General features: G+C 49.3%; 1 protein-coding gene across 3 annotated transcripts; it reads left to right on the forward strand.

Moving 5' to 3' along the window:
- Positions 1-21,196: 21,196 nt before the first annotated feature.
- Positions 21,197-85,794, forward strand: PUDP (pseudouridine 5'-phosphatase). Of its 3 annotated transcripts, none has more exons than XM_055563021.1 (4): positions 21,197-21,343; positions 51,041-51,259; positions 56,845-56,987; positions 84,366-84,686. In XM_055563021.1, the coding sequence occupies exons 1-4, from the start codon at positions 21,274-21,276 to the stop codon at positions 84,540-84,542; spliced, it is 609 nt and encodes a 202-aa protein (XP_055418996.1). In that variant the 5' UTR covers positions 21,197-21,273; the 3' UTR covers positions 84,543-84,686. The 3 variants fall into 3 exon arrangements, with proteins under 3 accessions (XP_055418996.1, XP_055418993.1, XP_055418994.1); XM_055563018.1 differs by lacking the exon at positions 56,845-56,987 and adding an exon at positions 67,042-67,271; XM_055563019.1 differs by lacking the exon at positions 56,845-56,987 and having other exon boundaries at positions 84,366-85,794.
- Positions 85,795-143,789: the final 57,995 nt, after the last annotated feature.

Genomic DNA, 143,789 nt, shown 5'->3' on the forward strand with positions numbered 1-143,789 from the left:
TCTTCGTTTTCTGAATGTTGAGCTTTAAGCCAACTTTTTCACTCCCTCTTTCACTTTCATCAAGAGGCTTTTGAGTTCCTCTTCACTTTCTGCCCTAAGGGTGGTGTCATCTGCATATCTCAGGTTATTGATATTTCTCCCAGCAATCTTGATTCCAGCTTGTGTTTCTTCCAGTCCAGCGTTTCTCATGATGTACTCTGCATATAAGTTAAATAAATAGGGTGACAATATACAGCCTTGACGAACTCCTTTTCCTATTTGGAACCAGTCTGTTGTTCCATGTCCAGTTCTAACTGTTGCTTCCTGACCTGCATACAGATTTCTCAAGAGGCAGATCAGATGGTCTGGTATTTCCATCTCTTTCAGAATTTTCCACAGTTTATTGTGATCCACACAGTCAAAGGCTTTGGCATAGTCAATAAAGCAGAAATAGATGTTTTTCTGGAACTCTCTTGCTTTTTCCATGATCCAGCAGATGTTGGCAATTTGATCTCTGGTTCCTCTGCTTTTTCTGAAACCAGCTTGAACATCAGGAAGTTCATGGTTCACATATTGCTGAAGCCTGGCTTGGAGAATTTTGAGCATTACTTTACTAGTGTGTGAGATGAGTGCAATTGTGCGGTAGTTTGAGCATTCTTTGGCATTGCCTTTCTTTGGGATTGGAATGAAAACTGACCTTTTCCAGTCCTGAGGCCACTGCTGAGTTTTCCAAATTTGCTGGCATATTGAGTGCAGCACTTTCACAGCATCATCTTTCAGGATTTGGAATAGCTCAACTGGAATTCCATCACCTCCACTAGCTTTGTTTGTAGTGATGCTTCCTAAGGCCCACTTGACTTCACATTCCAGGATGTCTGGCTCTAGGTGAGTGATCACACCATCATGATTATCTGGGTCGTGAAGATCTTTTCTGTACAGTTCTTCCATGTATTCTTGCCATCTTTTCTTAATATCTTCTGCTTCTGTTAGGTCCATATCATTTCTGTCCTTTATCGAGCCCATCTTTGCATGAAATGTTCCTTTGGTATCTCTGATTTTCTTGAAGAGATCTCTAGTCTTTCCCATTCTGTTGTTTTCCTCTATTTCTTTGCATTGATCACTGAAGAAGGCTTTCTTATCTCTCCTTGCTATTCTTTGGAACTCTGCATTCAGATGTTTATATCTTTCCTTTTCTCCTTTGCTTTTCGCTTCTCTTCTTTTCACAGCTTTTTGTAATGCCTCCCCAGACAGCCATTTTGCTTTTTTGCATTTCTTTTCCATGGGGATGGTCTTGATCCTTGTCTCCTGTACAATGTCATGAACCTCATTCCATAGTTCATCAGGCACTCTATCTATCAGATCTAGGCCCTTAAATCTATTTCTCACTTCCACTGTATAATCATAAGAGATTTGAGATTTAGGTCATACCTGAATGATCTAGTGGTTTTCCCTACTTTCTTCAATTTAAGTCTGAATTTGGCAATAAGGAGTTCATGGTCTGAGCCACAGTCAGCTCCCGGTCTTGTTTTTGCTGACTGTAGAGAGCTTCTCCATCTTTGGCTGCAGAGAATATAATCAATGTGATTTCAGTGTTGACCATCTGGTGATGTCCATGTGTAGAGTCTTCTCTTGTGTTGTTGGAAGAGGGTGTTTGTTATGACCAGTGCATTTTCTTGGCAAAACTCTATTAGTCTTTGCCCTGCTTCATTCCATATTCCAAGGCCAAATTTGCCTGTTACTCCAGGTGTTTCTTGACTTCCTACTTTTGCATTCCAGTCCCCTATAATGAAAAGGACATCTTTTTTAGGTGTTAGTTCTAAAAGGTCTTGTAGGTCTTCATAGAACCATTCAACTTCAGCTTCTTCAGCATTACTGGTTGGGGCATAGACTTGGATTACTGTGATATTGAATGGTTTGCCTTGGAAATTGACAGAGATCATTCTGTTGTTTTTGAGATTGCATCCAAGTATTGCATTTTGGACTCTTTTGTTGACCATGATGGTTACTCCATTTCTTCTGAGGGATTCCTGCCCGCAGTAGTAGATATAATGGTCATCTCAGTTCAATTCACCCATTCCAGTCCATTTCAGTTCACTGATTCCTAGAGTGTCGACATTCACTCTTGCCATCTCTTTATTTATTTTCAGTGGAGGCTAATTACTTTACAACATTGTGGTGGTTTTTGCCCTACATTGACATGAGTCAGCCATGGGTGTACGACCAGCAGTCCCACTGCTGGGCATACACAGTGAGGAGAGCAGAACTGAAAGAGACACGCATACCCCAGTGTTCATCGCAGCTCTGTTTACAATAGCTATGCTCTTCTTTTCTGTTCCTGCTGCCAGAACACCGAGCCCATGGAGGTTTCGGCTGCCTGCATTAACTATTCCTCCAGGGGTTAATTTTTTTTTTTTTTTTTTTTTGCCCCTCAGCCAGCCCTTGTGAGTGATGTTGCTCAGTCGTGTCTGACTCCTTGTGACCCCATGTACTGTAGCCCGCCAGGCTCCTCTGTCCATGGGATTCTCCAGGCAAGAATACTGGAGTGGGTTGCCATTTCCTTCTCCAGGAGATTTTCCCGACCCAGGGATCAAACCCAGGTCTCCGGCATTGCAGGCAGACGCTTTACCCTCTGAGCCCTTACTACCCTGCTATCATAAACATTCCCTCCCCGCCCCAAAGATTGACCTTACTGAAGGGAAGGCTGACTTGAAGTCAGGCCCCAGGCTAACCATGTGACGAGCCTGGAGCAGTGGTTGGCTTTTGTCCTGCATTCAAGGCAAGGTTCCTCACCAGATAGAGAAGCAGGGTGCAGTGCATGGAACATAAATGGAGGCTCCTTTGGGGCCAGTTTTTTTTGGGGGAGGGGCTTCCCTGCTAGCTCAGACAATAAAGAATCTGCCTGCTAATGGAGGAGACCCGGGTACAATCCCGGGGTCCGGAAGATCCACTCTTCCCACTCCAGGATTCTTGCCTGGAGAATTCCCATGGACAGAGGAGCCTGGTGGGCTATGGTCCATGGGGTCACAGAGAGTCAGACATGACTGAGCAACTGACCCTTGGGCCAGTTTTAGAGACTCAAGTGAAAAGACTGCACCTGAGCTATGTAAGCCACGGCACTCTGAGGTCAGGAAGAGCAGAGGCTTTGTGTTATTCACCCTTGCAGGGAATTCCCTGGCGGTCCAGGAGTCCACTCCATGTCCCAAAGGCAAGGGATGCGAGTTCGATCCCCAGTCGGGGAACTAAGATCCCACATTCCAGGCACCCTCCAACCGCCACTCCCCCCATCCCCTGACCCCTGCAGAACAGAAACCCTTGGAGAGGCCTAGAAATGGAATTGTTCGAGGCGGAACCTCGGGGATGTTCGACACCTGTCTCACCACACTGATCACCAAGAGAACCCTCAAGCTAAAACCGGACATGCCTTCCCGCTTGGGACTCGGCAGAAGAGTCCAGCGGACAAACAGCTGGTGGAGAATCCCAGCGGAGGGCAGTCAGTCCAAGACTGGCAAGTGGAGACTCATTCTCCAAGACCGAACTGAGGCTTGGCCTTGAGGGTGTTGAGTGGGGTGACTAATATCTCAGGGCAAATCAGGCGGCTGGGACCAGGGCGACCGGACACACGTGGGAGGCTCCTCTCTTGAGCCGGACGGGGGCCTGGAAGCTCAGGATCCGCGGCTGCTTTATGATCGTCTGCAATCAGCTTCTATTCTCTCTGTATGCATGGGACCAAGTGGGCACATTCCTGGGGCACGGGTTCTGCTGTGAATTTCAGGATGGGCTCAGCTACTCTCCGGCAAGCCACTGCCACCTCCAAAAGCCCAGGAATGTTCACTAGTACATAGAAAAGGAATAAACAACAAGGCCCTGTGATACGAGAGAGTGGGAGAAGAATACACGTGTCTAACTCAGTCACCTTGCTGTACAGCAGAGATTAACACAACACTGCAAATCAAGATACTTCACTGAAACATACGAAAGCAAAGCCCAGAAACGTGAATGAGTATATACAGAAGGGATAAATGACAAGCTCCTGACTTTGTGATGAAAGACAATGGAAAAAGAATACCTGTGTATAACTGAGTCACCTTGCTGTACAGCAGAGATTAACACAACACTGCAAATCAAGGATACTTCACTGACATGTATAAAAGTAAAGTCCAGAAACCTGAACGAGTACATATATAGAAGGGATAAACAACAAGCTCCTACTACAGTAGGACCTCTACAGAGCACAGGGAGCTCTTTTCAATACCCTGTGATAAGAGAGAAAGGAGAATTACAGGGCAGCAATAGAGAAACCAAGACCCTGATGCTGGGAAAGACTGAGGATGGGAGGAGAAGGGGACGACAGAGGATGAGATGGTTGGATGGCATCCCCGACTCAATGGACATGAGTTTGAGTAAACTCCGGGAGTTGGTGATGGACAGGGAGGCCTGGCGTGCTGCGGTCCATAGGGTTGCAAAGAGTAGGACAGGACTGAATGACTGAACTGAATTGAATGGAGAAACGGATATAGACAACAGACTTGTGGACATGGGGAGAAGGGAGGAGAGGGTGAGATGTATGGAGAGAGTAACATGGAAACTTACGTTACCATATTTAAAACAGATAGCCAATGGGAAGTTGCTGAATGTCTCAGGAAACTCAAACAGGGGCTCTGTATCAACCTGGGGGTGAGGAGGGAGATGGGAAAGTGAAGTCGCTCAGTCATGTCCGACTCTTCGCGACCCCATGGACTGCAGCCCACCAGGCTCCTCCGTCCATGGGATTTTCCAGGCAAGAGTACTGGAGTGGGGTGCCATTGCCTTCTCCGGAGGGAGATGGGAGGGAGGTTCAAAAGGGAAGGGACATATATATACCTATGGCTGATTCATGTTGAGGTTTGACAGAAAACAGCAAAATTCTGTAAAGCAATTATCCTTCAATTAAAAAATAAATTAAATTTAAAAAAGAGAGAATGGAAAAGTATATATATATAATATATGTCTAACTGAGTCACTTTGCTGTACAGCAGAGATTAACACCACACTCTAAATCAAGTAAACTTCAGTAAAAGGTATAAAAGTAAAGCCCAGAAACGCTAACTATTATATACAGGAGGAATAAACAGCAAGATGCTACTGTATAGACCAGGGACCGCTGTTCAGTATCCTGTGATAAGGCACAGTGGAAAAAGAATATGACAAAGAATATATACGTATAACTGCATCACTTTGTTGTACAGCAGAAGTTAACACAACACTGGAAATCAGCTCTACTTCATTAAAAAATATATTATAAAAAATAAAGCCCAGAAATGCTAACGATTATACACAGGTTGAGTTCACAACAAGATCCCACTGTATAGCACGGGGAACTCTATTTGATATCCTGGGATAAATCATAATGGAAAAGAATATTAAAAAAAAAAACACAAAACGATGGACGGCTGCCTTGGTGGCTTAGACAGTACAGAATCCACCTGCAATGCAGGAGATGCGGGTTCGATCCCTGGGTCAGGAAGATTCCCTGGAGAAGGAAATGGCAACCCACTCCAGTATTCTTGTCTGGAGAATGCCACAGACAGAGGAGCCTGGGTCCATGGGGGTCTCAAAGAGTCAGACACGACTAACACTTTCACTTTTTTTTTCATACATGTGTAACTGAATTGCTGTGCCGTATGGCAGAAATTGACACCACCCTGTAAATCGACTCTTGGAGGAGGAAGCGGCAACCCACTCCAGTATTCTTGCCTGGAGAATCCCATGGACGGAGGAGCTTGGTGGGCTACACTCCATGGGTCGCAAAGAGTCGGACACGACTGAGCGACTTCACTTTCACTTTGTAAAAAATAGGAAAATAAAAATGAAGCCCAGAAATGCTAGAATATGACAACCGCTGTTACATCTCTAAGTTGGACCGTAGCCCGCCGGGCTCCTCTATCCATGGGGTTCTCCAGGCAAGAATACTGGAGAGGGTTGCCATTTCCTTCTCCAGGGGATCTTCCTGACCCAGGGATCGAACCTGGGTCTTCTGCATTGCAGGCAGTTTCTTTACCAACTGAGCTATGTGTTGAGACCCTCCACGGAGGCTAAAGGGAGGTTCTCGGGCAGCAAAGAGCAGAACACACGTGGACCCCACTCACTGATTCAGGACCACACGTGACATGAACCGGAGCTGAACTACAGAGGGAGACGAAAAAATCTGAGTCATTTCAAGGTTGCTGTTTTCGGTTATTTTCGGTTTTTAATTATCAAGCACGACCCGTTTCCTCACGAGCTGGGGTGATCACAGTCTTGTCTTTGATATACTGCTTTCGGGGACTTGAAGGTATTATAGCTTTATTATCAAACCCCAAATCGAGTCCCAGTAAATTACCTTCCTTTACATGGCATTCCGGTGACTCCAAGAGATGAGGGGGTCACCAGGATTGATCGCCACGAGGTTCTTTCAGGGGAGACGGGACTGGAATAGATGCGTTTTTTAACGTTCTTCTTTATCCATTCACATACTGGCTGGGTGCCCACAAACATATTTGATTGAAATGTGTCTGCAAAGGAACAAAATACATGTAGTGTAACTGTTTGATCCATCCCGTCCACTGAACCTATTACACAACTCTGAAGCTTGAACAATTCTCTTAACCCTTTGTATTACACATACACCAAATTAGACAGAAGGAGTTTTCATCTACATTTCTTTTTCTTTTCTCTTTTTGGCTGTGCTGGGTCTTCATTGCTACTCTGACTTTTCTCTGGTTGTGTCGAGCGGGGTCTGCTCTCTAGTTGCGGGGTGTGGGCTGCTCATTGAGGTGGCTTCCCTTATTGTAAAGCACAGACTCTAGCATTCACGGGCTTCAGAAGTTGTGGCTGCCGGGGTCTAGAACACAGGCTCAGGGGCACATGGGCTGAGTTACCCAGGGGCATGTGGGATCTTTCTGAACCAGGGCTGGAACCCATGTCTCTTGCATTGGCCCATGGATTCTTCACCATGGAGCCACTGGGGAAGCCCACAACCTGAGTTTCTTAAGGCAACACACACGTCTACTTATCAATAATATGATGTTTGCACATATACAAATTCAGTATTTGTATGTGATATGCCTGACCTTTCCTCTTGCTTTTCTTATGCTCACATCCATGCATAATGATTCATTGCAAGGACTGATGCTGAAGCTAAAGCTCCAATACTTTGGCCACCTGATGTAAGAACTGACTCACTGGAAAAGACCCCGATTCTGGGAAAGATTGAGGGCAGGAGGAGAAGTGGACGACAGAGGATGAGATGGTTGGATGGTATCACTGACTCAATGGACATGAGTTTGAGCAAACTCTAGGAGTTGGTGATGGACAGGGAAGCCTGGCATGCATGGGGCTGCAAAGAGTCAGACACGACTGAGCGACTGAACTGAACTGATAACACAGAAGAATGTGTGTCTTTGTAAGTTTAAATTTTATGTAAACACAATGCCTCAAGTTTCTTAAAGTCACACACACAACTCGATTCCTTACATATATCACATAAATGTGTGTGCATGTCTATATATACACACACATCCCATTTTCATGATTCTTAAACTCTTTACCCTTTGAGCTACTTCAGCTTCTCTGTCTGTACAATTTACTATGCAAATTTATGCTTACTTTAATGCTCTGGGTACCACAATGACTTGCCGGGATGCTAAGTTCATTCTCAATGATTGCTTTAGGACAATCTGGTCAAGAGAGCTGGAAGGTCTCAGTGGACCCCAAGCACACCAGTAGTCTGGCACTTCTAAAAGCACGTTCTTGGTGCAGGGTTGGGGAGGCAACAGAGATCCAACTCAATGGGAAGATAACAGAGGTTACTTTCTTGTTAAAGGGAGTGTGTGATATGTTTGGGAAATGCTAGGTTTAAAGAAAAAAAAAAATGAGACAAGTGTATCCTGGACCTGAATCATTGTGAGTGGACAAGGGGCTTGTGGATTTCGGAGGGACCGTACAAGCTGCCCTACTTTTTCCAGGCTTGTGTTATCTTAGGGAAGGAGAGGAGGCGACCAGCAGCCTGCTTTCCCCTGCTGTCTTTCTGCTGTCTGCTTCACTGTGGTTTGCTTGGTTAGGCTAAACAGGACAAAACCTGCCTCTCTGGGCAAGGCTGGGCTAAGAGTTGCTTAGTTGGACACTGTGCTGCTGCTATTATGGGTTAACATTCAAACGGCAGATGGAAAAAAAAAAAACAAATGTTTCTTCATTTGGTTTATTTTGGGGACTTTCATTTTCCTTTTTTTCAAATAGTATTTATTTATTTTTTTTGCTGGTGGTCTCCAGGATAGATAGAGTGAGGGAGGGATGGATGGATGGATGGACGGATAGACAGACATAGATGGATGGATGGACAGACAGACATGGATGGATGGATGGATGGATAGATAGATAAGACAGAGCAATAGACAGATGGATAGACAGATCGGACAGATAGATACAAGGATAGAGGGATGGATGGATACAGAGTTAGATAGACAGACACAGGTGGATGGATTCATGGATGACAGACAGATAGATAGATATGATAGAATTGACAGATGGATTGATACACAGACAGACATAGATGGATGGATGGATAGATAGATCAGTGGATGTGGAGAAAGAGATGGACAGGATGGATAGATGGGATTGATGGATGGATAGATGGATGGACATATGGATGGATGGATGGATAATGTATGTATGTATGTACATATGGATAGATGGATGGACATATGGATGGATGGATGGATAGATGGATGGATGGATGGATGATGGATGGACATATGGATGGATGGATGGATGATGTATGTATGTATGGATGGATGGATAGATGGATGGATGGATGGATGATGGATGGACATATGGATGGATAGATGGATGGATGGATAGATGGATGTATGGATGGATAGATGGATGGATGGATGGAAGGATGGATGGATAGATGGATGGACATATGGATGGATGGATGGATGGATAGATGGATGGATGGATGGAAGGATGGATGGATGATGGATGGATGGATGGATGGAAGGATGGATGGATGATGGATGGATAGATGGATGGACATATGGATGGATGGATGATGGATGGATGGATGGAAGGATGGATGGATGATGGATGGATAGATGGATGGACATATGGATGGATGGATGATGGATGGTTGGATGGATGGATGGATGGATGGACATATGGATGGATGGATGGATAGATGGATGGATGATAGATGCACATATGAATGGATGGATAGATGGATTTATGAATGAATGGATGGATGGATGGATAGATGGACGTATGGATGGAGGATAGATGGATGGAGGATAGATAGACGTATGGACGTATGGATGGATGGATAGAGAGATGGATGGCTGGCTGGATGGATGGATAGATGGACGGGTGGATGGATGGATAGGTAGATGGATGGACGTATGGATGGATGGATAGATGGATGGATGGACGTATGGATGGATGGGTAGAGATGGATGGATGGATGATAGATGTGATAGAGGGATAGACAGATGGATAGATAGGTAGAGAGACATGACAGAGGGGTAGATGGATGGATAGAGAGATGGAGAGATGGATACACACAGAGACAGAATCATGGATGCATTTGATTTTCTCATCAGTCATCTATGAGGGATGTGGTTTTAACAATCCACAGCAGAAGAAACCTCAAAAACACAGACAATATAAAAATAGACAGTTCTGCCTGTCGGTTCCTTGAGAAGAAGCAAGACACCACTCTCCCTGGACTCAACTGATATCCTGTTTTCTTCATAAAATCATCACAAGCCAAGATTCTCATGCATCTGCTCACCACATGCACTATGGGGTTTGAGGGGATCAGTGGCCAAGACCCCCTGGGAAACCTGGGTGAAATGCAGGTATTGGTTCAGCTGGGCTGGGTGGGGCCTGGGGGATCTGCATTTTTGGCAAGGTCCCAGATGGTGCTGACGCTGCTGGTCTGTGGGCCACGTCTGCTGTCTACCACTGCGAGGAGTAAACGGAGCCCTCTCGGGCAGGCAGGTCATCTGGGTGGTAGTCCGATAGCAAAGACAGTCAAGACAAATGACCTTCCTGCAAAAATACCAACTGCACCCAGGAGGAAAATACCACAAGCAGAACATGCAGCCATCCACACCAGGCATCCCTCCCAGAGCTCCCTGGGCTGGACACAAACAGGTGGGTGGAGGGGAGCGGAACCATGGTCCCTACTGCCACGCCAGCTATGTACGGAAGCCAGAGCTTGCTTCTTTTTTCTTTGTAGTAAAGGACTGTATTTACTAACATAGCATATTTAGTTGAGTGGGGGCTTCCAAGAAGGTTCAGTGGTCAAGAATCCGCCTGCCAATGCCAGAGATGCAAGAGATGTGGGTTCAATCCCTGGGTCGGGAAGATCCCCTGGAGGAGGAAATAGCAATCCACTCCAGTATTCTTGCCTGGAGAATCCCATGGACAGAGGAGCCTGGTGGGGCTACAGTCCACGGGGTCACCTAGAGTCAGACACGACTGAGCATGCATGCATGTTTAGTTGACCACCTACTATCTACCAGGCCTCACTAGGATGTGGTGGCAGAGGGGGTCTTTCTCCTGAGCTTGCTGATGGTAGGTACAGGGCTCAGACACAGCCATAGCAAACTGCCCATGTAAACAATGGAGAATCACAGCTCTGAAGTGTTAAGGTAGAGCTCAGAGATCACATGGAATATGTAAATAAGGAGATCTTGCCTTCAGGTAGATGAGAAAGGCATTTCTTTTTGTTAAAGAATTTCTATTTATTTATTTGGCCGCTCTGAGTCTTAGTTGCAGCATGCAGGATCCTCACTATGGCGTGCGAACTCCTAGCTGCTGCCTGTAGGATCTAGTTCCCTGACCAGGGATGGAAGTCGGGCCCGCCTACATTGCGAGCGTGGACTTTTAGCCACTGGACCACCAGGGAAGTCCTAAAACCAGAGCTCTTAGTTTCCCCGCCTTGTCACAGGAGAATCCCTGCGTGAGCCCATCCTGACGCTGAACGTGATGTGGAAGCCCTTCTCCTTGGGCTGGAGGAAGCAGGGGGCAAGGCTCGTGAGCCCCCCATGGCTGGAGCAGAGCAGACTCTACAGGCGCCCACCCGCCAGGAGCCACAGGGACCACCGGGCTGCAGTCTGCCCTGCCACCAATCTCAGCTGAGTGGTACCCATGCCTCACAGACGCGCGAAGACAAGGATGGGGCAGAGGGAAGTGACGGACGGCGAGGAAGACGGCTCCAGCAAGCCGGCAACCGGACAGACGGACCCTAGCTCTCCAGGAGCTGCATGACCTCGGCCAGTTCCCGTCAGCTTGCTTATCTGGCGTTTCGAAGGAAAGGGTTAATTAGCAGGACACTTAACTGGGTTTTACAAGCGTGGAAGGACACGTTGTCTAAGCCGCAAAATGAGCGTGTTGTTGTCAGGAGGTGTTGTCAAAAGGAATCAGTGAAATGTTTCAGCTCTACAGGGAGCACATTCTTTTTTTTTCCCTCTAATGCCTCTTGAGTCCCAGACTGAGAGCTCTTTGAATCAGGTCAAGGATTCTTGGAGTCAAGGGACATGAAGACGCTGACTGCATATGCAGGGCAGAACCTCTGAGCTGCAGCTCCGCCTTCTTGTTTCAGTAGGCTCCTGGGATCCCGTGCCCATAGGACTCCTTACATGTGTGTGCATGTGTGTATGCATAGACAGAAATACAGATAGGTGGATAGAGAGATAAATGGATAGATGGATAGTTAGAATATAGATGGATGGACAGATAGATGGATTATGGATATAGGTGGATGGATAGATAGAAGGATGGAGGGACAGATAAGACAGGAGGAGGAGACCCGAGTTCAATCCCTGGGTCGGGAAGATCTCCTGGAGGAAGAAATGGCAGCCCACTCCAGTCTTCTTGCCTGGAGAATCCCCCGCACAGAGGAGCCTGGTGGGCTACCGTCCATGGGGTTGCAAAGAGTCGGACACGACTGAGCAACTGACACACACACAGACGGTTGGATGGACAGATAAACGGATAAACAGAAGATGGATGGATGAGTAGATGGATGAAGGATGGACGCAGAGATAGGATTGATGGATGGACAGATAAATGCATGGATGGATACATAGAAGATGGATGGATCGATACAGGGATGGGTACATAGAAGGATGGATACACAGATAGAAGGATAGGTGGATAGATAGAAGGATGGATGGATGGATAGATGGTGGACAGACAGAAGCGTGGATGGACGGATGGATGGATGGGTGGACAGATAGTGGCTGGATCTATAGGAATGATAGATGGATGGACTGATAACCAGACATACAGGAGGTGTTTGCTACTGGCATTTAGCGGGTAGAGACAAGGAAGGCTGCTACATGCCCTACAGTGCCCAGAAACAATCCTCCTGCTGCTAAAAATTATCCTATTATTTCGCCAGGGCGGCCATAACAAAGTACCATAGGCTGGACGGCTTCTAAGTAACAGACTTGAGTGTGTTCTCGCCCCGTCCTGGAGGCTGGAAGTTAACGATCCAGCTGCGGGCAGGCGGGGCTCCTCCCGAGGCCTCTCTCCTGGGCGTGTCGACGGCCGTCTGCTCCCTGTGCCCCCACGTGGCCGTCCCCCCACCCCCGAGTGTGTCTGTGTGCTGACCTCCTCTTCTTATAAGGACCCCGGTCCTGCGGGATCAGGGCCCACCCCAGTGACTTCCTTTTATCTTCCTCGCCCCCTCTTTAAAGATATCCAAACACGCCACATTCAGAGGTCCCGGACGTTCAGCCAGGACATCCACATTTAATTTGGGGGCACACAATTCAGTGTGTAATGACCTTCCTGCCCCAAATATGTACAGTGCTGAGGTGGTGGTGGTGGTGGTGGGGAACCCTGAACTCGGGGTACACGGGCAAGTGGTCTCTGCAGGGTTCCCAAACCTTGACTCACCACTTCTTTCTCTGTTTCCCTTACCTGCGTGCTCCAGGCCGTGGGGCCACCTGCCCCAAGGGCCACCCTTGGTGTCATGGGGCCACCTGCCCCAAGGGCCACCCCTGGTGTCATATCAGCCCACGCGGCCCCTGAGGCCAGAGGTCTGCAGCAAAACCTGCATTTCCAGTCATCAAGGTCAGTGACCTTAGCTTCAGGCACCTGCCCCTAATGACACACTCCCTGCTTGAAAGGCCTGCAGGAGCGGGCTCACACCTATCACGTTCTCCCTGCCTTGTTCACTCTCCTGGGCTGGATGGTCTCCTAACTCTGCACGATTGGGTGGTAGCTCAAGGAAGGCTGGTGGTGGGTCCCCGTAAAACCTGCGGGGGGAACGCTCCCTGCCTGCGGGGCTGTCAGGGTGAAACCGGGTAACCAACCTGCAGTCACTCTACGTAGGACAGAAGCAAGCAGACAACCTGGGTTACCGATTTTTTTAAAGAACAGAAGACGATATTCTCTGATGGACAGAACGTTTGAGTCCCCCTAAAACTCCTAGCTGGAAGCCGTAACCCCCAGTGAGCTAGGATTTGGAGGTGGGATCTTTGAGCGTTTACTTGTAATTTTCTATATTTTTTTAAAGCTCATTTAGAGCACTTTTTTTTTTTACTTTTTATTTTGTATTGGGGTATAGCGGATTAAGAAATGCTGTGACAGTTTAATTGAAGTATGTGTGTCTGTTCAGTTGCTCAGACACCCATGGACTGTAGCCCGCCAGGCTCCTCTGCCCATGGAATTTCCCAGGCAAGAATACGGGGGTGGGTTAGGGTTAGTATAGTAGAATTAAAATGCTGTGTTAAGTTCTGCTGCACAGCAAACTGACTCACTTATACACATGTATGAATACATTCTTTTTTCATATCCTCTTCCATGACGGTTTACCACAGGATATTGAATATAGGTCATTGGGCTATACATTTGGGCCTTGCTCTTTATCCATAGGAGTTTAGTTCTGATATCAGCTCTGACTGCAGGGTTTTCAAGGGGAAAACCAGTCCCCACAATTAGCTGCTTTGCAAAAGTCACCTTATCAACAGAACAAAAGACACCTTGGAGAAGCAATTCCCCAACACCTCTGGGGTGTCTGTTGTATCCACATCTCAACTCAATTCTGATCTGTCTACTGCGAGACAGCATTGGAACCCACAGTCTAAGGGCTCCATCTCACCAAACTGCCCCCCACCCAACCCCACCTCTTTCAGACATCAGTCAAAAGTCCACGTAGTCACCTGTCCTTCCGACTGACCAGCTTGAGGCCCCAAGTTCCTCCAACCACCTCCTTGAGTTTCATTTCCTACAGCGGCTCACAGAACTCAGGAAAACAAGTTACTTTCGGGTTCGCTGGTTTATTATAAATGGATACGACTGTGGAACAGCCAGACACGCACCGGGGAAGGGTATGGAGGTACGTGGAAACGACACGGAGCTCCCACACCCTCTCCAGGGAACCATCGTCCCATCACCTCCATGCGTTCACTGCGTGTTTTTATGGAGGCTTTATTATGTGGGCGTACTGATTACACCATTGGCCATGGGTGGTTGGTTCAACCTCCGGCCCCTCACCCTTCCTTGGACGCTGGGGGTGAATCTGAACCTTCTGAGGCTCTCATGAGAAAATCTATCTGGGGCTTCCCTGGTGGCTCGGAGGTAAAGAATCTGCCTGATAATGCAGGGCACACGGATTAGATCTCTGGTTCGGAAAGATCCCACATGCTGAGAAGCAACTGAGCCTGTGTGCCACAACTCCTGAGCCTGTGTTCCAGTGACCTGGAGCTGCAATTACTGAAGCCCAGGTACCCCAGGGCCTGTGCTCTGCAGCAAAAGAAGTCGCTGCATTGAGAAGCCTGGGCCCCACAATTAGAGAGTAGCTCCTGCTTGTCTCAACTAGAGAAAAGCCCACACAGCAGCAAAGACCCAGCACAGCCAAAACTAATCGATTAAATAAAATTAAAAAAAAAAAGAAAGCAAATTTGGTTCCCCTGGCAACCAGTCCCCACAATTAGCTGCTTTGCAAGAGTCACCTTATTAACACAACAAAAGACACCTTTATCTCTTTCTTCATTTAAGAAATTGCGAGGGCCCCAGGAGCTGCCTGAAATGGAATGAAGACCAAACATGTATTTCTTATAACTCCCAGGGAAGTAATTAGACTTAGAGGAGGTCACGAGGGTGGTTCAGTTCAGTTCAGTCGCTCAGTTGTGTCCGACTCTTTGCGACCCCATGGACTGCAGCACGCCAGGCCTCCCTGTCCATCACCAACTCCCAGAGTCCACCCAAACCCATGTCCATTGAGTCGGTGATGCCATCCCACCATCTCATCCTCTGTCGTCCCCTTCTCCTCCTGCCCTCAATCTTGCCCAGCATCAGGGTTTTTCCCAAATAATGTATGTTTATGTAGATCCACACTTTACATGTATGTATGTACATACCTTATGTACACATGGATATACTTTATGTATATTTCTATCCATCCATACATAAGGACTTTCCCTGATGGCTCAGAGACTGCTATGCAGGAAACGCAGGACCTGCCGGTTGGATACCTGGGTAGGGAAGATTCCCAGGAGGGGGAAAATGGCAACTCACTCTAGTATTCTTGCCTGAAAAGTCCCATGGATAGCGGAGCCTGGAAGGCTACAGTCCAAAGGGTCACAAAAGGTTAGACACGACTGAGCGACTGAGCACGGAGCACATATAAAATACGTATTTTATATATATAACAGATATGCTATTATATACGTATACATAAAGATATCAAAGTTCCACTCAAGACATTGGTACTTTGGGACTTCCCTGGTTGAGATTTGCCTTCCAAAGCAGGGGCGGGGAGCGGGTCTGATCCCTGGTCAGGAAGCTAAGATCTCACATGCCTTGGGGCCAAAAAACCACAACGTAAACAACAGAAGCGATATTGTAAAAAATTCAATAAAGACTTAAAAAAAATGGCCCACATGAAAAAACGGGGTTCGGGATGGGGGACACATGTACACCCGTGGCTGATTGATGTCGATGCATGGCAAAAACCACATTAATTAGCCTCCAGTTAAAATAAATAAATTTTATTCTCAAAAAAAAAAGATATCAGTACTCTGATGCCTGTCTTCCATCTCCTATACCTGAAACTTTCAAGCTGCTGCCCTGTGAGTTCTCCAGCTAAAGGACTGTCGAGCATGGAACCCTCGCACCTGGAGGGGGCATGCTGGCATCTCCCAAACTCACCACAAAGTCCGTCTGCTCTGCCAGTAGCAGCCCCAGATGTTTCCTGTGTCTTGAGTCAGCAAAGCCCTTTCGGACTCGGCTCAGCTGCTGTGATGGATGCACTGTGGTGGTCTGTATGTGTAACCTGCAGGTCGGGCCTCACCCATCAGCCTCACACTTGCTAGGAGCAGGGCAGACAGGGCTACGGAAGGAAACTGGAAGCCGCTGAGGGTCATCTGCAGGGCTGGAACTGCTTCCAAAGAAAACCTGGCTTCTACGCGGCTCTTCAAATACCACACACAAAGTAAACGTACAGCCGGAAAAACCAAGACAGCTAAATAAGGAAGCTGATGTAAGCTGGGGCTGTGGGCTTCTCTGTTGGTCCACGGGTGAAGAGCCTGCCTTGCAACGCAAGGGACACCCGTTAGATCTCCGGTCTGGGAAGATCCCACAGAGAGTAGCTCTTGTGAAGCAATGAAGACCCGGCACAGCCAGTAAACAAATAATTTTTTAAAAAAGGAACTAGGTGATACTGTATATAGAGTGGACTTCCCTGATGGCTCAGACGGTAAAGCGTCTGCCTACGGTGAGGGAAACCCGGGTTCAGTCCCTGGGGTGGGAAGATCTCCTGGAGAAGGAAATGGCAACCCACTCCAGTCTTCTTGCTTGGAAAATTCCATGGACGCAGGAGCCTGGTGGGCTACAGTCCATGGGGTCACACAGAGTTGGACACGACTGAACGACTTCACTCAGGGGCGATCCCAGGTGGCGCAGTGGTAAAGAATCCACCTGCCAATGCAGGAGATGCGGGTTTGATCCCTGGGTGAGAAAGACTGCCCTGCAGGAGGAAAATTCTTGCCTCGAGAGTTCCAAGGACAGAGGATCCTGGCGGTCCTTGCGGTCGCAGAGAGTCGGACACAACTCATTGACTAAACAACAAGAACAAACAACACCTAATGACATGCGTAGTAACCACTTGAATAGAACACATTTTCCTGTTTTTTTTCTAGTGGAGCTTGTGACAGAGACGCATGACTCAGTTTTCTCGTAGTTGTTGATATTTTGAGGTGTCTTCCATTGTGGGCAAGAGACGTTACTGAAGGGTGTGGAAAAGAAGACTTTAAAAAAAAAAAAAAAAGACCTGAGCCATGTTTTCAAGCCTCGTGGGAGAAGTTTCCTAATGTATCTCATCTGCAGCTGCACTGCCCTGGGATTTTGCCCACTTAGCCTCCGTGAAAGGGCAACTCCCCTCTGCCAGCGCATCTGTTTCCTGTAAGTGAACAAACTGGATTGTCTGCCCAGACGTGCCCAGGGTTGCAGTGGCTGAAACGGGGCAAGGGGGACCCTCCAGGTATCTCTGTGCCAGGGTATCTCACACGTTCATCACCTGCATCTGTGTTTGCTTATTTTTGCAGCGCATCATGACGAAGTGTCAAAACCCAGGCAACTCCGTAAGCACCTTCCAAGGAGCCCCCTTTCCCTAACACAGAGCTTTCCTCTAGCTCCCGCCTTACCCTTGCTGTTTCCGATTCTTAACCCTGGCATTGGAGCTTTTTTTTTTTTTTCCTTTCCCTTTTGAAAACACTCCTTTTGTCTAAGGAATCAACAAAGTTGTTACAACCAGAGAAGAAGAGTAACTTTCTCCTTTGTGTGTCCATTTTCATTTCCAAAAATGGAAAGAAGCTGAGCAAGAATTCTAAAGGGTCCAACAGGTGAGCCTGGGCAGACAGGAGGCCCCCAATATTTATGGAATAACTGTGTTGCAAGTTGAATTGTGGCCCCCTCAAAAAAAAAAAAAAAAAAAACACCCTGCATAGGAGGGACTTCTCTGGTGGTCCAGTGGCTAAGACTCCCTGCCTCAATGCATGGGACCTGGGTTTGATCCCTAGGTGGGGAGGATCCCCTGGAAGAAGGAAATGGCAACCCACTCCAGTGTTCTTGCCTGGAGAATCCCATGGACAGAGGTCGAGCCTGGCGGGCTACAGTCTACGGGATCACAGAATCAGACACGACTGACGCGACTGAGCACACACACAGGAAACTAGATTCTTTCCGCTGGAAACTCACATGCTGCAACTAAAAAAACAAGATGCCACAACGAAGACTGAAGATCCCACAGGCTGCAACGAAGACCCAGAAGAGCCAAATAAATAAATATAAAAAAAAATAATAGTGTAGGAGTCTTGACCACCAGTATCTCAGTGTGACCTTACCTGAAGAGAAGGTCTTAAAAAAAAAAGGTCTTGACATAGGTAATTAAATGAGAACGTGGTCATGAGTCTGGGTGGCAATCCTGGATGACTGGTGTCCTTATTAAAAGGGGAATGTGGACATGGAAACAGATGCACGGACAGAAGATAAGACGACGAGATAAAGAGATAAGATGGCTGTGTAGGAGCCAAGGAGACAGGCCTGGAACCAACTCTTTCCTCAGAAGGCATTAACCCTGTCCAGCCTCTGATCCCGGACTTTTGGCCTTCAGAACGGGGAGGCACTGACTTCATGTGGTTGCATCTACCCACTCTGTGGTCCTTCCACACAGCAGCCTAGCACATTTGGAGGAGAAGGAAACGGCAACCCACTCCAGTATTCTTGCCTAGAGAAACCTGTGGACAGAGGAGCCTGGTGGGCTGCTGTCTATGGAGACAGAGTCGGACACGACTGAAGCGACTTAGCAGCAGCAGCACATTTGGGGCAGAGTCTGCTCACTAACTGGCTGATGAACTGCCCTCTCTGAGGTCCAGCGTCCTCAACAGGAAATCATGATTGGATGAAACCAGGGAACGTTTTGTGACAGCCACAGCTTGACAAAAAGACATAAGTTAACTGAGCATATTCTATTTGCCACTTCCAACTGCCTGCCCAGTCCATGGGGTCGCAAAGAGTCGGACACGACAGTGACTGAACTGAACAGCTTGCCCTGGCTTGCATCATGTAACGCTTTCATTTCATGCACACGGAAAGGCAGGCACAGAGGTTTAATGCTGATATGTGCTAAACCAAGCTGTCTGAGTGCTCAGTTGACACACTTCACCAGAAATACAACGCTCACATTTTAAAGTCTCTGCAGCTTTTTTATTTCTGCCTCTTGAAAGATCCTATCTTTATGTTTAAACATGCATTTGAAAATGAAAATTGCTCAGTCCTCTCCTGACTCCTTGCAACCCCATGCACTGTAGCCTGCCAGGCTCCTCTGCGGACTTCTCCAGACCTGAATACTGGAGTGGGTAGCCATTCCCTTCTCCAGGGGAATCTTCCCAACCTAGGGATCGAACCCAGGTCTCCCCCATTGCAGGCGGATTCTTTACCATCTGAGCCACCCTGGAAGCCCATTTGCCTACATGCATTTACAACACCAGCTAACAATAATAGAAATGGGTTGGGGGAAGGTATTTCTGAGAGTGGGAAGGAAAAAAAAAAGAAATGCTGCTTTTCAGCTTGCCTTCAGAAAGTTTGGGGCAGGGAGGGGAATAAAACTCAGTAATCGAAGCAGATGAAATATACAAGCAAAAAAGGGGCAAGGCATTTAAGACGTCTTATTCTGGCTCTTTACCAACTGAGCTATCAGGGAAACCCCAGAGTCCCTTGGACAGCAAGGAGCTCCAACCAGTCCATCCTAAAGGAAATCAGTCCTGAACATTCATTGGAAGGACAGATGCTGAAGCTGAAGCTACAATCCTTTGGCCACCCGATTCGAAAAACTGACTCACTGGAAAAGACCCTGATGCTAGGAAAGATTGAAGGCGGGAGAAGGGGACGACAGAGGATGAGATGGTTGGATGGCATCACCCACTCCATGGACATGTTTGAGTAAGGGCTTCCCTCCGAGCTCAGTCGGTAAAGAATCTGCCTGCGGTGCAAAAGACTGGGGTTCAATCCCTGGCTTGGGACGATCCCCTGGAGAAGGAAATGGTAACCCACTCCAGTACCCTTGCGTGGAAAATCCCATGGACCAAGGAGCCCGGTGGGCTGCAGTCCATGGGGTCGCCAAGAGTCGGGCACGACTGAGAAACTAACAACTTTGACAACACACTTTTGGAGTAAGCTTCGGGGAGTTGGTGATGGACAGGGAAGCCTGGCTGTGCTGCAGTCCATGGGGGTCGCAGAGAGTCAGAACACGACTGAGCGACTGAACTGAACCGAACCGATGCCGGCTCTCTGCTATCAGACTTCGGCTGCGGAATCGCTCCGGGAGATGCACCAGCCAGGGCTGCTCAGCGATACAGGCGCTCAAGGAGGGGACCCGCGGGCCATTGCTCACGCTCCCTGCCAAACCCGAGGTGGGGGGGTGGGGGCGGCTATAAACTGAAAGGGAAACTTGCCAAGAGTTTGGGAACAGGCGCTCCGGGGCCCGGGCCGAAGTCCCCGCGGGGGGGACCCCATGACTAAGGCCACCCTGCTGCCCATGAACTTGGTGGCTCTGAAGAGAGAAGCACTTCAAGCGCGGTCGAACCTCTGTGTCCTCCCTCCCTCCCTCCTTCCTCCCTCTTCTGGCGCGTTCCAAATTCGAGCTGTACGCGCTGACCCCTGGACTAGCGACGCAGCGGCCCGTTTTCACGGGTGAGAAGTGACCCGGGTGGGTGGACGCGGACAGGAGGCCCAGGGCGCGCGCGTCTTGGGAGCTTTGCGAGGAGGCCTGCCGCCTGCATACGCCGAGCGGCTGTGTGGCTCAGAGCGCGCGCTTTCCGAGGGGACCGCGCAAAGAGGCGAGAAGCGCGCGTGCGCAGAGCGGCTCCCGGAGCACGGGGCTGGCCCCAGCGCGCGTGCGCGGGAGCAGCTTCGGGGGCGCGGGCGAGAGGAGGAGGAGGAGGAGGAGGGGAAGGAGGAGGAGGGGGAGGAGGGGGCGGAGGAGGCGGCGGTGGCGGCGGCGGCGGCTCGGGACCGCGCGTGCGCAGAAGGACTCGGGGTGCGCGCGCCTGCGCGCGCGCTGTGGTCGCGGGGAGGGCGGCCAGAGCGCGCGTACGTGTGCCGGAGCAGCCCGTGGCGGGGGGATGGGAGCCGGGCGCGAGGAGGCGGCCCGGGGGCCGCGCGTGCGCAGAACGGCTCGGGGCGCGCGGGGCAGGCCGGGAGCGCGCGTGCTGCCGCCTCCTCCCCGCCCTCCCTCTCCCCCCGCCCACCCCGCGAGTCGGCAGAGAAATGGCGGCTCCCGTACCCCTTCCGCGTCCCGTCACCCACCTGCTTTTTGACATGGACGGCCTCCTTCTGGGTGGGTAGCCTGCGGCCGCCTCCCGCCAGAGCTGTCTGGGGATTGGCGGGACGGGAAACGCAGGCCCTCAGGGCCGGGGTCGGGGGGCCACGACGGAGCGGTGTGGGGAGACCCCTCAGTCACCTCAGGCGGGTCGCCCGCCCGGGGCTGCAGCGTAGACGGCTCCCGGGCACTTCCGGCGGCCGCGCCGCGCTTGGGGGGCCGGCGCGCTCAGGGACCACCGCGCTGGCTGTGGAGTTTCTTGGTGAGGTCCACCCCCCCCCCCTCCCAGAGGCCTCGAGCGCTGCGCGCAGCCACCCAGCCTCAGTTGCCCCATCTGCGCCCCGAGCTCCCAGGGGCCCTGCCGGGGCTCTGCCCTCGGAGGTGCACGCACCTGGTTGGTAGCATCTTACAGGCAGGACATGGTCCTCCATCCGCCGATTTGGGGGTGTGGGGGGCGGGCGCGGGAGCCTTTGCCGACGTCTGCAAGCGTTTGGGGGTGACCTAGCCGGAAGGCGGGAGTGCCATGCAAGCGGGGTTGCTGCTGAAACGCTCTCCGCAGTGCAAGGGACCGCGCCACGGCCACTGCAGACGCTCCTGACCCCCAGTGTCCTGTGCTGAGGAGGAGGTGATGGTAGTGATGGAGCCCTGCTCAGAGGTCCGGCTGGGCCGAGGGACTCCCAGCACAGACATCCGAGCGGGCAGCCGCTTTGCAGTGCGGTGCCCGGGTCCCCACCCCGCCGCTGCCCAATCAGAATCTGCACTTATTTAACCCAAGTGTCGGAAAGTTGGAGATGCATACAGCGCCCAGGGTTTGGAGTGGCTTAGCAATCCCGCGCACCCCCTCCGAACTTGTCCTGCAGTGGCTTGGTGGCAGGTGTGACCTCCACCAACCGAAACGGAATTCAAGCAGGATTCATAGAAAGCACTCACAATTGATAACTCAAGAGCCAGCTAACTGGCCTGAGTGCAGCCTACGGCTTGGGCCATTTTTTCCATAACGGTGCCAAGTGTTACACGACGTTAGGGCCCGCGTGTTCCTGACCTCAGTCTCCGGAATGTTTCACAGAACTGTAAAAATGTGTGCATACTTTATGTAGACTACTGACTTGGTGGAGGTGTGTGTACTTTTAATGTGTGTGTGGTAGTCATTCAGCCGTCTCTGACTCTGCAACTCCATGGACTACCCCGCCAGGCTCCCTCTGTCTGTGGGGATTCTCCAGGCAAGAACACTGGAGTGGGTTGCCATTTCCTTCTCCAGGGGAATCTTCCCTGCCCAGGGGTCGAACCCCAGTCTCCTGCATTGCAAGCAGATTCTTGAGCGTCTGAGCCACCAGGTAAGACTTTCATGTACTTTCATGCTTCCTCTCGTAAAATCCTGCAATGTGGAAGAAAGTATTTATGTTGACTAACTGAAAGGAGAAGCTTGTACAGCTCAGGGAGGTAAAGTGACTTGCCCAAGGTCACACAGCTAATAAGGAACAGAGCTGAGAAATGGTTACAGATCAATCTAGTTCTAAATAAAAGTGCTGCGCTCAGCTTAATGAGAGTGAGTGTGACCTTGCCCCTGTGATCATGTAACTCGGTTCAATAATGGGGCTGTTCTTTTAAAGGCACACAAAAACCAGTCTCTTACTTCTTTTCACGGACCCAGGGCTTCCCAGGTGGCTCAGCAATAAAGAATCTGCCTGCAGCGCAGGAGACTCATGAGATGTGGGTTGGATCCCTGGGTGGGGAAGATCCCCTGGAGGAAGGTATGGCATACCCACTCTGAGAAATCCCATGGAGAGAGGAGCCTGGCGGACTACAGCCCATGGGGTTGCAAACAGTCAGACGTGACTGAGCAACTTAGCACATAGCATAGCACGGAACTGTAAACCAGTGAATTCCTAAGGGGGAAAAATAATAAGTTCCCGTCGAGGTCACTGACTGGATGGAGTAGTGTATGCAGCTACTAAACCTGATACGACTCAATTTCAAAAAGGCCTCTGGGATTCATAAGTATAGTTTGTGGACATGAGTTTTCCTGCCCACGTGGTCAAGTTAAATTGTCAAATAAACGCTTTACCCTCTAATGAAAGGTCTAGAGAACATGTTTTGGGAGTCTCATGAATTTTAATGCAGGCTGAGGTGTCTCATTAAAGTTAAATTTATTAAACTTGTAAATGAGCTTGGTGCTTCATCCCCACTCGAGACACACATATGTGTTCCCTGGAGCCATGAATGTGACTTCTGTGGTGGTAATTGCAGGGGTTATCAACCAGGGGCTTCCCTGGTGGCTCAGCTGGTAAACACTCGGCCTGCAATGTGGGGGACCTGGGTTCAATCCCTGGATTGGGAAGATCCCCTGGAGAAGGGAAAGGCTACCCACTCCAGTATTCTGGCCTGGAGAATCCCATGGACTGTATAGTCCCTGGGTTCGCAAAGACTCAGACACGACTGAGCAACTTTCGGTTATCAATCAGTCTCCACTTCGCTAGTTAAGGCAAGTCGAGTGGTTTGTCAAGCATTGGACTGGCCGTTGTGTTACCCAATCCTCTGAACAAGTCAGAGAAGCAAAGATCAGTGGCCTTTGGGAACATAAGACCCAACTCTTTTCCTCCCTTTTACGTCATTCTGCCCTGACTCTTCCTGGAGGTGGTAAGGCCTTGCAGAACTCTCAGAAATGCGCCTTTGGTTATTCTGTTACTTTTTACAAAATGTCTGGAATAAAACAACAGTTTACAGAATGCAATACTTTACTTCCTTTAATCTGCTTGATTATACCTGTTCTAGGGCACCCCACTCCAGTACTCTTGCCTGGAAAATCCCATGGATGGAGGAGCCTGGAAGGCTGCAGTCCATGGGGTCGCTGAGGGTCAGACACGACTGAGCGACTTCACTTTCACGCATTGGAGAAAGAAATGGCAACCCACTCCAGTGTTCTTGCCTGGAGAATCCCAGGGACGGGGGAGCCTGGTGGGCTGCCATCTATGGGGTCACACAGAGTCGGACACGACTGGAGTGACTTAGCAGCAGCAGCAGGGCTTCCCTAGTGGCCCAATCAGTAAAGAATCTGTTTGCAATGCGGGAGACCTGCATTCGATCCCTGAGTTGGGAAGGTCCCTTAGAAGAGGGCATAGCAACCCACTCCAGTATTCTTGTCTGGAGAATCCCCATGGACAGAGGAGCCTGGTGGGCTACAGTCCATGGGGTTGCAGAGTCGGACACGACTGACCAACGAAGCACATACCTGTTCTAATTTTCAAGGGCCTGACTTCAGTTTGTCTGTTGTTTGCATAACAGTGCATCATCAGTTAATAATAAGTTCTTTCTCGGTCTGCCCGCTTTTCAGAATTCCAAATGCATTTTCCCAGGAAGTTCTGTTTGTTTGTGTTAGCCCCAGTACTTGAATCTTCCAAGAAGTGAATAGAAAACAGAGTTGGGCGAGGAATTCTTAGAGAAGGGCGCAGCTTGTGCACAATGAGGAAGTCTGGAGATGGTTGCAGGAATGCTGACAAGAACACCAGGGTTACTTTCTAGTGCTTTTCAAGTGTTTGCTGCTGTTGTCTTTTCAATCTTTGGAATTCGGCTTTTGTTGACACAGGTAACAATTATCTGTGAGCTAGGTAGTAATTTTGGCCCTCAGATGCTATTTAGACCCAGAGACAGAGGGGACTGAGATTATTTATGATCAAGGATAAGATTTTGAAGGAAGAAGATACAAGTGTTAAACACTCAGCTCCTGAACAGGAAGGATTTGCTTGTTGCTTAAATAACTGAAGTTGTTTAATGACTTGAGGAGCACAAGAGGCTCTCTTTAAGAGAGGGGAAAGTTGGTGGTCCAGAGTCCTGCAATCTGATAGGCGTCAGATCAGATCACATCAGTCGCTCAGTCGTGTCCGACTCTTTGCGACCCCATGAATCACAGCACGCCAGGCCTCCCTGTCCATCACCAACTCCCGGAGTTTACCCAAGCTCATGTCCATCGAGTCAGTGATGCCATCCAGCCATCTCATCCTCTGTCATCTCCTTCTCCTCCTGTCCCCAATCCCTCCCAGCATCAGAGTCTTTTCCAGTGAGTCAACTCCTCGCATGAGGTGGCCAAAGTACTGCAGTTTCAGCTTTAGCATCATTCCTTCCAAAGAAATCCCAGGGCTGATCTCCTTCAGAATGGACGGGTTGCATCTCCTTGCAGTCCAAGGGACTCTCAAGAGTCTTCTCCAACACCACAGTCCAAAAGCATCAATTCTTCGGTGCTCAGTCTTCTTCACAGTCCAACTCTCACATCCATACATGACCACAGGAAAAACCATAGCCTTGACTAGACGGACCTTTGTTGGCAAAGTAATGTCTCTGCTTTTGAATATGCTATCTAGGTTGGTCATAACTTTCCTTCCAAGGAGTAAGCGTCTTTTAATTTCATGGCTGCAGTCACCATCTGCAGTGATTTTGGAGCCCAGAAAAATAAAGTCTGACACTGTTTCCACTGTTTCCCCATCTATTTCCCATAAAGTGGTGGGACCGGATGCCATGATCTTTGTTTTCTGAATGTTGAGCTTCAAGCCAACTTTTTCACTCTTCACTTTCACTTTCATCAAGAGGCTTTTGAATTCCTCTTCACTTTCTGCCATAAGGGTGGTGTCATCTGCATATCTGAGGTTATTGATATTTCTCCCGGCAGTCTTGATTCCAGCTTGTGTTTCTTCCAGTCCAGCGTTTCTCATGATGTACTCTGCATATAAGTTAAATAAACAGGGTGTAGGACCATGTAAGAGAGCAACGTTAAAAAAGGAAAAAGGCACACAGGAAATGAGCTTGAATGGAAACTTTTTCTGTCCTAACACATCCAAAATATTGTTACTCAACACATAATCAATTAAAAAAAAATCATTGAGATAGTTTACCTTCATTTTTGTTACCTAGCCTTTGAAATCTGTGTGTATTGGACACTCAGAACGCATCTCCACACAAACTAGCCAGGTTTTCAGGCTTCACTGGCCATGTTTGGCCAGGGCCTCCCTTGTTGGATGACCCAGGTGCAGGGTTTTAGGAAGCAATTCATTGATGATTGCTGTTGATAACAGGGCCAGGTGGAGGGTGGACGTTAAACATATTGAGAATTAGGAATTCTGCGGAGGTGTAAGATGTGATATACATAAAATGTTCTTTCTAGGAGTCTGATGCAGTAATTATAATCCTTAAAATTTCAGCCTTAGGAAAATAACTTATTTTCAAATTCTTAAAAAAAAAATCAGAAAAATAATAATGTGATAGATGGGTGAGAGAAAATATTATTTGCAGTGTTGATTATAACTGACCATGTCTCCATAAACATGCAGATATTGCAGGACTTTTTATTTATTTATTTTTAATCCCACAACATGTGAGATCCTTGGCTCAGTGGTAAAGAACCTGCCTGCCAGTAGAGGAGATGTAGAAGACACAGGTTCAGTCCCTGAGTTAGAAAGATTCCCCTGGAGGAGGAAATGGCAACCCGCTCCAGTATTCTGGGGAATCCCTTGGACAGAGGAGCCTGGCGGGCTATGGTCCATGGGGGCACAAAGAGTTGGTCAAAACTGAGCACCACATGTGGGATCCTAGATTCTCAACCAGGGACTGAACCTGCACACCCCCATTGGAAATGCCGCTCTTAACCACTGGACCACCGGCAAAGTCCCAAGATTGCCGGATTTTAAGGGGTGACACCTGACTTCTAATTCACCGTCACGTAGAGGAGCGGATGGCGTGTTGTGTACCTGTTTGCACACCCATAGCTTTGTCCCAAGAGAAGGCAATGGCACCCCACTCCAGTACTCTTGCCTGGAAAATCCCATGGACGGAAGAGCGTGGTGGGCTGCAGTCCATGGGGTCGCGAAGAGTCGGGCACGACTGAGCGACTTCACTTTCACTTTTCACTTTCATGCCTTGGAGAAGGAAATGGCAACCCACTCCAGTGTTCTTGCCTGGAGAATCCTGGGGACAGAGGAGCCTAGCGGGCTGCCGTCTATGGGGTCGCACAGAGTCGGACACCACTGAAGCGACTTAGCAGCAGTAGCAGCAGCAGCTTTGTCCCTGCCCAGTAATGGTCCTTGAGATGGTGTAGGAGGGCCCGGTTCTCCTTCTGAGTGCCTCTGGGTGAAGGCAGGGCCTCTGGAGCTCAGCAGCTCACAGCTGTGCCCACACGGGGTCGGAGTCGCCTGTTACCCGTCGTCCTTTGGTTCACGTGCCCTGTGCAGATTGTCTAGACCCCGGCACCTCCACAGCTGCTGGCAAACAGCCTCCTTAGATGGCTTTAGCACTCTCGTAGGCTACTTCCCTGGGGGCTCTGAAGGTCAAGAATCTGCCTGCAGTGCAGGAGACGTGGGTTCCATCCCTGGGTCGGGAAGATCCCCCGGAGAAGGGCATGGCAACCCACTCCAGTATTTTTCCCTGGAGAATCCCAGGGACAGAGGAGCCTGGCGGGCTACAGTCCATGGGGTCGCCAAGAGTCGGACACGACTGAGCGACCAAGGGGCAGGCGAAGGTACCAGTGGACCGTGTTGCTTGTCCGAGAAAATCCATCGGGAATAAGAAAGGACTCGAGAGGGGACCAAGGTGGGGAAACTCAGGCCTGTCAAGCTGTGCTTCCTAACAGTCCCAAACCTCGTCAGCCTTCAGTGTGTGCCTGCCATTAGCAGTTCCTATCCACCACAGCGGCTCCTGTTTCTAGAATAACTGGGAAGAGGGTGAGATCAAAATTGCAGAATTCTGCAGGTCGACAGGAGTTTGGTCCAGCTGGCAAGACAGCTAAAATTCTCAGTGGGTTTCTGCCAATGCAGGTGCAGAGCATCCTTGCCTTGCTTTCTGCTAGCTTCCTTATCCTCCTCGTGGTGTGCTTTCCTCTGGAATCTCAGCAGTGAAAACAAGCTACGATCTAAGGAGAAGAGTCATCATTTTTTCTCTCAATCTGTTTTTCCCTCCTTCTCCTTGGAAAAAGCTATGTGTTGGGGATTCTTTGGTCCCTTTTTTCTTTATGATGATTCTCTCTTTTCTCTGTTTCAGCTTCTTTTTTTTTCTTCCTTTCATTTTGTAAGGTGCTATAATTTATCAGTTACGCCATGTCATTCTTCAGGGGTAGACCGAGATTTAATGTAACAGAAAAGAGCAAGGGAAATAATGCCCCCAAGAAACGTCTGCCGAGAGCCGTCATTACACAGAGTTGCCCAAGTGACTTTTTAAACCTGTGCTTGCAGTGTTTGAAAAGTGACAGATACATAGCCTGAGGTCAGAAGGTGCCATGGTGTCTGCATTACATTCAAAAATAAAGATCTCACCATCAGCTGTACATGAATACTGGCTTCCCAGGTGGCGCTAATGGTAGAGAACACGCCTGCCAGTGCAGGAGACAGAAGAGACACAGGTTCGATCCCTGGGTCGGGAAGATCCCCTGGAGGAGGGCATGGCAAGCCACTCCTGTATTCTCTCCCGCAGAATCCCATGGACAGAGGAGCCTGGAGGGCTGTCGTAGACTTGTAAAGACTCGGACACAGCTGAAGCGATGTAGCACGCACAGGGTATTAAAAGCTTCCTAGAATTGTGTTGAAATGGGGGCGAGGGCAGTGCCGGTGTTACAGAACACATTTCTGTGGTTTAAAATGGCCTTCTGGGTGTCTGAGGAGGATCTTCTTGAACACATAATGATCGTGACAGCCTCACATTTCTGTTTCTTGAGCAGAAATGCTTAAGAAGTGTTCTCCCACTTTTGGTCTTTGCAGAGGTGGACGACCATCCCAGCAGCTCTCAGGTTACCTTCTGAGTGTTGGTCAGATCCATCCCCGTTTTCCTTTAGGGTCTGGCTCCCTCACGCCCTTTGCTGTGATGCGTGCGGTCAGTAGCTTAGCTTCTGTGCACAGAGTACCTGTGCAGATGGGGGCCCGTGCCTGCGCTGAGGGCAGTCTGCTCCGTGCCCTGGCCTGGCAGGCAGCTCCATCGGCCTGCCTCCTGCCCCTGGGCCGGGCAGTCGATGGCCCTTAACTCGCCTCTTGAGGCCTGGAGGCCAGGAACGGATCTAGAGGCACACTAGAGTCTGCTCGACGCCCGCTAGCCTGTCCAGGCTACGTGAGATGCGGACCCGTGATCACAGCTTGCATGTGTGTGTGTGCTCAGTTGGTTCAGTCGTGCCCGACTCTTTGCGACCCCATGGACTGTAGCCCCCAGGCTCCTCTGTCCATGGAATTCTACGGGCAAAAATACTGGAGTGGGTTACCATTTCCTCCTCCAGGGGATCTTCCGGACCCAGGGATCGAACCCATGTCTCTCAGGTCTCCTGCTTTGGCAGGTGGCTTAAAAATCCATAAAGGACTATTTGGGAGGATGGGCTCTGGGTAGGTTGGTTTGCATATGAAAGGCACCCTCGTTTACATACAAAAGACAGCTTCTTACCATCTCTGGGAATTAACTAGCCTTGGGAGGGGCAGTCTCTTCCCCTGGGTCAGCTTGTCAGAGTATCAGAAGTACTTCCCTGTCCTCCTCCATCCCCTTCCTTGTCTTTTTCCCACTTGGAGCTGGGCCCAGGGATCTCTGAAGACATTAGGGCACCAAATTTTCTTTGGGGGGAATTTTTTTTTTTTAATTTATGTTTATTTGGAGGATAATCACTTTACAATGTTGTGTTTGTTTCTGCCATACATCAGTATGAATCAGCCGTCAGTTCAGTTCAGTCGCTCAGTCGTGTCCGACTCTTTGCGAACCCATGGACCGCAGCGCGCCAGGCCTCCCTGTCCATCACCAACTCCCAGAGTTCACTGAAATTCATGTCCATGGAGTTGGTGACACCATCCAACCATCTCATCCTCTGTCATCCCCTTCTCCTCCTGCCCCCAATCCCTCCCAGCATCAGGGTCTTTTCCAAGGAGTCAGCTCTTTACATCAGGTGGCAAAAGGATTGGAGCCTCAGATTGAGCGATATATATACATACATCCCCTCCCTCTTGAGCCTCCCTCGCACCCCATCCCGCCCTCTGGGTCATCACAGAGCGCTAAGCTGAGCTCCCTGCTCTGTAGAGCTGCTTGCCACTATTTTACGCCTGATAGTGTATATATGTCCGTGCTGCTCTCTTCATTCGCCCCGCTTCCTCCCTCTCACGCTGCTCCACAGGTCTGTTCTCTGCTGCGCATCTCTATTCCTGCCCTGCAAATAGGCTTGTCAGTACAGTTTTTCTAGATTCCCTAGTTATACGTTAATATAGAATATTTGTTTTTCTCACTTACTTCACCCTGTATGACAGGCTCTCGGTTCACCCATATCACCACAAATGACTCAGCTTTGTTTCTTTTTATGGCTAAGTAGTATTTGATTGTTGGAGAAGGCGATGGCACCCCACTCCAGTGCTCTTGCCTGGAAAATCCCATGGACGGAGGAGCCTGGTAGGCTGCAGTTCATGGGGTCGCTAGAGTCAGACACGACTGAGTGACTTCACTTTCACTTTTCACTTTCATGCATTGGGGAAGGAAATGGCAACCCACTCCAGTGTTCTTGCCTGGAGAGTCCCAGGGACGGGGAGCCTGGTGGGCTGCCGTCTATGGGGTCGCAAAGTTGGATATGACTGAAGCAACTTAGCAGCAGCAGCAGCAGTATTTGATTGTGTATGTGTGTGTGTGTGTGTGTGTGTGTGTGTGAGACATCTTCTTTATCCGTTCACGTGTCAGTGAACATCTAGGTGGCTTCCACGTCCTAGCTGCTGTAAAGAGTGCTGCAGTGAACTCTCAGGTACCACGCATCTTTGAATTACGGTTTTCTCAGAGGTATATGCTCAGTACTGGGCTTGCTGGGTCATACGGTAGTTTTTATTCCTAGCTGTTTAAGGAGTCTGTACTGTTTTCCATACTGGTTGTATCAATCTTTATTCCCATCTTTTGGTGGAATCTTGAACAGCAGCTGGTATTTAGTTAAGAGGTCACATTCAAAAAAAAGAGAGAAGTTCCTACGTGTCCTCCTGAAGTAGCCACTCACCGGTACCTGCAGCTCCCAAGGTGCGCCCGTCAGACCTGGTGACAGCCGTGTCCCTCGGGAACCCGGCAGCCCTGGGCCCACGCCTCTGCAGACGTCTGCCACTGCAGGCCTGGCGTGTTCTCATCCATCACTGCTGAGGCTGGAGCTCGAGCTGGACTGAAGAATGACATGTATTTAAAAGCAGTTCTGGCAGTGCTGGGCCAGCGCTGTCCTTGGCGTGAGGGCCCTGTGGCTGCATTTTCACAGGTCCACAGGGTTCTCTGTCCATGTTCACCACGGTTTCATAGTCTTGGAAACCTTTATGCTCCTGCTTTAAGAAAAGGGGATCACGTGGTTATCGAAGAAACATTTTGTGCCCGCAAGGTGTTACTTGGTGTTTTCTTCCAGCTGCAAACAGTTGATTTCATTTGGTCCCTGGTACATACCAATTTCTTCTCTGCGTCTGTTATTTCCCTTTTTTATCTTAGAAGCATTTCCTTTGGTTACACTGACAGCGTGTGTTTTTTGCCTGATAACTGTATAATCAAGGCCAACTCTGAGTCCAGCTGAGATAACTGTCTTTTGCCATCATGTACTTTGAGTTTGGCACCGACAGCTGGATGAGCATGCGTTAGCTTTGAAAGTGGTATGTGGAGGTGACTGGCTTTGCAGAGGGGGAGTTCTGGTCGAATTTGAGATGTGTTTGGAGAAACCATCGAACTGCCTGGAGAACCCAGAGAAAACCGAGCCCGCTGTTTGCTACTGGGTCGTTTCAGCAAGAATCTCAGTGGGTGGCCTTGGGCCAACTTGGAATGCCTGCCAGGCAACCGTCACTGGTACAGGCTCAATGGGACATCCTTACTGGGCTTCCCAGGGGGCGCTGGTGGTAGAGAACCCACCTGCCAATGCAGGAGATGCGATAGATGCAGGTTCCATCCCTGGGTTGGGGAGATCCGCTGGAGAAGGAAGTGGCAACCCATTGGAGTATCTGTGCCTGGAGAATGCCATGGACACAGGAGCATGGCGGGCTACAGTCCATGGGGTCACAGAGAGTCGGACACGACTGAGTGACTGAGCATGCACGCATCCACCACAGAGACCACATAGCTGACCCCTCGTGTTCTAGCCTTTGTCTCACTCCAAGGGTTGATGGAGGGTCCCAGTCAGGCCCACCTGTGCTCACTGAACACGTTAGCTGTCACCTGGAGAAAGCCTGCTTCCTCACTTCACCCTGGTACCCGCTCTCCCTGCCAACTTGGTGCCATTCCCCGTCCTCAGGCGTTCTCCCGCAGCAGAGCCCGCCCCCACCTTGGGGTCTCGGGCATGTCTCAGACGGGGCGGGACCCTCCTGGGCCTTCAGAGGCTCGTCAAGATACAAGAACAGTCAGGTCCAAGACAGCCTGCTAGCCGACACAAGGCCTTCAGTGTGCTGTTTTTTGTTGTTGTTATTGCTTTTGTTGTTTTTTAAATTAATTTTATTTTTGGCTGTGCTGGGTCTTCATTGCTGTGAGGGCTGTTCTCTATCTGTGACAGGCGGGGGATGTTATCTAGTTGTGACAGTGTGCCAGGCGGGGCTGTTCTCTAGCTGTGACAGGCGGGGCTCTTCTCTAGTTGTGACAAGCAGACCTGTTCTCTGTTTTGACAGGCAGGGGCTGTTCTCTGGCTGTGACAGCTGGGGGCTGTTCTCTGGTTGTGACAGGAGGGGCTGTTCTCTGGTTGTGACAGGCGGGGCTATTCTCTGCCTGTGACAAGTGGGACTTTCTCTGGTTGTGACAAGCACGGTATGTTCTCTAGCTGTGACAGGCGGGGCTGTTCTCTAGTTGCGGTGTTTGTGCTTCTCTTCACATTGCTTTCTCTTGTTGCAGAGCATGGGATCTGGGACAGGTGGACTCAGTAGCTGTGGCTCCCAGGCTCAGCTATTACACAGCATGTGGGAATCCGGGTCCAGGGATCAAACCCATGTGCCTTGCATTGCATGCTGGCCTCTCTTCCACTGGACCACCTGGGAAACCCTTGTGCAGTGTTTAATGTGACTTTGCAAAAGAGATTTAGTGTCTGAATATGATACAGCCCTTCTTCATAGCATTCGTGTTTGTTATTAGATCAGGTAAAGGCACGTCCGCCCTTGGTGAGCAGATGGCATGCGTGTGAACTTAACAGCTTTGTATAACTGCACCTGTGATACTGAATAACCAGTGCAGGGTACCTGTCTTGGCGTTTATAATATCATATTGAGCATTGGGCTGGAGAGAGAGTCAGGCCCTGAACTGGAGGTGTCCTTTTCACACCAGCGTCTTCCTCGGTGCCCAGGCTTGGGGTGAGTGTGCAGGACTCTGCAGGCATCAGCTGTCCTTCCCATCCGGGAGGGAGGTGGTCTTCCTGTTCAGACTGATGCCCCCACATGGGCTGGCCCTGTCCCTTCCTTCCTCAAGGGACTGAAAGTTTGCCTTTTCTTCGGAATGTCACTAGCTCCTCTTCTCCCGCTGCTTCTAATTCTTCTGTTGTTTAGTCGCTCAGTCGTGTCTGACTCTGCCACCCCATGGACTGCAGCCTGCCAGGCTCCTCTGTCCATGGGATTCTCCAGGCAAGAGTCCTGCAGTGGGTTGCCATTCCCTTCTCCCGGGGATCTTCGCACCCCAGGGATTGAACCCGCGTCTCCTGCACTGGCAGGCTGATTCTTTCCCACGGAAGCACCAGGGAAGCCCAGTGCTTTAGTACCTGAGCACAGCTTGTTCTAGATTATCACTGAAACACAACTTCCCTGCTGTCCAGGCTCCATCCTGCCTGCAAGCTTTCCACCCACAACCCAGGAACGTCGTCAGGATGAAGGGCGCAGTGACTTTCGAGTGGCCGGCTTGCTGTTGTTCAGTCGCTCAGCCGTGCCCGACTGCGAGCCCACGGACTGCAGCACGGGCTTCCCTGTCCATCACAACGTCCCAGAGTTTGCTCAGACTCACATCCATTGAGTCCATGTGTGGCCGGCGTCTCTTCTTGTGTTTCCAGAACTTTGGGCTTCATGAGCCGCTGCCACCCCACTGTGTCCTGCGCGTCTCATCTGTCTGTCCTCCTCTGTCCGTGTTCAGGGCCCTGGCCTTGGCCGTGGGCCCCTTCCCCGCGATCTCTCACGGGCGCGTGGCTTCGAGGAGCCTTCTGCTCTATCGTCTCTGGGTCCCTGTGCGCACCCTCACCTCCCATTTAGCTCCGTCCACACTTCCCAGTGCTCATGGGCACTCCACCCAGAGGCCACCCCCAAGACCCAGGTTTCAAGCCGAGGCCAGACCAGTCTGCCATGCTACGCTGTCCATGAGCCGCTTGTGGCCTTTCTGTCTTCTGACCCTCTGCTGTCTCTTCCCAACATCAAGTCCTTCCTGCTGGCTGAAGATTCACGGCCACGCTGGTGTCTTCGGGCCCCCCGTCTCCTTCCTTGGGTGATAGTGTTTCTCGGGAGTCTTCCCTGCGGACCCTGCCCGCCTCAGCCGGTCCCCTGGCAGGGAGCCAGGCACCCTGTTCCTGCCCATCTTCCTGCATTTCCTGGCTCCACGGACCTCACCTCGGGGACAGAGCCTGACCGGCATTGCCTCTGCAAGAGAAGAGACGCAGCTATTTAGACCCTCGGGTGCCCGGGGCGGGTGTGCCCCTCGCAGACACGCTGGTGACAGCAGGTGAGTGGCGGTGCTCACGTGGGGGAGGCAGCATACAGTGCCCGCTGCCCGGCACGCACAGGTGAAGGACGCTTGGCCGAGAGGACCCACCCCAGCAAGCGTTTTTCCCCCAAGTGCCCCTGCTTTGCCTGCTCAGAGGAGTCTGCACAGAAGCGGGCCCCTGAATACTCTCTGGGAGGAAGGCATCCGGGCCTGTAAAAATAGCCCTCGACTCTACCTGTCGCGGTACATTTGACTTGCCCTCCCGTGTGCTTGCTTTGTGCGTGCGTGCGTGTGCGTGTGTGTGTGTGTGGTTATGACACAAACATGTAAGTGATCTCCGAGTCGGCCAGGTGCAGCCAGATGAGCATGTTCCTCCCCAGAAGCCCGAGCCGTATCGCAGCCCTCGTCTCGTTCAGCCAGGCTGAGAGCAGCCTGATGCAAAGTCTGACACTGAGTGATTTCGGGCCAGTCCCCCCCGAGGAGGAAATGTGATCTGCGGCCGACCCGCCCAGTTGGGGAGCCTGCTTGCGGACAGGGTTTTTGGTTCAGAGGGCATTTAAGGTCAGCGTGACAGCAGGGATTCGCCAGGGCGGTCGAGGGGAGAGACGGTCAGGGCCTCGCCTCGCTTCTTGAGCCTCACGGTTTTCTAGAGGTCCTGAGGCCAGTTCAGGGAAGGACAATCTGCTCAGCTAACCCAGTTTTCCTGGGAGCTGTGGGCAGGAAGCGAGTCGCAGTTCAGCATGCCTCTCAGGACACTGGATTCGTCCTGAGCAGGCCCACAGGAGGGCTTCCGTGGTGGATCAGTTGGTAAGGAATCTGCCTGCAAAGCAGGAGACTCGGGTTCCATCCCTGGGTTGGGAAGATCCCCTATAGAAGGGAAAGGCTACCCACGCCAGCATCCTTGCCTGGAGAATCCCTTGGACGGAGGAGCCTGATGGGCGACAGTCCATGGGGTCGCAGAGTCAGACACGACTTGGGCGACTGAGCACACCGCCCGGGGCTGTGGGAGCCGGCTGGGTGGCAGGAAGGGGGGCCCCCCGTGCGAATCTGCACGTGCCGAGGGTGGGAAACAGCCGTGGCCCCAGTGCAAGGTGAGCGCAGAGGCCTCAGGAAGGGCACCCGGGGTGCTGTCTGCCTCGCACCAGCCCCAGGAACATAGACCTCACCTCCCGCCTATCGCCCGGCCCCACAGTCTCGGGGTGCCACACAGGGCAGTGACCTCAGTGGGGGTGACCGAGCCCGCGAGGCTGAGACCTGCCTAGGGGCTGTCACCACCGTCCAGGAGAATGAGGCAACGCACACGCATGCTTGTTACTCCCCAGGGATCCCCGCGGGCCCTGCTGTCTCATCCAGCGGGTTCCTGACCTCTGCTCGCGTCATCCTGCCTTGGCGTGCACACTGGCGTGTTCAGGAAGGGCCTCGAATAATCCAGGCGCCCAGCTCTTGGATAACCCGAGCGTGTTTTCCCCAGGTGTGATCGTCACAGGCAGAAGCTAGATGCCCAGCCTCTTGTTCAGCAAACCCGCCCTGCACCTGCCCGGCTGTCTTCTGTCCGCCCCCGCCCGCCCGCCTCCTCCTGATTGCGGGGAGCTCGGTCCTGGGAGTGCGAGGGCATTCCTCTGCCTTGGGCAGCAGCGCTCCACTCCGGTGCCCGCGGGTCCCCCTTGTCACCCCCTACCTCACTCCCACACGCACATGGGCGGCGTGTCACGGGGCTGTCTCGTTACTGAGGAGGCTGGCTGCTTGTGTGTCCAGTTGGCTCCTGGACACTGGGTTTTAACGTGTTTCCTAGTAGCTCAGTTGGTAAAGAATCCGCCTGGAATGCATGAAAGCCCAGTTTGATTCCTGGGTCGGGAAGATCCCCTGGAGAAGGGATAGGCTAACCACTCCAGTATTCTTGGGCTTCCCTGGTAGCTCAGCTGGTAAAGAGTCCGCTTGGAATTGCGAGAGACGTGGGTTTGATTCCTGGGCTGGGAAGATCCCCTGGAGAAGGGAAAGGCTACCCACTGCCGTGTTCTGACCTGGAGACTTCCATGGACTGTGTAGTCCACGGGTTCAGATAGGGAGGCTCTAGAGAGAGGGGATGCATGTATGCCCATGGGTGGTTCACGCTGTTGTCGGCGGAAACTAACACACTACTGTAAAGCAGTTCTATTCCAATTAAAAAAGCATTATCAACTCTTAAAGTTTCACAATCATACTTGTCCCTTAAACACTTCTGCTTATTCTGTTAATACATCTGGTAGACATTAACCATCACTATTAAGAGGACAGGATGATATTTGACTCTGCTTACACGTTTTTTTTTTTTTTTTATCAACATAAACACCCTGATGCTTGTGACCCTCTGTTTATCTGAGGTCTTCTTGAAAATTTTTTCTTTATCTGTCATTTTTGCTCCCGTGGTTCTTCACTGCATTCACTGCCGTGGGCTTCTCTCTAGTTGTGGTCGGAGGGCTTCTCCTCGCGGGAGCTTCTCCTCGCGGCGGCTTCTCTCGGTGCGGAGCAGAGCCTGTAGGTGAGCAGGCTTCAGTAGTTGCAGTGGACTCGGTAAGTTGCCCTCAGCATGTGGGGTCTTCCCAGACCAGGGCTCGAACCCTGTCCCCTGCATTGGCGGGCAGATTCTTTACCTCCGTACCCCTCAGGGAGTCCCAAACACTTCACTTGTGCTAGTTCGGTTCACAGCTCTGATAGATGTTAACCGTCACTGTTAAGAGGCCACGATAGAGTGGCTGTTTGCCTGTTTTTTAATCCACTTAAATACCTTTCTGCCTGTGAAGCTTTGTTATAGCGCGTTTTATTTCCTGGTTCAGTACTTCCCTTTTCTGAATTAACACACAAAGCCTTTCTGAATAGCCAATGGTCACTTTAAGGCCTAATCCATGAGGTCTATAAGACAGATGAGCATCAAGTTCACTAGACTTTTCCAGTAGAGTTCCAATAATGTCTTTGTGGAAATTATTTGACTGTGCGCGGTCTTAGTTGTGATGTGGTGGAGTCTTTAGTTGAAGCCCGTGGGATCTTAGTTCCCCAGCCAGGGATCAAAGCCGGGCCCCCTGCTTTGGGAGCACAGAGTCTTAGGCACTGGACAACGAGGGAAGACCCTTGATAATATTGTCTTGAAAGGGCAGGTGAAAATTAGTAATCTCAGTGTGTATTTCAAAGTTTATATATAGCATTGTTGCCCCAATAGGCCAAATTCCATTAAAGAGTACATATAACACAATGACAAATAACTTGCAAAAACTTACTCCCCTTTTACATGTCTGTGAATGTTTTGGGAGTCCAGAGGTGCCTGCCTGTTCATTATGGAAACCATTTTTCCCCCCAGCTGATTAGATTTTTCCATTTCTTGGCATATGTGAATGTTTCCCACCTAAATCCCATAATCTTTGAACCTGACGAGAATTCACATTTGTTCAGTAGGTTTCCCAGGTCCGTGCAGGTCCCGGGGGCAGGGCCGTGAAAACGATATGTGAATGGCTGAAGGATTTTTTGCATGTCCTGGGTCTGACTTGCAGTAACACGGGCGTAAGGCTGTATACACATGGGAGTCAGAAAATGAGCGTTAATTGTGCGTCTGAGGAGCCTCTGCCTGTCCCTAGAGGACACTTCTGGGTCCTCAGAGTTGCAGACTGAAAGGCCCTGGCGTTTGCGAACAGGGCGGGCACTTGTGTCTCCTCGTCTCTCAGAGCCCCTGAGATGGGGGGACTAGGACAGGTGAGTTTCTACCTGTGCCGACCGAGCTCCGCCTCCTGTGGCCACAAAAGGTGCGCTCTGCTTGGGAAGGGAAAGGACGCCTGACTGCTTTTTCATCTTTGCAGAAATGCCGGGGTAGAGGTAAATGAAGTCTGAGATGTGCGAACCACTGTCCATTGTGTGAGCAGATGTTCTTTAAAAGAATATTGACTTGTATTTCCTGGGGTCCGTCTTTAGTCCCTTCCCATAAAAAAACAACACAGAAGGATAGTTTTTAATCAGTTGCCCTTGCCTTTGATGAGGAGGGCATGGCAACCCTCTGCAGTGTTCTTGCCTGGAGAATGCCATGGAGAGAGGAGCCTGGCGGGCCACAGTCCACGGGGTCGCAGAGAGTCAGACACGATGGAGGTGACTTAGCACGCACGCCTCATACACACGCACACCTTGCCTTTGACAGAAATGCTGCGTGGGTGAAGATCAATAACTCAGAGTTGCGGGCTGATGTGTGCACCACCAAAATTCATATTTTGAAGCCCTAACCCCCTGGGCCTCAGAATTGGGCTGTACTTGGAGTCAAGGTCTTTAAAGAGGTAAGTAGGTAAAATAAGGCCATTAGGCTGGATCCTGACCCCTTAGGTGGAGAAGGGACTGGCAGCCTTCTCCAGTGCTCTTGCCTGGAGAATCCCATGGACAGAGGAGCCTGGTGGGCCACAGTCCACGGGGTTGCAGGAGTCAGACACGACTGAGCGACTCACACACACACTTTGACCCCTTAGGACTGGTCCTTATAAGAAAAGAAGAACAGCACAGACGCACACACGGGGACCACCACGGGCGGACACGGGAGGAGACGGCTGTCTGCACACCTGCGGGAGAGGCCTCAGCCTCGAGGAGCCAGCGCTCTCCACGCCTGGATCTCCAGTTTCCACCTCCAGGGCTGGGGGAGAGTAACTTCCTGTTGTTGAAGCCCCCCAGCGTGCGGTGTGTTGTCATGGCAGCTGCAGCGAGCGAATTCCCCCCGGAAATGTAGGGTGTCTGATGCCGGGAAGGGGTCAGGGAGCTGCATCGGCGTCGGACAGATCTCCCAGGCAGACTGCGGCCAGGGAGGCGCCCCATGGACGCCCAGAACTTGCTGTTGGTGGCTGAGACACCAGGATTACCGTGTGATTTCCCCCAGCCTTCCTCCTGTCATCGCTTTCCAGTTGAGTTCTCTGACAGTCTTCTACCCCACCCACACCAAAAAACAAGTAAACGGAAGTGCAAAAAGCAGCTAAAGAAATAACGCCAGTGACACAGTGGCTTGTGTGTCTTCAAAGGAGAAGAATTGCGTCCTTTTTTTACCTCTCTCCATCTCTTCCTAGATTCCACAGCGCTTTGCATTGTCCTAAATTAAAAGTGCTTTTGGTGCTGCATCCGTACCAATGCATACACCACGGGTGATACAGTCCATGGGGAATTCAATCCACTGTACCCACAGGAAGGATAAAAATGTCGGGGTAACAGGAGCAGCCACTGAAGGAACGTCTTGAAGTGGAAGCTGTTGATCTGGGTGGGAAAGGAGGGCTTTAAAAAACTGCACGTCTCTGGGTTTCAGGGTGAAGTGTTTCAAATGACTCCCGAGCTAGCAGGGGTTGATGGATAGACCCCACTCAACACATGAATTCAGGGCGACACCTTGAAAGAACTCCTGTTCGCTGTCAGTCTTTTATGCAGCTTCTTCAGACCCACTTTGGTGACAGCCTCCACATTCTTCTTCTTTTCTTTTTGGCTCCACCGGATCTTTGTTGTCGTGCACAGGCTTTCTCCACTTGTGGCGAGCAGGGGCTCCTCTAGTTGCGGTGTGCAGGCTTCACATTGTGGTAGCTCCTCTTACCGCAGAGCGTATCGGCTCCAGGACATGCGGCCTTCGGTAGTTCACAGCTACATGCCCAGTAGTGGTGGGTCCCAGGCCCTAGAGTGCAGGCTCAGGAGTTGTGGCTCTTGCTGTGTTTCTGCTCATCTGTCCCTTATGAGGGCCCTGGCATTGGATTTAGGGCTTCCCTCATCCAGGAGGACCTCATCCCAGACCCTTCACTTCATCGCATCTGCAAAGACTGGGATGTTTCCAGAGAAAAACCAATCTTGTGAGTTTCCAGAATGGCGTTCAGTTTTCCTCAAATGTCAGTTCATCCGGTGCTCGTCAGAATCCTCCAGGTGAGGGCAGTGATGAAGGTGAGGTTGCCTAGGAAGAGACGGAGGGTTGAGGCACGTGACTCAGGGCTGTGGTCCCTGAGGAGACATCCGTGACATGGCGAGTGATGGAGGTTTCCCCTTAAAACAGGGTGTCTTTCCCAGTATTACAGTTCATAACAGGCAGGAAGCAGAAACCACCCAGGTGTCCATGGATGGGTGGCTGAATGGATCAGTGGGTGGATGCGTGGATGGATTAGTGAATGGATGGGTGGGTGGATGCATGGATGGATGGATAGTGGGTAGTTGAATGGCTGAATGGATTAGTGGGTAGATGGTGGACAAGTGGGTGGATGGATGGATTAGTGGGTGGATGGATGGATGGCTGGTTAAGTGGGTGGGTGGGTGGATGGATGTATTGATGGATTGATAAGTGTATGGTTGAATGGATTAGTGGGTGGATGGGTGGATGGATGGATGGGTGGACAAGTGGGTGGATGGATGGATTAGTGGATTTTAGTTAGTGTGTATTAGTTGCCTGGGTCTGCTGTAACAAAATGCCACAAACTCACTGGTTTAAAAAACAACCCAGATGCCCTTTCTCGTGGTTGTTGGAGTCGGAAGTCCAAGACCAGTCTCCCTGGGCTGAAGTCAAGGGCTGGTTCCCTCTGTAGCAGGCTCCAGGGCAGAGTCTTGCTTTGCCAGCTTTTAGAGGCACCCTGCCTTCCTTCCTTGTCTTCAGGCCCTTCAGTGCTTCACCTCTAACCATCCTTTTTTATTACAGGCGTTTAGAGCCATCCACTTCCCTCCAAGCACTGCTTTTGTTCAATGCCACACCTGTTGGTGTGTTGCATTTGTATTTTACTTCCTCCCAGTTTATCTTATAAATCCCTTGTAATTTCACCTTTTCACCACTCACCATTTAGGTGTGTATTTGTTTAACTTCCACAAAGTTGTGAATTTCCCAGGCTCTCCTGTGAGTGATTTCTCATTCCGTTCCATTGTTGATCAGGGAAATACTTGGCATGGTTTTGATCCTTTGTGAATGTATTGAGCCTTGTTTAATGGCCTAGCTTATCGTCTTTCCTTGTGAGTGTGAGAAGAATACATTGTTTTGTCATGCTTGGGTGGAGTGTTTCCATAGTGTCATAAAATTCAGTTGGTTTATGGTATTTAAGTAGTTACGTTGTTTGCAGCAGTAGTTATCTATAGTCTTCAGCTACAGAGTTTTACCTGTAGAGGTTTAAATCCAGTCTTGTGTTCCTTGTGAATTTTCAGTCCAGCTGTTCTGTCCATCATTGAAACTGTGTCGTTAAAGCTTTCCAGCTACTGTGGTTGACATCTGTTTCTTCCTCAGTTTGGTCAGTTTTTGTTTTGGGTGTTGTGACTTTGTTGTAAGTTTCTTACATGATTATAGTTGTCACATCTTCATTAAATTACCCCTTTGTCCTTATACAATGCTTCTATCGAGTTTTTGTTTGTTTGTTTCTAGTAGAAAGGTTTGTCTTAAGTCTGCCTTGTTTAATGTGCTCAGTGTGGCTTTCTTTGGTTACCTTCTGCATTTAATATCTTCATCCTCTTACTTTCAAGCTTTTTGCACCTTTCCTGGTTAAAGTGTGTCTTGTAGACAGTATATAATTGGATCATGTGGTTTTTCATTTTTACTCCGTTCTGCCAGTCTTTACATTAATTTATATTTAACCTTTTACATATAATGCCATTATTGATAAAGGATTTACCTATATGGTTATCTTACTTGTTTTCTCTTTCTTTTTTGATCACACACCATCAATCTGTATTTATTAACTAGCTTTCTGCTGTAGAGAAGACTTTCCTCTGTCCACATTTTTTATTGCAGGGTTAGTTCACTGGCAGTATTGTTTCAGGTGTACAGCATAGGGATTTGATAATTTTATAGACTGCACTCTATGTAAAGTTATAAAATGTTGTTATTGCCCATGCTGCACTTTACATTCTTGTAACTTATTTATTTTACTGCTAGTAATGAACACCTCTCAGTCTCCTTCATCTATCTTGTGTCTCCCCCACCCCTCTCCCCTGGGGTAGAAATAGTTCTCTGAACTGTGTGTCTGTTTCTGCTTTATATTTGTTTGAAATATGGCCCTTTGCAACAACATGGGTGGACGTAGAAGGTAAATCACAGAAAGACAAATCCTATATGTTTCCATGTATCTGTGGAATACAAAAAAGAAACAGATCTGTGTCTTTTCCTTTCCCTCCCCTTTCCTCCATTCCCCTTTCCTCCATCGCTGGCTTCTTTTATGGTAACTATGTATTTTCTGGTGTACATTTTAAGGGTTTTATTTCTCTGACCTTTTTTTGTTTTTAAGTTATTTCCTTAGTGGTTGCTCTGTGTATTACAGTTACCAACTTATACCATCTAGTTTGCATTAATACCAGTGTAATTTAAATAGTATACAAAAACGTGGCTGCTGTGTATCTCCTTTCCTACCCTCCTTTGTTTGTGGTGTTATTGTCCTAAAGGTTCCATCTTTATACATGTTGTGTATTACATCTTTACATATGTTCTGTGCCCATCAGCAGAGATTTCTAATTATAATTTTATGCAGTTGTCTTTTAAATCAGATTAAAAAAATGATCCACAAACAAACAACGCATTTATCTTGTCTTTTAAGTCCCCTAAGGGCAAAAGCACCCTGATTATAAACCATCACTTCAAGGATGGAGGGGGGCGGGGGAAATTGTTATCACATCACCATCTATCAGCTCATTTTAAAGTAACTGTGCATAATTTAGAAAGATTGCCAAGGAAATAGTTGCATTGGTGATCGGGTAATGAATCAAGTGTGTAAAACACACTGCATACTCAAGTGTTTGCAAATCTTGCTTGATCTTTTCCAAAACAAAAGATACAGTAAAAATTTACTATGATTCTTGGGTTAAATGCCACCTTTGGGTTAAAATTTTGGTCTGATAAGTTCTATTCAAGTATAGAAAATACTGTTGACTGAGCTTCACCGCCTCGATGGACCTGAGTTTGAGTAGACTCTGGGAGTTGGTGATGGACAGGGAGGCCTGGCGTGCTGCAGTCTATGGGGACGCGAGGAGTCGGACACAACTGAGCGACTTGACTGAACTAAGCAGAGAAATAGATACAAAAACCACAAGCTGAGTCTAGTAGTGCTCTCCTGGCCTTCTGAGGGGCCTTTCTGGAGAACCGCTGACTGTCAGTTCATGGCCTGTTGCTGTTCTTTGTGGGCTGCATGGTTGGGGGGTCACGTACTCTGAACATGTTCTTCCATTGTACCTTCTGAACATGCTTTGGTGTGTACGTTGGTGATCAGAGCCCACACCTGAGCCTGCCACGGGGGCCCAGTCCTTTTCAGCAGCCCCAAGTGTAAGGACGGCACCATTCCTGAGTCCTCCACCCTCGTGCCCAGCCGCTGTCCTTGGACCCGGTGTGGCCCCCTACGAAATGACGTGCTGATGGGTTTTCTTCAACTTTATTATGGATTATGAGAGAAAAAAAGAAAATAATTCTTGACTCATACCCACATCTGTTAGAGGAGGTGGTTGATAGTTCCACTGAACAGTACTAAATGCTAATCAAAACTTTCACTTGAGAAAAGATCACTTGGTTAAATCATTACCAATCTTCATTTAAAAGTTGTGTTTATTGTTACTCCTTTGCAGTTGGAAACTGGCTAGCTTTCAGCCACAAGAAACAGTCCATCACACCCTGAAATACTTGTTCTTAAAAACTCTGAGAGCAAGCAAGCTCCTAATTTGAAGCAAATATTACCGGGACTCATCATTTCACGCTTGTTAACTACTCATTTAAGGTCTCTTACATTCCTAAACACAAGGAAGCTGCTGGCTCTTGCAGGCAAGCGCGTCTGTAAAGGTTAAACTGCACGGACTAGACACGCTTCTCCCGTCTCTTGCATGTGCGCAGAAGACTCTCGGAGCTGGCAGCCCCGGGAGGGAATGCCAGAGTGTCCCAGGCGAGGCCGTGAGCGCTGTCTGGTGGAGGCAGCCTCCGTGACTGTGCTCTTTTCTCTCTGCTCCCCAGAACTCCGGGCCCCTCTCTCTGCGGCGTCTGACACACCGTCGGCCACTACTCCAAGGTCTGGGAGGCCCTCCCTGAGCTCCCGGGGCCTTGGGGTCAGCAAAGGGCCACGTGCCATTGGGTCTCACTGGAGAAAAACTCTGATGTACATGCTGCCGTTTCAGTCACTCGTTCTGCAAAGCTTCTTCTACCTTCCCAGCTGACTGTTCCCTTTTCTTTTGGTCAACAAACACCAGGGAGCTTTCCAGTTGCAGTCGCCGTTGCTGTTCAGTTAGTCGCTCAGTTGTGTCCGACTCTCTGCGACCCCACGGACTGCAGCATGCCAGGCTCCCTTGTCCTTCACCATCTCCCAGAGTTTGCTTAGACTCATGTCCACTGAGTCAGTGAAGCCATTCGGATGTAGAAGCTGGATTTAGAAAAGGCAGAGGAACCAGAGATCAAATCGCCAGCATCCATTGGGTCATAGAGAAAGCAAGAGAATTCCAGAAACACATCTACTTCTTGCTTCATTGAGTACATGAAAGCCTTTGACTGCAATCTCTGAGTTATGTATTTAAGCTTGCAAGGATGTTTGTGTCTCATATGTTGTTTCAGTGGGTCTCACGGAACAGGTGCCCAATACACCTCTGTGTATTTATTACCTGGTGGGGAGGTGAACGTAGCTAGCTAGGGAGTGGGGTCCTACCAGCGAGTGGGAACATGCGAGGGTTGGCTTGTGGAGGGTCAGGTGGCTGCAAGGAGACATGGATTACGGGGTTGGGCACAGGGCATTCTGTGCCGGTACTGGGTCAGGCAGTTTGTTAACACATATTTGTGGAGCTAGTCTGATGTGCTGGGAACATGTGATAGAAACTTTTGTGAATGGATTCCCAATGGGTATTGCCTTTTTTTTTTTTTTAATGGAACATTTGGAACAAGGAACTCTTAACTTCTCAGATCATATGGCCCTTGCCATCGAAGGAGCCGTGTGTGAGCTGTGGTCGACAGGGAGAAAGCAGAACTTGTTACTGCCTCTTAACACACAGAGGATCGCTAACGGCCCTCCTCTTAATTCACAGAGGATCCCTAATCACCCTCCTGTTAACTCACAGAGGATCCCTAACCACCCTCCTGTGAACTCACAGAGGATCCCTAACCACCCTCCTGTGAACTCACAGAGAATCCCTAACTGCCTTCCTCTTAACTCACAGATGATTCTAATTGCCTTCCACTTAATTCATAGATGATCCCTAATCTCCCCCCTGTTAATTCCCAGATGATCCGTAACTGCCTTCCTCTTAACTCACAGTTCAGTTCAGTCTCTCAGTCGTGTCCCATTCTTTGTGACCCCCTGGACCGCAGCACGCCAGGCCTCCCTGTCCATCTCCAACTCCCGGAGCTTGCTCAAACTTATGTCCACCTAGTCGGTGATGCCATCCAACCATCTCATCCTCTGTCATCCCCTTCTCCTCCCACCTTCAATCTTTCCCAGCATCAGGGTCTTTTCCAATGAGTCAGCTCTTCGCATCAGGTGGCCAAAATATTGGAGCTTTAGCCTCAGTCCTTTCAATGAGTATTCAGGACTGATTTCCTTTAGGATGGACTGGTGGGATCTCCTTGCTGTCGCCCTCCTGTTAACTCACAGCGGATCCCTAACTGCCTTCCTGTTAACTCCCAGAGGATGCCTAACCTCCTTCTGGGAGCCCCTGCCTCCTGCCCTAGGGGCTCCAGCCGTGACGCTGGTGCCGGCGCTTTGCTCAGGGCTCCAGGCTCGGCACAGATTCCCCACTCAGGTGACACAGACGCCTAGTAGGCGTATCCTTGTTCTCGCACCCCCAGCGGACAGAGAGGTTAGCCGAGGCCCAGCTCGGCCCTGAGCACGGGTCCCCAGCTCCCAGCTGCTGGCCAGCCACAGAGCAGGCCTCCAACCCAGGCCGCCGGCCCCAGAGCACCCGCCGCCCCCCACCTGAGTCCTCGGGAGCACCCCGGCCTGCGGGCAGAGGCTGCTCCCCGTGGCCCGCACCCCCCTGACAGAAACCCCAGGTCGGGGAGGGAGGCCGAGGACATGCCTGCTTCCTCCAGGTGTGGTTCGGAGAGGAAGACGGGGTGTGCAGAGGAAGCAGGTCTTACCCTGCACACTGGTCACTGAGCCTCTGCTTTGCTCTAAAACAATGCAAGTCCCGGTCGTCCAGCTGAATTATAAGCGGGGACTGCCCTCCCTCCTTCCCGTCTTCATAGGGCAAAACACACGCTGATGCCGTCCTCAGAGGCTGGGGTAAACACGTGTAAATACGTCCTCTGTGATCAGCTGGACTCAGTACCGTGCAGTGGAACCTCAGCCCCAGACAAAGTGGAGAGGAGATCAGGAGTGCTGAGGCCTTTTGTGGTAACAGCTAGGGGACCCTAAAGGTCAGTGCACATCCCAGCACCTGGGGGCCCAGCCTGCAGCTCTCGAGGAAAACACGGGCCTCTGGGCTGGGTTCGCACCCGCATCCAGTGCCCTCCTGTCTCTGCCCACCTGACCCGTTCACCTGCTGCCTGAGTGTCGTCTCTCCTTGCCGCCCCCAGGACTGAGGCTCAGGTGTATGCGCGGTACTTTTTTAGCACACTGGCGGAGGGGAGCACCCTGTGTGGCTGTGGCTCGTTGCAGACCATGTGCAAGCTTCCCATGAAAAATAACCCAGGAGCAAGGTGCAGAGCCCGGAGCTTTGGAGGCCGTGCGTGCATGGGACGGTTGGGCACGGCTGCTGTGCGCTCCTTCCTTTGAATTATTTTTTTACGTTTATTTTTAAATGATCTTGTTTAGTTCTGGCTGTGCTGGGTCTTCCTTGCTCCGTGGGCTCTTCTTCTGTAGTCATGGTGAACACGGGCTGCTCTCTAGCTGTGGTGCTCAGGTTTCTCCTGTCTCTTGTTGCAGAGCGCAGGCTCTGGGGACCTTGGGCTTCCGTGGTGGGGGCGCATGTGGGCTCAGTACTCACGGCTCACGGGCCCCAGAGCACAGGCTCAGTAGTTGTAGCGCACGGGCTGAGTCGGATCCTCTCAGACCGGGGATCCAACCCATTTCTCTGGCATTGGCAGGTGGACGCTTTACCACTGAGCCACCAGGAAGAAGACTGACTTCATTGGAGAAGACCCTGGTGCTGGGAAAGATTGAAGGCGGGAAGAGAAGAGGACGGCAGAGGATGAAATGCTTGCATGGCATCACTGACTCAATGGGCATGAGTTTGAGTAAACTCCAGGAGTTGGTGATGGCCAGGGAGGCCTGGCGTGCTGCAGTCCATGGGGTTGCAACGAGTCGGACACGACTGAGCGACTGAACGCCACCACCACCAGAGAAGCGCACTGCTTCCTTTTTATTTTAGCTTCTGGGAGAACTTTCCCTTCAAAGCACTGCCCCTGTCATTGGTTGTACGCTGTCGTCTGCTGGTATACTCTTTGCCGGATCGGAGGTGTTTGACAATGTGTTGAGATCCTTGCTTATCTCACCGAAGGTTTGCCGTGATTTTCATCTAAATTGTGAAGAAGAGTTACGTGACTGCAGAGTCTTCTGCAGATTTATAATCCCCCTGTTCTAGGCCTTCTAAGTGAAAAGCACCAGCTTTAGAGGAAGAGCGTGTAACGCGTTTTAAAAGAATACAGCTCTTTTCCGTCTTTAGACTTTGTCGTTTTTCTTGCTCGTTTCTTCCTCCTGCACTTGGCTCATTGCGAGTCCCGAGTGGTGCTCCTTGCCCAGCCTCTGCTGTTTTTCCTGGCACTCTGCGTGCTTTCCAAACCCAGCGGTAGTTTCTCACTCGCTCAGTGCCTGCAGTGTCTTGTCAGTCTCTCTCCCAGCTGCTGGAAGAAAAGTGTTCACAGGAAGAAAGCGAAGTATACACAGGCTTGCCTGCCAGGCCTTGCCTCTGCACGCCTGCAGAGCCCTCCGGGTCTTGAGGGAAGTGGGATGTGAGCGAGCATTCGATATGGCCACCCCTCCTCATTGTCCCCCAGAGGCATGGGCCAGCCCTTCCCTCTCTGCCGGGACTTCTTCAGGGAGATGACACGCAGGGGGGCTTCTGGAACAAATCTGAGCCTCTCAGGTTATGATCCAAACACTGGCTTCCTCCACCAAGGAGCCCAGGAGGACTTGTCTTTAAGTCTCACCTTCCTTTGTATCAGAAAGGGAACCAAAACAGGGACGTGTCACCCAACCCCGGGGTCATGCCTGAGCAAGAGCAGTCAGGTGTGAACCAGAATGGAGGTCTGAGAGCTGCTTCATAAGTTAAGTGTGTTAGTCGCTCAGTCTGTCTGACTCTGCGACCCCATGGACTGCAGCCCACCAGGCTCCTCTGTCCATGAGATTTTCCAGGCAAAGATCCTTGAGTGGGTTGCCATTTCCTTCTGGGGATCTTCCCAACCCAGGGATCAAACCCGGGTCTCCTGCACTGTAGGCAGATTCTTTACTGACTGAGCTACAAGGGATCTGCTTGTTGTGTGTCTCTTACGGTGTCCCCTCCTACCGTCTCTCCGAATCCAGCCTATGGTAGGAAAGCGAGGACCCAGATAGTTAAACGGAGAATGCAATGGCACCCTACTCCAGCACTCTTGCCTGGAAAATCCCATGGACGGGGGAGCCTGGTAGGCCACAGTCCATGGGGTCGGTAAGAGTGGGACAAGACTGAGCGACTTCACTTTCACTTTTCACTTTCATGCATTGGAGGAGGAAATGACAACCCACTCCAGTGTTCTTGCCTGGAGAAGCCCAGGGACAGGGGAGCCTCGTGGGCTGCCGTCTATGGGGCTGCACGGAGTCGGACGCGACTGAAGCGACTTAGCAGCAGATAGTTAAAGCACTGAAGATGAGTTTGTACTTGATACGCAGCTATACGTGGTTTTGCCTTGAAAAGCGGAGAAAGCAAAGCCGTTCTGTGCTGCTGCTCCTTGTCCAAGCCTGGGTCCTGCCGCCACTGGCCAAGTGTCTAGCGCCCCTTCCTAGGAAGCGGGCTGCAGGCAGGGAGGACCAACCAGAGCAGAGCGGGCCGGGAAGGGCAGGTCAGCTGCCTGGAGATGCTGCCTCGGGCTGGGGTGGCTGGGGGTGGTCTCCGGGGCCGTGCACTTCGCCGCAAAGTGTAGAATCGAGTTACCTTGCAGGGAACCCCTGCCGCTACTGCTGCACGACTGCGGGTGGGCGGCGGAAACCGAGAACACCGGACTTGTGCCTTCCTCCTGGGAGCTGCAGGCGGGCGTCTGTCCTCACGCAGGGGCTCCGTTCAGAGCCGCACCCACGTCCGCACGCTCCCGCTGGGAGTGATTGCAGGGGCCGCGGAGCACTCGGTCGGTCCATCGCGGTGGAGGCCCTGCACACAGGCTGCAGTGTGCACACTCGGGGGTGCTCCATCAGGACGCCAAGTCTCAGTAGTGGTCAGGCTCAGCAGAACGTACCTGTCAACGGAAAAGACGCTTGAACCATAACGCAGACATTTCGGGGCTTCCCTGCTGGGTCAGCGGTTAAGAATCCGCCTGCAGTGTGGGAGACGAAAATTCGATCCCAGGGTCTGGAAGATCCCCTGGAGGAGGAAATGACAACCCACTCCAGTATTCTTTTTTTTTTTTTTTAATCTAAATAATTTATTTTTGTCTGTACTGGCTCTGTTACCGTGCAGGCTTTTCTCTAGTTGCGGAGAGCGGGGGGCCTCCGTGTAGATGCCGTGCGTGGGTTTCTCACTGCCGTGTGCTCTCTGCCGAGCACAGGCTCTAGAGCACGCGGGCTTCAGTAGTTGCGGCACGGGGCTCAGTACTTACAGCTCCCGGGCTCTGGAGCCCAGTCTCGGTTAGTGGTGGCTCAGGGCTTTAGTGGCTCCGAGGTAGGTGGGATCTTCTCAGATCGCGGATTGAACCCATGTCCCCTACATTGGCAGGCGGATTCTTTCACCACTGAGCCACCAGGGAGGCCCCCACTCCAGTATTCTTGCCTGGAGAATCCCACGGACAGAGGGGCCTGCTTTCCACGGTCCACGGGAGCGTGGCATTGGACGCAGCTGCGCAGAGACTTCCTTTCCCTCCCACCTGTAAGGTTCCAGGGCAGCAGAGGGCAGGCCGCCGGGGCACCGTCTGGGCCTCCAAACCCGCCTGCATTTCCGCTATGTCCACGGGCCCCCTCCTGAGAGCTGTCTGCTCTGAACGCGGGCTCTGCGCGCCGTGAACACATCCCTCAACGCCGCTGTATCTCCGCCCCCTCGTCTCCGCAGATACCGAGCGGCTGTACTCGGCTGTGTTTGAGGACATCTGCGGGCGCTACGGGAAGAAGTACAGCTGGGACGTGAAGTCGCTGGTGATGGGCAAGAAGGCGCTGGAGGCGGCCCAGCTGATTAGAGACACGCTGCAGCTCCCGATGTCCGCGGAGGAGCTGGTGGAGGTGAGCCAGGCCAAGCTGAAGGAGGTCTTCCCCACGGCCACGCTCATGCCAGGTGAGGTCCCCGGAGCGCGCTTGGGGCTCTGAGCGGCAGGTTTCAGCCTGCCGGGGGGCGCACTAGCGTTCTCCTGTTCCCTGAGAACTCGGAAGATGCCCTTCCTGGTAAGGCTCCGAGGGACTTATTAGAGACGTTGGAGGATGCTGGCACGTGCTGTGGGCTTTCCGGGGTGGCCTAGTGGAAGAGAACCCTCCCGCCAGTGCAGCGGACTCAGGTTCGATCCCGAAGCGGGGAAGATCCCCCGGAGGAGGCATGGCCACCCACTTCGGTGTTCCTGCCTGGAAGAGTCCACGGACAGAGGAGCCTGGCGGGCTACAGTCCATGGGGTCACCAAAGAGTGGGGTGTGACTCAGCGACTAAAGGACAACATCATGTGCTTGTCATTTTTAAGCTTTCTTAATATACGTTCTTTTCAGGGATTCCTGAGGTCCGGAAATATTTGCATTTTGTTTGTGTCAGTGTGACCTAGAGATCACATTCCTGAGAGAATTGCTTCCGAGTTTCAAATAGGTGGCTTTTGCTTTTCACAATCAGTTAGAGAATTCATGTTTCAGCAGCTATGCAAACTTGAACATGTTGATGATAGGCAAGCAGCCAGATCTCCCTAAAGAAGTTTTAAAAAAACCTTATTTTAAGAGTTAAAGGTGTAATTCAGTTCTAACATGTCTGTTTGTGTGGCCTTTACTTGTTTTCATTTGAGAGCAAAGATGACTCTTCTCCCCTGGGGCTTGTTAGCTGAAGATGGAACAACAGAACTGCCTGCTATTTCTTACTATAAGTGAGAAGGTCAAGAATGTTCTAGGTTACAGGGACCAAAATGGCTTAAAAATGGAGTGTTATTTTAAGATTCTTCTAGGAAGAAAGGTGAATTACTCAGTCTTGAGAATTCCTGGTGCTCAGGGAGAAAAAAGTTTACAGTCAGAGCAGTAATTTTGGATTCAAAATGGATTTAACATGAGTCGTCATTTTTTGAAACATGTGTAATTCTCTACATTTATACATATATCCAGAGGGGCAGATTGAATATCCCCTGAAACTAGTGAATTTCCTGGAAAGGGCCCTGCTATTACTGTTCCCTGGTGTTACAAAGAAACCATGTGGGCTGTTCTTTGATTACACACACACACACACACACACGCCTGTACATCACACATACATACACAAGAATGTCACACACACGTTACACAGACACATGCATATGTCACACACACAAACACGTCACACACACACACTTGTGTCACACATATACACATTATGTCACGGAAATACAAGTGAACACACACACGTACCTCAGCATATGAGCACGAGCACCATGATACGCACTCCCTTCACCAGCTGCCTTTCTGGGCCGTTTGCACACGTTGGAATGCTAACAAGCTTTACTGATGGAAGCACAGCTATTAATAAATGTCACAGAAGTTCTTAGCTAAAAGTCTATCATCTTACCCATTGTTAAGTGTGCCAGTTGAGCATTAAGAATGTTCAGATGGTTGTGTAACCAGCAACAGCATCCATCTCTCTCAACTTTTTACCTTGTGGAGTTGAAGCTGTGTCCCCAGTAGACCCTAACTTCCATCCCTTCCTCTGTCTCTGTCTCTCTCCAGCTCCGGGGACCTACCCTTCTGCTTTCTGTCTCTGTGAATCTGAACTACTCTAGGTATCTCACATGGCGCTAGTGTTAAACAGCCCACCGAGCAGTGCAGGAGACACAGGTTCAGTCTGTGGGTCGGAACGATCTCCTGGAGAAGGAAACAGCAACCGCACTGCCGTGTCCTTGCCTGGAGACTCCCGTGGAAAGAGGAGCCTGGCGGGCTGCAGCCCATGGGGTCCAGAGTCAGAGCTGCCTGAGCGAGCGCAAGTGCTCAGATCCTCAGTGTTTGCCCTTCTGTGGCCAACCTCGAGGTTCATCAGCGCTCTCATTCCACACGTTGCAGCGTGCCACAGGCTTCTCTCCCCTGAAGACAGAATCATACTCCATTGTGTGGATGGACCTCATTTTGCTTATCTGTTCATCCGTCGATAAACACGTGGGTTGCTTCTGTCTCTTGGCTACTGTGAAAACCACTGCTGTGAACACGTGTATAGAAATGCCTCTTCAGGACCTTGTTTTTATTTATTTTTTTTGGGGGGGGGTACAGTCCCAGAAATACAGTTATCGAATTATAAGGTGCTTCTTTTTGTAGTGTTTCGAGGGTCCCGCCGACTATTGTGTATACTGGCTGAGTCATTGTATTTTCCCTCCAACAGTCCACAGGGCTTCAAGTTTCTCCACATTTTCGCCAACTCTGGTTATTTTCTCTCTTTTTGATAGGAACCGTCCTAATGTGTGTGAAGCCATTATCTCTTGGCTTTGAATTTCTTGAATAATTAATGACATAGAGCGTTGTTTCTTGCTGTTGGCCATTTGTGTGTCTTCCTTGGAGAAATGTTTATTCAAGTCCTTTGCCCATTGTTTGATTTTTTTTTTTTTCTTGTTGAGTCCTGGGAATTTTTCATATAATAAATTCTGAATACAAACCCACTTATCAGCTGCATGGTTTGCAGATGTTTCCTCCCATTTCAAAGGTTGCTTCTTCACTGTGTTGAGTGTGTCCCTTGATACCCAGAACTCTGTATGTTTGATGTTCCCATTGACTATTTCTTGCTTGAGTTCTTAGTGTCATAGCCAAGAGTTAAAAAGAAAAAAAGAGATCCTATGTCTTAATGCTTTCTTTCTGTTGTCTTTTAGGAATTTTGTAGTTTTAGCTCTTACCTTTAGGCCTTTAATCCATCTTATATTAACTTATGTATATGGTATAAGAGTCCAGCTTTGTTCTTTCCAAGTGGATATCCATGTTCCGAAAACACACTTTGTTGAAGAGACTGTCGTTTTCCCCGTTGAGTGGTCTTGGGAGCCTTGTTGAAAGATCACCTGGGTGTTACATGTGTGAAGAGTTATTTCCAGGCTCTCTATTCTATTCCATTCATTTATATGTCTGTCTTTATGTCACACCAAACTGTTTTGATTACCATACCTTTGTAATATGTTTTGAAACCTGGACGTGTGAGATTCTCCAAGTTTGTTCTTCTTCTCCAAGACAGTGTATGGCTATTCAGGTTCCACTGAGAGTCCACATAAATGTTGGCATTGATTTCTGTATTTCAACAAAAAGTGCTGTTGGGATTTTGGTATGGATTCCTCTAAATCTGTAGACCACTTTGGGTACTGTGGGCACTGTAAAGATGATCAGATCTTCCAGCCCATGAACCTGGGAAGTCTTTCCCTTTATTTGTGTCTTCTTTTTCTTCCAGCAGTATTTTGTGGTTTCAGCATTACAGGTCTTTCACCTTCTTTTATTTCTCTTTGACGCACGTGTCAGTGGGTTTATTTAAATGTTCTTCAGATTTTTCATTGTTTAATGTGTGGAAATACAGCTGACTTTTGCATGTTGATTTTTGTCATCTGCGGTGTTGCTGAAGTTTGTTAACAGTGCTAATGGTCTTATGTATATGTGTGGAATCTTTAGAGTTTTCTACGTTTAGGATCATTTCATGTGCAAACAGATGACTTCATTTCTTCCTTTCTGATGTGGATGTATTTTATTTCTCTTCCTTGCCTAGTTGCTCTGGCTAGGACTTACAGTGCTGTGTGAAAAGGGACAAGAGAAAGCATTGTTTTCTTGTTCCTTATTGCAGAGAAAAAGCTTTCAGCCTTTTAACATTGAGTATGATGTTAGTTATGGAATTTTCATATATGGCTTTTATTATGTTGAGGTACTTTTCTTTTATTCCTGGTTTGAGTGTTTATATCATGAAAGGGTGTTGAGTTTTTTCCAAATGCTTTCTTCTGCATCAGTTGAGACGATCCTTTGGGTTTTGTTCTTCATTTTGTTAATACGGTGTGTCACGTTGATTTTTATATGTTGAACCATCCTCGGGACTCCAGAAATAAATCCCCCTTCTTCACGGTGTAGAAGAGTCCTCTTAATGTGCTACTTAAATAAGTTTGCTAGTATCTTGTTGAGTGTGTTTGCCTCAGTTTCTTGTCGTTTCTTTCTTTGGCTTTGGTGCCAGGGTAATGCTGGCCTGATGGGATGAGTTTGGGAGTATATCGTCCTCTTTTAATTGTGGGGAAGAGTTTGAGTACTATTGGTGCTAATTCTTTACAGTCTGGTGGAATTCTCCGGTGAATTCATTTGGTCCTGTTTTCCTTGTCGGATGGCTTCTGATTACTGAATTAATCTCCATAACACTTAGAGGTTTGAACAGACTTTCTTTTTGCTTTGATCTCGATAGCTTGTATATTTCTAGCAATTCATCTGTTTCTTCCAGGCTATTCAGTGTGTCTGCTTACAGGTCTTCACATTATTCTCTTTGAATCACTTTTATTTTTGTGCTGTTGGTTTTAATGTACTTGCTTTCATTTCTGATTGTATTTATAAGCCTGGTTGTTTTTTTTTCTTCACTAATCCAGCTAAGTCTATATTGTTCATATTTGACAGGGAGTCTCTTGTATTGTTTAACATACAAAGCACCCTTGATGGTTTAGGCACGCAAATCTCCTCTTTCTTCTTTATCCACCCAAGCCTTTCAAGTGGTTTTCCTTCCAGAATTTTTGTGTTTTTTTTCCCCTAAGATATACTTGAGACATGATGGTAGTGGTTTAGGCACTAAGCTGTATCCGACTCTTGGATACCCGCCTGGATTATAACCCACCGGGCTTCTCTGTCGATGGGCCTGCCCAGGCAGGAACACTGGAGTGGGTTGCCATTTCCTTCTCCAGGAGACCTTCCCAACCCAGGGATCCAATCCATGTCTCCAGCTTGGCAGGCAGATTCTTTCCCATTGAGCCACCAGGGAAGCCCATACTTGAGATATATTCCACTACAATTCCAAGAAAACGATGTCTTATGCAGCTAGCCTGGTAGTTTGGCTGGAATGCCATCAAGTCTATATTATGAAGTCTGTTTGGTGATCCAGTCCATGTAGTATCCTCATCTTGGCTTTCCCAGTGACCAGATATTATTTAAATGATACCTCATCCTGGGTAATCACTGAAGAGAACTGAACCCCAAAACCAGCTCCAGCGTAGAAATGAGATAAGAACTTGTTCTTCCTAGACGGTTTAGTCCTGCTGAAGTCGTCTGGAAGACTCTTGTCTCTGCGTACATCACATGCCAGTCACAGACACAGTAAGGACAGAGATCTAGTTCCTACTCAGAGAGGCGTGCTGCACCCCCGAGTTGCCATCTGTGCTGCCTCCCTCCCAGCAGCTCTTTTATGTGAGCCAAAGCCGAGCCCCACCGGAAAGGCAGCCTCCCGGGCCTGGAGTCCACGGAGTGGTGACGGTAGCCAGGAACAGACCACTGCCCTCTGTCCAGATCCAGGTGTTCCTCTTGTCCCCTTGCCGCTTTGACTCCATCACGCAGCTCAGGATGATCGAGGTGGAGCCTTGACTTCCGTTTCTCTTCCCTCTGCAGGTGTTTTCTGGTGGGGGCGGGGGGGCATTTCCAGCTGGGGAAGGCACCTTGAGCCCATGAGAGGAAGGAGCCTGTCTGTAGAGAGGGTGTTTTATGAATTCCACGTCCTTCATTTTGCACAAGGAAATGGCAGCCCACTCCAGCATCCTTGCTTGCAGAATCTCCATGGACAGGCGGGCTGTAGTCCACGGAGTCGCAGAGAGTCGGACACGACTGAGCGACTCACACAGACGTCCTTCATTCTGACGATGCGGCTCTGCCTTCAGGTGAGCGCTGTGGCCCGGCCGGTCCTTAGTGCGGAAGGGAGGGCAGGTTGCCCGGGAAACAGACCCTGCCATAGTGATGCGGGAGGTCGGCCTGGGCCGTCACCAGGGTGACCGGCCCCTGATTATGAGGTGAGGGCGGCTCTGCCTGGCTCCCGCCTCACGGAGGGTCGGGCTGGCCTGTGCGGCTTGGAGGCTAGGCATGAGTGGCTTGATTCCCTCCTCATGAGCTGTGGACACCTCTCTTTAAAATCGGCCGTGGATGTTCTAGGAGGGAAGTACTTTTTTTTTTTTTTTAACTTTTTATTTTTTATTGAGGTATAGCTGATTAACACTGTTGTGTTGGTTTCAGGCGGACAGTGAAGGCACTTAGCCGTACATGTACATGTATCCATGCCCCCCAAACGTCCCTCCCACCCAGGCTGCCACATGACATCGAGCAGAGTTCCCTGTGCTGGACAGCAGGTCCTTGGTTCTTCATGTTAAACACAGCAGTGTGTCCATGTCCATCCCAAACTCCCTGACTATCTCTTCCCCCATCCTCCCCTCTGGAAACCATAAGGTAATCACAGAGGATTGAGCAGAGTTCCCTGTGCTGGACAGCAGGTCCTTGTTGGTTCTCCATGTTAAACACAGCAGTGTGTACACATCCATCCCAAACTCCCTAACTGTCCCTTCCTGCCATCAGGACAGAAGTACTTTTGTCCAGTATGTCCTGTAAGCATTTACCACATCCCTTAGTGATGAAACATAGAATGTAAGTCAGCCAAAGCTCTAATTATTTTCTGAGAATAGACATCTTAACTGTGGCAAAAATTTTTGACCAAAAAAAAAAAGAAATATTGAAATGTATGTGGTTTTACATAGGAAAAATTTTGACATGGAATGTAAGGAAACCATCAGAACAGTGTTCCCCATGAAGGGTGCTGGTAACCTCCAGTGTATTTTTCTTTTTAATTATTGTTTTTTAATTAAAAAAATGATCTCTTTAGTTTTGGCTACACTAGGTCTTTGTTGCTGCGTGTGGGCTTTGTCTAGCGGAGGCGAGCAGAGGCTGCTGATTGTGCTGTGTGAGAGTCTCACTGCGGTGTCGCTTCTCTTGTTGAGAATGAGCTCTACGGCATGTCTCACAGCCTGTGGGGTCTTTCTTCCCCAGCCAGGGGTGGAACTCCTGACCGCTGTGTTGGCAGGTGGGTTTGTCACCCCTGGACCACTAGGAAAGTCCACCTCCACCCGTATTGTGGAGAAGATTGCTTCAGTCACGGGTTCTTGGAGATGTATGACGGTAATGTGTTTTGGCATCATTTAAGCAGGAGTAAGTTGGTTCAGAAGGCCAGTAAATAAAGTCGGTGGTTTTTAATGGTGTGAAACCCCCAAGAAGGTCTCCTGTTGCCGTGGCTCTTTGCTTTTCCTGCTCTTTTTCCCTGGGGGTGGGGGTTGGGGATTTCCTACGGAAAAGCCCAGGACGTGACTTCGGGGCCCGTGGAAGGGACGGGGACAAGGCCCCACCCAGGACTGCTGGCCCAGATGCACTGCCCCGTGACATGGGCCCCTCAGGAACGCAGGTCCACCTCCACCGTGGAGTGTCGCCTGGGTGTTGCCCGTGGGACAGGTCCCAGGTAGAGACAGGCCTGACCTGGACAGGTCCTCGCCAGGGCTCGGAAGTCACTCACGCCAGGACAGGCTCGGGGTTCACTGACGCTCCTCTCGCGAGCGCCCCGAAGACTACAGTACAGCCACCCAGCGGGCAGCGCTTTCCCTGGGGGGCACCCCGGGCCCGGTCGCTCAGTCCTGTCCAACTCTATGTGACCTCATGGAGTGCAGCACACCAGGCCTCCTTGACCGTCACCATCTCCCTGAGCTTGCTCAAACTCATGTCCATCCAGTCGTAAAGCTGACTAAAATGTCATCTTTTTTTCTTTTATACAAATAAATTTCAGGTCTTATAAGATCTGTTCAGTTCAGTCGCTCAGTCGTGTCTGACTCTTTTTTAAACCACACACTATATAGTCCTTGGAATTCTTCAGGCCAGAATACGGGAGTGGGTAGCCTTTCCCTTCTCCAGGGAATCTTCCCAACCCAGGGATCGAACCCAGGTCTCCCGCATTGCAGGCGGACTCTTTACCAGCTGAGCCACCTGGGAAGCCCCATTACTTACTGTTGCACAGGGATTCCCAGGTGGTGCTAGTGGTAAAGAACCTTCCTGCCAGGTTCGATCCCTGGGTCGGGAAGATCCCCTGGAGGAGGGCATGGCAACCCACTCCAGGATTCTTTCCTGGAGAATCCCACAGACAGAGGAGCCTGGCAAGCCACAGTCCACGGGTTCAGAACGAGTCAGACACGACTGAATTGGCTTAGCATGCGCACACTGTTGAGCCACTCAGGGTGTCTCCTTCTAGACCATTTCTTAGGATACCTCTGTGATGTGTGCATACACACACACATCCCTTAGAGGAATTAAAAAAAAAATTCACCAACATCCAAAGCAAGTAAACAGTTGATGCATAGAATGAAAATCCTGAAATATTTGAATTACATTGCTTGGCAACTTTTATAGGAAGAGACAGATGTTAAGCAAGTGAGAACTCTTTTTTTTGTTTTGGCTTGTATATGAGGTGAGTGTCCTTTATGAGCCTGAGGCGCGTCGGGGACTAGCTGAGAGTCAGGCCCTCCGTGTGTTCTTACTTGTGCCTGCGTGTCAGCCTCGGGTCATTGTAGCACCTGCCACTTTCCAGCTGATGTTCTGCAGTCCTGCGAGGTTTAAGTAAGCTGCCCAGAGATGCTCAGAGCTGGCCTCTGACTGGCAGGGGTCCGGCGAGCAGAGCTGCCCTGTTCACAGAGCAGGATTTGGAGAACAGGCCCCTCAAAGGCAATGACGACTCATAGGAGAGTCCCCTTCCAGGCTGTGCCGTGCCCCGCGCCACCCACCCCACTCTTGAGGGGGGCTTCCCTGGCGGCTCAGACTGTAAACGAACCTGCCTGCAATGCGGGATCCCTGGGTCAGAAAGATCCACCCTTGAGGTGGTGCCAGTGGTGAAGAATCCCCCCTGCCATTGTAGGAGATGAAAGAGACTCAGGTTTGATCCGTGGATTAGGAAGATCCCCAGGGAATGACTACCCGCTCCAGTGTTCTTGCCTGGAGAATCCCAGGGACAGAGGAGCCTGGTAGGCTACAGTCCAGGGGGTTGCAAAGAGTCAGACACCACAGTTGAAAGGAGAGTGGCCCTCAGGGTGAGTCAGCAGGAGGTTATCCCCTTTATCTGCCCTGGAATGTGAGCTCGTAGCCTGTGGTCATGCCATTCCGAAGCAACAGATGAGAAATCCGCAATGATGTTAGAATCCAGGCATTGCTCAGGGTGCCCTTTGAAGGGGCAGAGGTATCAGAGCAACAGTTGGGATGTTGTTTCAGGGCGGCTCCGAAGAGCTCCGGTACCGTAGTCCTTTCTGTCTCAGCACAGAGGAATTCAGAGAGAGCAAAGTGGTAGATAAGACATGGCTAATGAGAATAAGACGCCTGTGAGGCTCAAAAGCAGGTGGACAAGACTTGCCACGCCCCGAGAACTTGGCTGGCCACAGTTTTATAATCAAAAAAAAAAAATTGGGAGGAGGAGAAGACCACCTTTTTCCTCATTCTTGAGTAGATGTCACGCTTCCATCATCAGCTCCTCCTCCACGCTGGGCAGGGGAGTTTTCTCGTCTTGCATGGTCAAGCTATTTCACAGAGTTGTTTTTTCATGTGGGCAGAGCATGACTAAGTCACTGAGCTCACTGGGCGGGGTGTGGGTCTCATGCCACACCGCCCTTTTATTGTTTGGGGGCAAGTCTCCTGCTTTCCGTTGCGTGGTTTTGCTGCTAAGCTCCAATCCTTTGGCCACCTAATGCGAAGAACTGACTCCTGGAAGAGACCCTGATGCTGGCAAAGATTGAAGGCGGGAGAAGGGGACGGCAGAGGGTGAGGTGGTTGGATGGCATCACCCACTCGATGGACATGGGTTTGAGTAAACTCTGGGAGTTGGTGATGGACAGGGAAGCTGGCGTGCTGCAGTCCAGGGGATCGCAAAGAGTCGGATACAACTGAGCGACTGAACTGAGCGAAGCCTGCTTGGTTTTGTGGTTAAGCAGCTCTCCTTTCTTGGGTGATCATTTAACTTACAGGGTCTCCCATATTTTTTGTGCTTCCAGTTGCCTCATAGGGCTAACTGTCTGATCGCCTGCTTTGTCCCTTCACTCTGTCCCCGTCATCTGGACCCCTGCTCTGAGAACCTGGTCCTGTAAGTTGCTGCCCCCTTGCACCTCCTGGCCGTCATTCCAGCGGAGAGACCTGGTCTTGGGGTCCGAGGTGGCAGCTGGAGATTCCTGGGGCTTCTCCCTACTGCTGCCGAGAACCGGTACTCCCCTGTTGTTCCTGTGTGTGTCTGGGTGTCTCCTCTTTCTTTCCTGAGCTCTATGCTTGAGGGCTAACCATTTGTCAAAATTTTGCCAGCACATGTTTGTATTTGCAGTCATGAACTATGATTCCTTCTCATAATCACAGCCCCCTGTTTCTAGTCTCCACCTCAAGCTCCTACCTTGGGTCCGTTTCATCAGTTTCCTGTGGCTGATGTACCAATGACTGACTGACGTGGTGTCCTGGGACAACAGAAATGTATGTAGGCACAGTCCTGGAGGCCGGAAGGCTGAGGTCAGGGTGTGGGCAGGCCCACAGTGCCTGCAGGGGCTCCAGGGGAGGCTCCTCCCTGCCTCTTGCAGCCTCTGGGGCTCCAGGCGTCCATCCCTCGGCTGGTGGTGGCCGCCTCCCTCGTGTCTGTGGCTCCGTCTCCACGTGGCTTCTCCTCTGTGTCCATGTGTCTCTTCTGTGTCTTACAGGGGCATATCGTGGGATTTAGGGCCACCCTCATCCAAGTGACCTCATTTCAGAATGCTTTACTTCTCATCTGCAAAGATCTTGTTTTCAAGTCAAGTCCTGTTCTGAGGTCAAGTCGTCCCAGGGCTGAGGTTCCTCCAGAGGCTCCAGGGGAGGGTCCGCCCCGCCTCTTCCAGCCTCTGGTGGCTCCAGGCGTCCGTCCCTGGGCTGGTGGCCGCCTCCCTCCGTCTCCACGTGGCTTCTCCTCTGTGCCCATTGCCCTTTCTCTTGTGAGGCCCCAGTTGCTGTTACGAATGCCTGTGGGTCTCTCCGAGGTCATGTAGTTGAAGTCCTGACCCACAGTGTTACTGTATTTGGAGGTGACCTGATGGCGGGGTGGTGAGATCATCAAGGTGGCACCCCAGGAATGGGATTAGCGCCCTTCAGTGAGAGGCCCCTCAGAGCTCGCTCCACCCCCCACACCAGGACACGGGGCAGGTGGCCGTGAGCCAGGAAGAGGGCCCCCTCAGGAGACCCTGGGTATGTGGCCGCCGTGGTCTCGGTTGCAGCCTGCAGACCTGTGAGAAACAGATTTCCGTGTTTACACACCAGCCAGGCCACTGGGGCTGCACGACAGCAGCCGGCGCAGAGGAAGGCAGACGTCACTGGGCTGAGCGTGCATGTGTGCGTTGCTCAGGCGCATACGGCTCTCATTTATCGACCTACACAGACCATAGCCCGCCAGGCTCCTCTGTCAATGGGATTCTCCAGGCAAAAATACTGCAGTGGGTTGGCATTTTCTTCTTCAGGGAAATCTTCCCAACCCAGGGATCCAACCTGAATCCCCTGTGTCTCCTGCGTTGGCAGGCAGATTCTTTACCGCTGAGCCAACTGGGAACTCCCACAGAGTTTAGGGCTGACCCTAAATCCATGCTGATCTCATTCTGAATGTCCTTCATCACCTCTGCACAGACCCTACTCATCCCAGGTCAGTTCACGGTCAGAAACCCCAGGGGGGAGGACCTCACCTCTGCACAAACCCTCATTGTCTTAGGTCAGCTCACGGTCAGAAATCCCAGGGGTGAGGACCTTCACCTCCGCACAGACCCTCCTCATCCCAGGTCAGTTCACGGTCAGAAACCCCAGGGGTGAGGACCTCACCTCTGCTCAGACCCTCATTATTCCAGCTCAGTTCACATTCAGAAACCCCAAGGGTGAGGACCTTCACCTCTGCTCAGACCCACGTCCCAGGTGAGTTCATGTTCAGAACACCCTGACGTCTCTTTCGGGGCCCTCCACTGGACCCACCGCCCTTGAAGGCACCCCCTGTGACCTGTGCCACGCCGGTGCCAGCCTGTTGCCTCCCAGGCAGGGGCACTGTCACTGTCTAGGAGAAGGGGTCTCCCTTCCACCCTGCGGGCTGCGAGGAGGAGGGACCGAGCCTCGTGTCCAGGAATGCTCGGGTCGCAGGTCTGGGCGGGGCAGCCGGCTTGCGGCAAACCCTATGCCAGGACGGCGTGGTGTCTGCTCTCTCTCCGGGTGGTTCCATCAACCGAGCCCCCACTCTGCCGCCCGCCTGCGCCTCCCCGCAGGACTCTAGACTTGGCGGCTGCTCCGCGGTCCCCGTGTGCTGAGCCCGTCCCTGAGTGGTGTCGTCCCCCCGCCCTGGGTCCTTTCCGCTCCCAACCACAACGCATCTGCGGGTTCAGGTGAAGTGTCACAGAGGACGCCTGAGCTAGACGGGGGGCTGCTGGATACAGCCACCCAGCACCTGAATTTCAGGGCAGCAGCTGAAAGAACCCGTGTCCCCTGTCAACCTTCTCTGCACACGTCCGTGTGCAGAACCACCTTCCTGGCTCTTCCGTGTGCAGACCCACTTTCCTGGCAGCCTCTGTGTCTCTCCTCACCAGCCCGAAGCCTCTCGGATGAAGTCAGGCAGAAACACTCACCTCTCAGCATCGCTGATCTTTGACAGTTCTTTCCTTCCCTGTAGATCAGTCCTGGGAATGCTCATTCTTTGTAGCAAGAGCAATCTGTCTGTGCCCAGCCCTGAAACCCACTTGAGCACCCCGAGGCTACCAGCTGTCTGCTGGCTGGGTTTCATTTATGTACCTAATTAATGAGCTTCTGTGAAGGACAGAAGTCCCGTCATGTTTCTAGTCTTTTACTTCGCAGAGAGACTAAGAAAAAGTCAGCGTACGGTATTTAAAGGACACAAAAGTTTTTGAAGCAATCGGGCAGTAGTAATGTTAATATCAGGAGATTTGAATGATTGACGAGTAACCTGAATTTGATGGATTGGTGGTGACCGTGGCTTCTACCATCTCGTGGGGCCTTGCCTTGCTGTGTGTGGTTTTACGGGTGGTGTGTTTTACAGGCATTCCCTCATAGCGTCACCACCTGGAACGCTAATCATCGCTGTATCCCAGGACAGAACCGAGCCCCAGAGACGGGGCTGCTTGCCACGGGCTGTGGTCAGCCTCCCTGACTCTGGCTCATGTTTGTAACCATCTCAGACATCTTCACGGAGCTCGTCTGATTTAAAAGGAGTCTTTCCCAGACTCCCCTGGGGTTCCAGTGGTTAGGAATCCACCTTCCAGTACAGGGGCCATGGGTTTGCTCCCTGGTCTGGGAAGTAAGTTCCCACATGCCATGGGCCAACTAAACCCGCGCATCGCAGCTAGGGAGGAAGCCTGGACACTGCAACGGAGATCCTACGCGCCGTGACTAAGACCCGGTACAGCCAAAAATAAATACATAAATAAAAGCAACAGATCTTAAAAAAAAATTTAACAGTCATCCAAAAACTGTTTCATTCATTCCCCTATGGATAAAAATGTTGACTCTCTTTTCCAGTGTAGGCTTGCTGGTGTGTATTTACTTTGGTTAGTATTGCCCCATTAAGTTAGTGCATTACAAAATAGTCACAGAACTAGAAATACTTAAAGTATAAGCTAAAGTGAGATCAACCATATTTAAATTTTTATAATCAATAGCATCAGAGGACTCTTCCAGCAAAATTTTCTTTTTCCAGTAGGTTTTAGAGGAAGCATATATTTAAATATGCTCCAGTATTTAGTATGCTGGTTTACTGTTGGGTCATACAACTTGAACCTTTTGTTTTAATGCAAGTCATGTTGATACTCAGCTTTAATCACCATATCCAGACCGAGGTGATTATTGGATGTATATTTGTCATAGGCATTCTTTCATCCTTTTAATTCACCAGTTCCATGAAGGTTTTTTATGGAAATTTAGCTAATGTAATTCTACTATTGGTCATTAGTTGTTGCAAGCTAATTAAATAGTGTGGCTTTTTAATATTTTCAGATAACAGGTTCCAACCCCATAGCAACTCTTCAAGTAGGGTACTTTCATAGTGGTTGTAAGTTGGCTTCAGTGTGAGGTTAAGTGTGCGTGTTCACAAGACATACGGGTCTGTAGTTTTTTGTATGCTTTTCTCCAGCTTCCGTATCAGAAAAGTGCCAGTCTCAAAAAAACGAGTTGGGAAATAAGTGTTCCCTGTGATTTTCTGAGGTTTCCTTAGAATTGGTATTGTTTCTTCCTGGGATGTTTGTTAAGTTCACCAGCGAGGGCGTGCGGTGCCAGGTCTGGGACGGTTCTTAGCTACAGATTCAGTCTCTTTCCCATGGATCTAGGGCTAGTTATGTTATCGCTATGTTCCCGAGTGAGCTGTCAAAGAACTCTCTTCCAAAGAACTTTCCCCTTCAAGAAGAACTTGTGCACGTCCTCTACATTGTCACATTTCTTGGCAGCTGCCCGGCTTTGCTCTGATAGTGGTAGAGCTTTAGTTCCTCAGTCGTGTACCACTCTTTGAGACCTCACGGACTGTGGCCCACCAGGCGATTTCTCTGTCCATGGGATTTCCCAGGCAAGAATACCGCAGTGGGTTGCTGTTCTCCCCCTTCAGGGGATCTTCCCAACCCAGGGATCGAACCAGCATCTCCTGCATTGCAGGTGGATTCTTTTATTTTTTTTTAATTTATTATTTTTAATTGAAGGATAATTGCTTTACAGCATTGTTTTCATTCCCGCCTTACATCAACATGGATCAGTCACAGGTGTACGTGTGTCCCCTCCCTCTTGAACCCCCTCCCACCTCCCACCCTGTCCTCCCCTCCAGGTTGTCACAGAGCCCCAGTTTGAGCTCTGTGAGTCATACAGCGAATTCCCCTGACTGTCTTGTTTTACATAAGGTAATGTATGTGTCTCCATGCTGCTCTCTCCATTCGTCCCACCCTCTCCTTCCCACACTGTGTCCACAAGCCTGTTCTCTGTGTCTGCGTCTGCTTTGCTGCCCTGCAAGTAGGCTCATCAGCACCGTCTTTCTAGAGTCCACATGTATGTGTTAATATACGGTAAGCACTATCTTTCTAGAGTCCACATATATGTGTTAATATATGGCAAGCACCGTCTTTCTAGAGTCCACATATATGTGTTAATACACGGTAAGCACTATCTTTCTAGAGTCCACATACATGTTAATATATGGCAAGCACCATCTTAGAGTCCACATATATGTGTTAATACACGGTAAGCACCGTCTTTCTAGAGTCCACATGTATGTGTTAATATATGGCAAGCACCATCTTTGTAGAGTCCACATATGTTTTAATATACAGTAAGCACCATCTTTCTAGAGTCCAAATATATGTGTTAGTATACGTAATGGTGTATCTGTTTCTGACTTAACTTCACTCTGTATAAAAGACTCCAGGTTCATCCACCTCATCAGAACTGACTAAAATGTGTTCCCTTTTATGTATGAGTAATATTCCACTGTATACATGTACCACGGCTTCTTTATCCATTCATCAGTGCATGGACATCTAGGTTGTTTCCACGTCCTAGCTATTGTACGCAGATACCGTTCAGGTGGATTCTTGACCCGCTCAGCCGTCAGGGGGCCCTTGCTCTGACCGGCGCGGCAAGCAGAGCACCAGCCATCCCAGTAGTCGCCTCTGATCCTCTGGGAAAGGCCATCGCCGAGCCCTGAACTGCTTTTCCATGTCGGTGCTGAGTGCAGATGTCTCCGTGCTGACATCCCCGCCCTGTGAGGACAGCAGTGAGATCAGAGGAGGCTGCAGGCTGGGGGGAACGGGGCTGGCCCAGCGTTGCCCGCCCCCAGGCCTGCACACACACCCCCCCCATCCCTGACGGTCCCCCTTCCTCCACCCCCCGCCCCCTACCCAGGCGTGGAGAAGCTGATCCGCCACCTGCGGAAGCACGATGTGCCCTGCGCCGTGGCCACCAGCTCGGGGACGGCGTCCTTCCAGCTGAAGACCAGCCGCCACCAGGACTTCTTCGGCCTCTTCCACCACGTGGTGCTGGGCGATGACCCCGAGGTGCGGAGGGGGAAGCCTGAGCCCGACATCTTCCTGGCCTGCGCGCGCCGCTTTTCTCCGGCTCCTCCCGCGGGCAAGGTACGCGGCGTGGCTGGGAACGGGGGAGACACCCGGTGCAGGTCGGGGCCTCTCCGTGTCCAGGCGGACGGCTGCTGCGCGGCTCCTGAGACTCGAGGCCAGGGCTCTGCAGGCAGCGGGAGCGCCGTGCCCGGGGAGGGCCCTGCACATCGTGGGGGGCAGCGCGGAGGCCCTGAGACTCCCGGCTGGAGAGATCCACCAGACCGAACTGCACGGGGCGCCCGGGGGGCTCCCAGAGCGTCTAGAGCTGACCAAGCGCGGCCTACGGGCACTAAGTGGGGAAGAGGGGCCTTTGGAGACACGGGAGTCGGGCGTCCTCGTTTGTGACGCGCAGACCCGGACGCGGACGCGCAGTTCAGTTCGGCGATTCTGACGTCTGTCAGCCCCCCTCACCGCCGCTCTGCCCGCGCGCTTCTCGGTAATACTTTGTCACTGCCGAGCTGGTGTGCGCCGGGGCGCTTGGTTTTCACTGAGCGGTCGCCAGGCTTCTGTGTGTTTCTCCCGCTGGAAAGGGCCGCCAGAGGAGCTCCACCTGCATCACGCAGGGTGCCCCGTGGGGAGCGGAGGAGGTGTCTGAGTCTGGGAGAGGCTGGCGGTGAGCAGTGGTGCGTCATGGCGCACCGGGGCGGAGCCTCTGCCATCCGCAGGGGCGCATTCCGCAGCGTCCGGGGGCTTCTCCAGAGGCGTGGCTCCTGGTGACCCCGGGGTGTCCCCGCCAGGCAGGGCGTGTATCCACTGGGGTGACGGCCTTCCCAGCTGGTTCCAGGATCCTGGTTCAGGTGCCTTGTGGGGAACCCGTGCAGGGAAGAGCGTTTCCCTGGAAGGTCTTCTCACCGCTGTGGCCTCCCACTACCCAGTGAGCCGGTGATGGGACCCAGCCTGGTGCCACAGAAATCAGAGCCTCAGGACTGTTACTCCAAAACCGGTCTCCAGAGGCAGGAGATGGGGGAGCGTTCTTGAATGACCTGCTTTTGGGGTTCAGGACCTGACTTGCTGCATTCAGCTTATAAGGGCAATCGAAACACAGAACCACCACCACGAATCCCAGCCCCAGCCTGTGCCTGATCTCAGACCCGCACTGGACCTCCCACGATTCAATATACCTAGGACAGGAGCTCCCCTGGAGTCGGTGCAGACCCCGGCTTACGGGCTCAGCTCCCAGGGACGGCCCCCACTTCACACGCCAGCCACCAGCGGAGGCCTCGCAGCCACTCACACTTCTCCCCGGCCGACCACAAGCTTGGGGATCCCACAGAGCCCCCTACCTCGGCAGCTGTAATTCACTAGAACGCCTCAGAACTCAGGAAGACACTGTGCTTGCCTTCAGTGGTTTACCTTGAGAAGGCAACTGCACTGGAGGCCCAGTAGTAAGACTCTGGGCTCTCAGTGCAGGGGCCCTGCGTTCTATGCCTGCTCACGGAACTAGATCCCCCGGCACCATCGTTAGGAGTCTGCATGCCATAGCTAAAGAGTGAAGCTTCTGCCTGCCGCAGCCAAGACGTAGTGCAGCCACATACGTGATATAAATACAGCCCAGGATCCCTACAGTGGGGAGCTGTGTGGGCTGAGGGGTGGGTGGCTGGGCTGCGGGAGCACGCAGGCCCACTGGGTGCGCCAGCCTCCAGCACCCGCCTGCCTTCAGTGCCAAGGGCCTCGTTTTCCAGGGGCTTTGTGGAGGCTCCATTGCCAGCAGTTAATTCAGCGGCTCTTGGTAAATAAATGCATCCTTTGCTGGCCATGGAGATGAGGGGGTGGGCTACAAGTGGCAGCCCTCCAATCACGCCTTGGGGTGGGACACAACCAGGAGCCAATCAACAACCTCCCCCCCCCCACCACCACCCCGCGCATCCTGCGTCCATCTAGGGACCAGATACTCAGGCATGCTTGAAAGGGGATTAGTATGAATGACGCGGAAAATGTGCTCACTGCCCAGGACATGTCAAGGGTTTTAGGACCTCTGTGCAGGAAAGTTAAAGTAGGGCTTCCCTGTGGCTCAGACGGTAAAGAATCTGCCTGCCATGTATGAGACCCAGGTTTCATCCCTGGGTCAGGGAGATTCCCCTAAAGAAGGGACTGGCTACCCGCTGCCCACTCCAGTATTCTGGCCTGGAGAATCCCATGAACAGAGAAGCCTGGCGGATACCGGGGGCAAAGACCAAATTTTTTTTTTGTTTTACATTGCAGCCATAAGCATCATTGAGTGTCAGTGAGGGACAATGATTCCCATACACGGCAAGTTCAGCTCAGTAGTGGACGCAGGCCAGCTGCTAAGCCGCAGAGTTGGAGCTGAAGCCGCAGGGCTGGCAGGGCAGGGGCTGGGGGCCGAGCGGCTCTGCTTCTTACGTCAGGATGCGTGCGTGTCCATGGGCTCAGCGTCCCGCTACAGGTTCCATACAGATGGGTTCTTTTCCCTAAGAATTGTCCCCACTCCTGCCCCACTTAATGTTGACCCTTTCAGGTGATAAAGCGGCTTCTAGAAGGGCCACTGCAGGTTGCTGTTGATCAGCCTGGCGAAGCGAGGCGCCCTCCCCCCACCCCCACCCCCACCCCCCAGGGCAGACTGGTCCCTCCCAGGAGGCTCCCAGCAGGAGCACTGTCTTCCAGCCCATCCTGGCAGCTGAGAAGACAAGATGCTGGACCGTCACCTCCTGAATCGTGTGGCCGCGGGAGTTCAAAGAGGAGGCCGCTGTCTGCCTGCCTCCACCTCCAGGCAGCCCTTCCTTCGCCGGCCACCCTGTTCACGGAAGCACGGTGTTTGCAGGTTGGCAAGTGTGTGCGCAAGCAGTGACAAGGAGACCATGTTGCTGGCTTTGCGTGAAGACAGTTGGAGCAAAATCGTGAACGGGGTAGGGGGGTGGGCAGGGGTTGGGGCTCTAGCCTGCAGAGCAGGAGATTCCCTTGGTGAGGTGCCGGGCCGGAGCTCGAATGGCTGTGTTGCCCGCCCTGACGGTGTTCATTTCAGATGCGTTAAAGGAAGCTGAGCGAGTGCGTGCCCTGGGCATGATCCAGCTCTTCTGGTGTCCTCTGCCAGTCACCCTCGTTCCGCACCCACGTCCATTCATGCAGGTGTTTGTCTTGCAGAGGGAAGCCTCTCTTGTCCCATTTCCTACGCAAATAACAGCTCATGCGTTGGGGTTTTCCCCTGGTGACGTGCTTCTGGTGGTAAGAAGGGCCGTGTGGACACGCTCCTGGTTGTGCCCCACTCTGCAGCCTGATCATTCTGTACTTGAGTTTGTCTCCCGAGTGCAGGGGCTTCCCAGGGGGCTCAGTGGTAAGGACCCCGCCTGTCAATGCAGGAGACGTAAGAGATGCGGGTTTTGATCCCTGGGTCGGGAAGATCCCCCGGAGGAGGGCATGGCCACCCACTCCAGTATCTTGCCTAGGAAGTCCCAGGGCCAGGGGAGCCTGGAAGGCTGCAGTCCATGGGGTCGGAGAGTTGCACACGACTGAGTGGCTTAGCACCTGAATCCAGGAAGCGGGTGCAGAGAGGCCCGTGCAGACACGACAGAGCTCTGAGGTCATATCCTGTGCTCTGCCGCTGACAGTGCAGGCCCCAGCATGCGGGGGCGGCGACCTCAGAGCGCAAGGGCGTGCCACACGATGAGTAAGTCCCTGCAGAGAGCCACGTGCCAGCGCAGATGTGCGATGGTGTGCGTGTCACCGAATGGACTCGGCGCCGCGGTACTAATAGGGAAGCGGGAAAGCACAGGCGGTGTGAAAGGGGGGTTTGCGTTCACACACTGGTTACGGTCTGTTAGGAGGAAACGCCTCACAGGGCTGGCGTTCATTGTTTTCACTGAAACTGTTTCCTCCCAACCTGTCCAGGTATCATCCTTCTGTGCTTAAAATATGTAGTAATAACCAGGTCCCGGCGGCATGTTCTGGGACCTCTTCCTGTACGCTCTTAGGTTCTGCATGGGGGTGTGTCAACTAAATGGACAGAAGACATCAGCAAGAGAAAATACAGATTTCTCTCTGCATAAGAAGAAGGCACTGCACAGGAAATACGATTCGAGGAGGCATTTAGAAGCTGGGGTTTATATACCATCTTAATAGGGCTTGGGGAGAAAAAGAGGGGCACTTCTGGGAGACCAGATATCTTTCAGGAACATAAATGGGCTCTTGGGAGAACAGAAGAGAGATACGGTCGTCGTATGGTGACGTCTGGGTGATTTCTTACACAGGTGCTGAGCTCTGCAGACTTCTGTTTAGTCATAAAAGTCAACGTTCCTGGGTTGTGAAAATCCTAAGGAGAGGCTTTATGGCAGTAGAATTTCTTTTTCTTTATATATATTTTATTGAGGTATAGTTGACTTACAGTGTTTCAGGGGCACAGTGAGGTGGTTCAGTTATACATATATATATTGTTTTTGAGATTATTTTCCATTGCAGGTTATTATAAGATATGACTATAGTTCCCTGTGCTATACAACCTTTGTTGCCTGTTGCATGTGTATTTTTTTTAAAAATTAGAAATCTAGCACTCTATTCATACTAGGTCAAACGAGTGGAATCGAAATGTCAAATTTTTTAGTTAGGCCAAAATTCCCAAGTTTTCTACAATATATATTGTATTTATACACTGGTATATTGTATTTATTGTATTATAGTACACTATTTATATATGTGTATATCAAAGTTTTTCTCCTATGCTTGATAAAGACTTGAGAAAGAACATCAAAAAAAAAAGACAGAGATGGAGAAATTGGAAAACATAAACTGAATGAAATAGCACTGAATGTGAAACAGAAAAAGTGAAACAAACTGGGTAAAAGTATAAGATCATCATATAGTCCAGTTGTCTTCAAACGTGGCAGCTCACCAGAAACACATCTGGGGCTTTGGAGAAAAGCAAGCAATACCTGGGCATTTGTATGTTTCAAAAAATTCCAATTTACTTCTGACAGCCATATGGATTTTAAAAAGCGATTACAGGTTTTTCTATTACATGGTTTTTTGTGATACAGTTTTGTTGATACAGAATCGTATTATTTTCCTGTTGACCGATGATGAGACAGTGGTATTAAGTGAGTAATAGTTACATAATCGCAATTGAGAAAGATGTTTATCAGTTTTCACAGTCAGTAGCCAAACAAAAAAATAAATAAAAGATCATTACAGTTGCAAGCCATAATGGGAACATGGTTAACATAACAATATAAAATAATTACATACGATCTGGGGGGTCAGGCAGAGTGATGTAGAAGGTGGGGGTGGGTACCTGCACCCAAGAAGCCCCTCGAGTGCAGGCAGTCAGCACCTTTGATATTTCCAAGCGCCCCTTCACCTCCACGGAATGGAACAACCACTACTGATGTACCCGTTTTCATCTGCCGGGCAAGTCTGTCTTTTGGTTGGAACGTAGCTCAGTTTGTAAAGAATGTGCCTGCAATGGCGGAGACCCTGGCTCGATTCCTGGGTCAGGAAAATCCGCTGGAGAAGGGATAGGCTACCCACTGCAGCTTCCCAGGTGGCTCAGCTGGTGAAGAGTCCGCCTGCAATGCGGGAGACCTGGGTTCCATCTCTGGGTTGGGAAGACCCCCTGGAGAAGGGAAAGGCTGCTACTCCAGGGTTCTGGCCTGGAGAATTCCATGGACTGTATAGTCCGTGAGGTCGCAGAGTCAAACATGACTGAGCGACTTTTCACTTGGTGCATTTAACTCATTGACACTTAAGGTAATTATCGAAATACATGATCCTGTTACATTTTCTTAATTGTGTAGGGTTTATTTTCTGTAGGTCTTCTCTACGCACAAAACACAAGAGAAGGAAGGGATGTACTGATTTTTTTAAATGTTTTGCGCTCGTGGCATGGGGTATGGGATCTTAGTTCCCCCACCAGTGATGGAATCTATGCTCCTAGCATCAGTACCACTGCACCACTAGGGAAGTCTCTGTGCAATTGAATTTTTTAGGGAGGCTTGAAGGGCTTGGTAAAGCCCATTCAGATGGTAAAGAGTCTACCTGCAATACAGGAGACCCAGGTATGATCCCTCGGTTGGGAAGATCCCCTGGAGGAGGAAATGGCAGCCCACTCCAGTATTCCTGCCTGGAGAATCCCATGGATGGAGGAGCCTGGCGCGCTACAGTCCGTGGGTTGCACAGAGTCGGACACAACTCCAAAAGTAACACTAACACAGGGAGCCTTTGCTTTGAGGAATATAAGGAGGGTTTAGAAAAAAGCCTCTTCCTACTGCTGTTGATTCTCAAATGTCTTCAGCTCAGAAGAATCCTTGGGCCCCTGTGGCGTGTTCTGGGCTCCCTTTACCCCTGAGGGAGTCCCTGTTTTTGTTTTTCTCCCCAACCCCTCCTTGTCACCTTCCTGCTTCCTCTCCCCTGACATTCAGCATCTGGCTGGCCAGCAGGAAGGCCTCTGCTCAGTGAGCTCTGCATTTCTGGAGGCCCTCAAGTCTTCCTCCATCCCGAGAGGTCTCACCTTCCCTGTGCCTTCCGGAAGTGCTGCCTTCCAGGAGCCCTTGGTCCGGCTCCCCCTCTGACCAGCTGGTCCTGGGCTGGCCCCGGGAGCCTCCCAGGCTCCGTGATGCCTGCGTTGGATCCCACCTGCACCTTCCCTTGGTCTGTAGCCACCGGCACGTCCCAGGCCCTCCCCAGCTGGGTGGCTCCAAGTGACCTCCCGAACGGGAGGGTCTTGTCCCCTCGCATCTCCCCCAGACCGGCTGCACCGCCACCCCTGCCGGCAGCCCTGCAGAGATCAAAGGCTATGGTCTGTGGGCCTCTGGATTGCAGGGTGACTTATGCGGCCAGGCCTGGGCGCTCCCAGTTGCCATGAAGACACGGGCTCCCACGGGACTTCCCTGGTGGTCCGCTGGTCCAGAACTTTGCCTTTGGGTGTGTGGGTTTGATGCCTGGTTGAGGAACTAAGGTTCCCACCTGCCTGAAGGCCCAAAAACGAAAACATAGACATAAGCAGTGTTTACCAGACCTTCAAAATGGTCCCATATGGAAAACAAAATCTTAAAGAAATGGGCCACCTACAGCCCATAGGCCTAGAATGCATAGCGAACAATGCTGTGTAATTACATTATTTAGAGCCATAATGACCCACTCTCAGCTGTCTGAGATGGAACGATGGGGGAGATATAACTCTTCCTGGACAGGAGATATGAAATATACCTCCTACACACACTTCTCACGCCACCTGGATGGGTGTTCATCTCCGTTTTCACATCCAGTATAGTTGCGTATGTGTGTGTGTTAGTCTGACTCGTGGGACCCCATGATGGACTACAGCCCGCCAGGCTCCTCTGTCCGTGGGATTCTCCAAGGCAACAATACTAGAGTGGGTTGCCATTCCTTTCTGCAGGGCATCTTCCCAACCCAGGGATCGAATCCATGTTTCCTGCGTTGGCAGGTGGGTTCTTTAACCGCTGAGCCACCCGGGAAGCCCCTCAAGTGTTGCCAGTCGTCACGTTTGATATATTTCAAGCCCCTTGACCTCCACGGAATGGAACAAGAAAATCCAACGGCAGCCCCATCTCCCTTTGGCATCACAGGGAGCATCCACCTGACCAGAGCCCTTCGGTGTCTCTGTCTGTGATGTTTCTGTTCGGTTGTGTTCGGCGTGACTCCTGGTAAATGAGTCTCAAACCAATTAAGTTGCTTCTGGTTCTGTGGATTCATATGCACAGACACGTACATCAGGCAAGATGTAAGTTGGTGCAGGGGTGTGCCAGAAGCCAGTTTTTGTTACCGACTGGAAACATCACTTGAGGGGCTCCTGTATACTTTGCTCCTGTAGTGTGGTTGCGCCAGCATGACTGCTGAGCCGCTTTCTCGGTTCTCTACATGTGGCTGTGAAATTTCCCCGCATGGGCCGTTTCAGAGGATGGTAGTTCTCATGAGGCCATCAGGACACCGTGTTCATGTAACCCAGCCATCTTAAGCCACCATCACAGAATGAAAATCTGACAGGACTTCAGACCTTTACAAGAACGGGTTGTATCTTGTAATTCTGATAAAGTAACTAAACAGCCGTGCCTGCAAATACATGTATTAGACACACAGGACTCTGCTAGTCTGGGAGCAGTCGGGCTTTCCATGTGGACCTAGTGGTGAAGGACCTTCCTGCCAATACAGGAGACGCAGGTTCGATTCCCAGGATGGGAAGATCCTCTGGAGAAGGGAATGGCAACCCACTCTAATATTCTTGCCTGGAGAATCCCATGGACAGAGGACTTGGTGGGCTACAGTCCATGGGGGTTGCAGAGAGTGGGACACGACTGAAGTGACCTAGCATGCATGCATGGGAGCAATCTCACTTAAGTTCCAGCACAAAGAACCTCTTCCTACACCCCTGGTTTTGCCTGTGGAATGTGTGTAGAGCACATCTGTGGTCTTGCTTCCAGTTCAGTCTGCCTGGCTCCCCACAGGACCCCATCAAGTGTACACCCTTTTACCCGGCCACTTTCTCCCTCGCTGGTTCCTGCAGAATTCCATCTTAGCTGCTGCTTGTATAAGTGAGAGTGAATGTCGCTCAGTCGTGTCCGACTCTGCGACCCCTTGGACTGTACAGTACACGGAATTCTCCAGGCCAGAATACTGGAGTGGGCAGCCTTTCCCTTCTCCAGGGGATCTTCCTGACCCAGGGGTGGAGCCTAGGTCTCCCACATTGCACATGGATTCTTTACCAGCTGAGCCACCAGGGACTAGTGTATAATGGGCAGGGCAGGGGTGGGAGCACCCTATAGGGTTAAAAAATACACAGCTGAATGCAAAGACTTCTTAGGGTGTCCGATGAACAGAATGCCTGAGAAACACTGGATCAGTTGTGCACTAGGTTAAGCAGCTTCAATGGCTCTGAACTTGGACAAACTCCGGGAGATGGTGGTAGACAGAGAGGCCTGGAGTGCTGCTGTCCGTGGGGTGGGGAACAGTCAGACACACATTGGCGACTGAACCACAGAAACCACAACGGTTCAACTCATACTGAGTTCGTTATTGGTGTTCAGTTGCTCAGTGTGGTATGGGGGCTTGCCAGGTGGCTCAGTAGTAAAGAACCTGCCTGCCAGTGCAGGAGACTCTGATTTGATTCACCGGTCAGGAAGATCTGGAGGAGGAGGGCATGGCAACCCACTCCAGTATTCTTCCCTGGAGAATCCCATGGACAGAGGAGCGTGGCGGGCTACAGCCCACGGGGTTACAAAGAATCAGACACGTCTGAGCGTGCACGAACACACGTTTCCTTGCGTGTGTATCACGTCCTGTGGTAACCGCCAGGCTCTCTGTACACGCCGTCTGCAGGTAGAGGGGGAAAATCCCCTCAGTGGGTCCGTCGGCAATAACCCTGTTTGCGGCCGGAGGAGGCGTGCGTCGGCTCCGCAGGCTTTGGCGGAGCTGCGTCACCCAGGAAGCTCCTGGTTCCTCCGCGCAGACCGCAGGCGGCTGCCGTCTGAGCTGTCTCCAGGCGCTTCTTCCTCTGAGAAGGTGCTCGGTGGGGTTTGCCGCACAGCTCGCCCCGGGCGTGTCGTCACAGTGTGCCCAGGCGGCCGGAGAGCAGGAGCACAGACGGGGGAGCTGCAGTAGCAGACATGTGTGCCCCCTGGTCCTGGGGCCGGGGTCCAGCACAGGGGCGCTCATCAGGGCGTCCTGCTCACTCCTGTGTCCTCATGGGGGCAGTCCTCCCGGGGCGAGGAGGGCGGGGTGGGCAGAACGACTTCCCCGTCTACTTTGAGGCACCTCCACCCTCTCTGATGAGGCCCCCTTGGGACTCAGTCACCTAAAAGGCCTTCCAGGGACCCCGTCTCCAAGTCTGCTGGGTGACGGGCTTTAGCACTGGATGTATTCAGACACATTAGCCACCTGCGGGGTGATCGTCAAGGCTGACAGCGCAGGCCAGCTTTCAACACGGGAGACCAGTGGGGCCTTGGGCTGGTGCTGTGGTTCACCAGTACCCGCAAAAGGCCGAGGGAGCCACCTCTGCTCATACCCAGCTCTCGCCTCTCACATCCAGCCCACCTGCTCTGATGCCCACACACCTCTGCTCACACCCAGCCATCTCTGATCACACGCAGCCATCACCTCTGACACTCACACACCTCTGCTCATACCCAGGCACCTCTGATCACACCCAGCTCACCTCCTCTGACACTCACACACCTCTGCTCACATGCAGCCATCTCTGATCACACCCAGCCTTCACCTCTCACACCCAGCCCACCTTCTCTGACACTCACACACCTCTGCTCATACCCAGCCATCTCTGATCACACCCAGCCTTTGCCTCTTGACAATCACCCACCTCTGCTCACACACACCTCTGATCACACCCAGGCATCTCTGATCACACCTAGCCCACCTCCTCTGATGCTCACACACCTCTGCTCACACGCAGCCATCTCTGATCACACCCAGCCCTCACCTCTCACACCCAGCCCACCTCCTCTGATGCTCACACACCTCTGCTCACACACCTCTACTCACACCCAGCCCTCGCCTCTGACACTCAAACACCTGTGCTCACACCCAGACATCTGTGGTCACACCCAGCCCTCGCCTCTGACATTCACCCGCCTCTGTTCACACTCACACACCTCTGTTCACACCCAGCCATCTCTAATCACACCCAGCCCACCTCCTCTGACACTCACCCACCTCTGCTCACACGCAGCCATCTCTGATCACACCCAGCCCATCTCCGCTCACAGCCAGCCCTCTCCTCTCATACTCAGCCACTTCACCTCACACCCAGCCCGCCTGCTCACACCCAGCCCGGTCCTGCTCGCCCAGGACACAGGCAGGCCCGTCTTGTCTCTACCTGGCCCTCCCCAGTGCCCTCAAACCTAGGATGTCAGGAAGCAGGCTCTCCTTCCCTCCACCGTAACGGTGACCCCAGTGCCCTCCTCGTCAGAAAGCCTGGACTCCCCTTCACTTCAACAGGGGCTGTGTCGTTCATCAGACTCCACGTCGCCTCTGAAGGATTTCCCTGATCCCATCCACTGTCCCTTCCATCCACCACCATCACATAGAGATTCTCTTGTGCATCTTCACTGCTAGCAAGTGGACCATCTTAGTTCTGATGATGCTTGTCTTTCAGGGACCTCCTGACTCCCTGGTGGTTCAAACAAGCAGCCAGGTGAAGCTCATGGATGTGGGTTATCCCACAGGGCCCCCCGCTGAGTCTGAGCATCTCTGGAGGAGCAGGGTCGCCACCTCTGGGTGCTGATCCCCTGAAACGCTTTGCTTCACCTCCCCGGTCGTTCGTTGCAAATGTCATCCCTTCTAAATTAAACCCCTCCAGCTACAGTTTAATTAAGCTCATCTGTTCTCCTGGAGATGAAATCCAGATATATTTGAGCCCTCAGCTTGGTGAAGTGAAAAGAACACTGCATTCTGGAGACCCGGACGCCATCCCTAAATGCTGTGACCCTCCTGCCACTGTGACCTTCAGCTCACCTCTGAGCCTCGGTCGGCGCGGGTCCCACACCGGGGACAGTGACAGGAGAGTGCTGGCCAGCCTCTGTGCTCCCGTGTAATGCTCTGTAGCCCCTGTGTAGCTCTGAGTCCCAAACGGGGCCCTCCAGCCACCGCCTCAGATGTAGCAGGCACTGCTCAAGTGGCCGCTGTCTGCCTGGTACCATAGCAGGCGGGCTGCCTTTGCCGCACACCTGCCCGGGTACAGCCACACACGCACTGTGAGAAGAGCGTTCCTGACCAGCCACTGCCTAAGACTCTTGGAAGTGTGTCCCGGGGTGCGCGCTAAGGGTGCCGAGCTCCCAACATCACTCCCATAGGTTAAAGGTTCGTATCTGTCGTGGTCCGTGCGCAGGTTGGAAAAGACATTCCAGACCTAGAACATTTCAGAGTCGAGTTTGTTAGAGTGGAAGACACTGTCAGCGGCTCATGGGAGAGCCGATGCTTTCGTGGGTCGGTAGTCGATGTTTGCAGCCTTGGGACAAAGCCGATTCCTGCTGGAGGGGTGGTATTAGGTGACTGGTTATTAGGGCATTACAGGGTGGATGTTTTATCTAATATGGAGTCAGGGAACGACTGGTGTAGCTCAGGGGGCCTCACGTCAACAGTTGCTATGGAGCTTGGTCTGTTCCAGACGACCCAGTTACACACAGGGCTCCACACCTGTGACCTTGGTACGGGGCTGCTCAGTCCCCACGGGATGTCAGGGCGGGGGGTAAGGTGCAGGGGCGGGGAAGGGCGTTCTGCGCCCCCAGCCTGTCCACCTGCTGCAGCCCCTCACGGCCCTCACCTTAGTTACGGGGACTGTCTCTCTGCAGAGACCAACGTGTATGGCCACCAAGGTCACATTTTCCAAGGAGGTGTGACTGAGTTTTAGGCCAAGTGCGATTCCGTCAAGGCAGAGGTGGCAGGGCTGGGTGGGTCAGTGAGGGAGCAGTGAAGTGGCAGAAAGGAAGGAGGGAAGTGAAGGTTGACACCCGCTGGCCGGCGTGGGGGCCCAAAACCGCCGGCAGGCCTTGGGGGACCTGCCAGGAGAGCATGTGCGTGTGTGTTCAGATGCTCAGTCCTGCAGACGTCCTCCTGCTGTTGGTGTAAGGTGTGAGCTGTATTGCTTTGGCTTCTGTCTTTCAGTGGTTTGGTGACCCTTAAGTCCTGTGATAGCCGGGCAGACTCTTTCCAGGTAACTTTCAGAGCTCTGTTCTTTGATTTCAACACCTAGACAGGCCGTGCAGGAAACGCGCATGCAGCGTGCAGAGCTCTCGTCTCTGGGTGCCTCTCGCCCGTGAGTGCTCCTGACGAGTGCTCCTGACAAGACCGTTCGGTCTTAGGCAGCACTCCCTGACCTTGTCGCCAGGGCCCCGTTTCATGGAAGACGGTTTTTCCTTACACCGGAGCAGGGGGCTGGTTTGGAGACGACTCAAGCGCATTTCCATTTACTGTGTGTGCGATTTCTATGATCATGACATCAGCTCCGCCTCAGAGCATCAGGGCATGAGATTCCGGAGGCCGGGCGCCCCCGGTCTCAGGAAACAAAGACGCAGAGAATAGTGAGCATAAAAGCCGTCTGAAGCATTTTGACCGGTGCTTCACAATCCAGTCGTCATGCTGGTTCGCAGTCTCGCCCCCTCTAAGAAGGCGGGGAAGGCCTACGATTCCAGGTGCCGTCGAACGCCCGAGAAGCCGGTTCTGTCCCCGTGCAGCCGGCGCTGGGGTTAGTGGGCGCCTGGACCGGTGCTGCTGCTGCTGGCTCTCAGCAGGATTGGGGCTGTGTGTTTTCCGTCCTGCGGCTGACTGCTCTGTTGGGCTTGTGTGAGGACTGGGCCTGGCCTGAGATGCCGGGGGGTCCCGTTCCCCTAAACCACACACCCCACTACACACCCGCAGCCGTGTTTCCTGCCACAGTCTCCTCATACACGCTCCAGTGGACCGGCCGGTTCCGTGACCCAATACAAGCCTGTGTGCCTGGCACACAGCGAGGCCAGACAGGGCTGAAACGTCGGGGTCTGGAGCTGAGAAAGGTTCTCCGTGCTGCTAGCGAGGAGACGGTGGCTCACCCTCCCCCGCCACGAAACCCCCAACTCCCTGAAGGGGTTTCAGCAAAACATTTTAAAGGCAAGAGAAGCGGGGCATGGTTGGTTGTGACCAAGTTCTGGGTGCAGGAATCCTAGATTCTAATAACAGCATTTTAAGACAGCTTTTTACGTCTGTAAAAATGGGAAAGCGTCAGCCCTTTAAACGTCAGAGCCTTGAGGATGGCCTTCCTGTGTATTTAGGCTAGGGGCTTCCCTGGTGGGGCTAGTGGTAAAGACTCCACCCACCAGTGCAGTAGACTTGGGGTTCGATCCCTGGGTGGGGAAGGTCCCCTGGAGGAGGACCCACTCCAGTATGCTTGCCTGGAGAATCCCACGGACAGAGGAGCCTGGCGGGCTACAGTCCACGGGGTTGCCAAAAGTCGCGCGACTGAGCCAGTGAACAGCAACAATATTTCAGGGTCTCAGCAACGTTCTTAACTCAAGCAAAAGCAGTAGAAGAAAAGGTTAAAGGGAAAGAAACAGATCTAATGTGGAGTCAGATTTGTTCTTCCCTATTACAGTTCGCTTTTAAAAACTTCAAATTATCTTTCGCCATCTCTGTACTTCTCAAATTCTTGTTGCGGATGTCAAGAGTGTGCCTGGCGCCCGAGAAAAGTGTTTTCTCAGAGTCGTGAAGTGAGGAGGCTGGGTGAGAAGCCCAGAAGGGCGGGATTTGAGGAGCTCCCGGCACAGTGTCTGCAGTCACGGTTTCTGTTCTCCTTTGGACTGGATTTACAGCACAGCTTGGTGCAGCGCTAAGGCATCCGCCTGCCAGCACAGGAGAGAGACATGGGCTCGAATCCTGGGTGAGGAAGATCCCCTGGAGGAGGGCATGGCAACCCTGTGCAGTGTTCTTGGCTGGAGAATCCCATGGACAGAGGAGCTTGGCGGGTTACAGACCATGGGGTCACAAAGAGATAGACATAATTGAGTGCACACATACACACACCCCACAGACTACAATTGCTTTTGACCTTTGAGGACAGTCAGCATCCCAAGTGAATGGGTGCACATGCCCCATCCTGTCTGCTCGTCTTTTCCCTAAGTCATTTCGGGGACCCGGCATACTCACTCTCAGGATGCCCTCCCGCCGGCCCTCTTGCTACACCAGCCCCTTAGATCCCCTCCGCCCGTGGACACGGGGACTGGCCTCCCTGATCCCCGCCACCCTTTCCTCTGCAGCCCGCATGCTAAGCATCGTGGTTCACATCTTGGTAATCGGGGCGGTTCCTTCCAGAATTAGGCAGGGACAAATGGTGCGCTGAAAACAGACACTAATAAACACGCCTCTAGAAAGAGCGAAACTTGCGGAAGCGGGGTATGTCAGCCTTCCGTTTGGTGCCCTAAAGGCCCGCACAGCTTTTCCGGGTCAGTCCTCCGTGTGCGGCTGGAGCGTCAAGGGCGCGTGGGCACAGCTCTGCGTTTGCTGTATAGCCTTCGCGGGCTTGTGAACGCGCCATCTTATGTGAAGGCACTGTCCCCTCTCCTCGGAGAAGGAGAGTGTCCTGGGCCCCTGCTTTGCTCTGTGCCCCCGTTTCCAAGCCTCCGCTCTCCTACTCCTGTCCACATGCTCCTCGGAAGGAGCCTCTCACAAATGGTCTAGCTGTTTTCATAACTCGAGCCAGACACCGCGAGGCCAAGGAATCAGCTAAAATCTCTTCCTCGGCCCCTCCGAAAGGTCCCAGGGGGCCCGCACCGCGCTTCAGAACCCTCGGGGGTCTCAGAAACAAAACGCCAGTTGACATTTCAGTGCCTGTGCAGCTCCCGAGTAAAACCCCAGGGAGGCTGGGAATCCAGGCCGGTTGTATCCTGAACAGGCAGGGAGCGAAACAGCGGGGCCAGGAAGCGCCCGGCTCAGCTGGAGAGACCGCCCTGGGCGGCCTGAGCGCAGTCGCCCTGTCCGAGCGAGAAGGCGTCCCCTCCCGGCCGGGGCGAGAGCCGGAGTCCCTGCTGTCCAAGCCTGAAGGCGTCCCCTCCCGGCCGGGGCAGATACGCGGGGGAGTCCGGGGCTGTCCGAGCGGGATTGCGGCCCCTCCCGGCGCCGAGTCTGGGGCTCTCCGAGCGGGAAGGCGGCCCCTCCCAGCCGGGGCGAGAGCCGGCGGTGTCCGGGCCTCCCGAGGCCTGCCGGGCGGGCAGCGAGCGGGCTGTCCCGGGCCCAGGACCTTGCTGTCGGCCGCTGCGTGCCGGGCACCCACCCACCCTATGCGCTGCCTGGGGCTGACGGCTGGTCCTCGCCTCCTTGGCAGATCCACAGTTCAGCCCTAGAAGGAAGGGATGAAGGGAAGGGAAGGAGATCAAGTCGGCGAGCCTGCTGCAGACCAGAGAGAGTGTGTGGTGTGTTTATGTGTATGTGTGTTTTGTTCTGTGTGTATTGTGTTTGTGTGTTGTGTGAGTTTATTGTGTTGCTTGTGTGAGTCTATTGTGTGTTGTTTGTGTTGGGTGTTGTGTGAGTGGGTGTATTCTGTGTTGTGGGTGTGTTGTGTGGGTGTATTCTGTGTTGTGTGTGCTGTGTGTATTGCGGGTGTGTTGTGTGTATGTTGTGTGTATCGTGTGTTGTGTGTACTGTGTGTATTGCGGATGTGTTGTGTGTGTTGTGTGTATGGTGTGTGTTGTGTGTACTGCAGGTGTGTGTCGTGTGTGTTGTGTATATCGTAGGTTGTGTGTACTGTGTGTGTAGTGTGGTGTGTTGTGTGTATTGCGGGTGTGTTGTGTTGTGTGTATCCTGTGTGTCGTGTGTGTTGTGTGTACTGTGTGTATTGTGTGTGTACTCTGTGTGCTCTGAGTACTGCGGGTGTCCACCCGCGGCGTGCTGGGGCAGCGGTGCAGAGGGCGCCGAGGAAAACGTCTCGGTGGAGCAGGGAGCAGCCCTGCTGATGGCCACGCGGCCCCCTCCCCCCCTCCCCCCCTCCCCCCCTCCCCCGGACAGACGCTCAGTGCAGAGGGTGCCGCGGCCCCGCAGAAGGGCTAGGGGCTCCGGGGGAAGAAGCCGCCTGCAGTGCGGGGACGGGGGCCCGTCCCTGGGTGGGGAGAGCCCTGGAGGAGGGCAGCCCGCTCCCGTGTTCTTGCCTGAGAATCGCACGGACAGAGGAGCCTGGTGGGCTGCAGTCCACGGGGTCACAGAGAGTGGGATACGACTGAGTGAACACACAGGCATGCGCGCACGCTCCCACAGCCCGTGTGGAGTTCCAGGGGCGCAGGGAGACTGGGCAGGCGCGTGTGCTCCCGGGAGGTAAGGGGTGTGAGGCTGCCGGCCCGCTCAGCCCCGGGCAGGCCCGTCTCCCACTCGGAGCACGGACTACCCTGAACCTGGCATGGGCTATGCCAGCTTTCGGGGCTGAGCGATGGGCCAACCCGCCATCAATGCCAGGGTGGGCCGCGCTTGGATGGGGAGCGTGCCAGCCCCCTCCGGGCCCCTCACGGGTGATGAACCGGGCAGCCCCCGTCCACACCTTCCTGGGTCCAGCAGAACTTCTGCCATGCCCACAGGCAGACTCAGCCGCCGGTCACGGGGGCCGTGCCCACCCATGCGAGACATGTGGGTACCGACTGGGACGACTCAACCTTCTTCTTTTTTTCCTCCCTTGCCCCGCAGTGCCTGGTGTTCGAAGACGCACCCAACGGGGTGGAGGCGGCCCTCGCCGCCGGGATGCAGGTGGTCATGGTCCCCGACGGAAACCTGAACCCAGACCTGACCTCCAAGGCCACCCTCGTGCTGGGTTCCCTGCAGGATTTCCAGCCCGAACTGTTCGGCCTGCCGCCCTACGACTGAGACAGCGCCCATCCACCCCAACCCCGGGGGTCCCCGCCGGGAGAGGGCCAGGGGGACGCCCCGAGGAGCTGAAGGGAAGCCCCGCGCCCAGACCTTCCCCGGAACTGGCCTTTAGCCGCCAAGCCTTCTCACCCTGCAGAGGGCTGGGGCCGCAAACCCTCACTTGACACGCAGAAGGCAGACCCGGCCCGGAACACAAGATGGAAAATTCTCACTCGAATAAATCGAATTTAGTGTCCGAATAATTCAGCTTCACGTCCTTTATCTTCTTTGGTGTTCTCAACCCTGGCTGGCAACTGTAAAATATGTATGCATATATGTATGTGCTTGTATGTATATATATGTAGGTACATATTTATTTATATTTATAGACATCGAGTACTGTATCCTCTTCAGTGTTTTTTCATCTTCACAGGCAGTAGCCACTGATACAAGTGAGGTGCTCATTCTGTTTGTAATCTGAGTGGGAAATTCACATCACGGGTGAGCTTTTAATAAGCGACGCTCTTTATCAGTAGACGGTGGCATTCTTCCTGTGTCCTTCAAAGTGCTCTGGACCTGTGGTCAGAGCTCATGACCACGATCATCCATCGTTTGCCTTTGGTGTGAACATCATTGTAGCCTACATCTTATATCGAGGTGCATATGCACGTTTGAGAACATTTTCTACCTCAGAGAAATCGTTTCCTTTAAGATCATTTATTTTTCTAATACGCTCTTTGGTACAGATAGAATTGGACTGGAGAGTGCAGTCTTGGTACCACCAAGAACCCATTTGGGGAACAGTTTATCGGACATTACGCTCTGGTGATTAACGCCTTCTAATAGATTTCCTTCAGAAACCTGGCACGCTGCAGTCCATGGGGTCGCAAGGAGTTGGACACGACATAGCAACTGAACAACAGGCTTCCTCAGCCTTTGCGATGGGAATGTCATTGAAAATGAGAATAATATAATCACGGGGTGTTCCTACTGGGTGGCCCCCCCCAAGTATTCTCTGTTACTGATTGTCTTGAGCTGATTTTCAACTGTGTAAGGTCTTAGAAAAATGATAGAAATATGTGTTATGGTGATGATTGTTTGTGATTATTTCTGGCCTTTGACCAGTTTTGCACCATTTCAGCAAATTGATCTCAATATTTCTTGATGGCCCCGTATGCGTGTCTGTTCTTTGAATTCTCCCTGAAATTGCTTGTAACATCTTACTGTTTCCCTCACCAGTTAATTTCATTGAATAAAAGTTTTGACTCTTGTTTCTGTTTTATTTGTGAGTATGATTTTATCTTTCTCTTTTAAAAACAATGTCATATCCCAGGGACTTCCCTGGTGGTGCACTTCTGCATCCAGTGCTGGGCGTGTCAGTTCCATCTCTGGTTGGGGCGCTTAAGATCCCACATGCCTTTGTGGCCAAAAATCCAAAACAGAAAGAAACAATATTGTAACAAACTCAATAAAGACTTAAAAAAAAATTATCCTCTAACAAATGTAAAAGATAAATGTGACTGGTTGACTATTTTTTTAAGCCACAAACAGTATTAATACTGTAAGATGATATTTGCATATGTATATTTTTTCATTTTTATTGAAATATACTTGTTTTACAATGTCATGTAGCTTCAGGTGTTCAGCAAACTGATTTGCTGATATACATGTATGTATTCTTTTTCTGATTGTTTCCCATTATGGGTTATTCCAGAATATGGAGTAGAGTTCCCTGCGCTGTGCAAGTACGTCCTTGTTATCTATTTTATATACAGTAGGCATTTACATATGGTCAGTGAACCAAGCTTTCTTTGCACTCAGCAGATAAAGGTTCTCAGTGAAATGGTCACATACTTGATTTGTAAGGGATCACATTCTTCCCAAAAGCTTGTGTTTCGTGAATAAGGTCATTTCTATCCCTTGTTTTACATTGCACATATAAATGATATCATACGGTATTTGTCTTTCTCTGACTTCCTTAGCTTAGTACGATCATCTCTGGGTCCACCCATGTTGCTGTAAATGGCACGTCTTTAGATCTCTTATTAAACGTGAGACCGTGGGAAACATGCCATTAAATACATTTACTCATTGAGAACCTTGTCAAAGAGGTGGTGAGTTCATATATTATGCAGAGGCATTTAAAATGACTTGTTTACAAAATCTGCTTTGCAGAAGAATTGGCTTGCATTGCACATTCAGAGTCTCAGTCAGATAAGGATAGATATGTAATCTGAGTCAATACTCTTAATTGGTGATGTACTCACTATTCCTTTTAAAAGTCAAAAACAAAAGGATTCCTCCTTCAGTACGTTTTTATCACCATTCTAGAAGTTCTAGTCAATGAGTAATGCCACTTAATGTTTACATATGAGTCCCATGATATAAAAACTCTCCGAACCGTGTCTATTTCTGCACTTGCGAAGGATGTCTTCACTGGATCCTGAATTCTGAAGTGTTAGTTGCTCAGTTGTGTCTAACTCTTTGTGACTCCATGGACTGTAGCCCGCCCAGCTCCACTGTGCATGGGATTCTCCAGGCAAGAATACTGGAGTGGGTTGCCATTCCCTTCTCCAAGAGATCTTCCTGACCCAGGGATGAAACCCGGGTCTTCTGCGTCGGCAGGCGGATTCCTTACTGCTGAGCCATCAGGGAAGCCCAAGAGTGCTCCTTGTTACCCGCCTCTAAGTCTTAACGTCTTGAGGAGACAAATTGAGTCACAATTAAATGGTTTTGTATCTTGTGAGGCCAGTGCTGGGGCTGACTCTTAAAGGTTAACTCTCAGGGCAACACTCCAGAAAACGTCATCATTCCCCACACTGTTAATCGTGAGCCCCAGGGAAATACATAGAAATTGTTGGTAATTAAACTATCAAGGATGTTTGGCATTTCAACACCATTGTCCGGGTACAGAACTGACTCTTATGGATCTCGCCTGGATGTGGCCAGCCCTGTATGTATTTCCTCGTGGGCCCACACTGTTGAAGGCAGCCCACAGAACACACTCTTGCTTTATTAGCTGCACCATCCTTTTTAAAAAAAAAAAAATTATTATTTTTGATCATTTTTTTAAGTCTATTGAAATTCGTCACAATATTGTTTCTGTTGTATGCTCTGCATCTTTGACCACAAGGCTTGTGGGATCCTACTTCCCCAGCCAGGAATTGAACCCACACTTCCTGCCTTGCAAGGCGGTGTCTTAACCGCTGGACCGCCGGGGAAGTCCCTGAATCATCTATTTTTATTTAAGAAGAATATTTTCCTTACACAAGCTTGAGACGCCCACTAATGGAGAAAATAGGAAGCCTCTGGAATGCCAGCTCTTATCTCTTGCCTTCAATGGCTCCCTCGTGACTGCAGTCCTCAGGATTCTCAAGTTAACCTCCGGGAAGCTGTGAAATGTCAGTCTCGAGTGCTCGCTCTTGGGAGACACCAGGCCCCCGGGTGATGAGCTCTTTGTTCTCTGCTGATCCCCTTACTAACACGCAGCCATGTTGGTGAGGCAAGCGGTTGGCCGGTCCAAGGCCGGATCTGACGCGACAGCGATGCGCGTGTGTTTTCAGCATCCCTGCGGGGTTCCTGCAGGTCATCCATCGCTAGGCTCATGGTCCCCTGAGCAGAGCATCCCCTGGTGGTGGTTTAGTCGCAGTCACGTCCGACTCTTTTGCGACCGCCCCCACGGTACAGTCACTGTATCCCGCCAGGCTCCTCTGTCCGTGAGATTTCCCAGGCAAGAATACTGGGCGTGGGTTGCCATTTCCTTCTCCACGGAGATCTTCCTGAGCCAAGGGTCAAACTTGCGTCTCCTGGTTACTATTAGGGCAGGTTTTTAACCTCGTTCTCAAGGACTGGGATCTGAGGTTTTTTCATCCATCTCTCCTTTCTCTAACGGTACTTTTTTTTTTTTTTTTTGTCTTTTTATTTATTTTGTAAATGTATTTTTAATTGGAGGCTAATAGCTTTACAAATGCTGTGTTGGTTTCTGCCGCGCAGCCAAGTGAATCCGCTACATGTATCTCTATAGGTATATCCCCTGGCTCGTAAGCGTCCTTCTCAGCCCCCATCCCACCCCTCCAGCTCATCACACAGCACCGAGCTGAGGTCCCTGTGCTATCCGGCGTCTTCCCGCTAGCTAGCTATCTTACACACGTAGGTAGTGTATATGTATCACTGCTGTTCGACTTCTCTCATTTTGGTACCTCGATTCCTCTTTTGCAAACCGCAGTTTGTCCATACGACTGTCCTGATGACCCCTCCCCACCAACGTCCCCACCCCCACACCATCCAGCGAGAACTTGGCTCCGGGGTTTGGGGATGAAGGGAACTCAGCCTTGAGCCTGTTGGCTGCAGGGTCCCCAGAGTGCTGCTGAAGGTGTCGGAGAGGAGCCGCTCGGGTCTGATGAGAGTCCCTGTGGATTCACCGGCCGCCCACTCTCCTGTTAGCTGCGGAGAGGAGCCGCTCCGGTCTGGTGAGAGTCCCGGTGGGCTGCCCACTCTCCTGTTAGCTGCGGATGCACACCTTCCTTTCTCTGCCCAGAACTCCTTGGAAGCAGTAGCTCAAAGTATATCCCAGAAGTTTGCAGGCTAGATAACTCACAGCACCTGACGGGGTTTGTGTCCCAGCAGTGGTAGACCAGATGGACGTAATCTGACCCCCATGCAATGTGGAATTTAATACAAGGGGTACAGTTAAGGACCCATAGAAATGTACAATTGCAAATTGCTATACATGCTGCGAGGCAGAAGAACAGTGTCTTAGGGGGAACAGTGGTGGGCACCTCCTTTAAATTGGGGCCTGTAGGGTCAATGAGACAGCCTCAATATAGAAGCAATATATAAGGAGGCAGTGGAAGTTAACTTGGCCAGTTTCTTACGAACTTACTGAGCAGAGACATGAATGCGTCTTTTGTTGCCTGACTGGAGTGTCTCCGTGTTCACTTAACAAATTGCCAGCCACAGGTGTTAGTTTCTGCCAGAATCCCCTGGTCAATAAATGTGTTAAAAAGTAAAACAGAGATCGACCATACGTTACCCAGCATTTCCACTGTTGGGTAAGTACTCAAGAGAGATGAAAAAGTTTGTCCACACAGAAACTTGCACGCAGATGTTTGCTGCAGCGCCATTCATAATAGTCAAAAGGAAGAAACCCCAGGAGCCATCCAAAGAGGAGGGCTTGGAGGGAGTTGGCTTTGTGATAAGGTCTGAGATTCCAGTGTTATTCGTACCTTTTAACCAACACCCAAACACATTCCTCTAATTAGCTCACATTAGAAGGAGCTTCCTGTATGGGGAGCAAGTTCCGTCATTTGGACAAGAGACGGCTAGAGATCTCAACCAGGGATTTAAGTCTGCAAGATGAATTGATGAACTCAGTCCATTTTCTGATGTTAAATGCATGTGTTTTTAAGTGTACATCACTGGCACTTCCCTGATGGTCTAGTGGCTGAGACTCCATGTTCCCAGTGCAGGGGGGCCCGGGTTCGATCCCTGATCTGGGAACTAGAGCCCAGATGCCAAAACTAAAGAACATTCATTGCTGGATGCCACAACAAAGACCCTGCCTGCTGCACCTAACACCCAGTGCAGCCAAATAAATACACGTTGAGTAAATAAGGAAATATCACTCAGCTGCATAGCAACAAGTGTCGGTGAGAGGAACCAATGGAATGGACAAAGTAAAAGAGGAGGAATTCAAATCACTTCATGGTTTGTATTCAGTTTCCAGTGATCCAGTGGTCCTGTGATGGTGTGTCGAGGGAAGCCAAAGCCTGGCTTAGGAAATGCAGAGCTTCAGGAGAATCTGGGTCCTAACAGATGAGAAGGTGCCCGGTGAAGACTGGTCAGAAGGAAGTGACTGCAGCATCATAATGCTGAAAGTCTCAGGACTTCCCTGGTGGTCCAGTGGTTAAGAATCTACCTTGCAGTTCAAAGGACATGGGTTCCATCCCTGTTTGGGGAGGGGTCCAGTGGTTCAGAATCTATATCTTGCAGTTCAGAGGACATGGGTTCAATCCCTGTTTGGGGAACTAAGATCCCACATGCCACGGGGCAAGCAAGCCCGTGCAACACAACCAGAGAGTCTGCACCGCAGAAACAAAAGATCGCACATGATCCAGTGAAGACGGTGTGTGCTGCAACTAAGACCCAACACAGCCAAAGAAAGAAATAACAAAAAAGTGAAAGTCTGCCTCGAAATACAGCTAGGAGACCAAGGACCATCTGGACAGACAGGTGGACATGCAGTCTGGGCACCTGTGCTTGGAGAAGAAGAGTTCTGGGGGCCAACGACAGACTGGAGAAGATGAAGGGGAAGGGCTTGACACCACGAGAGGAGACTACGCTTGAGAAACATGACCGATGAGGGGAGCAAAGACATGGGCCTGTCCCTCCAGGGGAAACGTGAGCCTGGGGAGAATCTTCTGTCTCTTGTAGTTTTCTGTGGACTGAATGGTTCAAAGTGAGTAGAAAGAGGAGGAGGTGCTTAGTAACCCCAGACGGTACAGAGTTTTGCAAAGGAATCTTACCTTGATCCTAAATGAAAGGAGGGTCCCTGGCCAGCGGGCAGGGTTGAAATGTCTCTTTCCAAAGTTGAGGCTGCGGACAGAAGGGGAGGACTTGAGAACAGGCTGACACAAGGGAGGGCAAGCAGAGAGGAAAGGACTCCTGAAGTGGTTGGCATTTCCCCCCGAAAGTGCATCTAATCCCGCAAATCCAGCACGGCCCAGTCACTAAAGGTCTCTCAGCCTGCGTCCTCCCAGCTCACCGCACCAGATGTCTGTTTACAGCTTGCCAAGGACGCAGCCACCGGCTCCTATGAGTCAGGCCCCCGACAAACACTCCTGAACCCACATCTCTCTGCCTGCACTGAACCAGGTTGGGTCCTGCCCTTGTTCAAGCCCCGACAAACACTGCTGAGCCTGCATCTCTCTCCCTGCACTGAATCATGCTGGTTTCCGCCCTGTTCAAGCCCCCGACAAACACTCCTGAGCCCGCGTCTCTCTCCCTGAACTGAGCCAGGCTGGATCCTGCCCTTGAGCCGGCACGTCACTCCGTGCGCTGAACCAGGCTGGTTCCTGCCCTGTTCAAGCCCCCTGCAAACAGTCCTGAGCCTGCATCTCACTCGCTGAACTGAACCAGGCTGGGTCCTGCCCATGTTCGAGCCCCCAGTAAACACTCCTGAGCCACCAACTCGCTCCCTGCCCTTGAACTAAGGTGCATCCTGCTCTTGTTCAGTCCCCCACCAAACACTCCTGAGTCCGTATCTCACTCCCTGCAGTGAATTAGGCTGGGTCCTGCCGTTGTTCAAGCCCCTGACAAACAGTCCTGAGCCTGCGTCTCACTCGCTGCACCGAACCAGGCTGGGTCCCGCCCTTGTTCAAGCCCCCGACAAATACTCCTGAGACTGTATCTCGGTCCCCGCACTGAACCAGGCTGGGTCCCGCCCTTGTTCAAGCCCCCAACAAACACTCCTGAGCCCGCATCTCAGTCTCTGTACAGAACCAGGCTGGGCCCTGCACTTGTTCACAGCCCCGAACAACACTCCTGAGCCTGTGTCTGACTCTCAGGCTGGTTCCTGGCCTTATTCAAGCCCCCGGCAAAATATCCTGAGCCCCCAACTTGCTCCCTTCCCTTGAACTACTGTGTGTCCTGCCCTTGTTCAATCCCACAGGAAACACTCCTGAGCCCGCATCTCACTCCCTGCACTGAACCAGGCTGGGTCCTGCACTCGTTCAAACCCTCTACAAACACCCCTGACCGAACATCTCGGTCCCCGCACTGAACCAGGCTGAGTCCTGAACTTGTTCAAGGCCCAGACCAACACTCCTGAGACTGTATCTGATTCTCAGGCTAGTTCCTGGCCTTATTCAAGCCACCGACAAACAATCCTGAGCCCATATCTCGGTCCCTGCATTGACCAGGCTGGGTCCTGCCCTTGTTCTAGCCCCTGACAAACACTATTGAGCCCACATCTCGGTCCCTGCCCTGAACCAGGCTGGTTCCTGCCCTTGGCCAAGCCCCCAGCAAATACTCCTGAGCTGACATCTCGCTCCCTGCACTGAACGAGGCTGGGTCCTGCCCTTGTTCAAGCGCCCGCCAAATACTCCTGAGCCCACATCAGGGTCCCTGCACCAAACCAGGCTGGGACCTGACTTGTTCAAGGCCCCGACAAACACTCCTGAGACTGTATCTGACTCAGGCTGGTTCCTGGCCTTATTCAAGCCACCGGCAAACAATCCTGAGCCCATATCTCGGACCCTTCACTGAACCAGGCTGGATCCTCCCTTTGTTCAAGCCCCCAGCAAACAGTCCGGAGCCCACAACTCGCTCTCTGCCCCTGAACAAAGGTGTGGAATCTCACTACCTGCACTGAACCAGGCTGGGTCCTGCCTTTGTGCAAGCCTCCGAAAAACACTCCTGAGCCCACATCTCGGTCCCTGAACTGGACCAGGCTGGATCCTGCCCTTGTTCAAGGACCGGAAAAACACTCCTGAGCCTGCATCTCGGTCCCTGCACTGAACCAGGCTGGTTCCTGCTTTTGTTCAATCCCCCGGCAAACAATCCTGAGCCCACAACTCGCTCCCTGCCCCTGATCTAAGGTGTGTCCTTCCCTTGTTCAATCCCCCAGGAAACACACCTGAGCCCGCATCACTTGCTGCACTGAAGCAGGCTGGGTCCTGCCCTTGCTCAAGCCCCTGACAAATAATCCTTAACCCTCATCTCGGTGCCTGCACTGAACCAGGCTGGGTCCAACCCACGTTCAAGCCCGGACAAACACTCTTGAGCCCATATCTCGCTCCCTGCAGTGAACCAGGCTCTGTCCAGCCCTTGTTCATGCCCACTACAAACAGGCCTGAACCCACATCTTGGTCCTAGCACCGAACGACACTGTGTCATGCCCTTGTTCCATCACTCAAGAAATACTCGTGAGCCCACATCTTGGTCCCTGCACTGAACTAGGCTGGGTCCAGTACTTGTTCACCCCCGCAAATACTCATGAGCCCACATCTTCACCCCTGCACTGAACCAGGCTGGGTCCTGCCCTGTTCAAACCCCTTACAAACACTCCTGAACCTGCATCTCACTCCCTTCACTGAGGCAGACTGGATCCTGCCCTTGTCTCTCCACGCAGAACTCCACAGTGACTCCCCACATAGCCTGTGAATCCCCTTGTGACAATACAGAGGCCCCGGAGATCATAACTTCCCCACTCCATCCCTTCTATCAGAGTGCTCCCTCCTTGCTTTTGGCCAAGAACCACTAATAAAGAGGGAATGACATTTTGATGAGCTGCTAATAAGAGGGAATCACATTTTTATTTTTGATGAAAAATCACATTAAAAATTTTTTTTTAATTTTTTTATTGAAGGATAATTGCTTTACAGAATTTTACTCTTTTCTGTCAAATCTTAGCATGAATCAGCCATAGGTATACATATATCCCCTCCCTTTGAACCTCCTTCCCATCTCCCTCCCAATCCCACCCCTCTAGGTTGATACAGAGCCCCTGTTTGACGTTCCTGAGACATACAGCAAATTCTTGTTGGCTCTCTATTTTATATATGGTAATGTAAATTTCGCCTGGCATGCTGCAATTCCTGGGATCGCAAAGAGTCGGACACGACTGAGTGACTGAACTGAACTGAACTGAACTGAATGTAAATTTCCAGGTTACTCTCTCCGTACATCTCATCCTCTCCCCAGATCTGTTAGTCTATTCTTGATGTCTGTTTCTCCATTGCTGCCCTGTAAATAAATTCCATTTTTCTAGACTGTATATATGCATTAGTATACGATATTTATGTTTCTCTTTCTGACTTATTTCACTCTGTATAATAGGTTCTAGGTTCATCCACCTCATTAGAACAGACTCAGAGGCTTTCCTTTTTATAGCTGAGTCATATTCCATTGTCCATATGTACCACAACTTCTTTATCCACTCATCACATTTTGAAGATACAGACAGGCTTTTGAGTAGGAAGCAGTAGAGGAGAAAGGTCTGAGTGGCAACTTGCTGGGACCATGGAAGAAATTTCCAAACCAACACTGTTACACACTGTTTTAGTGAAGTGAAAAGTCGGTCAGTCGTGTCCTACTCTTTGTGACCCCCATGGACTGTATAGTCCATGGAATTCTCCAGGCCAGAATACTGGAGTGGGTAGCCTTTTACTTCTCCAGGGGATCTTCCCAACCCAGGGATCGAACCCAGGTCTCCCTCATTGCAGGCGGATTCTTTACCAGCTGAGCCACAAGGGAAGACCACACACTATTTTAAGAGAGTTCCAAAATAAACTTACAAGTGTGAGATTAATTCTCAAATGTGATGAGTGACTGAATTAATGCCCTCCTTAAAAAAAAAAGAATGTCTACTGAAGGCTGACCGTGGGCATCCACGGCCTCACTGAATGCCAGCTCCTTTTATTGAATTACCGGGTGCAGGAGGCAAGCCCGCCTCCGTCCTGGGCAGCGAGAAGGCCGTGGGATCAGGTTGGGAAGGACGTGCCCCTGGGTGCTCGAGCGGCAGTGCAGGGCAGCACACGGTACTCATGTTCTTTAACCCTCTTGTGAGGGTCCTTGCCCAGGGCACCGCGTCTCTCCGTTTCCACCCGTGCGGCAGCAGCATTCAGCTGACTTCTCAGGGCGGAGCCACGATGGGGCTAAGCCAGCTCCTAGAACATGCTCCAAGCTCTGGGGTGACACGGATGCCCGCATCTGGTGGGGGTCTGAAGATGAAGGTGGTGCCCGCTGGACCACTCTTCCTGGGCAGCTAGAGACGGGGCTGGCTTTACAGACCTGCTTCATGAAAGACTCTGTCTCCAGACTCATGTTCACAGTGGGGTTGCAACCCCAGAGGGCAGACAGTCAGTCTCCAGAACTTCCCTCCTTCCTGACTGCTCACCCTCTTTTGGACAAAAGATTGACACGGTAGATGTCTGTGTGAGGGTGTTGGCTGTACCCCAACCCCTGACCTTCCCTGTGAGGTTCAGAGGGTCTGAGCTCAGAGGAAGAAATTGACACATACCTTCTAGGATTGGAATGGCTGGTCTTCCTTATCATAACCCAAATCCCATGGTGGCCTGGAGAACATTGAGAAAATAAACAGCATTCTGGGCTGTTTTCTCCACTTACTAGACTCACAGTTTAACGAGAAGAATGCCGGTATCACGCCCCCAAAGTTAGTCACTCAGCTGGTCGTGTCCGGTTGTTTCAACCCTACGGACTGTAGGCTGCCAGGCTCCTCTGTGCATGGGATTCTCCAGGCAAGAATACTGGAGTGGATTGCCATTTTCTCCTCCAGGGGGTCTTCCCAACCCAAAGAACGAACCAGGGTCTCCTGCATTGCAGGTGGATTCTTTACTATCCGAGCCACCAGCCTACACTTAGCCACAATGGCACTCATAAAGGGAACTCACCACTGGAGAGTCATTTCCAAACGTTCCAAAATAAACTTCCACCTGTCTCTATATTCTATTATCTCCCTGATATATATATATATCAGATTAATTCTCAGATAAGCTGTGGTAATGGCTGACTCAGATATGCAGTTCTTTTAAAAAAAATGTCTACTGCAAACATTCAGAAGAAAACTTCTTGCATGAAGAAGGAAAGGGCGGTCAGAAAAAAACAGAAAGCACCCCTCCTCACAGGATATGGAGCTCAGACTTGAATACAGGGTTCATTTCTCCTTTAAGACTATGATGTTTTTCTCCTAAAGTGGCCCTGTTTCAGTTGACCACAAATTTATTATAATATGAAGTTACTGAGTCAGGTGTATTAATTCCCACACCACCAGAGTGGTATACATTTGGGGAATTCTGTTTGTTTTTCAGCGTTGGATGGTTTCCCTACCCACTGAGCAGGAGTAACCCCCTCTCCTTCTAAAACCTTTTATTTTGTTGAAATAAGTCAGCTGCTACAAGGAAGACGTATCAAAACCAACATCTGTCTTTAATCTCTTTTCAAAAAATCCACACACTTCACCTCCCTCTTCAGTGTATCTAAAAGGTGATCTGAAACCCTGAAAATGTAAAATCGCTGCATGAGGCACTTGTGGGGATTCCCGAGGACGATTTCCACATCAAGTCTGAATCCTTCCCCTGTGGCCTCCGTAACTCATAGCCCCCAGGTGATCCTCCCCTGCGGTTTCCTGATAATATCTGCTGCATTCATCAGGGCTGCAGACTTTTTACTCAGCAGCATGTTGAGCTCAGACAGAGAGTGCCTTCCACAGAGAAAACTGGAAGGGAAAGGAGAAAATAGAAATTATCGTAGGAAGGGGAATAAATACGGTATACACACCTGCATGTCTATATAGCTCTTCTATCTATCTATCTGCCCACCTGCTTCTATCATCTGTCTGTCCACCTATCGATCTGCCATCTATCTACCAGTTTCTATAAACTATCTACCTATTTCTATCATCAATATCTCCCTGCTTCTATCATCTATTATCTTCCTGTTTCTATCATCTATTATCTGCCTGTTTCTATCATCTATTATCCGCCTGTTTCTATCATCTATTATCTCCTGTTTCTATCATCTATTATCCAACTGTTTCTATCATCTATTATCCACCTGTTTCTGTCATCTATTATCTCCTGTTTCTATCATCTATTATCCAACTGTTTCTATCATCTATTATCCGCCTGTTTCTATCATCTATTATCCGCCTGTTTCTATCATCTATTATCCGCCTGTTTCTATCATCTATTATCCGCCTGTTTCTATCATCTATTATCTCCTGTTTCTATCATCTATTACCTCCTTGTTTCTATCATCTATTAACTGTCTGTTTCTATCTTCTATTATCTCCCTGTTTCTATCATCTATTATCTGCCTATTTCTATCATCTATTATCTCCTGTTTCTATCATCTATTACCTCCCTGTTTCTATCATCTATTATCTGTCTGTTTCTGTCTTCTATTATCTCCCTGTTTCTATCATCTATTATCCACCTGTTTCTATCATCTATTATCCGCCTGTTTCTATCATCTATTATCTCCTGTTTCTATCATCTATTATCCAACTGTTTCTATCATCTATTATCCGCCTGTTTCTATCATCTATTATCCGCCTGTTTCTATCATCTATTATCCACCTGTTTCTATCATCTATTATCTCCTGTTTCTATCATCTATTACCTCCCTGTTTCTATCATCTATTATCCGCCTGTTTCTATCATCTATTATCCGCCTGTTTCTATCATCTATTATCCACCTGTTTCTATCATCTATTATCTCCTGTTTCTATCATCTATTACCTCCCTGTTTCTATCATCTATTATCCGCCTGTTTCTATCATCTATTATCCGCCTGTTTCTATCATCTATTATCTGTTTCTATCATCTATTATCCACTTGTTTCTATCATCTATTATCCACCTGTTTCTATCATCTATTATCTCCTGTTTCTATCATCTATTACCTCCCTGTTTCTATCATCTATTATCTGTCTGTTCCTATCTTCTATTATCTCCCTGTTTCTATCATCAATTATCTGCCTGTTTCTATCATCTATTATCTCCTGTTTCTATCATCTATTACCTCCCTGTTTCTATCATCTATTATCTGTCTGTTTCTGTCTCCTATTATCTCCCTGTTTCTATCATCTATTATCTTCTGTTTCTATCATCTATTATCCACCTGTTTCTATCATCTATTATCCACCTGTTTCTATCATCTATTATCCACCTGTTTCTATCATCTATTATCTGTTTCTATCATCTATTATCCACCTGTTTCTATCATCTATTATCCGCCTGTTTCTATCATCTATTATGTTTCTATCATCTATTATCCACTTGTTTCTATCATCTATTATCCACCTGTTTCTATAATCTATTATCCGCCTGTTTCTATCATCTATTATGTTCCTATCATCTATTATCTGCCTGTTTCTATCATCTATTATCTGTTTCTATCATCTATTATCCACCTGTTTCTATCATCTATTATCTGTTTCTATCATCTATTATCCGCCTGTTTCTATCATCTATTATCCGCCTGTTTCTATCATCTATTATCCAACTGTTTCTATCATCTATTATCTCCTGTTTCTATCATCTATTATCTGCCTGTTTCTATCATCCATTATCTGCCTGTTTCTATCATCTATTATCTCCTGTTTCTATCATCTATTATCCAACTGTTTCTATCATCTATTATCTGCCTGTTTCTATCATCCATTATCTGCCTGTTTCTATCATCTATTATCTCCTGTTTCTATCATCTATTATCCGCCTGTTTCTATCATCTATTGTCTCCCTGTTTGTATCATCTATTATCTCCCTGTTTCTATCATCTATTAACTGTCTGTTTCTGTCTTCTATTATCTCCCTGTTTCTATCATCTATATCTCCCTGTTTCTATCATCTATATCTCCCTGTTTCTACTATTTATCTACCCGTTTCTGTGTTCTATCATCTCTCTATCTATCCCATCTCATTAACATCTGAGTTTAGTGCGGTGTGTCTGCTATAGTTGACGAGCCAGTATTGTTAGCTGATTACTCAGTAAAGCCCACAGTTTATAACCACCTGTGCTCTGTCTAACCCCTTCCCTCCTCCTTAACCCCTGGCAATCAAAGACTTTTTTTTTTTTTTTAACCATCCCAGTTGTTTTTTATTGTTCAGTCGCTAAGTCATGTCTGAATCTTTGTAACCCCATGAACCGTAGCACGCCAGGCCTCCCTATCCATCACAAACTCCCGGAACTTCCTCAGCCTCATGTCCATCAAGTCAGTGATGTCATCCAACCATCTCATCCTCTGTCGTCCCCTTCTCCTCCAGCCTTCAATCTTTCCCAGCATCAGGGTCTTCTCCAATGAGATGGCTCTTCTCATCACATGGTCAAAGGATTGGAGCTTCAGATTCAGCATCTGTCAGTTTGGTCGCTCAGTTGTGTCCATCTCTTTGCAACCCCATGGACTGCAGCACGCCAGGCCTCCCTGTCCATCACCAACTCCCAGAGCTTGCTCAAACTCATGTCCCTTGAGTCAATGATGCCATCCGACCATCTCATCCTCTGTCGTCCCCTTCTCCTCCTGCCTTCAATCTTTCCCAGCATCATTGTCTTTTCCAATGAGTCAGCATTTGGCATCAAGTTGCCAAAGTATTGGAGTTCATCAGTCCTTCCAACACATATTCAGGCTTGATTTCCTTTAGGATCGACTGGCTTGATCTCCTTGCAGTCCAAGGGACGCTCAAGAGTCTTTCCAACACCACAGTTCAAAAGCAGCAGTTCTTCGGCGCTCAGCTTTTTTTATAGTCCAACTCTTTACATCCATATATGACTACTGGAAAAACCATAGCTTTGACTAGATGGACCTCTGTTGGCAAAGGAAAGTCTCTGCTTTTTAATATGCTGTCTAGTTGGTCATAACTTTTCTTCTAAGGAGCAAGCGTTTTTTAATTTCATGGCTGCAGTCACCATCTGCATTGATTTTGGAACCTGAGAAAATACAGTTTCTGATTATTTCCATTGTTTCCCCATCTATTTGCCATGAAGTGATGGGACCGGATGCCATGATCTTAGTTTTCTGAATGTGGAGCTTTAAGCCAGCTTTTTCAGTCTCCTCTTTCACTTTCATCAAGAGGCTTTTTAGTTCCTCTTCACTTTCTGCCGTAAGGTGGTGTCATCTGCATATCTGAGGTTATTGATATTTCTCCCGGCAATCTTGATTCCAGCTTGTGCTTCCTCCAGCCCAGCGTTTCTCATGATATACTCTGCATATAAGTTAAGTAAGCAGAGTGACAATATACAGCCTTGACGAACTCCTTTTCCTATTTGAAACCATGTCCAGTTCTAACTGTTGCTTCCTGACCTGCATACAGATTTCTCAGGAGGCAGGTCAGGTGTTCTGGTATTCCCATCTCTCAGAATTTTCCACAGTTTGTTGTCATTGACACAGTCAAAGGCTTTGGCATAGTCAATAAAGCAGAAGTAGATAATTTTACAATCTCTTGCTTTTTTGATGATCCAACAGATGTTGGCAATTTGGTCTCTGGTTCCTCTGACTTTTCTAAATCCAGCTTGAACATCTGGAAATTCATAGTTCACATACTATTGAAGCCTGGCTTGGAGAATTTTGAGCATTACTTTACTAGCGTGTGAGATGAGTGCAATTGTGTGGTAGTTTGAGCATTCTTTGGCATTGCCTTCCTTTGCGATTGGAATGCAAACTGACCTTTTCCAGGCCTGTGGCCACTGCTGAGTTTTCCAAATTTCCTGGCATACTGAGTGTAGCATTTAACAGCATCATCTTTTACAATTTGAAACAGCTCAACTGGGATTCCATCAGCTCCACTAGCTTTGTTTGTAGTGATGCTTTCTGAGGCCCACTTGACTTCACAGTCCAGGATGTCTGGCTCTAGATCAGTGATCACACCATCGTGATTATCTGGGTCGTGAAGATCTTTTTTGTACAGTTCTTCTGTGTATTCTTGCCACCTCTTCTCAATATCTTCTGCTTCTGTTAGGTCCATACCATTTCTGTCCTTTATCGAGCCCATCTTTGCATGAAATGTTCCCTTCATATCTCTAGTTTTCTTAAAGAGATCTTTAGTTGTTCTCATTCTATTGTTTTCCTCCATTTCTTTGTACTGACCACTGAGGAAGGCTTTCTTATCTGTCCTTGGTATTCTTTGGAACTCTGCATTCACATGCTTATATTTTTCCTTTTCTCCTTTGCCTTTAGCTTCCCTTCTTTTCACAGCTATTTGTAAGGCCTCCTCAGACAGCCATTTTGCCTTTTTGCATTTCTTTATTTTGGGGATGGTCTTGATCCCTGTCTCCTGTACAATGTCATGAACCTCTGTCCATAGTTCATCAGGCACTCTCTCTATCAGATCTAGTCCCTTAAATGTATTTCTCACTTCCATGTGTAATTGTAAGGGATTTGATTTAGGTCATACTTGAATGGTCTAGTGGTTTTCTCTGCTTTCTTCAATTTAAATCTGAATTTGGCAATAAGGAGTTCATGATCTGAGCCACAGTCAGCTCCCGGTCTTGTTTTTGCTGACTGTAGAGAGCTTCTTCATCTTTGGCTGCAAAGAATATAGTCAATCTGATTTCGGTGTTGACCATATGGTGATGTCCATGTGTAGAGTCTTCTCTTGTGTTGTTGGAAGAGGGTGTTTGCTGTGACCAGTGCCTTCTCTTGGCAGAACTCTGTTAGCCTTTGCTTTGCCTCATCTTGTACAAGGTCAAATTTGCCTGTTCCTCCAGGTATCTCTTGACTTCCTACTTTTGCATTCCAGTCCCCTGTGATGAAAAGGACCTCTTTTCTGGCTCTTAGTTCTAGAAGAAGCATCAGTCTTCCCAATGAATATTCAGCGTTGATTTCCTTTAGGGTTGACTGGTTGCATCTCCCTGCTGTCCAAGGGACTCTCAAGAGTCTTCTCCAGGATCACCACAGCTTGAAAGCATCAATGCTTCGGCATTCAGTGTTCTTTTCACTTTCCTAGAAAGTCGTCTAGTTGAAGCATAGGGTGCTGTGGTTTTTCACATTGTCCTGTTTCACTTGGCCGGGTGAATTTTAAGGTTCTAAAGATTTTCAAAACAAAACATTCTGTTTAAATCAAGAACAATTCAGGAATCATACATATGTTCCATAACTGCAAAATGGACCGACTCGATTTTTCTAACATTCCACGTGAAGGCCGCTAGTTCTGTAACCAGCATGCAACAGTGTGGTTATATGTGATATTTAATGCCAGTCTCATTTGGCTAATGCATTCTTTGCATTTTTATGCATTCGTTCCACACTTGTGTATTCATAAAGCCCTTGCTTGAAAGGAGCTTACAATTATTTTTATTACAAATGCCATTACAAGCAGGAGCTTACAACTGTTTTTTATTACAAATGTTTTTCCAAGCAGTAGCTCATATACGTCTACGTTTTTATCTAAAGAAGTCAGAAAATACACATGCCAATGAACTCCGATTAAAATCCAAAAAGTAGGGTGTCCTGGGAGGTTTTGCGTTTCATGTGCGTTCATGTTTAGAGAGTCTTTTATTCTGAACATATTTAATCGTGACATCTATAAGGGTAGTTTTCAACTGTGAGTTTACCTTGTCCTAAGGAAGCTCATCTCCCCTATTTCAGACTTGCAAAGTAGTGTGCCAGGAACAAAATTGCTAAGTGCCCAGGGGACTTCCCTGGAAGTCCAGTGGTTAAGACTTTGACTTCCAACGCAGGAGGTGCAGGTAACCCCTGTCAGGGAGCTAAGATTCCCCCATGCCTCCTGGTCAAACCTCCCCTCCCCCCCAACACACAACATAAAATACAGAAACAGCATTGTATCAAGGGGCTTCCCTGGTGGCTCAGACGGTAAAGAATCCACCTGCCAGGCGGGAGACCTGGGTTCCATCCCTGGATTGGGAAGGTTACCCAGAGGAGGGCATGGCAACCTACTCCAGTATTCTTGCCTGGAGAATCCCATGGACAGAGCAGCCTGGTGGGCTACAGTCCATGGGGTCGCAAAGGGTCGGACAGGACTGAAAAGTGTCAGACACGACTGAGCGGCTAAGCACACAGTACATTGTAACAAATTAAATAGAGGCTTAAGCAAAAGAAATACTTGTACCCCCCCAAAAATAGCCTACTTGAATCCATCAAGAGAGCATCATATTTTGACATATAATAACTTCCTAATCAGAAAGAGGATTTACCCCCTCACAAAGTTAAAACACATTCTCTGGTGGTAGAGAATTAGTCCTGCTGATGTCAGAAATGAGAATCCCAGTTGGATGTTTCGAGTTTTTGTGAGCAGCGGAGGGTAGGCCTGTTGGACAGGAGCTGCTTCATTTTGTGTCTCACAGCCCTGGGTCCACAAATGTGATTTTGAAGATTAAAAAAAAAGGAGGGAGGGTGAGGACATGGCCAGGAGTATAATTATTGCTCTTCTGCACATATGTGTGTGTGTGTGTGTCTATATTTTGTGGTTTAGTCGCTAAGTTGTGTCCAAGTCCTTTGCGACCCCATGGACTGTAGTCCACCAGGCTCCTCTGTTGATGGGATTTCCCAGGCAAGAATACTGGAGTGGGTTGCCATTCCCTTCTCTAGTGTGTGACATGAAAGAAATATGTATTTATAGTTCTGAGAGGTTCCATAATATAGACCTCCCAATTTAGTGAAAGAATAGGTGGTCTGTGTGCTCTGAGCCCCTGAAGTTTTATGGTGGAGTCTGACACGTGCTAATTTACAGCCTCGACAGAAATCCCCATTCACAGAGGGTGCCTGGACTCTGTTCTCTTTCACGTTGAACTCAGTGACATGGGGACTTCCCTGGTGTTCCAGTGGTTAAGACTTCGGCTTCCAACACACGGGGGGTTGCGGGTTGGAGAGCTAAGATGCCGCGTGCCTCACCACCAAAAAACCAGAACATACACAACAGAAGCAATATTGTAACAAAAACCAATACACACTTTAGGAAGGGTTCACACACAAAAAAATCTTGAAATAAAGAAAAATTAACCACACGGCTCCCCATCGTGAAGACTGATATCTGATGATGTAAAACAATTAAGCTAAAGCATCTATTTGCTTACCTAAGAATTGTGAAATTTTTTATAGTGAGAAGTGCTAAATCTATTTTTAAGGTTGACAGAGGATATTTGTCACTTTTCATGGTCTTTGTATGATGAATTAAGTTCTGTGCGTTGAAGATTTAGTATAATTGACCTTTTTAAATAAAGGGAAGACAAAGCTTGTCTCCCCCCTGGGATTCAGAGATGCTGGTGTCTCTTGAAAATAGGGTGTTTGAAAGTCGGGAGACCTATGAAAGCTCTGGGTCCATCCCAACCACAAGATACCCCATTCACCAAGGATTAAGGATCAGAAAAGTCAGCGCCAGATGGATGAAGCGATATGTTCGAAGCTGTGCAGCAGGGAGTTTTCTCTAGACTTTTAAGATGCCACCGCTCATGGTGACTTTTCTTTCTTCTGTATTGTATATTGTCGGGCTCAGATACACAACAGCACCTTGGACCCTCCTTCTAGTCACTGAAGAGTACATGGAAAATGTACAGAGAAGCTTGGCTTCCAAAAGACTTCATGGTGGTCAGGGGCCACTGCTCATTCTCAGCGATACTGCCTTGAAGCCAGCAAAATTCCTCCTTCTCGAGACTCTGATTTCCCCCTCTCATCACAATATATCCACCAACACGAATCAGCATTCCGATAAGTGATTTAATTTATATCATTTCAAAAAGCAGTGAAGCCAAACTACTAAGCTAGGTTTGTTTAGGAATGCATTCATTGTTTTCAAAGAGCAGAAACAATTAAACCCATAAAAAGCGGGCTGGGAATTATCTGTCCAGGAGGAGAGGAAGAGCTTTTTGATGGAGACGAAACACATGGGGTAGGAAAATTTCTGGGGGTGGTGCTGTGTTTTAATTTTCACCCTGGGTGGCGGTTACAGACCTGTCGGCCTTAATGTTATTCCTCAGACTGTGTGTATACTGGTTTCAGGGGCTTCCCAGGTGGCGCTCGTGGTAAAGAATCCACCTGCCAAGTCAGGAGACGCAAGTGATGCCAGTTTGATCCCAGGGGCGGGAAGATGCCCTGGAGAAGGAAATGGCAACCCAGTCTGGTATTCTTGCCACAGACAGAGGAACCTGGCGGGCTACAGTCCATGAGGCCTCATCGAGTCAGACACGACTGAGCAGCTAAGCACACAAAAGTATGACATGTTCAGGGATGAATTTGAGAAAGAATGTGCAAAACCTGTAAGGCAAAAACCTCAAACACAAACAAAAATCTTGAGAGAAATAAACTAAATAAACGGAGAGCTATGCATTGTTTATAGGTTGAAAGACTGAATATTAAGATTTTCCATTTTTCATGAGTTGATCGGTAGATTTAACACGATCCCAACCAAAATCCTAAAAGGCCTCTTTCCTTAAAATTATCCAGCTGATCTCAAACCCATAATGAAATTCAAAACACCCAGAATAGCCAAATCACTTTGAAAAAAAAAAAGAGAATAAAGTTGAATGACTTAACACTGCCTGATTTCAAGAGGTGTCATAAAGCTGCAGTAATCAAAAGAGTGTTGTATTGGAATTAAGTTCGTAGATCAGTGGAATCGGTAGGGCTTCCCTGGTGGCTCAGACAGCCCTCTCAATAATATTCAGTAAGGCTCTAAGATAACCGTGTCTTCTGACACCTCTGTACTAAGGACTCGTCTCGGTATGGATCAAACATCTATAGACTTGGACCCTGCGGTTGCAAATACAATTAGCCATAGATCGATAAAATAATAGAGGCACCTTCTCCTTTATCACGACAGAAGCAGGGTAGAAGAATGGTCTGAAGCTGAGGAGGTGGTGCCCACAGTCCACTTGGTTGATTCTATGCAGCCTGTGTTTTGAATGCCGAAAATAAACCTGAGGAACGCTGACAGAGACAGCAGAGAAAAGGATGCTGCAGGTGGAATGATAAAACCACTTGGGGAAAGCATGCTTCGGTCTTTAATTCGGTTGTTTAATTGTGCGTAAAATCAGCCCTATTATATTGTCCTGAAAATTAGGCAGAACCCCACCCTTCACCTGCTTCTGGGACTTCTGCAGCAAGTATCGAAAAATGAGGCGTTAACGAGCATTCTGTGCATGTGGTGACCCAGCAAAGATCTCCAAAACTACACGCAGCCGTCACGGCTTCCGTCTTGACAACGTGGGTACAAAATTGCTAGCCGCCATAATAAATCACAGAGACGTGATGAACAGGTGTCTGTGTGGGTGTGTATACTTTTCAGCAAACCTGCAACTCAAAACTGTTTACCTTAGACATTCCAAATGTACGAGGTTAACCAGTGGTTTGTGACAGTTAACACAAAACACATCTCCCCGGCAGTGTTAAGTAATTGGCATGGCATTTTGATACAGTGTAAGAAGGTCAGGGATTCCCTGGTGGCTCAGATGGTAAAGAATAAGCCTGCAATGCCGGAGACCTGGGTTCAATCCCTGGGTCAGGAAGATCCCTGGAGAAAGGATAGGCTACCCACTCTGGTATTCTTGGGCTTCCCTGGTGGGTCAGATGGTAAAGAATCCATCTGCAATGCGGGAGACCTGGGTTCCAGCCCTGGGTCAGGAAGATCCCTGGAGAAAGGATAGGCTACCCACTCTGGTATTCTTGGGCTTCCCTGGTGGCTCAGCTGGTAAAGAATCCATCCGCCTGCCATGTGGGAGTTCTGGCCCTGAAGGAGGGCATGGGAACCCACTCCAGTATTCTTGCCTAAAGAACTTCATGGACAGAGGAGCCTGGTGGATTACAGTCCACGGGGTTGCAAAGAGTCAGACACGACTGAGCGACTAAGCATAGCATGGCACACGGGGGTAGAGGGGGAATTAAAGGCATTCGCGTGGGGACAGAATCTCTTTTTAGCCTCCGAGGGTCTTTGGTCTGTAGCACAAGCCCTTCCAGCCAATGATTTCTAGGTTGCTAAGGAATTAGATCCCACTCCAGCTGGCCCTTTGAGTTCATTTTTCTTCCTTTTTGAGGTTGCACCAGTAATCCCAAAACTGACATTTCCATACAGCTGCCGTTGGAATGAAAGGCAGCACTTATATTTTATAAGCAAAGGATCCTTATTGGAGCCGGATACCATTTGAAGCTAGCAAAGATAAAAGCAGCGGCCTTGGGACTTCCCTGGTGGCCCACGCTCCCAAACGCAGGGGTCCTGGGTTCGATGGGGAAACTGGATCCCACGTGTTGCGACTCAGAGTTCACGTGTGGCTGCTAAAGATCCCCCATGACGCAGCCAAATAAATATATATATATATTTAAACAGGAAAATGCTGGTCCTTTTGATGGACTTGGGAGAAAAAAAAATATTGAATTATTTCTTGGGCTTCTCTGCGTGTCGGAGTTGGTTTGCCTCGGAATATGACCCGAGCTGAGACAGGCAGTAAGTTCACCAGCGTTCTCCATAAACCTGCCGGTCAGCCCGAGCCACACCGAGACTGCGTCAACGCAAGCCTCCGGGTCTTTCTCTGCAGAACCACAGTGACTGCTCATTGTGAGCCACGAGCGGTTCTCGCTGCCCCACCTTCATCCTTTGCCTCCCGCCTGAGAAGGTCTGCTGAACCCTCATCACCACTGAGACCAAAGGGTGAAGACCATCTCCCGTGGCTTCAGGACCGCCGTGGACTTCCGCAAGGCGCCTTTCCGTGTGACAGCGTGACCATAACACACACACACACACACACACGTGCTTCCGCCTTCGTGAAGGCTTGCGATAGCACCTTCTTCTCCCCACCAGTTCCCACATTCGACAGCTCTCTGCCAGCAGGAGCCAGGTCCTTGTCCAAAGTGATAAAAACGGAGATGCTCCAACAGTGGTGAGCACTTCCTCTGGTAAAGAGCCCGCCTGCCTGTGCAGGAGACGTAAGAGACTCAGGCTTGATCCCTGGGTCTGAAAGATCCCCTGGAGGAGGGCATGGCAACCCCCTCCAGTAGTCTCACCTAGAGAATCCCATGGACAGAGGAGCCTGGCGGGCTGTAGTCTATGGGGTCACAAAGAGTTCAGTTCAGTCCAGTTGCTCAGTCATGTCCAACTCTTTGTGACCCCATTAACCACAGCACCTGTCCATCACCAGGACAGTCCATAACCAGGCCTCCCTGTCCATCACCAACTCCTGGAGTCCACCCAAACTCATGTCCATTGTGTTGGTGATGCCATCCAACCATCTCATCCTGTGTCGTCCCCTTCTCCTCCCACTTTCAATCTTTCCCAGCATCAGGGTCTTTTCAAATGAGTCAGTTCTTTGCAGCAGGTGGCCAGAGTATTGGAGTTTCAGCTTCAGCATCAGTCCTTCCAATGAATATTCAGGACCGATTTCCTTTAGGATTAACTGGTTGGATCTCCTTGCAGTCCAAGGGACTCTCAAGAGTCTTCTCCAACATCAGTTCAAAAGCATCAATTCTTCGGTGCTCAGCTTTCTTTATAGTCCAACTCTCACATCCATATATGACTACTGGAAAAACCATAGATTGGACTAGATGGACTTTTGTTGGCAAAGTAACATCTCTGCTTTTTAATATGCTGTCTAGGTTGGGCATAGCTTTTCTTCCAAGGAGCAAGCATATTTTAATTTCAGTATTTTTGTCCTACGAGTCCATGGGATTCTCCTCTTGTGACCACTAGCATCTCTAGAGAGGTTGCAGGAACTGAGGGGTGAGCTTGATAAGGCTGTGAGGTTCTGTTGCTTCAACCTCGGCTGATATTTTTTCGTCTGTTCTAGCTGCCAAGTGGTATTCTGCTCAAATAAGCATCTTCCTGTTATAAAAGCAAGGCACTGCCTTTTATTTAAACTTCTGCTGTGTGGGAATGCTAGTTTGGCTCTAACTGGCCCAAACTCATAAGGAAGAGATGTCTCTTGAAAGCAGGCATTAATTATCATGTTTTTATCTTTTTAAAATAATGGTACTCTCAAGGTAGAAGAAGACCACACACCTGTTCGGTTCCATGGTTAACTGACCACATCAACAGGGCGGAAATGAGTGCACGTGGCTTGGTCTGTAAAAGAGGAATTTTTGTTTTCTTGAGTTCCTCTTCAGCACTTGGTTTTTCTCCAAAGTGCTAAGATCTCAAAAAAAGCACCTGTTCCATTTCTCAAATTATCTTTGATGTGTAATACCTGAAAGATGTTTAGCCTAACACACCAAAAAAAAAGTGTTCTCATGGTGCATTTATGATTATGGGTAAAAGTTCAATTATATTATTTTCCTTATTTGCAATTATATAGATTTAAATGGTGTGTGTGTGTGTGTTAGTCACTCAGTCGTGTCTGACTCTTCACGACCCCATGGACTGTAGCCTGCCAGGCTCCTCTGTCCATGGGATTCTCCAGGCAAGAATAATGGAGTGGGTTGTCATTTCCTCCTCCAGGGGATCTTCCCGACCCAGGGATTGAACCAGTGTCTCCCGCATTGCAGGAAGATTCTTTACCAGCTGAGCCACCAGGGAAGCCCAAGAATACTAGAGTGGATAGCCTATCCCTTCTCTGGGGGAATCTTCCTGACCCAGGGATCGAACCTGGGTCTCCTGCATTGCAGGCGGATTCTTTACCATCTGAGCCACTAGGGCAGAACCTTATACATTTAAACTGATGAGGAAAAGGTAAATTGAATATTCCACATTTACTCCTGTCTACTTCTCTCTTGCGGGGAGGTGGGGGAATGGTCGGGTTTGTACCCTGAAAGCTCACCAGGCTTCAGTGTGTGTGCAGGTGGGCGTCTATAAGATAGATTGTGGGTCGTATCCAATTTTAGGAGGAACGCTTAAGGGATCTTAGCCGCCAAGGCAAAAGAAAGGCTTGGTTTTTCTGCAGTTTCTCAGCAGGTAAAATGAAATCTGTTCTCACTTCCTGCAGCCCTCCCGGCAAAGGCTTTTTAACGGAGAGCAAACTGCACGGACAACAGCAGCTAGGGTGTAGAACCGAGAGGGCTTTTGCGATCTACCCGAGGACCGTGGTCCCCTCTTCGGAGTGGGGGGGATATTTGGGCCGAAGAAGGGACGTTTGCTGACAAACCCCAGGGGGCCTCTGCCGTGCTTTGTCATTCACACTAATTTTATGCTCTTAGCAGCCTTCAGAGCAAGAGGCTTTGGTGTCTAATTATCCCTGGCCCTTCCCGAAACAGTGTGAGCTCAGCTTTTCAAACAGAACCGCAGTACTTGGCGTGCTCTATTAGCTTAACCTGCAGGAGAAGTGGTGTCCTGGAGCCTCAGAAATAACAATGCATCCACAATAATATGAAATGAAAACGTGTGCTCTCGCAGTCTCTGCTTGGGTGAAGCAGGGGGCTGATACAGAGGGCTTGGGGCAGGCGAGCTCAGTCGCTCAGTCGTGTCCGACTCTGCAACCCTTTGGACTGTAGCCCTCCAGGCTCCTCTGTCCACGGGGATTCTCCAGGCAGGAACGCTGGAGTGGGTTGCCCCGTCCTCCTCCAGGGGATCTTCCTGACCCAGGGATCAAATCTGGGTGTCCTGCGTTCGCAGGCAGATTCTTTACCAATCTGAGCCATCAGGGAAGCCACCTCAGGGCAAGAGACCAGAGCCGTGTGTACGATGTAACATCCAGAGGCCGTACGTGGTCAGCGTGGAAGCTAGCTTATCAGCTGGGGGCCTGGGCAGAAGTCATAACCTGAGGTGGTGGTGGGTGGTGGGTACGAGCAGAGCAGGGCAGTACAGGCGGGAAGTATCGCACAATGTCAGATGTGTTTAGAACATAGACACAACACCCTGGACTGTTGTGCGGTCCGAGTGCCAAGGGCCAGGGTTTGTCCAGGCTGACACTTGCTCCTTGGATGCATGGTAATTGTCTCCAGCGTGTTCTGCAGGATCCCTCTGCTCACACACTGAATAGAAAGGACACTCAGCCCGTGGTCCCAGGGACCATCCTGACGATGCATGACTATCCATCCCTATCAGTACCATCCACCTCAGAGAAGCCGCTGGGGCAGAGGAGACATGCTTGGTCACCCCCTGCTCCCCAGTCCCGGAAAGCCTCCACCAGTAGTCTCTGGGGTGGGCAGGCGCCTCCAGATGAGGCTGCAGAACCTCTCTCTATTACGTTGTCCTGATGGTGAAGTCAGGAAAGGTTTCAGTGTGGAATCCAGTCCGTGTTGATCTGACTACTGACACGGGAGGGTGAGACAACAGGAGGACTTTAACTTGTGCTTCTCAGCCTGTTTTTTCCTTCTTTCAGTTCAGTTCAGTCGCTCAGACGTGTCCCACTCTTTGTGACCCCATGGACGGTGGCACGCCAGGCCTCCCTGTCCATCACCAACTCCCAGAGCGTGCCTAAACTCATGTCCATCGAGTCGGTGATGCCATCCAACCATCTCATCCTCTGTCGTTCCCTTCTCCTCCCGCCTTCAATCTTTCCCAGCATCAGGGTCTTTTCAAATGAGTCAGTTCTTCACATCAGGTGGCCAAAGTATTGGTTTATGCTTCAACATCAGTCCTTCCAATGAATATTCAGGAGTGATTTCCTTTAGGATGGACTGGTTAGATCTCCGTGCAGTCAAAGGGACTCTCAAGAGGGCTTCTCCAACACCACAGTTCCAAAACATCCATTCTATGGCACTCAGCTTTCTTTATAGTCCAACTCTCACATCCATACATGACTACTAGGAAAACCATAGCCTTGACTAGATGGACCTTTGCTGGCAAAATAACATCTCTGCTTTTTAATATGCTATCTAGGTTGGTCATGGCATTTCTTCCAAGGAGCAGGCGTCTTTTAATTTCATGACTGCAGTCACCATCTGCAGTGATTTTCAGGCCAAGAAAAGAAAGTCTGTCACTGTTTGCATTGTTTCCCCACCTATTTGCCATAAAGTGATGAGACTGGATCCCATGATCTTTTCCTTCTTTATTGAGGTATGATTGACACATAAGACTGTATAAGTTTAAAAGAGAACCGTGTTATGATTTGATACACTTATACATTGTGAAATGACTAACACCGTAAAGTTAGCTGACACCTGCATCGCTTCACATACTTTTTATTTCTTTTCGGAGGGCTTCCTAGGTGGCTCAGCAGGTAAAGAATCCGCCTGCAACGCAAGAGGCGCAGGAGATGTGATTTTGATCTCTGGGTCAGGAAGATCCCCTGGCGGAGGAGGAAATGGCAACCAGTATTCTTGCCTGGAGAATCCCATGGACAGAGGAACCCGGAGGAATACAGCCCATGGGGTCACAAAGAGTCAGACATGACTGAAGTGACGGAGCATAATTTCCGTCCATTTCCATGGTGATGAGAGCATGCAAGATTTACAGCCTTGGCAGTGTTCACGTATATAAGACAGAGCTGTTGACTGTGGCTCCCTGCGCTGTGCATCACGTCCCTGGAATTCATTCCTCTTACGGCTTGTCCTCTTGTTCTCTGTGACTAACATCTCCGCATTTCCAATCCCAGCCCCCAGCCCCTGGGAACGACCACTCTACTGTCTAAGAGTCCGGATTTTTTTCACTCTACTGTGTTTCTAAGAGTCCGGATTTTTTTTTTTTTTAATTGAAGGATAATGGCTTTACAGAATTGTGTTGGTTTCTGCCAAACATTACCATGGATCAGCCCTGCGTATACGTATGTCCCCTCCCTCTTGAACCTCTTTCCCACCTCCTTCCCCATCCCACCCCTCTAGGTTGTCCCAGAGCCCTGGTTTGAGTTCCCTGAGTCACGCAGCAAATTCCCACTGCCTGTCTCATTTTGCATATACTGATGCATGTTTCCATGTTACTCTTTCCATACATCTCACGCCACATATGAGAGAGATCACACAGTATTTCTCTTTCTATCAGTTCATTTAGAATTGTGCCCTCATGGTACATCTAATTTGTAGCCAATGGCAGCATTTCATTCTCTCTTTTGGCTGAATAATATTTCTGTGTGTGTGTGTGGTACCTTTATCCCTTTTTTCTATAGATGGGCATGTAGGTTGCTTCCACATCTTGGCTATTGCGGATAAAGCTGTATAGAACACGACTGCAGACTTTTCTTCGAGATCTTGCTTTCATTTCTTATGAAAATGTGCCCAGGAGTGGAATTGCTGAGCCATATGGTCGTTCTAACTTTAAATATTTTGAGGAACACTCCTACTGTTTTCCACAGGGGTTGCAGTAATTTACATTCCTACCCCTGGTGTGTAAGGATTCCTTTTTCTCTGCATCCTCACCAGCACTTGTTATTTTTGTTTTGTTTTGTTTTTTTGTCTTTTTGAACATGACCATCTTGGTTCAGACAGTAAAGAATCAGTCTGTAGTGTGGGAGGCCCTGGTTCAGTCCCTGGGTCGGGAAGATCCCTTGGAGAAGGAAATGGCAACCCACTCCAGTCTTCTTGCCTGGAGAATGCCATGGACAGAGGAGCCTGGTGGGCTGCAGTCCATGGGGCCGCAGAGAGTCGGACACGACTGAGCGACTAACACTTTCACTTTCGTCCTAAGGGGTGTGGGGTCATATCTCACTGAGGTTTTGATTTGCATCTCCCTGTTGATTTTCCTGTCCTTCTTGGCCATGTGTATGACTTCTCTGGAATTCAGTCTCTTTTCCCGTCCCCACCCACCAAAGGTACGTGATTTACGGCTTGTGGACAGGAGCGCCCACTAATGGCAGCTTGGGAATTACATGACCATCTTCACCATGGCCGAGTTTTCAGGTTTCCTTGGGGCTCAGAGGTTAAAGCGTCTGCCTGCAAAGCGGGAGACCTGGGTTTGATCCCTGGGTCGGGAAGATCCCCTGGAGAAGGAAATGGCAACCTACTTCAGTATTCTTGCCTGGAGAATCCCATGGGCAGAGGAGCCTGGTGGGCTACAGTCCACGGGGTCGCAAAGAGTCGGACACGACTGAGCGACTTCACTTCACTTCACTTCACTTATTGGGGTGTCCTGGGTGGCTCCGTGGTAAAGGATCCACCTGCCAGTGAAGGACACCCAGGAGACACGGGTTCCGTCCCTGGGTTGAGTAGGTCCCCTGGAGAAAGGAATGACCACCTTGTTGTCATTCTTGCCTGGAAAATCCCATAGACAGAGGAGGGTTGCCGTCGAGGGGGGTCGCAAAGAGTCGGACACGACTGAGCACTCCGAAGAAAGGAAGTGGTGATTTAGTCATATCCGATGTCACCTCTGAGGACAGACGTGGGACCCGTGGGAAAAAGTTACAGGAAGTCACACTTTGGTTTTTTATTATGACAAAGCCTAGTTTTCAAATAGCTATTAGTTACCATTGGGAGTCACAATTTGTGACGTCTTGACTTCCCATTCCTGGACATATTCTAACCCTCTGGCTACCCCAAGATGGGTTAAGTGCCTCAGAGTTGCTTTAAATACCTCTCCTTCACTCTGTTCTGTCTCTAACATGTTCTGTGTATCTGTATTTTCAGTCTTCCACGCTAGGTTGTCAGTCTTTTAAGGACAGAGATTATTCATGTCTTACCCACCTTTGAATTCCTAGTATTCAGGGTATAGCAGCGTTACTGAAAACAAAACTCCTTGAATAGAAATAGAAGCTGTGAAGTTGTGTGTGTGTGGTGGGGGGCATGGGGGTTGTACTAGTTGAGAGATAATGTTTCATTAACTTAAAGAGCCTTCTCAATTTTAAGATTCTCAGAGTCTGTCCTCCAGCAAAGATTATGATGTGACCCATCGCTACCAAGTTAGATGTTTTGAACTGACACTTCAGTGCGTTTAAATAGACGCGCTTCCTGCTTCCCAGTTTGACGAACTCCTAGTTTGTGTTGGGAGCAGGCATGCATGGAATTGCTGATTGTGGGCATGGTTTCCAGCTGAAACACCCTGGACGAGGCCACAGCCAGCACTCTCATCTTGGATCAGCTTAACTTGGGGGTGACCCACCGCAAAGCTATGGACCCAGACATGTACTCCCCTGAAAAACATCCCCCAACCCAGTATTACCAGGACACCATCTTTGCTCTAAAGGTAGCAAAGAAAACCAACACCTACTTGTTACCCTAATTTTTGCCCTCTGATTTCATTTCTGGCTGTTGGCTTAGGCCCTTGAAGCGTATATCAGATTGACTGGCTTCCATATGCTGGGAATGGAAATTTGGTTCGAAAGATCACTCCATTCTGTCGTTTGGGAAAAAAAAAAAATCAGTCCCAAACCAAGTCATCATTGTACAGGCTGCCTGACCTGTGGGATTCTGCAACCTAATTCTGTCCGTGCAGAGGGAACCCCTGATATCAGTGGGTCAGGAGTCTACCAGCGTCTTTTTACTTCTCTGTATCAGATGTACCCTGAAGACCAATCAGGAACAAGTCTTACGAGTTGTACTTTAGTTTCAATCTTTGAGGACTCAAGCATTTCACTCTGCATGCCCTTGATAATTCAGTCCTCATTTACGAAAGTATGGAGGAAAAGTCAGTCCATCTGGGCGTCTCTGTCTCTCTGTCTCACACACATGGCTCTCTCTCTCTCTCACACACACACATGTCTGTCTTCACCAATGATGTTTCCCTATATTGCCGAATGCATAATACTAATACATCTAGCAGAAGATGCCTTTGAGATTAACAGAGGTCATTGAAGGTGAAAGTCGCTCAGGTGTGTCCAACTCTGCGACCCCACGGACTATACAGTCCATGGAATTCTCCAGACCAGAATCCTGGAGTGGGTAGCCTTTCCTTTCTCCAGGGGGTCTTCCCAACCCAGGGATCGAACCCAGGTCTCCTGCATTGCAGGCGGATTCTTTACCAGCTGAGCTACCAGGGAAGCCCAACAAAGGTCATTACATTTTAAAAAATTAAATACAGTTGATTTTTAAAAAAAAATACAGTTGATTTACAAATTATGCTAGTTTCACGTGTAAAGGATAGTGTTTCACTTTTTTTTTTTCAGATTATATTCAGTTAGAGGTTATTACAAGATACTGGGTATCATTCCCTCTGCTCTGATCCTGGTTGCATAGCTTATATGTATATTAGTTTATATCTATTAATCCCATACTGCTAATTCCCAGCAGTCAGCGGTAACCACTGGTGTTTTTTATGTCTGAGACTGTTTTGTATATACATTCATTTGTCTTATTTTTTAGTCCACACAGTAAGTGGTTATCATACGATATTTCTCGTTCTCTGACATTTCACTAAACATAATAGTCTCTAGGTCTATCCACATTGCTGAAAATGGTAACGTTTCATTCTTTTTATGGCTGAATAATATTTTGTTTTATATATATACATAGCTTCCCTGGTAACTCAGACAGTAAAGAATCTGCCTACAGATGCAGGAGACCCGAGTTCGATGCCTGGTTCGGGAAGATCCGCTGGAGAAGGAAGTGGCAACCCACTCCAGTATTCTTGTCTGGAGAACTCCATGGATAGAGGAGACTGGTGGGCTACAGTCCTTGGGGTCATAAAGAGTCAGACACGACTGAGTGACTCAGACATATATATATGTGTATATGTATATACACACACACACATACACACACACACATCTTCCTAATTCAGTTCTCTGTCACTGAACGCTGGGGTTGCTTCCTTATCTGGGCTACCGTGAAGAGACCTGCTATGAACATCAGGGCGCATGTATCTTTGCCAACTAGAGTCTTCTCCAGACATGTGCCCAGCAGTGGGCTTGCTGGATAACATTTTTTTCAGTATTTTTATAGCACCTCTGTACTGTTCTCCACAGCGGTTGCCCCAATTGACTTTCCCACACCAACAGCGTGGGAGGGTCCCCTTTCCTCCACACCCCACCTCCAACAACACCCCACCACCAACGTTTGTTATTTGTTGGAAAGGTCATTACAGGTAAAGAAAGTTGGAGGCTGGGCTCCTTCTGTGGAACCATCTCCACATCCAAGGCTGTGGCCTCAGCAGGAGCTCCCGTGGGTGTGCAGGTCTGAATTACACTCTTCCTTTATATACCGCCTGGCTCCACCACCTTTGTACACGTTCTCTAGTCTCCCCCACCGCATGTCCCTCCAGCTGGACGGCCACCTCCGCAGGGCCATCTGCTGACCTCCCAGTCCCTCCCAGCCCCCAGATCTTCCTGCCCAAACTGGCGGCAACTTGCCTGTCCCCCAACTCCAGGAGGCAGAACGTCTTTATCTCCAAACCCTGGGTAGTGGCTCTACGAGTGGAGAGCCTCTGCCTGTCTCGCGGAACGAAGTGAATCTCTCTGAATAAGACTTATCGGGGAACACGTGTCCAGGGGCTACAGATAGGAGCTTTTAGAAGAGAAATCCTTGTCGGTTTCAAAAGATAAAAATCTCCGGAGCCCGCTAATCATCTTTACGGAGCACCTAACTGCCAGAAGCTCAGAGCTTTCTTCTCCCATAATCGCGTAACGGCTGGCATCAAAACGTTATTCCAAGATGGCTAAGGGGTATCTATTTTTCCACAAAGGAAACAGAGATAAAAGGTTTAAGTGCTTTTGCCCAGAGGGACAGAGAAGAATTAGAAGGAGCATCAGAGATACAAGAGAAGTGCTTGGTTTAGACTTGGGTTATATTAGACGACTTTGTGAAATAAATAAATGCTTTGATACACACATATATATATATTTATATGTATAAATCTCTCTCCTCGTCTGTCTCTCTCTTTCACACACACACACACACACACACGCATGCACACACAGACACACACATTTATTCCCCAGGTGGTAGAATATGCTTGATGTTGCAGTACTCTGAAGACACAAACTCTTGTTGTTTAGTTACTAAGTCTCATCCTTCTCTTCTGCGACCCCATGGACTGCAGCCCACCAGGCTCCTCTGTCCATGGGGCTTTCCCAGGCAAGAACACTGGAGTGGGTTGCCATGCCCTCCTCCAGGGGATCTTCCCGAGCTGGGGATCGAACCCCTGTCTCTTTCGTCTCAGGCAGCATTGGCAGGCGGATTCTTTACCACTGTACCACCTGGGTAGCTAAAGACACAAATTACCTGGATGAAAATCCCTGTTTCCCTCTATTCTGTTTGAAACTGAGAGTCTACTTTCGTATAAGTCGCAGATTCTTGGGAAACAGACCATAGCCATCTAGTCCTATCAATGCGACATCCAATTTAGCTTTCTGTTTCATGACTTTCAAGGACACCTCTTTCTGCTTCTCCCTCTCAGCAACTTCATGGAACCACAGATTAAAAAAATGTTAATAGTTCTCTAACGATAGTCTTCTTGACCTGCCTGGTATGAAGCTACATTCTAAACCCTTCAACCAAAGTTCAGATTGTTCCATTCCTCCTCCATTATTTATGTCCACTGCCCCAAGTGATATTTTCAATGTTTCAGGACCACAATGTCAGGTTTTTTGTGCAATAACCTTGGAATGCAGGACTTGTCCTTAAGCATGCTTCTTTTTTTTTTTTTATTGTCATTTTAAGGCATGGGTTTATTTTATTTCATTTTCAAGCTTGGGTCATGGTGAAGAAAGAACACTATTTTAATGTTTATCTCTGTTGTCATTACTCCAGGTCCAGAATTTCCAAGAAACAGTACAAATAACGGGGTTATGTAAGCATTTTCTCTTTCCTCTAGTGAAGAAGAAACAGAAAGAAAAAACCGCTTTTAATGGAGTGTGCAGACAGAATATGCTGCTGGCATAGCTGTGTGGTGTTGACACAGACGACAACGTATTTCCGAGTCTTGCCAGGATCATGTAAATATTCCTTGAACTAAATTTAAGCTGTGCCAACATGAAGGCAACACCAGATAAGATAGGAAGCACTCGGTGAAGAGGTGACTCACTATGTGGGGATTCTTTTTGAAAGATACTTTTTTTTTTTTTAAAAATTGAGTTATGATAATTTCATTGTACTTCTGAAGCCCTTGCCTACTTATCAGCCTTTGGCATTTAGACATCTGTCCGAGGTTTCAAGGAATAAGATAATTATTCATTAATGATAAAATCACCACAGTCCTTTAAAACCCAGCAGCTCTGTGGCGACCTTCACTTAATCCACCACGGAGATTAAAGAACTAATCCTGAAGTCTGTCTGCAGAGTCAGCCCCAGAGTGGGTGTCAGGTCTAAGACCCATTTCCCTGTTTCTTTGCCAGGCGATTTGCCTGAAGGGGGAAATGGGGGGAATAATCGAAGGGAAGCCCACCTCCTCCCCACCCCTCCACTCACTCTGCTTCTGTGGCTGAATCTCTTGACAGGGACAAAGGAGGTGGGCAGCACAGGATTCTTCTCAGATGCTCCATCACTTTTGGGATGAACAGGGGGTGGGCTCCTGGTAGCATCTCAGAGGCCTCATTGCCATGAGGATCATTCAGTAACGAGAGGGTGTTTGCCAAGTGGATGGTGTTGATGACCAGTCTGCTTCTGGTGTCATAGAAGCAGAGGTGCTGTGTGTGTGCACAGCTGTGTATACTCGTGTAGGACCCTGCAGACCTTCCCAGGGATCCTGTGCAGATGCTGAAGGGTGCTCTTCCAGGACCGAGCTGGGATTGGAGGATTTGACCCCTAGCCTCTGGAGGTCTCCCTTCTTGGCCATGATACCCTGCTCTGCCTTCTGCCGGCTGGCTCTTAGAGGGCGACCACGGCATGTTAGAATCACCTTTCCGCAGTTTGAGGCAGCGTCGTCCCGTTTCAGCCTGCTCCTGGGTCTGACTCCCTCCTGTGTAGGCTCCTCACTATCACTGGACTAAATATTCCCACGTCTGAGAACAGACTGGCCAATGCTCTTGCCCTCGGGGTCTCTGTGACTTCCTGAGAAATCCAACTCCACCTTGGAGAGGGCTTTCAAGCTGTCCCATTCATGGTCAGAGTTAGGGTCACGTTTCCAGATCTTAACGTTTGACTCATGTATACAGACCCTTGCCGAACCATCAGTCGTGTTTAAAGATACTGCTCAACTCAGCAACCAAAAAATAAACAATCTGATTTAAAAAAAAAAAATGGGTCAAAGGGCTTCCCTGGTGGCTCAGTGATGAAGAATCTGCCTGCCAATGCATGGGACACCGTTTTGATCCCTGGTCCAGGATGATTGCACAATTCTCAGGGCAGTTAAGACTGTCCTCTACAGCCCGGTAGAGGCCATAACTTCTGAGCCCATGTGTCCTAGACCCTGTGCTTCGCAACAAAGACTGATTCTTTACCATCTGAGCCACAAAGAACGAATTCTATGATTTGTGTACATTAGCACAATTTAAAGAATTTAAAAAGATTCCCCCCCGCTCCCCACCAACTTTTTTCTTCCTGCGTCTCTCTCTATAGAATCCTCCCAACTCCTAAAGGTCTAGTTCAAAAGTGACCCTCTCCACGAAACAGTCCTTTTTGCAAACAGCTGAATTGGAAGAGTCCTTTCCTGGAGTGGCCATCAAAGCCCTTGCCACGGAGGTCTGTGTCTTATGGCTTCCTCTGCTTTTTATCTAGCAAAGGGTCCCACATCCTAAACACCCAGATTGAATCATCTGACAGCTCTCTCCCTTTCTCTCATTTTTGGCCAGAACCTTGAGGAAGATACTGGAACTTTCCCTGGCGCTTATGAGATGCTGCGTCCTTCTGGAGTCGGGCCACGCGGGGTGCCTCATTTAGCAATTTAAATTTTTTGGAAGGACCTCAAACTGGCGTGTGAAGCTATTTGAACGGGTTGAGATAAGCTTCTTTCTGAAGAAAGAGCTTTCTGACCTCTTAATCCTTCTTTCATACCCTAATCTTTAAATAACGTTTCCAGCAGTAATTCCATTTTTCCACACACGTCGCGGAAGATCTGGGTGTCATTGAAATATAAAATCACCATTTGTCAAATATTATTAGGTTTCTGTCTAATATGGAGAAATAGGTGCGTCAGGAGGCCAGATATAAGACATGTGGTTTATTAAAGGATAGCAGAGAGGAACCCGCATTTATGATCGTCACATCGTGGTAATTTGTATATGTTGTACACGCAGTTGTGAAAAATGGGCTAAATGTTAGGGATGGGTGAACAATTTCATCTCAGTCTTTGTTTATAAGTCTCTGTTTATTAATTGTTGTGAAGTCACAAGCAGCTTTCCCAGTAGTTCTTCCTGGCTCCAACTTGATATATCTAGCTCATGGTAAATATTTATCGTGGCTTTTTTGTGTGTGTGTTTGAATAAGTGATTTTTAGAATCAGTGAAAAATATCTTCTGGTCTTACTCCCCCCACCCCCACACTGTCATTATTTTTTCAAGAGAACCAGCCCAGTTCTTCAAATCAATTATCCCAAATCTCCACTATCCCCTCCCCTCACTGTTCCCTGACATGCGTTTGTTCATTTTCGCATGAATCGAAGAAACAGCTTTCTGCGTGGACCTGCTCATCCCTGACCTCATATTTTAACATGCTCTCTCTCTTTTTAAATTATTTTTAAATTTTTAAAATTTATTGAATTTTCATTGGAGGAGAGTTGCTTTACAATAGTGTGCTGGTTTCTGCCATACGTCACCATGAATCAGCCATAGGCATGCATATGTCCCCTCCCTCTTGAACGTCCCTCCCACCTCCCACCCCATCCCACCCCTCTAGGTCGTCCCAGAGCCCCGGGTTGACCTCCCTGCGTCACACGGCAAATCCCACTGGCTGCTCTGCACACGATCATGCAGATGTTTCGATGCTTCTCTGTCCATTCGTCCCTCCCTGTCCTTCCCCACCCCGTGTCTACAAGTCTGTTCCCATTTCCTTTCCTTTGCTCTCAGGGGTTATACCGTGTGGTCTCGTTTCCAGTGCAAGATCCGCATGGCTAATTTGGGTCATCTGCAGACACACTCTCTGAGTTTTAAGGCTGACTCTCCTCCCGTTCTTTCTCTCCCTTCCTGGAGACAACAGGCTTTCCCCTCGCCGTGGGCTTCCTGCCCCTGTGTAGCCCATCCGCTTGGGCCTGTCCGAGGCTACCGTTTTCTGCCCTCCCAGGGAAATGAGAGAGTTCTGCAGCTGCATGTCAATGACCCTGTGTTCCCTTCGTTAGCCCGTCTTTAGCCAATAAGAGTTTAAGAAAGAATCTCAGGGCTTTGGACAAAATGTGCTATTGGAGATAGAAACAGACTTGATGCTGGTGTGAACACCTGTCATTACTTAAAACTGGTACTGATTTTCTTCTTATTTAAAAAAAAATTTTTTTTTCAATTGTTTGGTTTTGCCAGGTCTTAGTGGCAGAATGCATGATCTTTCCAGTGTGGCCTGTGAACTTTCTAGTTGCAACATGTGGGATCTAGTTCCTTCGCCAGGGCTCAAACCCACGCCCCGCTGCAGTGGGAGCATGGAGTCTTAGGCACTTGGACCACCAGGGAAGTCCCGTAATTTTCTTCTCTGTCTTCACTTGTTCAGGAAATCATGGTGATTGTTCAAACCTTTCAGGATGTAACACGTGTTACAGAATGTTCTGTGCATTTACACCCCTTCCTATTTCATCCCCAAGCAAACGGATGTGTTCGACGTTAGAAGCGTTAATATTGAAAGACTGACTCTCTCATCAGCATTGGGAAGTGAAAGGGGAAAGTGGGTAAACAGTTAAACCAGACAAGCAAGGAGCAACCAGCGTGCTCCCCAGCAAAGCCATCCAGATAACTTCCTTAGCTGTGACCTCACTCGGCTCCCCGGAGACCAATTTCTAGATAGTCTAACCTGAAGTAGCTAAAGGAGTCGTAAAGCTTTATGGAGAAAAGAAGCTATAAATCTAGGTTGCGCTGACTTTATCTCTGCGGGGATGCACGCCAAAAAGTGCCTGGAAAGAAAACTGCGGTTAGCTCTTCACGTGCTCCAAGGTTAGTTGAACCTGACTGCCACCAGTGAGGAAAACGCAAGAGCGAGCATCCAAAGAGCAAACACATTCATTCATTCATTCATTCCTCTAGGAACCTGCCACCCTACCCCTCTGTGTTAGGACTTCCCAGTCTTCAGAGGGAAGACGGATAAGCCAGCTGTTACACTATCCTGCGACGAGGGCTGTGTGTGTTTTTTAAGCCAGCGCTTGTGGGGATTTGTTAAAAGCAGCAGGAGGAAGCCAACACAGGTTGATGAAAGCTAATACAGGTCTGCACTCTGGTGAAGAACATGAACACGGTCCAGATGGGAACAGTCAGGAACTCCAGGGCCACCCTGTGTGGACCCCTGCCTGAGGGCTGAGATTGAAGCTGCAAAAGAAAGCCAGGGCACCCACTGAGGTCAGGGATGTAGAGGCTTTTGCGAAGCTGGGTGATGAGGATGGAGAGAAAAAGACAAACAAACAGTTTACCTTGGGGCTGTAAGACATCACCTTCCCATGCAAGAGGTGGAGATTCAATCCCGGGTCAGGGGACCGAAAATCCCTCATTCTATGTGGCCAAAACAAACCAAAATATCAAACAGAAGCAACATTGTAACACATTCAATAAAGACTTCAAAACGGCTGCACATCACATAAACAAAAATCCTTTTTTAAAAAGAAATGATTTACATCAACACAGTGGCCTTTTCTACACCATCATTCCTCCAGGGAGGATACATAACAGTTAACCTTATTCTTGAAAAGAGGCTTTAGAAATAAGAGTATATTTCTGAGAGAAAGAGACAGAAAGAAAGAGACAGATTTAAACAGCTGAAAATGTGGTAGTGTACCCCAACACAGATACCTGTGAGTGGATGCTCACTTGCTTCAGTCGTGTCTGACTCTTTTGTGAGCCCACGGACTGTAGCCCACCAGGCTGCTCAGTCCATGGGATGCTCCAGGCAAGAATACTGGAGTGGGTTGCCATGCCCTCCTCCTGGGCATCTTCCAGGCCCAGGGATCGAACCCACGTCTCCTGTGTCTTCCACATTGCAAGCAATTCCTTACTGCTGAGCCACTGCCGGGGAAGCCCATGACAGATATCATCCCAGGTGGTTTCATCTCTTTATGTTCCCCTCGTCTGTAAAGGGGGTCAGTCCCACTTCCAAGGCCCATATCTTAGGCTTCCTTATGAATTGTACACTGTGATACAGAACCACACACTTTAGAAAGCATGGCTGTTTGTTCCTTCTGCTTACTAAGTAGCATGTCTAAGGCTAAAGGAGAAGTATGAGAGAGGATTTTTCTAGTCGTCTTATATATATGTGAAGTGAAGAAGTGAAGTGAAAGTCGCTCAGCCATGTCTGACTCTTTGGAACCCCACGAACTATACAGTCCATGGAATTCTCCACACCAGAATACTGGAGTGGGTAGTCTTTCCCTTCTCTAGGGGGTCTTTTCAATCCAGGGATTGAACCCAGGAATCCTGCATTGCAGGTGGATTCTTTACCAGCTGAGCCACCAGGGAAGCCCAAGAATACTGGAGTGGGTAGCCTTTCCCTTCTCCAGGGGATCTTCCTCACCCAGGAATTGAACCGGGGTCTCCTGCATTGCAGGCAGATTCTTTACCAGCTGAGCCACCAGGGAAGCCCCCTTATATATATATAAATATATGCAAACGTCTTCGATAGAAGTTCACCCCAGGCTGGCCCCTCTAGAGATGGCCCCGTCCCAGGTGGAGATGCTGAGAGTGTTGTCTTCCTCCCGCCCCACGGCAGCAGCAACCCAGCGGCCCCGCCACCTAGCCTGGACTTGTCTGTCCCTTGTCACTCAGCTCCCGAGCCTGCTGCCTCCACCCTCAGACGGCTTAGGTGCCGAGTGCTCACATACACTCTCTCCCAGTTAGACTCTGATCACAGCAGAACCTCCAGCAGATCGCAGCCGCACCTGGGGCCCAAGAAAGCCAGAGAGACTTGGCCTTGCTCTTTAATAGAGAAGTCATAAACTGTCCCCTGCTGAAGGGATGCCCTTGAAAACATGTTTAAAGGTGGAACTTCCCCAGCAGCTAGAAAAACAAGGGAGTTGCTGGGCACTCCGCTCTGAATCTCACACTTTCCCTTTCTGCTACTTCTGCAGTGATGTCTGGCTCTGAAGTTAAGTGCCCTCTCTGGGGCCTTCCAACAGGACGTGTACCCTGGTTAGCTGCCCAGCCCTCGAAGGTACTAAAAACAAGCAGATATGAAATACAGATGTCGAGGAGTCAGAAAAGCAGTAAATTAGGGCTTACGTTGTATTTTCTCCTGCCTGTGAAGGTCCCGGAAGCAGAGCTTTGTTTCCAGCCTCAGACCTGAGGAAGCTCTGGCTTGTTGAGCCACACCCCGCCCTACGAATCAGAGCTGGATTTGCACACCGGCTCCTTCTCAAGCTGCCAAAACCCCGTGTTCATCTGTTCCCCGAGCAAAATGAAATTAAGGGCTGCAGCATCTGCTCTGGGGGCCATCACTGTTTACGCGCAAACGTGAAAGACTGGAAATCACCAACAAAGGGGATACAAGGAGTGAACGTCGTCCGGGTCAGACTTGAGGCCGTCAAACACGACAGGGCAGAAAGCCCGCAAGGTGTGCATTAACGGAGCCTGCACAGAAAGAAAGGCAGAATCCACGGAGCTTAGAAGCGGCCTGAGGAAGGAGGCTGGATGAGAAACATCAGGCACACAGCAAGAACGGACATCTGTCGTGCTCAGAAGCATCAGCACCAAAGGAGCATCAAACACCAGGTTAGAAAGGAGGCAGCCGTGGAAGGGAACCAGCTCTCCGGCTCGGAAATGAAAGACGTGGGGTTTCATTTTCCAGCTAGCGTCGGTCATGTGAATATATATATATATTTTTTTAATTCATTTGTTTTTGGCTGCCGTGGCTCTTCCTTGCTGCTCGAGGACGCTCTCTGGTTGTGGCGAGTGGTGGGTACTCTCCATTATGGTGCTTGGGCTTCTCATTCTGGCGGCTTCTCTCGTTGCAGACTCTAGGGCACACGGGCTTCAGTAATTGTGGCACATGGGCTTAGTTTTATGTGGGATCCTCCCTAACCAGGGATCGAACATGTGTTCCCTGCCTTGGCAGGCAGATTCTTAAGCCCTGGACCACCCAGGGAAGCCCTGAATGAATTTCTTAACATCCCTGGGCCTTTATTGCAAAAAGAAAGACAGTTAATAGCGACCCCACAGGGCTGCCGGGTTGAGGTTACGTATGAGACAGCAAGTGCACTTTTCAGGTGGCTCAGTGGTAAAGAATCCGCCTGCCGAGGCAGGAGACGCAGGTTCGATCCCTGGGTCAGGAAGGTCCCCTGGAGGAGGAAATGGCAACCCCCTCCAGTATTCTGGCCTAGAAAATCCGATGGACACAGGAGCCAGTCTGTGGGGTTGCAAAGGGTGTAACTGAGCACGCACGCATGTGATAGCAACCTAAGACAAATGGGTTAATAGCATTTATTAGATTTCATGACCCGTGGGAAACGTTTTAGAATGGAAGTCAGCAAAGTGTGCCCACCAGTGGACCAAGTGCAGCCCACACACTTGGTAGACATTTCGTCCTGTTCAGAACGTGCATAAAACAGTGGGTGGATATAAGATATTTGCTTCGCCCCAAAGCGTTCTTGATCCCTGTTCGTATTTGCTCCAGTCCAAAACATCCCTAAGATGATCGTTGTGGTTCGGTTGTGTCTGACTCTTTGGGGGAATCTTCGCTGACCTGGGAACCTGAGTCTCCTGCATTGGCAGGCAGATTCTTTACAGCAATGCCTCTTGGGGAATCACCACTGCACTCGATGTCAGAAAGAACCTTCGTCATTGAACACACGCTGCACTTTCCCTCTGTGATGTGTAACACAGACCTAACTAAATATGTGAGTATTTATCTGTGTCCTCTTCTAGGTGCTAAGGCAAGTCCGTGGGGATAAGCATTGTTAATCTCTTTCATCAGTGTATTCTTTTTAAAAAATCAATTAATTTTTATGGACATATAATCGATTTACAATGTTGCATTCATTTCGGGTGTACAGCAAACTGATTCATTGATGGTGCAGTGGTTAAGAATCTGCCTGCCGATGCAGGAGATGCAGGTTCTATCCCTGGGTGGGGAAGATCCCGTGGAGGAGGAAATGGCAACCCACTCCAGGATTCCTACCTGGAGAATCCCATGGACAGAAGAGTCTGGCGTGCTGCAGTCCACGGGGGTCACAGAGAGTCGGACACGAGTTAGTGACTGAACAACAAGAGCAATAGTTGATTTACACTATTGTGTTCATTTCAGGCATACAGCAAAGTGATTCACTTTTACATAGATACTTATCTATTTTTCTTTCCGATTCTTTTCCATTAGCGACTTATTTTTAAAACTTATTTATTTGTTATTAATTCATTAATTTTTAACTGGAGGAAGATAGTTTACAGTGTTATGTTAGTTTCTGCTATACCATGGTCTTCTTTTAAAAATATTTGTTGATTGGTCTGTGTGTTTATTTGTTTGGGCTGCACTGGGTCTCTGCTGCTGTGCGGGCTTGTCTCAGTTGTGGTGTGTGGGCGTCTCATTTCAGAGGCTTCTCTTTGATGCAGAAGACAGGCTCTGGGGCGTGTGGGCTTCAGGAGTTGCATCACTTGCGTTCAGTGGTTGTGGCACCTGGGCTTACCTTCCCCAAGGCACATGCTGCTGCTAAGTTGCTTCAGTCGTGTCCGACTCTGTGTGACCCCATAGACAGCAGCCCACCAGGCTCCCCCCATCCCTGGGATTCTCCAGGCAAGAACACTGGAGTGGGTTGCCATTTCCTTCTCCAATGCACGAAAGTGAAAAGTGAAAGTGAAGTCACTCAGTCATGTCCGACTCTTCACGACCCCATGGACTGCAGCCCACCAGGCTCCTCCGTCCATGGGATTCTCCAAGCAAGAGTACTGGAGTGGGGTGCCATTGCCTTCTCCTCCAAGGCACATGGGATCTTCCCAGACCCGTGATCGAACCCATGTCTCCTGCATTGCCTACCAATGGCCACCACTGAGCCACCAGGGAGATCCCTGTACCATGGTATTCTTCATGTACATTAATTCTTCATGTACAGTGATCGCAAGCATGCACTGAGCACACCCTCAACCTCCTTGAAATAATTTTTTCGTTTTTGCTCAGGAAATCAGTAACTTCCCTACCTAGCGGAAAGTTTAAAAACACAAAATGCAATGAAAATAAATCAAGCACTTCATGTTACTGAAAAGACATTGCAGCCTGCAGAGGGAAAAATGCATGTATCAGTGCAATCTATGAAATGATTATGACCACTGAACACTGAGTTCCTAAAGCAGACGATTAGTAAATCGCATCAGGCTGCTAGAATATAAGTCACATTCTCTCCCTACAATGCATTCTGCGAGAAACCAAGAACAAAGAGATACATAGAAAACCTCCACAGGGACATTTTAAGGCGCACGACTTAAAAAATGTGTGGGTCAAATGAGAACTCATAAAGGAAAGTGAAAATATAGATAAACAATAACAACACCATGTACTTTTAAAAGGGAAATACAATGAACTGAGAGGGAAATTTAGAACTCGAAATGTTCAGAGTAGGAGAGAAATAGTGTGGAAATCAATGAAATGAGCATCTCAACACAGGCAGTTAGGAAAAGCACAGCAGATTAAACTTCACCAAATTAAAAAAAAAATCAATTAGGAAGATTGGAAAACTCTTGGCAAGAGTGAATGGGAGAGAAATGGGGAAGAGGAAATAGAAGAGTGAAACGCGGTCGAGGAGAGGGGAACAGGTGGCGGTGTTAGACTGGAGAACAAATATTAACTATTTTTTAAGAGTATAGCTGTTTCAGAGAGCAAAAAGATAATAAAGTCACAGCATTTTCAGCCTTACAGCACTGAACTTGAAACCTTACATATTCAAAATCCCAGAAAAAATGGAAATGACTCAAGAAGAAATAAACTATAAAAACTGTCAGTAGTTAAAAAAAAAAGAAAAGAAAAAAAGAAGCTTTCCACAAAGAAAGAACCAATGCCTTGATGGTTTTGTATGCTCCTTCTAACAAGCAACAAGTCAATTTCAAACCAGTGCCGCTCCTGCAGAGAACAGAAAAAATAAGAAAGTGAACTCATTTTATGAGACTGCCTAACTTTAATAACTAAATTATCCAAGGAGAATACATCCTACTAAATTCAAGGACAGAATCTTGAATAGAATATCATCAAAGCAATCCAGCAACGTGTAAAGAATACTGTGAAAGTGAAAGTCGCTCAGTTGCGTCTGACTCTTTGTAACCCCATGGACTACACAGTCCAGGGGATTCTCCAGGCCAGAATACTAAGAAGAGCCATTCCCTTCTCCAGGGGATCTGCCCAACCCAGGGATCGAACCCAGGTCTCCCACATTACAAGCAAATTCTTTACCAGCTGAGCCACCAGGGAAGCCCAAGAATACTGGGATGGGTAGCCTATCCCTTCTCCAGTGGATCTTCCAGACCAAGGAATCGAACTGGAGTCTCCTGCATTGCAGGTGGATTCTTTACCAGCTGAATCATGAATAAATTAGGTTTTTCCTAGAAATACACACTTGGATTACCATTAGAAAGATCAATCCACTGATTTCCGGGGAGGGGGGGAGGGAATCTATGTGATCATATTAAGAAATGAAGAATAAATCATTTGATAAAGTTAGTATCTATTCCTGACTTACTTATAAAATAGATCCTTAGCAATTAGGGATAGAAAGTAACTTTCCTACACTGATAAATAATGCCTAGCAAAAACTGAGTTGAAGCATCATGTTTAATGGTGAAAAGTATTCCCGTTTAAGATGAGAAGTAAAAATGCTTTCTATGACAACCTCCATTCAGCTTTGTGTTGGCGGGACTAAAGACCAGTAAGAAAAATATAAAATGGAACTTACTAACATTACAAAGGAAGGGGCGGTTATCCTTCAGAGCGTGTTCATCTTCTACCTTGAAAACTCCGAGTCTCAAAGACGATTTAGATAAATTATTCGAATCAGAGAGGTTTTATCAACGTTGTTGGATACAACATAAACATCTGCTATCACCTGTCCTGTATATGTATAAGCTAGCAATAACTAGATCATACACTTTTAGAAAATATCTTTCACAAAAGCCTCCAACATATAAAAAAATTAGCAATAAGTAGGAAGAAAAATGATAGAAAGACTTTATGAGAAAAAATTTAAAGTATGCTGAAAAATACTAAAGTAAAAGGAAATGAAGTGTTATAATAAGAGTGATAACAGTGTTAAAGATATGCTTTACGCCCTAAAATCATCGGTGAGGACCAGCCTGCAAAGCTGGAGTCCAACGTCTACTTAGTCCTGGCCCGTCAGTCACTCCTGGTTCTCAGCAGACACCAAGCATCAGTTTCCATCTCTGACCCGAGGACTCACGGATATGAGTCACTGGGAAAGGCTCAAATCTGTCCCTAACAGGGGTGATGGAGCGGGAGACACAAGATGCTGTGTTTCATCCTCCATTAAAATGATTCTAAGAGCATGTGCCTTTTTATATGGTTCACGGGATTCTACTTCCCTCTTCCAGTGGACCGCATGGTGTCAGAACTCTCCACTATGACCCAACCGTCTTGGGTGGCCCTGCACGACCACCAGGTAACTCATCGCTTCACTGAGTTACGCGTGCCCCTTCGCCACAACAAGGCTGTGATCCAGGAAGGGAAAACACACACACACACACACACACACACATTTTAAACATCTACCCACAGACACTGCTGCAAGATCACAGCTACGCAACCAATACTTCACACCAAGGAATGTCTCACCCATGATGCCTTCAATGACCTCTTAGTTTTCCTCGATGCATGTTTACGCCCTTGGGTTTCATTCCTTAAAATCACGCCTTTTGTGCCTGTAAAGCGAAGCCCAAGACTGTGAGATGCCACTGTCCTGTATTTCCAACGCGGTGACAGCTCATTTATCACTTTTATTTTTATCTGCAAGGATTTTTCGGAACAGACTTACTCACGATCTAGAACTCTATAATTAGCGATTTCGCTCTGTTGCCTTCATCAATATCTCTAGGAAAGGATGAGTCATTGAGAACATTTTTTTTTTTTGTTAGTGTTATCTAGATCAGGGCGAGGGAGGCCATTGACTGAAGAACTGAACAAAATAAAAGAAGGCACGTCCCCAAAACCCCCGCATGGTACTTATTTTGAACTATTCTAATCACAATGTATTGATTTGTGAGGTGAAATGCTCCCTGATTCAGCTGCAAGAAGACATATTTTGAAAGATACCAGTTTTATGCGATGTAGCAAATTATTCCATTATGCTTTATCTGTTGTGTTTTAAAACGGTAAATATTAAATAACAATATTAAGCTAGAAGCAGCTCTCAACCATGAGTCTTCAGTCTTGGTTTGTTGTTTAAAGATAACTTATCCTCTTCCTGTTCCTTGATATGTAACCATGGCACTGTCTGTGTTGATCTGGTCCAGGTCTTTAAATAAGGTATCCTGTTTAGCACTGGAGGGCTTCCCTGGTGGCTCAGTGGCAAAGAATCTGCCTGCCAATGCAGAAGACAAAGGTTCAATCCCTGGGTGGGGAAGATCCCCTGGAGGAGGAAATGGCAACCCACTCCAGGATTCTTGCCTGGAGAATCCCATGGACAGAGGAGCCTGGCGGGCTATAGTCCCTGGGCTCGAAAAGAGCTGGACACCACTGAGCAACTAAACTAAACAACACAGCTAAACTGTATGTATTTAGCATTATTTTGAGGTGTAAGACTGAACATCTAAAGTTCAGAGGTCACAAGGTTGGCAGATGGACTTGGGAATGGATTGAATGCAGACTGCTTTTTCGAGAGACAGGAAACCGAGGCTGTGGACCACAGTTCACACTTTGAGCTGTATCAAGAGTCTTACGTCTTTGCTCTCGGTGGTTTCACGGTAGTGACATAACTTACCATCCCCACGTAAAAACATTCCTTGGCTCGGATGGCCCAGAATCGACTCTTGAAACTATTTCCTCCACCTTTGGTTTTGGTATGTCTTCTCTGTTGTGTTTTTGTTGCTGTTGTTCTTCGTTTTTATCATTTTGGCCACGCCACGCAGCTTGTGTGGATCTTAGTTCCCCGACCAGGGACTGAACCTGCGCCCCCTTGCAGTGGGAGCTTGGAGTCTTAATCGCTGGACCACCAGGGAAGTCCTGTAGAGCCGTCTTTGTTTGTAATCTGGGAGGATCACTGTCATTTGTTCCTTTCTTAAATAATCTGACTTTGGTCAAACACCACTAACCAACGTCTGACCTACCTGGAGTCAACTGTTGCTGTTTTGTCATTCTTTAGCGGGGAGTTCAATCTGCACAAATTTATTTTTAAAAAAAGAGTGAAAACTAAAAAACTTACAATAACCTTTTTTATTTCACTAATTGTAATATCATACAGAAAAAAAAATGGGTACATGTTTCCATTGTTGATTCTGGTTCTTTTCCTTTTTCTCTGAGAAAGAACTTTCCACGGAATTGCCCACCAAAGACAATTCAGCGTGAAGACCGTCTGGGGCTCCATGAAAGAGAGGACTGAAATGCCAAAGGGCCTTCAACATGTCCAGAACCGGGCCTGAAAGGTAAAGAAGGCGGGCAGATTTTGTCTCTTACTGGAATGTTTTAAAAACCAAAGAGGCATGGGGTTTTCCCAGATGCTACCCGTGCTTTGAACAACGTTTAATTGCATGGAGACTCTGGCGGGGAAGAACCATTTTCATGATAACTCGGGACCCTGGCCCCAAACTCTGATGTCCAGGCTGGCGGGGCTGGACCCTGTTTGAAAAAGTTCATTTTGCTAAGACAGCAGGAGATCCCAAGTGCCTGGAACCCAAGAATTTCCAGGAGGCCCTTGGCCATCTTGCTGCCAAGGCCAATGGTCACCAGGTTGCAAAATGGGAGAGCAAGTTTGATATCCTCAGTAGGGGCTCCGTTTCTGTTTTGCTGTGGTGACCCTCTTTGCCGTGGTGGAGCTTCTAACAAGCTGGTACCCAGCGCTCCAGCCCCACGTGATGGAGCCCCTCTGTGCCTTTGGGTCCTCAGAGGGCTGAACCGGGGAGCCCACGGGGCTCCCCAGCAGAGGCGGCCCCTGGTAGCATCCTCTGGACGTCCTGGCATGATTGCTGCTGAGACTTTGTAAATACATGTTGTCCCTCGACATCGCGGTTCAGGCGTACAGAATCACAGACTCAAACCACAGCAGGAGGAAAGAGTGACTCATCCCATGAGTGCTGTAAATATGCTCTGATGTCACAAATGTGCTTCCACCAATCGTTCTTTAAGGTACAAAAGGATGCATGCCAACATGGAGACGGTCTCTGTTCTGGGGACAGATTCCATCAATGTGTGTGCTGATTCTCACTCAAAGGTGGCACTGTTTTTCTATCTGTGGGACCATGCTGGTTTGCACCAAGCCTTATCCTCTTAGCTATCTGCCCCTGACACTTTTGTGTCTGCATCCCGAAGACTTGACACTCAAGTTTCTTCCCAGGTGGCTCAGACGGTAAGGACTCTGCTTGCAATGCAGGAGGCCCGGGTTCATACCTGGGTCGGGAAGATCCTCTGGAGGAGGGCATGGCAACCCAGGCCAGTATTCTTGCCTGGAGAATCCCACGGACAGAGGAGCCTGGCGGGCTGCAGTCCATGGGGTCGCAGAGAGTCAAACATGATTGACGGAGTGAGCAGCTCTTTCAACACTTTACGTGAGGACAGCCGTGGTCCCCGCTGTGAGATCTCCTTCTTTCTGCCCGTTCGTGGAGTGACTTGGGGAACAGAGAGCTGATCAGCAGAAGGACCGCTGGTAGAGGTTAAGATGCTGCTCGTCTATTTATATGAAGCCCGACCGTGGGCAGCTCCAGAAAAGCGTCTGGGAAGGTCTCTTTTATGGAGCATGTTTTCTGTTGCCTAGCATATGCCTCCTTAGGCTCTGTCTTGGGTTGTGACCAGAATTTACAAGCAGGAATCGTCCCTGGTTTGCATGGGTCCGAGTCGGGGGCATGTTTTGAAACGCCCTCTGCATCGCTAATTACGTTGTTTGCATTCCGTGTTCAGACAGTCACACGGAAGGGGTGTTTCGCCTTGGTGTTTCAGCTCCCGGGATGGTAGGCACATGAGGAGCTTTGGTCCTCCTCATCCAGGAGGTATCAGGTGAGGTCGAAATCTCCAAGAAACAGTAGGAGGATGCTCCATTTTTGCGCCTTTGTTTCCTTTTTTTTTTTTTTTTTTCTAAATAGTGTTTCTTCTTGGCTACGCTGGGTCTTTGTTGGTGGGCGGGCTTTTCCCTAGGTTTGGCGAGGGGAGGCTACTCTCCACTTGCGATGGGCAGGCTTCTCATTGCAGAGGTTTCTCTTGTTGTGCAGCCCAGGCTCTAGGGCACCTGGACTTGAGTGGTTGTAAGACGTGGGCTTCAGCAGCTGCGGCTCTGGGGCCTCAGAGTACAGACTCAGTCGTTGTGGGCCACAGGCTTAGCAGCTCCATGGCATGTAGGATGTTTTTGGATCAGGGATCCAACCCGTGTCTCCTACATTGGCAGGTGGATTCTTAACCCCTGAGCCACCAAGGAGGCTCCTGTTTGGTTCTGTTAATGGAACACACATTCAGAATCGTCTAAGGAAGTCACTGAGAACCTTGATGCTGAAGCTTACTGCAAGAAGACTTTCCCAAGTGTCTGTGAGCCAAGTCTTGTCCAGAATCTTGTAGGAGCCGCTGTGAGCACCGTCTGTTGCGGTCTGTGTAAATGGATTCGCTCCCCGTGGCTGCGTAAGCTTGGACCACCCTCTTGTCAGGGGTGTAACCTTCACCCTAGGGGTGCAAGACGGGGGCTGCACCCAGAAGTTTGACCCCCACCCCTCAAAAAAAAAATACCCTCTTTTCCTGGATTCTCACTTTATGGAGAAAAAGCTTGGCTTGTGGCATTAGTACGTCTGAATCAGACCTTGAAATTCTGAGTTTGGAGCCACCGGGAGAGCAGTGGCTTTTCCCTTCTCTGAAAAGATAGATAATTATCCTCAGGGGAAGTTTCATTTTAGGACATGGAGGCACAGAGCCCCACCATGCGTGGGCAGATAGAAGATGCCTTGTCTATTCCGCAGGCCTCCGTGTCCCTCCCTGGATGGAGTCTTTCTACTTTCAGGGTTTCCCAAACCTGATGACACTTTGTGACAAGTAGAAGGGGAAAAAGTGGGAACAGTGACAGACTTTATTTTCTTGGGCTTGCAAATCGCTGCAGACAGTGACTGCAGCCATGAAATCAAAAGACACTTGCTCCTTGGAAGGAAAGCCATGACAAACCTACACAGTGTATTAAAAAGCAGGGATCACTTTACCAACAAAGGTCCCTATAGTTAACAGCTATGGTTTTTCCAGTACTCATGTACAGAGAGTTGGACTGTAAAGAAAGCTGAGCGCCAAAGAATTGATGCTTTTGAATTGTGGTGCCTGAGAAGACTCTTGAGAGTCCCTTGGACTGCAAGGAGATCAAACCAGTCAATCCTAAAGGAAATCAATGCTGAATATTCATTGGAAGGAGTGATACTGAAGCTGAAACTCCAATACTTTGGGCACCTGATGCAAAGAACTGAATCATTGGAAAAGACCCTGATGCTGGGAAAGATTGAAGGCAGGAGGAGAAGGGGGTGACAGAGGATGACATGGTTGAATGGCATCTTTGACTCAATGGACATGAGTTTGAGTAAACTCTGGGAGACGGTGAAGGACAGGGAAGCCTGGTGTGCTGCAGTCCACGGGGCCACAAAAAGTTGGACACGACTGAGCGACCGAATGATAATAACAGATACATGCATTTCTATCTGTCTTATCTATCTGTGGAGAGATGTATTTTCAGGAACTGGCGCGTGTGATTACAAGAGCTGGCAAGTCCAAAATCTGCAGGGAAATTCAGGCAGAGACTCTGTGTCGTGGCCTTGACAGAGAATTGTTTCTTCTTTGGGAAACTTCCATCTTTGCTTTTAAGGCCCTCGCCTGATTAGAAAAGACCCACCCACCATCCACTATGTCCTGCCTGGTGCCATTACGGAGGACAATCTGCTTTACTCAAAGTATGCCAATTTAAATGTAATCACATCTAAAAAAAAAAACAAACCCACATAGATACTAGTGTGAAACAAGCAGATGGGTCCTGTGGGCTAGACAACTGATGCATAAAACTAATTATCACAGCACAGCACTTTCCTCAAATAGCAAGCAATTGGCAATGTCTATGCAAGCAATTTGTGTATAATTTCCTACGGCAATACCAGTAGCAGTGACCTATACAGGTCTGTGAGCTTATACCAAGGCTTTGTTCCTTGGTCTTTGCTCACAATATGATCTTTAATCCTCACAGCTGTCTCTGAGTCTGGTGCTTTTGCTTTGTGTGAGGTGACAGAGTTAAAGTGTTTATAAACCAAATGGGTGAGTATATTGTACCACTTCTTCTTTATCCATTCATCTGTCGATGGGCATCTAGGTTGCTTCCATGTCCTGGCCTCTGTAAATAGGGCTACAATGAACGTTGGGGTACATGTGTGTTTTACAACCGTGGTTTTCTCAGGGGCTGTGCCCAGTAGTGGGCTCGCTGGGGCGTGAATTCTCAGGGTCTATGCCCAGTAGTGGGCTCGCTGGGGCGTGAAAGTGAAAGTCGCTCGGTTGCGTCCGACTCTTTGCGACCCCATGGACTGTACAGTCCGTGGAATTCTCCAGGCCAGAATCCTGGAGTGGGTAGCCTTTCCCTTCTCCAGGGGATCTTCCCAACCCAGGGATCGAACCCAGGTCTCCCGCATTGCGGGCGGATTCTTTACCAGCTGAGCTACCAGGGAAGCCCTGGGGCGTATGGTAGGTGTATTTCTAGTTTTTTTTAAAGGAATCTCTATACCCTTCTCCACAATGACTATACCTGTTTACATTCCCCCCAACAGTACAAGAGGCTTCCCCTTTCTCCACATCCTCTCCAGCATTTATTGTTTATAGTTTTTTTTTTGTTTTTTAATGATAATCGGAGAGGGGCAAGGCTGGACTTTGAATCCCAGTCTCTTAGAGTCTAGCTTCAACCCAGATCTTCTCGCACCTTCTACTGTTACTCCTACTTACTTAGTTACAGAGTTTATAATCCTGTGCTCAGAAGGAGAAGTGTCTCTTTCCTGAACTGAATGAGTACTTAGCAACAACTCTGCTCCTCTCCAGTGTGTTGAAGGAAAACAAAACAAAAAGCAAAACTCCTGGCTTGCGTTAAGCCTCTTAGAACCCCAGTGCCTCTCTCTTGACCTCCAGCTGCCGCTGGTTTTAAAACAATACTTGGAAGGAGATAAACCGATAGCTCTTCTGGCTGAGCGTTATGCTGGCTTCAGGGGACGATTACCATAACATTACGCGTCAGGAAGCGATTTTCCAAATGACACTTCAGTGACCCCGGAGAGCTTTAAATCAAAGAACGGAGTTTTGGGTTGTGACGATTGAGCACAAATAAATAAATAAATAAATAAACCATGTGTCGGCTTTTGGTTTTTTAAATAATCAAGCAAATATCACACAGAGGACCAAGCTATTTAGTTTATGGTTCTTTGGACTATTGTCTGGGTCCAGCTAGATGTCATTGTTTCCATCACTGTTTTCAGATCTAGGCAGTAAAATCGGATGGTATTAGGGGAAAAACACCCCAAACTTGCATGGCAGTTGGGACTTCTCTTTTGTTTTTTTATAAGTACATAAAAGGTTTAACTTTTTCTTTTTTTTTTTTTTTAAAGGATCAGGTCTTCTCTAGGCTAACATTCTTTTAATTTTTTTCTTTTGTATTGGTATATATCCGATTAACAATGTTGTGATAGTTTCAGGCAGACAGCGCAAGAGCTCAGCCGTACGTGTACATGCATCCATTCTCCCCCAAACTCCCCTCCACCCAGGCTGCCACATGACACTGAGCAGAGTTCCCTGTGCTGGACAGCAGGTCCTTGCTGGTTCTCCATGTTAAATACAGCAGCGTGTCCATGTCCATTCCAAACTCCCTAATTATCTCTTCCCCCCATCCTTCCACCCTGCAACCAGAAATTTCTTCTCTCAGTCTGTGAGTCTGTTTCTGATTTGTATATAAGTTCATTTGTATCAGTTGTTTTTGGAGTCTACATATAAGGCATGCCATATGATACTTCCACTTCTCTGTTTGACTTATTTCGCTCAGTGTGACACTCCCTAGGTCCGTCCATGTTATTGCAAATGCCATTATTTCATTCTGTTTAATGGCTGAATAATATTCCACCGCGCATATGTACCACATTTTCTTTATCTATTTCTCTGTCAACGGACGTTCAGGTTGCTGCAGCTGGGATTTCTTGACTGGAGTGTGTGTAAAAGCAGGTTAGAAACGTCTCAGGAGGTGGGACCATGTCTTACGCAACACTGTATCTCTGGGCTTTTGAACCGTGCCTCATTCCAGCCACAGACAAGACCCAGGCCCATTTCTTGAGCTGAGTCCTTGAACCGCCCCCCACCCCAAAATGAAGAGTCAGGTCTTTGAGTAACAAGTTGGTTTTCTTCTTTATCCAACACCATAGTTCTGAAGACACACGGAGTACAAATATGTCTTTTTCATTCCTACAGTTTGTAATACATTTTACCAAAAATAAGATGTACGCTAATGCCATTTCACTTGAAAGAGCTTTTGACTAAGAGTACGATGGTCATTCGGAAATAATAGCCTGCTGTTTGTGTTACAGAAAAGACTTTGTCTGAGGAACCTTGCCAGCCAATGAAGCTCTCCATTGCCTGTAATATAGATGTGGGTCCACTGTCCTCTTGGGGAATGACCAGAGCTGGCTCGAAGATTCGAGCCACATATCCCTGTGTGGTTGGAAGAATTGTGGGGTTTTTGGGGGAGGAGGAAGAATATGGTAGTGATGAAGAACGTGGCCAAGCATCACCGAATATTCAGTTCCTCCCCGATACATGGGGCTTCCCTGGTAGCTCAGTTGGTCAAGAGTCTGCCTGCCATGCAGGAGACCCCGGTTCAATTCCTGGGTCAGGAAGATCCCCTGGAGAAGGGATGTTGGAAAAAGGGATCTTCAAAAAAGGATTCTTGGAATCAGGGAAGGAGACTGGGGCACTCGGGGCAGGGGGGCTCTTGCATCGGTAACAACACTCTTGCTCAGTGGGCGGCAGTGGGCAAAAGGGGCTTCGCTTTTGTTTCACAGGGACGACCAGAGTCGACTCTTCTCTCCTGCATTCTTGAAAGAACTGGGTAAGGGGAAGTGGCGTGAAAGGGTGGCAGGATCTGATGCTACTTTACCCGAGACCATCCTGTGTCAGGGTGAGGGTCTGCTGGCCCAGGCTGGGCCTGGATCCAAGTTTTTTCAGGGTCCCACCCAGCAGGGGGAAGGAGAGGGTGGGACGGATTGAGAAAGTAGCACTGATATATATATACACCACCGTGTGTAAAGTAGACGGCTAGTGGGAAGGGGCTGGATAGCACAGGGAGCTCAGCGCGGGGCTCTGTGATGACCTAGAGGGGTGGATGGTGGTGGCAGGCTCCAGAGGAGGGGACATGTGTGTACATATGGCTGGTTCGTGTCATTGTACAGCAGAAACCAACACAATACTATGAAGCGATTATTGCTCAGTCGCTCAGTCGTGTCTAACTCTCTGCGACCTCCATGGACTGCAGCACGCCAGGCTTCCCTGTCCTTCACCATCTCCTGGAGCTTGCCTAAACTCATGTCCAGTAAGTCCATGATGCCATCCAACCACAGTCCAGTTAAAAAAAAAAAAAAAAAGTAAAAGCAGCAAAAATTAAATAAAAAGTTGAGAGTCCTGGGGGCTGGGGAGAGAAGCTGAACCCAAGTTAGGTTCACAAGCATTTTTTTACAGTTTTGATCAGAGGTAGACAAACCAAGCAGTAAATCACTTTTGAGAGTGAGAGAGGGTAGAAATGTGGAAGGTCTGTGTCTGGCTTTGCTCCTAGGTGTGCAAGGGATCATCTGTGAGTTTCATCTAACCTGTGTAAGGGGAACGGAGGTTCTTTGCAATCAGTGGTTTTCCAGGACGCAGCAGGTGTGGTGATTGTCTCACCTTCCCTGGTTTCCAGGACCGCAGGATTCAGGTACAGTCCAGCATTGTCCTGAGTGAGTGGAAACAACTAAATGTCCACCAGCAGATGAATTAACGAAGAGTAGGTGTTGCTTAGTCGCTCAGTCGTGTCCGACTCTTTCCAACCCCACGGACTGCAGCCCACCAGGCTCCTCTGTCCATGGGGTTTCCCAGGCAACAGTACTGGAGTGGGTTGCCATTCCCTTCTCCAGGGGGGTTTTTCCTGATAGCTTGGTTGGTAAAGAATCCGCCTGCCATGCAGGAGACCCCGGTTCAATTCCTGGGTCAGGAAGATCCCCTGCAGAAGGGATAGGCTACCCACTCCAGTATTCTTGGGCTTCCCTGGTGGCTCAGCTGGTAAAGAATCTGCCTGCAATGTGGGAGATCTGGGTTCAATCCTTGGGTAGGGAAGATCCCCTGCAGAAGGGAAAGGCTACCCACTCCAATATTCTGACCTGGAGAATTCCATGGATTGTATAGTCCATAGGATTGCAAAGAGTCAGACACGAGTGAGAGACTTTCACTTTCATTTTCACTTGCTCCAGGGGATCTTCCCGACCCAGGCATCAAACCTGAGTGTCCAGCATTGGCAAGTGGGTTCTTGATCGCTGAGCCACCGGGGAAGCCCATATATTTAAAAGGAGAAGTTAAACCAAAACAACCCTTTGCAACAGCCACAGGAGACTGAAGGAAAGTTTCCCCCAGCAGAAATTCGTGGCGGAAAACTTTGCCTTTTTGAGGGACTGTCATTACTTAGATGTTCGCTCTGGGACTCACTAAACAAAAAAACTTTCCAAAGTGACTGTGTTATGTCGCAGACTAGCTTGTGTGGCAGAAACAAGAGAGTCTAATTCAAACACCGGACTTTATCTGCATTGTCTTCAATCCAAAGGGAAGGACTGATGGAAAATGAAACAGAAGGAAGGGATATTAATACCTAGTTTCTGGAGCACCTGTTATGTAGCGTTTGTGAAGACTTCTAGATTCAAACACGAGAATATAGGATTCCAATCAAACATGTTTTATGGAATCAGGCAACTTCAGGAGGACATGTGCGCTATTTTATTTGACTTTTTTTTGCAATGTCTCAGTGGCAGACCCTGTGAAATTAAAACAGTGTCCAACAATGGCCCTCCATACGTGCAAAGTTATAATAATAGTCTCCACTTGCTCTCTCTTTCTGAACCATTAATCGATTTTCCTTTCTGTACTTGAATTACAGAGTGCATTTTAAGATGTTTTATTCATTCCTAGTGTATTTCAGACTCCTTGAAAGTAGCATTCCACTCTGAGAAGAGCCAGCTCATTGGAAAAGACCCTGATGCTGGGAAAGATTGAAGGCGAGAGGAGAAGGGGATGACAGAGGATGAGATGGCTGAATGGCATCACCAACTCGGTGGACCTGAGTTTGGGTAAACTGTGGGAGTTGGTGATGGACAGGGAGGCCTGGCGTGCTGCGGTTCATGGGGTCGCAAAAAACCGGACACGACTGAGCAACTGAACAACAATAATTCTGCAGAAGTGGGTACCTGTTTCTATTTTATTTACGAGGGGAGCATTTAGTGTTTCTTAGCATTAAGAATGCTTCTTCCAGGCACCGTGAGCTCTTGGGTGTCCGTGACGGTGTGTGGATGCCGGGGCAGTGCAGTGGTTAGTGTGTGACTTCAAGCTCCTCCCTCTGATACTGGGTCTTCCACGTACTGACTGGGTCAACTCGGAACCTTGACCTAAACCCTCCCTGCATCGTCTCCCTCACTTACACAACGTGGAACGGTAATCACATGTGCCCCTAGGAGTCGGTGTGAGGATGAAGATAAGCAAACAGCTCCTGGGTCCTCGTTCACCTTCCAGCCTTGTGACTTATTTTAATACGTATTTACTTGTCTGTTGCAGGTCTTAGCTGCAGCATATGGGCTTCTTAGTCGTGACACGTGGAATCTGCTTCCCTGACCAGGGATGGAACCCAGGTCCCTCTGCTTTGGAAGCTCAGAGTCTTAGCCACGGGACCACCAGGAGGTCCCATGACTTATTTCAATCTTTAGCCTTTGGCTTCTCGTCCAGTGTGTTCATTTAGACATGAAACGATTATGTGGGCCCGTTCCCGTCTTTTCTGCGTGAGTGTGTGCTCAGTCGTGTCTAACTCTTTGTGACCCCATGGACTGTAGCCCCCCAGGCTCCTCTGTCTATGGGATTCTCCAGGCAAGAATACTGGAGTGGGTTGCCGTGCCCTCCTCCAGGGGGTCTTCCCGACACAGAGACCGAACCCGGGTCTCCCGCAGGGCAGGCGGGTTCTTTACCACTCGCATCACCTGGGAAGCATTTTCCTTTCTAATGGTGCTACCCTTTCCCTCCCGTGAAATTTTAACACCACGGGTGTTACCCTGTATGTCTGTTTAAGTGCTGCATGCCTGCCTGTGCTTTATACATTAAAAAAAAAACAAAACAGTAAAAGCTGTCACCCTAAGAGCCAGTTTCTGCTCTTAAGTGGTGCCCCTTAAGGACCCCTCTCAGAGTCCCCACTGAGGATGCGCCATGCAGCCAGAAGTGGCAGCAGGGAGTGCTCAGAGGGGACTTCAGACAAGACAGGATGGAGACAAGGCCTGTCACCACGCTGCCCGAGGAGTCTTCAATGTTCCCACCTGACACTGTCCACAGAACGTCTCTATGTCTACAGCTACGACTCATTCTTATGTTTCCATATATACGTATGCACCTTCCAAATGCTTATGTGGTTTGCATGTCTATATATATTTAGGTTTTTATGCCGCCAGGGAAGCCCATATTTAGGTTGTTACGCTTCATTATATTTTATATAGTATAGGTATAGATACTGTAGTACAGTATACACTCTTATATACTATATATAGTATCTACTATACTATATACAGTTTATATAGTGTGGGTATAGTTGATGTCCAGTATTATATAAGTTAACAAGGGTACAACATAGTGATTCGCAAGTTGTAAAGGTTATACTCCATCTGTATTGTTGTTGTTGTTTAGTCTCTGAGTCATGACTGTTTTGTGAGTCCTGTGGACTGCAGCCCACCAGGCCCCTCTGTCCAAGGGATTTCCCCGGCACACATAATGGAGTGGGTTGCCATTTCCTCCTCCAGGGGATCTTCCCAGAGCAGGGATTGAACCTTCATCTCTTATGTCTCCTGCATATGTCTTATATCTCCTCAGCAGGTGGGTTCTTTATCACTGAGCCACCTGAGCCCATATGTAGATAGACTTAGATATGACATCATCTCATGCAGTTTTGCTGTGTCAGCCAGGAGACAGTCTTTATCAATCTGTGATGTCTTTATCAAAAATTGTTGTTGTTTAGTCACTAAGTCATGTCTGACTCTTTTGCGACACTGAACTGTAGCCCGCCAGGCTCCTCTGTCCGTGGGATTTTCCAGGCAAGAATACTGGAGTGGGTTGCCATTCCCTTCTCCAGCAGACTGTCCCGACACAGGGATCAAACCCAGATCTTCTGCATTACAAGTGAATTCTTCACTGCTGAGCCACTGGGGAAAAGCCCCTGATTCTGGGAGAGACTGAGGGCAGGAAAAGAAGGGGATGACAGAGGCTGAGATGGTTGGATGGCATCACTGACTCGATGGACATGAGTTTGCGCAAGCTTAGAGAGTTGGTGATGGACAGGGAAGCCTGGCGTACTGCGGTCCATGGGGTCGCAAAGAGTTGGACACGACTGAGAAACTGAACAAAATGAGCCACTGGGGAAGCCCATACTCCATCTCTAGTTACTATAAAATATGGGCTATACTCCCCATGTTGCACAATACATCCTTCTAGCTTGTTATTTTATCCATGGCAGTTGGCATCACATGTGATAGCCGTCTTGGTGAAGACTTTGCGATTGGTGAACTTTTTCATGAGTTAAATATCAGGGCCGGCCCCAGGAAGGGGTTGAAGCCAGGACCTCAGTGTAGTCCACAGGATGCAATGCAAGGTTCCAGC

This window comes from Bubalus kerabau, chromosome X (genome assembly GCF_029407905.1).
Source record: "Bubalus kerabau isolate K-KA32 ecotype Philippines breed swamp buffalo chromosome X, PCC_UOA_SB_1v2, whole genome shotgun sequence".
NCBI classification, from domain to species: domain Eukaryota; kingdom Metazoa; phylum Chordata; class Mammalia; order Artiodactyla; family Bovidae; genus Bubalus; species Bubalus kerabau.

What these genes read in the sequence shown, in the direction of transcription:
- PUDP (XM_055563018.1), top strand. Translation starts at nt 21,274, where the DNA reads ATGGCGGCTCCCGTACCCCTTCCGCGTCCCGTCACCCACCTGCTTTTT. An exon ending in CACGGCCACGCTCATGCCAG is followed by an intron (nt 51,260 to 67,041) that starts GTGAGGTCCCCG and finishes CCCCCTACCCAG; the next exon opens with GCGTGGAGAAGCTGATCCGC. An exon ending in CGGCTCCTCCCGCGGGCAAG is followed by an intron (nt 67,272 to 84,365) that starts GTACGCGGCGTG and finishes CTTGCCCCGCAG; the next exon opens with TGCCTGGTGTTCGAAGACGC.